Raw genomic sequence first — 106,547 nt, forward strand, 5'->3', positions numbered from 1 at the left:
AATCGATGCTGCTTTCACTGGGGAAAACAAAACCAAAGAAAAGGAAATAGTGGATGGAAAGGGCGGGTTTGCTTTATTGTAAATGTTAGCGTAATACAGGGTTATCTACCCACATCTAATAAACAAAAGTTTCCACGCGCGCCTAGCTTTTCTCTTTTTTTTTTTTCGGGCGAAGATTAGATTTTGGCGCGCACAGAAAGCGGCGTAAGCGCCAGTTGCTCGACATACCTGCGTGGCCCGTGCGACGAAATAGGATTGCAAAAGTTTCAGTTACAGTAAATTATACAAAAAATCTACAGTGGTAGAAAGATTTATGCTTACATCTCGTTTAACGTTTAACGCGACATCAATGCCTGCAATCATTATGTTTTATACGAACCACACGTTCTCATGTGATACGTGCGAAAGTATTCAGTAAAATTACCGGTAAGATTTTCGCGGACAATCTCATCCATTTCTCTTACATTGTGTGCTGAGACTGAAACTTTTTATCACGGGCAAAGCTTTGTCGCACGGCTCAAACAAACATAGCGAGCACCTGAGCTTCTTGCATATGCCCTTATTAAAACACACGAAAGGACTCCAAAGCACACTTCACTCTGATTGGGCAGAAAAAAAACAAAGATTTTCTGGCACCAATCAGATGCCAGAACGACTGCGACCGTTTGGAACTAGTCTTGTAAGACAATGTCCCCAGGGGCTCTTCTGCGCTTAACTTGAAATCGACTCACAGCCGCGGGGTCTCGGAGGATGCGTTATTTTTAGTTTGAAAGAAAAATATTGTAACGAGACGGAGTTCACGTATCACTTGGATTGTCGATGCTCCCATGCATTTTCACCAAATGAATCTTGCATTTTATGCAAATTATGTGATTATTTCGAAAAAAGAACTTTGGGGAAAATCGAGATTGATAGGGCAAATGAGATTTATAGAAACTTTTGGAGAATTTCCGATTAGATATTTAGGCATTTTTTCGGGATTTTTGTACCTTGGCTTAAAAAGCAGGTTTTCTTATATTTAGTATAATTGCTCCGGTGATGGTAGAGGTGCGTATACTCTGATTGAGCAAGGATTGCGTCACATCTCGCGCTAGGAGATTATGGCAGGGGCACTAAATTTCAAAATTGCTACTTCGCGATTTGGTTAATGTCATATAGAAAGTGATTAGATAGTTTATAGGGATAAGATATCATAGAGAATACCATCACACGACTGCCATAATGCTACAAAATTACGTGAACAAGTTCAACCGAGAGAATATAAAAGGACAGGGAGAGACAATCGGGACGTTGGTAAGGATATGTCCAGGCCAAAATCAATGTCAAAAGGTTGTCAATGGGGGTACACGAGTCTTGTTTCGCTCTGCTTTTGGCGTCTGAACTGCTTTTTTTTTCTAGTAGAAACTTTAAGTCACGCAAAGAAAGCTATTAGTGGTCGTTACTTCAAAAGGATTAATTATTGTGTACCTAATTATCTTAATGATAGCTTAAGATTATTAAGTTCAGTACATTCACGCAACACTAGATTTTGTAAATACAACTTTTTATTACCTAAGTTTAAAAGGGCAAGAGAAGGAGGGAAAACTTTTCTAGTTTCTGCCATAAAATTATGGAATCAGTTAAAGCCTGAATTAAAAAAGTCTAATACACTTAAGGCCTTTAAAGACAACGTATTTAAATATTATTATGATGACAAATCATGCTTAGCTCATTTTAATCGGTAAATTTTATTGATAGTAGTTTTATATATTCTTACTTGTTTATATTATCTTGTATTATATATTTTATCAATTAAATATTATTTGTAATTAGCTAAATTTCTATTTATATTTGTAATCTTTTTTTTTTTTTTTTTTTCAATATATTAATGATTCTATTGTATTTGCATTTATATATTTATTGTAATTAAGAGGACCACAAGTTTATTAGTGTTTGTGCACTATCACGTGCTATCCTCAATAAATAAAGTCTTATATATATAAAGTCTTATATATATATATATATATATATATATATATATATATATATATATATGTATAAAGATCAGATACAGAGATCCTAGAAAACACATTCCCTTACGAAATCCTGTCCATGAAAAAAGACATATCCCGAGGCCCGGACCATAAGCTTCCCTCTCTGTCCCATTATTTTCCCTTGGTACAATATTAAGATAATTCCAGAACTGATACAGAAAATTTGACCATTTTTAAACTTGACCCAGAATTACATATTCAGGATTGCAACAATATGTTTTGTACAGGGTGGTCAAACGCGTGTCACTTCTGGTACTGAATCTGCTCGGTACCATACGCGAGGTGAACCCTTCAGACTTAAAGATGATCTGCATCTGATTTCTCCCTACAATAGAACTGCTGAATTGTTCATCAAGACCACGAGACTAACGAAACTGATCTCTCCCCAACCTTTAAAGCTTTGACTATTAAACAAATTCACCGTGTCAGTGCCACAGGGAATGTATAGAGGATAGAAAGGAGAATATGAATGCTGATGTTAGGGTGTAATGCATGAGTTAAACTGAAATGTGTTTGATAATTTTTGATCAAATGTTCTAAAACAAGAGAACATGAACCGCTGATATTTTCTTTTCTATAATGATCTTATTATAGTAGCTTACTCTCAGAAATCTGCAACTAGTAATTCTTTCATTTTAAAAAAGAATATCGACATTATTTTTACAATTAGCAACTCACTTAAACTAGAAACTGGGTTATTTGGTGATGTCAACTAAGTTGAAATTGTAAATTGGCCACCGTAAAGAGTTAAAAAGTTGACGTTTCGAGGGTTAGCCCTTCGTCAGAGCGAAGGGCGCTCTGACAAAGGGCTTTTAACTCTTTACGTTTGTCAATTTACAATTTCAACTTAGTTGATATACCCAATTTTCTTGTTACCTCCACCAACGCGGCACCACAATTTCTTTAGAAAATTAGGCTCTTTATTCATTAAAATAGAAACTACACTCATATCTAATATCTAATGTAGGTTACAGCTGGTAATTGTACTCTTCCTGTTGAGGATTCACTTGTAGTGTAGTTAAAAGATAATTATATACATGAAAAATTACGCGTCTCTGATTGGCTGAAGACGAGTGCATTGTTCATGTAACTTGAGGGCGAAGTTGTAACACAAGTGCAAATTACAAATAGCGCGCGCTGTCAAAATTTCGTCCGTTTTGACTTCGTGTGATGCTTTCTTATTGCATATTTTTATAGCACTGAAAAGAACCAGAAGTTGTACAATGACGCCGCCACGACTTTTGTCGGTACGACTCTTTCCGGCACAACTCTTTCCGGCATGACTTTTTCCGTTCATATTCCCGCCCTCTTGGGCCAAAATTGCGTTAAAATGCTCTACACAATATTGAACGATTCTTAATGTGATCAACGAATGCTGTAGAATTTAGAAGTCACGTATTATTGTTCGGTGCTGCTGTTGGGTTTTTCCTGTAACCATCATTGTGCGACGTGAGAATCTTCTTTCCTTGCCATTCGCTCACGAAAGAAGTCTTCTTACCATCAAAATCCTCTATCAAAACCCGGGACACCTCCGGTTCAAATGCCCCACCCCACCCAGGCAAGGTTCAAATTCCCCATCCCCGGGCACAGATGACAGTCAAATACCCGTGGGTTGTCGGGGGTGGTAATGCTTTCTAATCAGTACTCATATTTCCGAGACAGAATTCATATTTATTCATCATCTTTTTACCCCCTCCCCCCGCGAAATGTTCGTTTGATACTACTAGTTCAGGCAATCGCGGTTCGATTTTGCCCCCACAAAAACTCAACGGGTGCTGAAACGCTGTTCTCATTTCGTTGTAGATGAAAACGAAGACAGTGGAGATTACTTCGATTATTGGGAAGAGTATATGAAGAGATTCCATATCTTAATGGAGGTTAGTGAGTACTTAGAAGTGATCTCTCCTACCAAAAAAGCCCTCACATTGAGTTTCTTGTTTAATTAAAAAAAAAAAAAAAAATTCACATTTAAATTCATCGAGGATGACACTTCTGCCACTCCGGTAGTGTGTTCTCATGAATAGTCAGGTTTAATCGGCTGTTTAGGAATGTAAATCGCTAAGAATAAAGTTACCGTGGAAATCATAAGCTTCCTTTGCTCAACTTCAATATTCTTCAGGATCCTCAAAGATCTCATTCTTTTTAAAAGGAAAATGGCCGGCATCCTTTCAAATACGGAGTTGGGTCACGGCGACGTATTCATAAAGAAAAAAAGATTCCAGAAGCTGTCCGTACGAAACTAATGATGCTGCTAGACATCGCGTCCAAGCCCGGAAACTGGAGGGATCTGGCTGAAAGATTAGGTGCTTCTTGCTTAAATATACAATTCCTTGAAAACCGTCGTCATGAGTCACCAACGCAACACGTCCTTAACGTATTCCAAACAATGAACAAGCCTTTAACTTTTCTGAGGGACATTTTCATTGACCTTGACCGCGACGATGTTGTTACTGTTTTAAATTACGAGATAAATCTTTTCCGAGTTGGCCGCTGAACAGGAAATGAGCCTACATTCCTCCCCCGCTCCTCCTCGACGAAGTCGATGGATCCGCAATGGATGTAAAAGACACACGAAAGTGTTAATTTAAGGCTCTTCGTTGACCTTAACCGCAACGACATTGTTATTGTGTTGAATTACGAGATTAATCGATTCCGAGCAGGCCGCTGATTATGTAATGAGCCCACGACCCACCCTGCTTCTCGAAGAAATAGAGCTTGGATCTGAAGTAGATGTAAAAGACACAAGATAGTAGTAACTTAACGCTCAGTGTAGTCCTCAAATTGTTCTCTTCATAAGAGATGTATAGTCCCAATGTCATACTGACGATGTTAGCTTGTAACTATGATCGCACTGAAATTCAGTGTCACTGGGAAACTCCCTCACTGATGCGGTTTTCAGAGAGGTGCTTGGAGAGAACATTTTCGGTAGAGAACTTTAAATGGTTAAAGTTAAAAAAATATTTTTAATAATACAGCTGTATTGACGGCGGGTAAAAAAGTTATCATCGAAGAGACAAACATGTACATAAAATGATAGATGCGATAGAATTTTACCAAAAAGATTTTATAAATAAACAATTAGGATAGCAGCAGAATAAGCGAAGAAGCGAATACAAATAAATCAAATTTAAACGTTAAGGAAGTGAGTATTTATCTTGCCTACAAACTGTCGCGTTGATTGAAATTATTACAGCTTCCTCGAATGTGATTGGAAGAGGAATCCTTAATATTTCAGTGTAGTCGGAAAGTTGGTTGTAACCGGGCAGTTACAGCAGCCAATCACACTGAGTATATTGTAATGAATCTAAAATTGATCACATTAAGCTTAGCAACCACTTACCACCCAAAGCTGGGGGTTTCCAAACCTGGAGGATTGCAGGTCCACATCAGGACGTAATGTCTTGCCTATCCCTCAACCTGCTTTATTAAATAAACTATGATGATGATGATGATGATGATGAACACATTGAATAATGTCTTTGCTGCAGATATATTCCCGAAGTCCAACATATACAAGCACAGATGCAGATAAAATTCCGAATTAATTTATTTTTTCAAAATCTTAGCTTTCATGAAGCAGCCAGATCGTACCATGCGAAAGGTCTGTCAAAAGAATACGCTAGGGAACTGGTGTATCTAAAAAATAGTAATACTGCGGCACATTCGGTTGATAACGACATAAATTACGCAAAGATTCAACAGCTGCATGTTCCTATACGTACATTGAGAAACATATCTCTGAAGTCATTTTCTACGGGAGAAAAAGTATACTTAAAAACGGAGGAAATAGCGCACGCACAGAATAAAATATTGCCTTTTGTAACACAATCTCATCCGGCTTTGCCAAACCTCAACAACATGCAGATCGGGGAATTGGCATCTTAAAACTTACCCTTCATATTTCATCGCAAAGGAAAGTAATTAAGAGATATCCTAATAAGAGCTTACCTTTGAGGGCAGCATATATAAAACTGCTAGCAAATGGCAGGAGTCACACATGCCCTCTGAACACCATCGGTCAACTGCCTTTTGATTTCCGGCTTACAGGCGGGTCAACCTACACTAAGTAGAGTTATCCATTGATCAAGTGACTCCTTTATTGCTCTCATTCAACTGTCCTTCATTCAGTGATCAAGATAGTAGATTTACCATACAATACTCCCGATTAGTTAAGTTACCTTTACTTAGGAAAGTAGATTTACAAGACGATTGAGTACCTGTAAGAAATGTCCTCACAATAGTAACGCAATACAGAAAACACAACAACCGTGGCGAAGTGCACTGTGGTTAAAAGCTGCAATGCATTCTGGTAAAAAGTGATAAGATCGAGAATTCGCATCCCCAATATACTTTTCAATATACTTTTCGATCTCATGATCTGCATATATGTGCATCCCCAGTGTACTTTTTTGCTGCTCGTTCGCCACACTCGCTGCACAGCAAAAACCAATCAGAACGATCCTACTTATCCAAAGACTGCCTTGCCAAATAACGAAACCACCCAGCTTTAGAAAACAATAGTAGTTTTAAATTATTTCGATACGAGAACCGATCTTCCATGCTGCTCTTCCAAAACTAGTCAAGGTTTGTCACCACCAGAGGCGTCAAAGACACAGTAAATTTACCAAATACAGCTAAGAATGACAGCTAAATGATTGAAAAGTCTAATCATTTCTCTTTACCCGTGGTGGAAAAATTCTACATTACACCTGGACTCACTTTGGACAGAAAATTGGCTGGGTGACCACGCACAAGGCAGGGCTTTTTATTGACTAATATTTCGTCTTTATTTACATAATCCCAAAGCGATTTCGCTCGGACGAATGGCCAACGCTCGAAACGTCAGCTTTACTTGAACTTTTTTTGGTGGCTTTTTCTCTTTATCAACTCAGTGAAATCCAATCTCATGATTTGCATATATGTGCAAGCTGTTGCGCTGTATTTTCAGAACATTCGAGCACTTCGCGGAATTTTGAAAGTTTTGTTTAGGCGGCGAGATAACTAAAATGTTTATTTTTGCTAATTTAAGTCAGATGATTGCATCCTTAAGTGCAACATCGGTCTGGATTTCTCACCCGATCATATGGGACTTCATCTTATATTAGGGTTTTTGTGATGAAATTGGCTCTTTTTTCAATCGAAAATATATATCCTTCGCATTACAATGACCTGGAATATTTCCTTTAGTGCTACCAATTCCGGTCTAGATCATACAGACGCGCTATCTATTAATTCAAGTTACTGTTTACTTTCACATCACGCATCTCTAGGAATCTAGCGGCTTTTTGACAAAAACGAAAACATAAACTGTCGTCCTGACAAAACGGACTGACACCAATATTAAAAATGGTCAAATGCACGCTGCGATAGGTGTTGGTCTGAACAATCTGACCATTGGGAAGAAACATTTTACATAGATCATAAATAATTGTCACTGTGCTTTACACTGACAACGATTTGCTCTGTTTAATAGTTAGAGATATAAGCCAAATATTACATCATGCACTAAACCGAACAGGGCCTGTTGGTGAAGCTGATATGAGTCTGATATCTACGGGTACGCGAATCCTTTGACAACCCCATTAGAACAAAGTCTACATATTCTTTAAGCTATTCAACTTTGTGAACAGATGTCCTGTTTGTATAAAACATCCTAGACACAAGTTTTGAAATGTTGACTTAAATTCTAATCTAAACTAATTTTGAACCGAAACCTTTAATTCAATCTCAAATTTACATTGATTTCTGACAATACCTTCGCTCCTAAATTCTAGATAACAGTCAAGTAAATCTGAGTTGGATAGTTTTTAGTTACTTTTGGATTCTTTACGTCATAGGTTTTCCTCGGATAATGATCCTATCGTCAATCTGTTTTTGGTTCCATTTCCTTTCGTGTGACAAGTCAAACATCGCATGTTTTTTGTTTTCCTTTTCTTCTTTTACAACTATGGAGCGACCACAATTAGATTAAATAGATGCAGCGCTCAAATCTTCATGATCAACGTATGTTTTGAAATCAGAATTGCCAAAGTCAACAGCAAACGTAAACAAATCGATCTGAAACGATATACCACAGCCTTGTTCTACACAAAAATCGCTCTGCTGTTACCTTCGTTCCTATCAAGTATACCAACTGAGACGTGTCCTCTAAGGGTGACGGTGATACCTCGGGTAGAAACCTGTTCGTTTGCGGCGAGTTCAATGCTTCGAACGAATTCATGTTTGTCATCTTTTAAGGCGTAAACGGTAATTTTTACGCAGTGTCCTGTTCCCATAGAATTTTTACAGGGCACAGCCACAACTACATGATTAAGTGCATGGTAACAAGAAATGGAAGGCCTCGATCTATCGTTACAAGGTTCTTTTTGTTCATCTACATTAAACTGGAATGAATGTCTTCCATTTGGAAAGAAGACGTGAATGGTTAGAGAGCAATCATTATCTTTGTCCAAGACAAGAACCCGGCCATCTCCGGCTACGGTCAAATCTTGTGAACATTTCAAATGTTGTTCCCCGAAGCTGTGCATGAACTGCCCCTCTTTGTTGTAAACCTCCACGATGCTCTTGGTAAAGTTTTGGTCAAAAACGTCTGCTGTCACGAGAACTTCGTTTTGTTTGTTCAATGTCATTCTTAAGACTTTTCTGGGATCTTCTTTGAGAGAAAAACAATGTAACATAGACTGTTTCTTAAACACATATACTTGGTAGCATGCCATCGCTGACTTCTCCATCTCAATCAAGATATAGGCGTTGTCACTGTCATCGGTAGCTACATCTGCAATGCTTGAGACTTTGTTAGGTTCGCCACTCGGAGGACACGGAAATGAGTACTGGAACTTGCCAAGGCGATCGTAAACTTTAACATCGCAGTCCCATTCGTCGCCAACAATGATGCGCCCCTGCGTGTCTGCAGCAATGCCCTGTGGTATTTTAAGTTTGTTATCTTTTCCATCTTCTTGGCCAAGCGTCAAGGGCTGGACAGAAAACTGCTCCATGTCTAGTCTACCCAGAATTTCGGCGACTCTGGAGTCATGCAGAGGATTTATTGCATCCTTTCCCTCGCCGATCAAAGGTAGCGAGAGCAGCTCTCCGCCTTTACAGATCATCGACATGACGTCGTAAATGGCTCGATTTACTTGGCAAACAGAAGCGATTATCTGCCTGCGCTCTTCCTTACCAAAGAGAGGTCTGCGGAAGCCCTTCGTTAGCTCCTTGCCAAAACTTTCCTGCACTCTCTTCAAGGAGTGCAGATCTTCAAGACACAGTTTGCATACCGCTAGGGCCTCTTGTGGATGATCCACGTTTTCGAGAATTTTTGCTGCAACGCGAATGGCAATCGCTTGAACGCGATTCAAGGTGCTCAGAGCTTCATTATTAAACGCTTCTGTTGTTTTCAGGCGGGCCTGGTGAAAATCTTCTTTTGCAGTCAGTAGCGCTCTTTGGCCTTCCTCATCTAAATTTGTCAGTTTGAAGTCTTGTAAACTCCGGTAAAGTGCACTCGAAAGATCTGTTGGTGATTCTCGAGACCTGTCTATCTGATTTTCTACAGACAAATCTGCGGTTACCTGTGCTGTTTCTGTGCGAGAGTCGCCTCTTTGCCTTCTTTGAATTTTGAAAAGGGAAAGTACGCCCTCTTTGAACAAAGTAATGCTTGTAAGAAGATGTGATTTTGCGAGTGCATCCAACTGGAACTTTATATGTTCGATTTCACGAACGACCTCTTCTTCCTTCATCATTTCGGTGGTCCTCCGAGCCTTTTTCATAAGCAAGCTGACAGCAGTGTCAAACAGATTTTTCACGTCTGAATCCATAACGTCTCTTGGAAAATAACTTTAATAGCCTCTGAGCTCAGATTTCGCAAGTGTAGTGTGTTTTAGTGGAAAATGTCCTTAATGCATTCGATGCAACAATTCAAATAGAAAATCGTTGCTGACCAATCGCTATATGTCGCAACAAAGCTTCCATTCTATTGACTTAACCTTCATTTAGAAGGTTTAATTAGCAATAACAAAAGACGTGTCATATTCGTCAACATTATTTTGCACAAATTGCAGCCTAAGTCGTTGGTATTCAGCTTGTATCAAGTGAAAAAAGCCAGAAATATGATAATACACAAATTTTGGAGTAAACTACAGCTGAATTTTTAGAGTTCAAACAGCTCCAGACAACCATGGGTCAGATTTATATTTGTTGGCAGATAATGCGGATGGTGTCTAACCGAAACAACAACATTCCTGAAATAAGCGTCGCTCCAGAATGGGTGTGCCAACAGATCAAAATATGATCTTTACGTCACTGCTAGAGGACCGAATAGTGGAACAGCTATATTCTTTTGGATCAAAAACGAATAAATGTGATACAAGAAAGAAAGAATGCTAAGGTATCTGTAAGATTCTTGACGCGCCTTCGAAACAACGGTGTCCGAAAATGAACACCCCTTCATTTACTCAAACGCACTGGCTCGTTTTCTAACAAATGTTGCAAGTAAATTGATGTATAATCTCCACTTTGGATGCTGTTTTAGCAAAAACTGTTTACAAGACACGTTTGGCAGAGATAATAAAAACCTTCAATGGTCCCTCTCATCGCCCTCAAACATTTTCTAACTCCTCCTCAATAAGAGAGAATGTCTAACTAAAGATAATTAATCAATAAAGCTAAAGCAAACTAAAAGGGCGATTTTAACAAGTTAGGAAGGCTTTCGATCGAGACAAATTCTTGATAGAGCGGCTTCAATGAATTTTTGATAGAATTTCTTCAGTCAAAAGCCACCTTGTGTCTACATGTATCGTTGGAAAGAAAGCTGCCCTGCATTTGACTATTCGGCTAATTGTTGCAACAAATGACAACAATTTCAGTTCATGTATGACTCAATTACCTGTTAACAACAAACAGAAGCGTTTGATGTCAAATTTGACTCTACTCGGAGAGAGTGACTATTCCTTTACAAATCTCAGATCGAAAAGGGAAAAAAGCGATGTCACAACCTTACAGCTCCCTCAGTAACAAGATCACTGGAAATATGGGGAGGGTAAAGTTGGAGTCATACTTATCAACAAAACTATGCAAGATATATGCCTGGGGCTATATTCAGGGTCATATCCTGTTCACTTTAAAAGAGTAACGTTGAATTTTTATTCAAACTTGTAATGGCCCGATTTTTCAAAGCTATAGGCACCTGCACCGTTCAAAAACGACTTTTGTTCTGCGACTTTGGAGTTCACTTCAAATTAATTATTTGTAAGAGTCTTGAGGAAGCCAGGAAAAATTTCGAGAAGGCTTGTGACAACGCAAAGGCTTTTCTTAATAGTGGAAACCTTCCAATGGCTGAGCAGATTCTTGCTGCAAATATTGTCGTCTCGGCTGCCATACTGACAAAGATTAAAGATCCTTCGATGGCATTACAGGAATGTAAAGTTTCGATTGAAAATCTTAATAAAAAAGAAAACGTTAAGGAACTTTTTAGACGAATCCTTAAAAGCGGAAAAAAACTTTCCATCAGTGGCAGCGACCAAACGAACTGTTTCTTGGGTGTGTGCCACACTAATCGCGGCGTTTACGAAATTAGCCGAATTGCTGAAATTGCTAGCAAACTCGATCCAAATGATTGGATTTGGCCCTTTATTGAGGTGGAAAAGAAGAAATTTGACCCATTGCGCGACATGAGTTCTTGAAACGCTTTCTAACAACCCTAATATGAAGCATTGTTGCTTCCCATGGTCATTTGGTAGAGACCTTGAGAAAGAAAAACAGTTGAAGATTGCAGAGGACATTGCCATAAGCAAAGAGGGACATTTCATAGTAGTAGACAAAGGTGATCAGATGGTTAAAATTTTCGACGAAAAGGGCAGCTTTTTGCGCTCTTTCCAACCACTCAGTCGTCGGTTGGCTGACGAAGATGTCTGTGGGGTAAGCACTGATCATGAAGATAGTCTGTTCGTGCTTATCAAGATAGATAAATATCACCACGAAGTCCGTGTGTTTGATCAATACGGTAACTTGAAAAGCAGGTTTCACTTGAGGGAAGGATCATTACGCTGCTCACTGGTCACCAATGACAAAAAGGAAATCCTTGTTATCAACGAGAACCCTGCATCGGATCGATGTGTGGTGGAACTATACTCGTGCAAGGATGGCCAGCACGTCCGCAGCATTGAGCTGGACGACTCAGCGGAGCCCAGTGAGCCTAAAGAGTCAAATGGATTAAAGAGTCCAAGAGGAGAAGACCCAAAAGAGCCCAAAGCTCAGGAAGAGGCAGGATATGCTAAAGGCACACCTAAAGGTGTCAGGAAATCTAAAGAGTCTGAAGACAAAGACCCAAAAGAGCAAACGAGGTCCCAAGAGTCAAAGGCCCTCTCGAAACCAAAAGATATCGCTATTACTGATAGTGGAAGCGTGATGGTATTGTATGGCGATGGTAGGGTGGACGAATACAAGTTCGATGGAAAAAAACAGCAGCATCAAATGTACGAAAAGATTCAAGCAAAAGGAATTGAAACCATAGCATTCCATTCCCCTAGCGAACACGTCCTAATTGCGAATAGATCAGATGGAATTGGAAAAGTTTCAGTGTTCACCGCATGCGGCGGTGACTCGGAACTCGCGACCAGTTTTCATGTATATGAGGATAAGGATACCCAAGAGAAGAAGGACTACATTACACCAAGGATTGTAGTGACAACGGAAGGTCGCATCGCTGTGCTCACTGGATTCGTGGGCGAAAGTAAAGTAACCGTTTTTTAAAAAAATCCGTCATTTCGTTTTGACATCAGTGTAATCTCAGAACTTTTCTTAAAATGTAGAACTCCTAATAGGTTTGGACTGATAAGAAATACCAGTGTTTCATTGATGGAAATCCTTAAAAACTACGATCATTTTAGCGATATTCCTTTGTTTTAAGAACTAATCTATTTTGTGGACGGTCCCTGTAGATTCTTAAAAAAACCGGAGAGTAAACACACGTATTGAGGGCACAGCTTCGAGCTTCGAGTTACTTCATTTGCATGTGTTTCAGCCTTCTTTATATATTTCCTTATACCCTATGGATAAAAGCACCATTGTTAATTGGCAGATAAATATCTGATTGCCTAGATTGAGTATCGACGAAATTAGGTAGAAAGCTATCTTTTTTAAACAGCCACGCTTACGATTCAGACTCAAGAGGAAATGCACAAAAATAACGATCAAATTGAGAAAATCGCGGCCACGGTCAAAAATTAAATCTACCTTCATTTTCAATTTTTTAGTAACTATTAACGAGTTTTCAAAGGTTTCGGGAATTATTTTTCAAAGTAACTCGGAATCTCGGAAATATTTGAGAAAATCGATTTCGCGCTCTCCATGGCCAAAAACAGCTGTATAAATTAGCCAAATAAGCAATCGCAAGAACGTCCTCGCGTCTTTAGTGGAAGACTTAACATCGAAAATTAATCATCCATGTCAAAAGTAGAAGTATTAAGCACTTTATTGATGCCTGGTTTTTGCTTTTAGGTTTTACTTCTCTCAACGAAAAACACAATCTTTAATGGCGATTTGATAATAGCCTGAGTAGACATAGTTTTACCGTCTAATTACAGACCGAAATTTCGATATGTGGCCATTCCCCAATCAGGTTCATCTAATGACTGTTCAGTGCCCAAGTGCTCTTCTTCCAAGAAATATAATGAATGGTTGGGTTTTCTCGCGAGCGCTTTCTAAAACGCCATCAAAATCTGAATATTTTAGTGAGAATTTACACTAATTTGCATATTGTCGTTGTGTTGATAGACTAAACGTACTTAGGGAAAAGCCGAAAGCTCGCTTTTTGATCAAAATCTTTTCGCTGAACTCTGCTTTACTCCCGAAACGGATAACTTACCTGATAGACATGTAGTCCAGTTACAGTCCAACTACTGATTTCGTCTTCGGAGATGACGCAAAAGCTCAGTTTCAAAAATATTCGGTCAAAGGTCAAGACTTGTAACTATAATGCGTGACGGCGTGACGCTTCTTAAAGAAGATTAAAATTGCAATACGCAATTGTGGAGACTGTGAAATGAAATTTTTGTAAATCATAAAATATTGCGACTAATTATATGTGTCGTTATTAAGACTAAAAGTTTAATCTGTAACTTATAAATTTTAAAAGGAAATTTTCTTCATTTTAAATAGTGCGTTTATTATTCTGTATTGTTTCCGGAAACCTGTGCCGTCTACATACATACATACATTACCTTTAATCCACCTCGGATTTACAAGAGTAGCTGTATAACTAATTTCTCCGAGAAAGAGAAAAGAAAAAAATTAAGTAAATAACTAAATAAGTAAATAAAATATATAAAAACAAATAGAATCGTATATTATATACGGTACATTACACTACTATTTACATAAGTAACAATTGCATTTATGTTCAAAGGAAATTTAATGTTCGAAAGAAATTTGACATATTTTAGTTCTAAACTCATTCAACGACGTCAATGACCTCAGGTCCTCTGTTCGTTTGTTCCACATGTTTGCAGAATTGTATCTGAAGGAGTGAAGACCATAAGTGGTTGTATTGACATATGGGATAGCTAGTTTCCTTGATCCTCGTAGGTTGTATTCAGTACTCCTCATTTCAAAAGACCTCGTATGTACTTCGGCATCGTTTCGAACTGAATTGTCTTAAAACTATTTTCATCATGTCTTGGCACCTAATACTATACAGATCATATATGTGAACGATCCTTCGCAGTAAAGCACTATTTGAGCAATAGTGAATACAGATCACTAGAATTAATTTTGCTCAGTAGCTCCTGGTAGTGCAGAGACTTCTCATCCAAACTGCTGAGCAATATCTAAAATATGGAACAATAAAGGCCATGTAAAGTTTACATTTCTATTCGCCTGAAATCACATATAAGCTCGTAAAGACAATGAGGACTTCGATTGCCAACGAGGCTTCAACGTGTAGTCCTGGATAAACTTTTGTCGAAACCAAATTCTTTCTTTGCCTTTGACGGCCTTAGAAAGGCGCATTATCTTGCTTCTCTTTGTCTTACAGCACAGGAACATTAACTAACGTTTGGTTGATTCACTGTCAAGAAAGGAGACTACTCATTGAATCTAAGAAACAAGTTTTGCCAGCAGTTTACCGAGATAACTTAGGATAGGATGTGAACCTCGCCTTCGACTAAGAATAGCCCATTTCCAAATTACCCATGGCCTCATTTTCAAAACGAGTCCTAGTGCTCATCCTTTCATATGATAATAAGTTTTCATTCACATGCAAATTAAACTCATTTAATTTTCACAAGAATGGTTGAGCACCAGGCCTCGTTTTGAAAAAGAGGCCAAGGGTAATTCGGAAATGGGCTATTCGCAGACTCGTACTCAGATCCTACAGTGCAACTGTAACTGAAAACCGCTTGACCATGAAAGGGTCTGGGTACTAGACTACTCCATTTCTTTCCCCTCCCTCCCAGTGGGTGAAGTAGATACAGCTGAGGCAAATTTTCAAAAACTATAAACTCAATAGGGCCAATATAAAATAGTTTGGTTGTCTTGAGCACAAAAAATAATAACCGCTGTGAATCGATGCTTTTGTATTCTGCTTCTGTATAAAAATGCTCCAATTTCTTTTAGATGGCTTGTACATACTCAGATGGAACTCGCTAATAGCATTTTGAATGTCAAAATATTAAAAGTATCTTGTTTTTAATTTTTTTTTGGCTTTTTTGTTTTTTGTTTTTTTAATTTCACTTTTTTCTGACGTAAAAGAATCTTTGATCAAAAATTCAAATTGCAACGTCAAGCAGAGAGAAATATATATTCCATGAATGCGCCGTGGAGGGATCTCCTGTCTTGACCCCATTAATTATATAACACAGAGTGTGAACAATTGCATATTGCAATTGCATTTGCATATTAGGGGGCACATCAAAACCAAAAATAGGGTAATTTTAGCCACGATCAGATGGTTCATGCCATTTCTTAGATCGGCTCACACTGGCGCGCACTTCATCAAGATGAATTCATCCCCTCGAAAAGTTGCGATAAACAAAGGCTACGACGGTGACGATCCAACTATGCAGAAACCAGTGCATCTAAAAGAAATCAGAAATAATTCAAAAGAGGACGACGGCCAAGTTGGAGCGGAAGTTGATTCACCGAACACAATTTACGAAACGTTGGAAGGTGGATCGAACGGGGTGAAGCGACCAAACTGGCGATATATGGGCCTGGTTATCATCGCGTGTTTGATTTCAGTTGTTGCCCTTTTTCTAAGTTTGCTGATGGTGTCCGAGAAAGGCAGCAGAAAGTGTGACTGCTCCAGAAATGAAGGTTAGTAGTTTGGTGAAATTCTCTTTAGTCAAAATGTGAGTCAACATATGGCGATTTACTTCTTGATAGAAACACATGGGAAATTTGTCAATGAATACAAAAAAAATCGATTCCGGACACACTCGAAGCGGTAATGATTGCAAAAAGGTTTGCTTGTGCCAACGAATAACGTAAAGGGAATTTTGGAAAACTTGAGTGGCGGTATGCCCATAGTTGGGTAAAAGAAAGAGAAAAGAAAAGGTTGCGAAACCAGTTCTAATCAGTTTTGCTGTGTTAACAATAAGTTTTATCTGCAAATGTGGTATTCTATTGTGATACACAAACTGTTGAACTGAACTTTGATCTGTCAGGAGTCCTACAAGATATAATAATTATAAAACCGGCCATATGGAATACACATATCTAGGATTGACTTTTATATTTCACCTGACCATGTGGTCTTTTAAATAGGTCGCCTTCAGCAGTCACAATTAGGTCAGTTCGTTGAATTTCCGCGATCATGTAAGAATACTTTGCGGGCAATCGAATCACTGAGTTTGATCTGGGACCTCAATCGTTCCGACCAAGCTTTCAAAACATTGTCATCCTCTATGTGGCAATGCAAATATTACTCTATTCAGACTAAAATCACAACCGTCTTCCTTCCTTTCGTCTTACTTTTCTTTTCCTCGCATGATTTCCACGATAGGAAGGTTTCTCTTAATCATTTTCGAAACAAAGAAAACCACATCGGTTGGTATCAGTGAGTCACTGGTACATTGCTGCTAATTTTGTCAGGGCAGCTGATAATCTTTTCTTTGTTTTTGAAGCTCTCTCTGATGCTGGTAACATGAGGGCTTTTGTGGAGAACATAAAGAGCCTTACTAATGATTCTGACAACAAGATTAAGGCTTTGGAGGAGAATATAAAAAATTTGATAACTAACGATGACGAAAAGATTAGGGCTTTGGAGGACAACACAAAAAACCTGACAACTGAAGCTGACAAGATCAGGATTTTGGAGGAAAACATAACAATTCTTCAGCGGAAACTTGTAAGGAAAATACAGATTTAAAGGTGGGGTGTGCTTTGAAGTGGAAAAAGTGGACGCCCTGTTGTTAAGTGCCAATGCAATTGAACTGGGTAGAGTGCAACTGGGTCCCAAGTGATACGTATGAATTCAAATGAAACGAGTGCGCAGTGCGAGTCCGATTTGATTCAGACCAAAGTTGTGCGTCCGTCGCCACTCGATCACATGCATCCTTTTTGAAATTGCGAAATTGACTCATCTTAGAAAAGGTTTTTTGTTCAGTCCCTGTTTTTACCTATCCAGCACCTGGCATGTACAAAAAGGAAACGGTAGCCCTTTTTTTGTTAAATCTAATTTAAAAGCAAAACGGAATATCTCAGAGGCATTTTTCCATCTTTCATTTTCCTGTAATTTAATTGGTTACTTTAAACACGCCTTGAAACCTTTTATTCATTTATTTATTTATTACAATTTAATGGCAATGATGAAAAAGAAATAAATCTAAATGTACAAATACACAAAGCCATAAGGATAATCTATAAAAGAGCGGAGCACTCCATGCAAGAGCAAAAACTAGTACCCTTCATGAAAAAAAAAAAAAAAAATTGCATCGCTGAGGGCCAATCAGATTGTAGGGTCGCTAGGGATGTTAAAATGGATGCAAAAGTTAAAGGTGTTTTAGATATTGTTCTCGGAAATTTCAAGTCCTGTTAATTACCTTTTTTCCCTTATAAAGTACTTGTTAATTATGCTTGTGGTTCCTTTGCTAATTATAAATGACTTTAGGAGACTATCTAAGTCCGTGCATGGTCTAAGAACGGTAAATTATTCGATACTCTGGTCATCGGCCTCAAGCTCATATAGTTTTTGTTTGGTTTTTTTTTTTTTTTTTCGCTTCTTGATAGTGAATTAGTTAACTTTGATGATAACACCGTTATCACCCAGCAATGATTTAAAGCTCATTGTTAAACATACTATGAAAACTCTGCTTGGTCGAGAGCCGTATGCAAGAGCGCGTGAAGTTGAAATGATAACCCAACATGTGCAGCGGATATTTCATTATTTTACAGTGTCCAGTTTTAAGTCTGCTTAGTTTTCAAGCGCCTCGTGGGTGTAGTGCTTTCAAACATTTCCAAACTCAGAAAGAAGTGTTTTCTTTTGCAGATTGTTTCAAAAGATGTACAATAAAATAATTGTTGACGTCGGTTTGTGCATGATATCATGACTTACCAAACCTCGTGTCTTTGTTATTTGCCCAGTCCTCGGTCTCGGCAGATAACTTAGACCTCAGTTTTGATAATTCATGTTATTAAAAACTGGATCATTGGATAATGCAACTCAAGACATTTTATTGGCATAGCCATTATGGTATATGAGCCAATATACCATAATCTAATATCTGTACATTGTAACATCCGGTTTCTTCTTACAAAATAAAGTCGAGAAGATTTGTCTAATATCTTGGGGGCATTTTTTTTAATAAAACAATTATTCCACTCGCGCGTGTTGGATATGGGATGATTATAGCCAACTCGGCGCTATGCGCCTCGTTGGCTACCTATCATCTCATATCCGACGCGTTCTCGTGGAATAATTGTTAAATATCATGTTCAACCTCATCCAATTTTGCTAACATGTAATTTTCTGTGTAGCGCAGTGTCAAGTCAAAATATTGACCGATTTTTTTTAGGCGGAGAAAAGCATGGAGATAAATAGTAACCGTTTGTCCCTAGAAGACGTCATTGGTGTTTGTGCAAAGGTAAGGGGGCACTTCCAACGATTTATGTGTTATTTTTATTCAGGTATTATAATTTTTCTCTTTGGTCGGCGCGATGCAGACTGAAAACCCGGTAAACCATGCTCTATAACTATTTTCGGCTCGTGGACGCGGATTTTACTTCGTATTATCTTTACAAGTTGTAATGGATTTGTTTTGGAGTGTCCCCGGAGAACGACAGGAGGCATGTGGCTGTAGGATTACTGATTTAGCCATAAGGGCCGGGTTGCTGGAAAGGGGGTTAAAGTCAATCTAGGATTAAAAGTTAACCTTGGCTTCAATTTCTCATGTAGAAGAGCGCGTATAAGAGCTAAGGCGTTGTTGGGTCTTCTCTCAATATGACTAGAAACTAAAGGGAAAAATTACAAACGAAAAATCCCTTAGCAGAACTATAAAACTAAGTTAAAAATTTGCACTAACCCCGTACTAGATTAATCTTGTTGAACAACCCGGTCCAGAGTGAAAAAAGAAAAAGTGTGGTCTAGATTTCCTATCTAAAAATGTGGAAGGGGAGCAGAAAACTTTTAAATTCAAAGCTTGCAGTGATAGTGAACTGCATTGTTTTTGAAGGTTCTCAACTCTTTCAACCTCTGTAAGAACGGTGGGACTTGCTATCCAGAAAACGAGAGGTGCAGATGCAAATGTGTGTGCCCCCCAGGTTTTGTTGGAAAAGAATGCGAGAAAGGTATGTTCTGTTTCACGGGTTTGTTGAGATGTCAGCTCAAGTAAATAAACCCTTCCACTCCCATGAGTGACTCAACCTCGTTCCCAGGGCCTTTTCCCTTAGTTGAGGGAAAGGCCCTGGGAACGAGACAGTATGGCAGACAGTAAGGGGAATTACTAATGAGATCTTGGAAGGGGAAGTGTTAACTTAAGAAATACGATCCCAGAAATTTTATGTTCATAATTCTGTGATTAGGAAAAACAATTTGTTCGAGAACCCTGGACAGTCTTAGAAGTTAGTTGATTGCAATCGCTCTAATTTTTTTTCCATACTTTGAACGCATGCCTCGCTAGATCATTCTTTGCACACTTGGTTGGTTGGTAAGGATTGGTCTATGTATCTAGCATACTATTGGCCCATATTTCTTGCTCAATGGACAATTGGCTAAATCCTTTAAGGTAACTATGGCGACAACTCGCGGAGAACAATGTTCATCTCGTCGTGTCGTCTTGTCGCCTCGTCGTGCTATACATTTATCTCGTCGTGTCGCCTCGTCATCTCGTCGTGTCGCCTCGTCATCTCGTCTTGTCGTCTCGTTACCTCGTCGTGCGATACACTCATCTCGTCTTGCTTTCGTGTCATCTCGTCGTTTCAGGTTTTCCTTTCAGTGTCTTGTTGTCCTTCAGCTCAGCTCTGTCTACGGCATAGTCAGTCACTTCTCATTGTGTGCATGGCAGCCATCGCCATAGACCGCCTCTGCTGCCTCTCCTCGCCTTCTTTCTCAGCTCTCCTCAGCTGGCTCCACTCTCCCGCGTGCGTTGAACTGTTCGTTGCCAGGTCCCCTGGTCTTTCTCTCGTTCGTTTCTTAAGTAGAATCTAGTCCACTGGACTGAATCTCTCCAGCAATGCGCACCAGTGAAAAATGTGGAAAGTGGCAGTTTCACTCTATGAAACTCATAAATAGTTCCCATCCACATTCTGCCGAATAATTTGAAAATGCACCAACAGGCAGCATTATCAGAAAGTACATGTACGCGACAGCTAAGTTGTTAGATTTCTTTAATTTCTTATGATTGTCCAGCTCATGACTGAGAATTCTGAAGTTACTGACCAGGGCCCAGTTGTTCGAAGGCCGATCAGCACTAACCCAGGGTTAAATCTTAATCCAGGTTTCTTTATTTCTCTGATAAAAAGCCGTTTTGGGATAATTCTCCCAATTTATTTTGGGGCATTTAATCATCAAATCGTAGACAAATGGAATCAAGCTGAATTTTCTTTTAAAGCTTTCAGATCTGAAATCAAATTTCACACTAACCCGGGGTTATCTTAACCTACTTTTGAACAACCCGGCCCTGATTCCGATCCAGTTTACCATATTTATTGTGATTAGATTTCAGAGAATCTCTTTTAAGAAAAGAGAACTGAATTAAATTTCCTCAGGTTCTTCAATTTACGATGGCAAAATCATAATTAAGTGATTCAAGTAGGTGAAATAACATTTCTATGAATGTGTTATCAATGTTCTCTTTTCATAAGCTGCTGAACGCTGCATGGAGATAATAAACGACAGAAGAGACAAAAACATGTAAGTCCTGATCATTTAAGCCACCAAATTTGATCATTTCAACACATCAGACTTTATAATTAAAAACTTGCATTTCGAGGAAACATTTTGAGATTTCTTTTGTTGAGATACTGTTAGAAGTCAAAAGATTCTCCATTTGTAATCTCATGTAAGCATCTTCCTTCATTTTCTCCTCCGTTCAGATATTGATTGACTTATGAAAGCGCCGCTCCACAATACTCTGTTCATTTTCTGTAATTTTTTTAATTGCTGTCAACCCGCGATGATCTTTTCTTTAGTTGAACATCATTCACCCGTCAAAAAGTGATTTATTTCGTGTAAATTTTACAAGAGACCATGAGTTTCCTCATCTTTCCTCAGTTTGTTGTGATCAGATTCCTTTGTGGAATTCAAAACCCTATAATAATATTTAGGCCTTATATTTCGTGGCGCAGTTGGTGGGACTTGGGGGCATGGGTTCGAATCTCTTTGAAACCCGAATTATTTCAAACTTCTCTTTCTGTACTTTTTCCTTTTAATCTCCCTTGTGTGGTTCATTTCTTCTACTTGTATAACATCAGCAAGTCCAGATATGATTTTATTCATGTAATCATGTTTTTATCTTCCTAGCGGCCCAATTAGTAGCCGAGCTTACCCCCTACACCTTGGATCAGATACACTCCCTGTTTACTGTCACATGACGAGTCTTGGTGCGTGTAGAGACGGTGGTTGGACACTGGTAATGAAGATGGATGGCTCCAAGGTAAACAGAATTGTCAAGTAAATAAACAGAGCATTTTTCAGCTGAATCTGGGACTGAGCCACTGTCTCACTAAACCAATCAGATTCAACATGAAGCGAAAGCCATTCATGGTGACCCGCGTTTTCCCGCGCCTCTTTCAGTTTGCTAGCTTTTACTTTGAGTTCTGATTGTCCCCTTGTGGTACCCACCTATATTTCTTTAAAATCATATTTTTATCTCCAGAGACTCTTAACAGTTGTCAATGTTAATTGATAATATCATTATTTCCCAGAACACTTTCCACTATGATTCAGCGATCTGGAGTAACATGACGGAGTTGAATACTTTTGCGGGAATGACAGGGTTTGACGAACAAGAGTCCAAGTTGCCCACTTACTGGAGCACAAACTTCAACAAGATCTGCCTGGGTATGAAGAAGAACAATGACATCAACTTCATTCTTATCAATAAGACCGCTGAATCGCTCTTCTCATTGATCGCTGATGGAGAATATCGTATCACTTCGTTGGGTCGCAATACATGGAAGTCGCTGCTCGGTTCGGAAGCCTCGTTGCAACCGAATTGCAATAGAGAAGGGTTTAATGCACACACACCATCTTCTGATCATCCCAAGGTTAGAATTGGCATCCTTGGCAACGAAAACAATGACTGCGACACTTGTGATTCCAGACTGGGTTTCGGTGGGGGAGGAAGACATGATGACTCCAATACCTGTGGAAACGCAGCTGGGTGGGGAGGAGACAATGGGGATAAAAACATCAAAGCCATGGGATACATTTTTGTTCAGTAACAAGGAACATGCATGATCTTCGCTACTAACAGGAAACTCATTCCCTAAGACCAATCATTATTTTTCACCAAGGGGGGGGGGGGGAAGTGTGGAGGATGTTTGGGGATACAGTGGAGGATCAGTTGTCACCAACAGAGTATAAAGGGGGGACTATTTAGGAAACTGACTGCCAATTACTGCCAATGAGGCAGGGGAGGGAGGAGGGAGAGGATCATTACAATATCACAGAACCTCATGGAGGGATCAGGAAACTTTTATCGTGACAGGCAAAATCCTCTAACCCCCTCCCCCCCCGGTGAAAAATAATGACCAGTCCCTGAGAGCAATTTAATTTAATATCTGATGCTATAGATCGTTTTCACTCACGTGACCAAATGCTTAGCAACGGTCGCTACGCCGCCATATTGGTGGACTAAAAATGTAAACAAATCGAATCGCATGCGAGCACGACTCTCCTAGACCGGCCTTACACCCACAACAGTGGACAGACAAAATCGTTCCCGACTTTTTGGTAATGATCCAGACCGAAATTAAGGCTTCATTCATTCTTTGCGAATGCCTTACGTTCGCTAAAACGTTAAATTTATTCAGTGTTGATGATGTGGCCCTGTACACTTGAAATGAACCCCGATACCATTTGGTTGTATGCTTGAAGGCTTCGAAAGGCTTTAAATTGCCGTTTAGTGTAAAAGCTAGTCTCCAGCACGAGGTAAAACAGCAGGTCCGTCGATTCTACCGGAGGTAAACAATCTGGCGCGAAGTTCTGGCCCTCCTTCAAGACTGGGTCAATGCCGATCGCTGATATTTTCTCAAGATAACGTTGTTTGAAGTTATTCTCTAACCTGTTTGCATAATCGGATAAAGGTGTTACAGGTGAGGTTATCCTGGAATATTTATTCTCGCTTAACTGCACATCATTCTCTCTAGGGCAGGCCGCCATTTTGAAATTTCGCGCGAAAAGCGGTCCACCATTATGGCGACCGGAGGTTTCGTGACGTTACGTGAAAACCATCTATATATATCATAACTTTACCAGTTATTCAACAAAATGTAAAAGAGCACACACCTATTATATCCCACTGCAGGAAAATAGTTTTCTGAGATTATAAATTGGCTTACTGTTGGTCACCTTTGCCGCCGTTGTTTGGTCTCGTGACGCGCGTTCTCCCCCTTACCAGCGTGACCAAACCAATCAACGGCTGGGGAGAAGACTAGCTTACTGTCAACTGTTATCTGTTTTGATCAACTCGTACCTTCTCTTATCGTGAATTCATATATCTTATTAACCAGGCGCGAGGGCCGTACTGGGAGAATATCGGCCCGAGGTCTTGACAGTACGGACCGAGCACAGCGAGGTCCGTACAAAAGAGACCGAGGGCCGATATTCTTCCAGTACGGTCCCGAGCAGGCTTGGTTAATAAGAGATTTATTATACGACTGAAGTTTAAAGGGACACAAGTGCGGTATCATTCGGGACCATTCGGGACAGTGCCCGGTCCAACACTGAGAGAATATCGACCGGCAATGGAGCATTTTGATTGGTTGATTTTAGTTATTGGCCCTCTGACTGCCCGAGTCGTGTAATAAGTTGTTGTTACACATTGTCTACAAATGTGGGTTTAAGTCTGGGTTTAAGTTTGTAGAACATTCTACTAGCCGCCATACAAGATATAGGGAACAATAGCTAACTTTGCATACACTGGAAAGCTATTCTTCTTCAAGCTATAATAATGTTTATTTCAAAAACTATATTACAAGATTGCAGTGAAGGCGAGCTGAGTGTAATATTTACAATAGTATTAACAATAAAAAAACTAATAAAAAGGGATAACAATTATGAGATGTTCTAAGTTCTAAGTTATTTAAAATTATATTAGATAGACTAGCCATGAGTTTTTTGGCACGATATGTATTCTTGGCAAGCTATGATCGTAGTGGGGCAGCAAACACAGAATATTAGAAATACACGAACTGGTCTCGGTATCTAGAAAACAATGTGCCAGTACTACGTTCAGACCGAGTTCGACGGTATGATGTACTTCTGACTACTTTCCTTAGTCTCTGAAGAATCACTACTGCAATACGAAATTAGAATGTTATTCTCACTATCACTTACATTGCTGTCGCTTTCTTCATTGACTGACATTGACTCGTCGTCAGGTTCTTTCCTAGGAATATATGCTGTGATTGATTCTCCTTGGTCATTAAAAACGTGTGCTAAAATGCGGCAGATCTTATCATCTTTTTTTCCTTTAAAGAAAGATCAAAGTGTCTTAAATACTTCTCCAGCTCTTGGACGTTTAATTGGACGTTTAATTCCGGTTCGACAGAGAATATCCCAATCATATTCATTGAAGGGTTTTTCCTTTCTTTGCTGACGTTTTTCCTTTCTGTCCTTTTCGCGTAGACTGCGTTTCCTCTCCAATGTAGGTAGATGGAGCAAATAATCTTCTTCCAACTCCTTTTCCACAATAAATCTGGTAGAAGAAGATGATATCCCTTCTTCGTCACTAATTTTTAGTTTCACTCTCTCAAATTCGACTTTAATGTTGTGCCTTGGCTGCCAGTCATCAGGTAGGCGAGAGTTTTCATCGTCTTCAGTATACGAATCAAACACATCTTTGTATTTAAAATATGGCAATTTGGTCGGGTCTGGAACTGGCCTAGGAATGCGACTCATTGCTGGACCAATCCATACCTTTTCCACACATTCTGGACACGGTTGTCCTTTGGTTGAAGCCTCAGAGGTGTTTCATTTCTAAGTAAATTTCTCCTTGTTGATAATGTGTGTTACGGAAATCAGTTATTTTCTTGATGTATGAGGCCCCTGGGACTTCTTTCTTCTGATCAGTGCTCTTGGAGTTACACTCTTTTAGAATATCTTGGTTGAAAAACAACATTTCATCAGGTTTATCCGACTCAAGGCACTTGATGTATTCCGATAGAACTGGTGCGTCATCAATTTTCGCAGCAACTTCATGTGCCACTTTCCATGCATTCCTTCTTCCAATTTGTCATGTTCTTGTATATATAGTTAAAATCTTCCTCGGATTATCTTTCTCGGTCATTCCTTTATGTTACCCATTTTTGTGTCAACTTTAGATTTTAAACTCTAGAACTGTATTGTTAAGATGTTTTTGCAATAAAATGAAATATTTGAAAGATATTTTTCACTTCTTTTAACCTAGCTGCTTTGATAGTCCAAGGGGTGTTTAGAGATCATGTGACCGGCCGATCCCAGGGCCTTTTCCCGCTCTACCCCCGCCCCACCCCCAACTAAGGGAAAAAGCCCTGGGAACGAGGTTGGGGGCTAGCTATTTTTGCAATTACGGCTACTGAGAGGGGTTATGACATTTTTAATTCTTGTAGAGCAGGGTCAGGATATTTTGTTTAGTCTCACTGAAAATCTTGCCAGCCCACACCCTCCCATAAATAATGAATGCTCCCTTATAATGTTTGATTGACAGCTCGACTAGTGGCACCCTCAGACTTGTTTATAAACAGTAAAACAGGAATTTCCATATGGTCTGAACTAATCCCGCCGAGTGAAATATTGTGGTATGATAAAGAAGAATGACTTGGCATTTTAATCTCCGTTATAATCCATTTTGAATGTTTCTGCTCAAGAGCGATTGGTTTAACCGCCTCACGTGAAGGCATATGCCCCAAATATTTACCTCGGTTTCGTAGATACCGATATATTAATATTAGAGATAACGCCGTCGTCCATCTTGCCGGAAAGAATAGGGTATCCAGTCAACCAGATGGACTCTTACTGTTAGTTTACTTTGCCCTCCTACGAAGCGATGTTCTTCTCAGCGAGCTCGTCTTGCATAGTACTCCTGCAGGATTACTTTGGACGGCCTCTTTTTCTGGGTCCCTTGGGACTCCATAATATGGAATATTTTTATAAAACAGCAAAACAAAAACAAGAATGAAAAAAAAAAAACGAAAAAGAAAAAGAAAACAAAAGTACACAGCAACATAGCAGCGCCAAAAAGGAAGAAGGAATTTTTCCCGTGAGATGGAGAGACTTACTGTCCACGTCTACTTAAACAAAACTGCAGAGAGAAACTTACGCAAACCGAGACGTGAAACCAATGAGTTCTTCATTTTATCTTATTTTAATTTTGTTTTTTACTTTTTATTTTTATTTTTTTTAATTTTAGTCAAACGAGTCAGTGAAATGTTTTTGAATATTCTTCAAAATCAACTTGAGGATAAAAGGATTAGCAGATTTTCTGAGAATGCTCAACTCAGATGGTCACTATTTCCGAGAGAAAATGAATGGGACGTTATTTTCTCCTGTTAGTTAATCATAGTTTTTCGGGATCGAGAGCCCTCATTTAACAACTGCTTGACAAAGCAAATATTAAGGTCAAGTAGAGAGAAATATCATTTGTTGCCCACAAGGAATCAATACTCGATTTCAGGTCAGAGTGGAGTGTATTTCCGTTCGATAAAAGTTGATATCGGTGGAAATATTCATTGAGTGTTTTTGGTCGATAGAAAAGTGTTATATCTGATATGGGTCACGGATTCAGTTTTGAAATGAAAAAAAAAAATGGAATGAAGTGAATCGGAAGAAAAAGAAAATGTGAATCAGGAAGACACACTGATTAGAATTTTCCAGAATTGACCAGCTAAGACACTGCGTTCATAGAATCACTGGTAATTCAGAAATAATTCAATGTTTTGAGTCATCTTTTGTGAACCTCAAACTAACATACATTATAACATAACCAAAGTAAAGCGCGCGCTCTGATTGGTCAACATTTTATCTAGACCTATTCATCTTCATGAAAAATCGTAATAATCAAAGGCTGGGACGATCCAGAGAAACGGGTGCATCTGAAGGAAACAACAAATAACTGAAAGGAAGATATCGCCTCTATTTGACCGTACATGATCTATCGAAAACAGTTAACAAAATGCTGGGAAGAGGAAGAAGTAAATTAAAATCGCACTGCGCAAATCGATCAAACCGCCTACTGTTTGGCTTCGTTTGCTAATGGCGTTCGAGACGCTGTTTAAGCAGGACGACTTTTGTTAGGGCGTTTTCGACAAATTTTTACGCCCCTGACGCATGTAAATCCCGAATAAATGAGGCCTCTTGAGCGATCCTAAGCAGGAAGTCATTTTAAAAGATTTAGATCTGATTCATTCCCCAGTTTTTCTTTGTGCTTACGTTTGGTTTTCCGTACGCTAAATCACGAAGTTCACTCACTGTAAATTTATAACAGCTCGGACAAAAAAAAAAAAGGAAAAAAAAAAAAAAAAAAACACCGATGTTGGAAAATGATTAAAAGTATAAAGTAACTAATTGGCTAATTTTACCAAATATATCGCAGGCTATTTAGATAGCAATTGAGGTTTACCAACCCTGAAATTAATAGCTTATCTTATCTGAACTTGCTTCCGGTGAATTTGGTTGTGAAATGAATGACATACCGGCGTCGTATTCCGTTTAATGCCTTTGTCATGATGCACGTAAGACTGTGCGTCAAAAAGTCACGAACAGTTACCACTAAGCTACGCCCTTTGCACTCAGTCCAGAATATGTATACGTAAGGCATGGTCCGATTTAGCCGGAACGCGTTTTAAGTGGATTAAAAGTATGAAAGGAATAATCGAAATTTGATGAAATTTGACATCCGCGCCATCTTTTATTACTATAGCCTCATTTCCAAGTCAATCTGTGGGAAGGATAGGAATTTGTAGTCACGTGATAATTTTTGCTCTGCGCTGGCCAAGCGAGAGGCCGCGAGAGATAAGTCGATGAAATTAGAGGTTTTACTCCGTAAACTGGTGCTTGTTCTACTGATTTCTAATCACTAAGGGCTTCACAGGGCTGTATTTCAGCTATTCTCTTTGCTTTTGGTTTGCATGCGAGGAAGTTTATGTCGCACTATGGAGCATCCGTTTCGTGGAATGTTGTTTTGAAGTAGCTTACTTCTTGCTTCGCTCACGGGAAGCCCGAAGGTTTTCACCTTTACTTCGATAGTTGCGTCGGATGTGTTTGCTGGATGGTTCTGTGTCGACGCCCATTGATCAGTAGAATATCAATTCACGAGTCTTCTATTTTCCAGATAATAATAATTGGAATTTACGTGCATAAAGTGCGGTGTTCGCCTTTGTTGAATTGGACATAACGCTCGGCGGCCCATATGTGAGTCTAATATTAGAGTTCTTCTGGGCAGGTCAATGCAGTTTTTACTCCTTCGTTGATCTGTGATTTGGTGAGGAGTTCAGCATCAGTTATGTTGTGATTTTCTTACCTCAGAAGCGCTACAAGTTATTTGTTATTTGGAATATAAACGATTAATTACGAATTATCAACTGGAGTAATTTATTTCGACGTGCTCAAGAATTGCGGCTTTCTTTTGCGTCCGGTACAAGTTCACTAGTTGCATTGCTGACTGTACCTTGTCTGTACTGGCTCTTCATCATGGGTTAAATTTAACCTTTGTTCACTGACATATGGCTTCTATTAGAGGCAACGTTGAGGTAAGTTATCTCTACGTTTCTGTTCTAAACAGCGGTTTATGGGTTTTGTTGATCCAATGCGACAATCGCTAGTCCTAAACATTGCAAATTTTTCCAGCAGGGTGTAGAATTCCTCAGTTAATTCTTTTCTTCTGGTGTCGGACGTTTAGTCTACACCCTTTTGGTTGGTTCCTTTATCTGTTTTTGTCTGTAACAGATTTTCATTTTCAATAGATGGCTATTAGCGTTCAGTTCGTTACTTGCAAACCGTGCGTAAACTTGTTTATGTTTGAGTTAATGTCATGTCATAGAATACCTCACTTTGTAAACTTTACAATAATGGAAAGTTTTCTCACGCGAAGCGAGTTTCGGCTCAGGTATTCGGAAATACATAGAATGTAGCTCAATGGTGGCTATTTTTGTTGATAAGTCGTTTCGATGTAATCCTATTTCGGCAAGGTGAAGTACCATTTTAAAAAACCAGTTGTATTCTTCGGAAGTGTGAAGCTTTGAATCTTTGTGAACCATATGTGTGGATTCAAATGTTTGCACAATAGTGTCTTGCTCTCCGGCGCGTTCATTTTTAGAAAGCAGATTGTTGTCATTTCAGGACACAATACCCACTAACCAAGTTATTTACGGCTATGTGGCGATTTATTGGAATTATCATTCACCATGCGTTGTGATTTCACGTCTGCGTTCGTGCGAAATATCTTCGTATATAATCATTCTTTGCTTAGAAAAATTTTTATCCGATCGCTGGTTCTGAAAAAATTCCATTGCGTCAATTTTGTAACTAAAACTTAAAGGATGACATTTATCACTTTTTAAAACATGGCGACCTTCGGTCCCTGTGACCGCGATCAGCGTCTGTCGTTTTTGTGATGTCAAAGCGTAATTTGAAATTAGTGTGATTAGCCTGCTAGAGTACTCATGCGGTAAAATATTAATTTCCTTTTCATTTAAGGGTCAATTGTTTTCAATTTTCCAGTGCAGAATGTTTCATTCAGAGAGCATGTTGTGGTAAATATTGCATTGTTAGCAGATGCAGTCGATCAGGGCTTTTTACACTGCGGCTACAGTGTGTGAATTGATTATAGTTCTTTGTGGATTATATGTTAGCTTACGATCGCTTTATTAGATGCAATTACCTCTTTGTATTGTGCTAGCGTTATTCATTTGGGGTAAACAATTTTTTTCCAAACTGGAATGATCATGTTGAAGCAGATGTTCTGCTAAATTTTGCTGACTGAACAAGATCTCAATTGAAGGAACCTCTGAATGGAACCCTTTACTTTCCACGATTTCGTTTTATAATGTACCAACGCGGCAATGTACAAACCTAGTGTTTAGCTGGTTCTTTTATTCTTTTGAGCACACAATACTTAAAATCTCTTAATGAAATTAAAACATTACCTTACAGCAAAGCTTGCAACATTAAATCAGTCATTTGTTAACATAATCTGGAGAAAACCAGTTCGAATTTGCCGCAATCAACACAATCGGTAGCTGTGTTTCAAGTTAAGATTGACGAACATAGTTTTTTGTTGTCAATGAGCAAATTTACATTTGAAGAATTTCTTTGTTTGTGTTGAATACAAATTTCATGAATAAACTGAAAAAAACTTTCTGCTATTTCAGCTGTTATAGAACAAGATTAGTTTCAATAAATAACTAGACGTGCTTGTATCTCCAAATGAATGATGAGAATTTTACATATTAAAATTTCCTCTTAACTTTACCTAAAATATTTTCTATTTTTTATTAAATGGTTTGTACTGAGGTTCATTGCATGAATTTCTTTTGTACATTTGTTCGCACTGATTTCTAATATTCTTCTTATCAGTTGTGGAATTGCTATTTGATTAGACACCAAGGTCATGTAAAAAAAGCTTTTGCTGCATATCTGTTGGTGTAACCAGTGAAATTATTTTGCCATAAAATTGATTACAATGCTTCAGTTATTAATAAGGGAATGAAACTTTTGAAGGCAACTTTTGCCAGTAGGAGTGACAAATAATCTTTTAGGGTGCAAGACTAATTTGTAACATTAAAATGGTTTAATGCATTTAATAAGCTGGCTTTTTGAAGATAATTAATACACGATGCCACTCAAGCATAGGCCTGAATATTATGCACTTGAGGCATGGAGATTATTGATGAAAGTTTTAGTATAACTGTATAAATACCAGCTATTTTTTTTTTTACTATTTATGACCCATCTATCAGTTATCATTTTGAAAGAATTAATAGATAACGTTTAGGGCTTGGGTGCGCTTGGTAAATTCATGTTCATTTTGTGAAAAAATCTGTAATCAGCTCAGTGAGACAAGTGCAAGTGGTGATTTTTTATCCTACCAAATTTTGTCAAGATATGCCAATCTTTAAAGGTGCTGAGGTTCTGCCTCAGAGCAGGACAAATTTTTATCAGGATAGAAATTTGACAGATGTTTCAGTTTACAAGCCACAATTAAAAGAATATGTCAATCAAGAAAATTTGATCTGGCTTTTTAAATGCAAGCCTTCTAGGCAGAAGGCCACTAAAAATGATACTTAATCTTGACATGGAAATCAAACAGTAGAGATGGAAGATTTGTACCTTGGGATGCTGAATGACGATTAGTACTTAGCATACTCAGAATACAACTGTTATGGCTTCCAAGTTACAGTTATGCTGAATCTCAAGGTCCAAGCACTGCTCAATTTGTATATATCCGTGTGATTGACATTTGGGAGTTAACAAATATTTTGCTGTTTTTGGTGGGCCCACAGTTGATAAATTGAAAATTTGGCAGAGACAAATTTTGTGAAGATTTTGGAGGAGCAAAACAAATTTTGTTAGGCCAGTGCACCCAGGCCTTTACAGGTTTTCCACAACCTAAAAAAGATAATAAAAATATTTATTATAATGACAACATTAATTATAAAAATATCTACAGTAACTATAACTTTTCAACCACCAACCTCACTCCCTTCCCACTAAGAAAAATACATTGGTCTTTCAGTAATTAACTAAATTTTAAAAGCTAATCAATCTTATACACTAGAGAAATTGCTGGCCTTTTTGACCTTTTTTATATACCTGTTCTAGCTTTCTAAAGCTACTAACAGTTTTTTTTTTTTTACACCGCTGCTCCCTGTTAGTTAGTTAAGCTATTTAGCTAATGCTTTTCATTTACTAATATGTACAGTGCATTTTTAAGTTCTTTTTTGTTTTTTGTTTATCACAAAGTAGGTAATTTTGCTAGTTTTTCAGACTGTCAATTTTTGTTCAAGATTCTAAGCTGTATGTTGAATCGCTTCAAAGTTCCTTCATTAATGTGGGAGATTAGTTTACCCAGTGAAAACATTTTACATGAGTTGGCCATTTAGAAGTCAAAGATGCAATTTTCAGATCATTTACTATGCTTTCATGCGTAATTTTCAAACACACAGATGTCAATTAAGCAAATAATGGGTTTTCATTGCTTATTGATGTGTCTTTTGTTACATAGAACAACAGGCAACAATTTGTCTATGCCGGAATGTGATTTTGTGCCTGTTTCACATCTGTTCCATAATTCAATTTTGAGTTCATTGCCAAAAGTTTTAGTTGGTGACCTGGAGGTCATTTACATTTTGTGTTTATCACTAGAACTAAATTCTGTAAGTTGGTGTATATAAACTGATTTCTCCAGTTGATTATGGGTTATGGAAAAGCAATTACACCTAATTAAACAAGTTCTAGAGCTCTTTTCCATTTTAAACGTGTTACAGTTTTAAGTCCTTTGACTAAATATAGTCTACAGATGATTTTCTTTAGGTGAAACCTATTTTTAACTGGCAAGAGTCACATAAATCTTTCATGATCTTAGATAGTTTGTAAGTCATGCAGTGATGAATAACTTCTGCCTGCGGAATCTTAGAAAAACAAAATTCGCTTTGACATGTAATGTTCAAAAGGTGATTCGTGCGCTCGCATTTAGAAGTCGAGAAAAATTCGACAATTAATTTTTTTTCAAAATTTTTGGTATAGTCTGATAGCCAGTCCTATAAGCTTTAATTTGATATAGGGGTTTAGATATCTACAGTTTAAACCAGACGCGCAACATCGCTTGCAGGTGAGACACCCCTGAAGGTGCACGGTAACCTTAAGTTCTCGTTTTCTTTTGATCAGAGTGTACTTTAGAACATAATATTGTATGGGAAAATTGAAATGAAGAAAATTAGTTAATGAATAAATAGTTGTTTCGTATGGTGTGCATCATACTTCTTAAAACATTGAATGAATGTAACAAATACTGTGCTTACAGCTTCTGAACAGTGTTACAAGTCAAGAGTGTTTTTTTCCTCTAAGTAACATCTGCTGTTAAATTAAATTTTCTTCTTAGGAAAGTGAACTGGCTTGGCAACAAAAGAAAGACATTGGACATAACCCAGGATATCTCCCGCCCTCAAAGCTGATAAGTTTGCATCGTCAAAGCAATGGATTTGGATTCACATTGCGACACTTTGTTGTTTACCCTCCAGAACTGATTAGAAAAACAAGTGAGGTAAGTGTCCACTCATACTCAGGGTAGCATTACCCATTTTTAATAATTTGTGTCCAGGGAAGACGGTGTCACAGAAAAATTGACTTATTGCCTTTATTTTTTTTACTGAGCTTTGCAGTATCATGTGAACTGTGGAGTTGTACAGCCTTAGTTGTATCACTTATGATGCTTTTCACTCTTTCATCAATCGTGGACAGGGGTTTCATTAATGTTTTCAGCAGGATGGTAACTGGTTTTCACAGGCAGGCAAAACTTTTTTAACTGAACTTCTTTTTAAGATAAACTTTTCTCCAGATGGTCAAACCAGGTGGGCAAAACTGGCCCCACAACTGGTCAATTTGCCCGGTGCCTGGCCTTCAGTGAAACCCCTACATGGAGGAAACCTCTAGGAAAATGCACACACTGTTTTAGCAGTTTCAGGAAGTGGTGTGGAGGAGTTGTCAACTTTACTTTATTTTTTATTTAGCACTCAAGTTTCAGTTACAATTATACTAACATTAAAAAAAAAAAAAAAACAGGAAAGGATACATATATAAAAAATTAAAGGTAACAGTGTTCCAGAGTTCGTGCATGGAGGCTAAGAAAATCGCGAGGTTGTGATTGGAGGATGTCAGTTTGTTTCATTTCAGTTTAGATGGTTGCATGATAATGACTGAGGGTAACATGGAACAAAATTGAACTTCTAAGTTTTCAGTCTGTTATTAACCATTTCACTCCTAAGATCTCATTAGTACATCTAATCCTTATGTGCTCTTGATCATTACATGTTAAAAAGCGCACTATAAATTAATAAATTATTATTATTATTATTATTACTGACTCATCAGTTACTTGCTTGCTGTTGTATTGATTTTGTATGGAGAATTCTGTCTTAGTCACTCATGGAAGTTTAAGGGTTACAGTCAAACTGAGTGAAGTGTACCCCTCAAGATTACATTAATGAATTGATCATTTGGATATTGAACCCGCCAGTCGTTTCAAGAATGCAATAATGAATTGATTATTTGATTATTGAACCCGCTAGCTGTTTCACGAATGCAATAATGTATTGATTATTTGAATATTGAACCTGATAGTCGTATCTGTTTTGAAAAGGCGCGGATCATTGTTCAAATTAGAGGTCCATTTCTGAAGTCCAATAAGATTGTTCTATTTGACGAGAAATCCTGAAAATGAACAAACTGCACTGTAAAAATACTGTGAAAACAGTCGATCGCAAATATTAATGAAATAAAAAAAGTCTTGCGATGGCTTTGCCCGTAAACTATTTTTCTCAACCATGAATACACGCAAGAATTTCTACAAGTTCGTCAAGATGTAAATAGGCGAAAAAAGCTCTTGATAACATTCCATTTACAACATTTACAAGAAGTTCTTCACAACACTTGTACTCACCTTTCCCGCCATGTCTGACGCCATGTTGAAATAGTTCCGATCCATCATTACGTGTTCACATAATCCAATCAGAAATGGACTTCTGATTTGAACAATGATCTGCGCCTTTTCAAAATGAATACGGCTATTGGGTTCAATATTCATATAATCAATCCATTATTGCATTCTTGAAACGGTTAGCGGGTTCCATGTTCAAATATTCAATTCACTATTATGCTCCTGAAATGATTAGTGGGTTCAATATTCAAATAATTAAATCATTAAATGTAATCCTGAGGGGTACGCTTCACTTAGTTTGACTGTAAAAGCCACATTGATGAAACAATTGTGGGGCATTATTTACTTCACCCCTTAACTTCCAGAAGTGATTAACATGTAACTTCTCTGTATAATATTTATACAATATCCAGCGAACAGGTCATGAGAATATTCAAACTGATCAGACAAAAGTTGTCATCTTGATCTAACATCAAATTCTAATAACTAATTCGCAACGAAATTTGTAGCAGCTAGAGGGGAGAATAAAAAGTCAGTTCTTTTATTTGAAGGATTTAAATGCTGAAATTTATACAACTTCTCACAGGATCAGCTTTCATGTATTAATGAGCCAGAAAAATCAAGGAATTCTTAATTATGAGGCTTAGATGACACAAACAGGCAAACATACTTGTTTTTTTCCTTTTGTTTGTTTTCTCTCGGCCTCACAAGAGTTAAGAAGAAAGTATGGGTACAGAGTAAATTAATGTGATAGAACTGGTGCAGTTTGATGGGGCATAAAAAAAGTGTTACATGACTGTATAACTGTACCGTTAAGATATGAACAGGTTGGGCTCAAGTTAACAGATATGAGGCATGTTTGAGGCATAGTTACATGTGCATAAGCCTCTCTGTTGGCTACTTAAATCAGTTATCATTGGTTCAAAACAAGGATAACGTAAGAAAAATGTTTTGTTGTTATTGAACTCAAAATGGCTTCTACTTTACTGTAGCCTGACCCAGGTGTGAATGGCATTGATTACCATGTTGATGACGCTGAGAGGCAAAAGTCACAGCCCATGGACACAGTCTTTGTGCGGCAAGTTGCACCCAGTGGCCCTGCTGACAGGGCTGGACTTTCCACAGGTAAAGAACAACAACTACTACAAATAGTGGTAGACATGGCAGGTGAATGATCAACACTATGGACTCAGGATTAAAAGCTCCAGGTTTAGATCCTGGGTGGAGGCATTGAATGAGGCTCTGAACTCTCAAAGTGCTTCTCTCCACCCAAGAATATGATTGTGCTTCACTTTATGTTGAACTGAGGGAAGGACAACCTGGAGTAAACTAGTTTCCCCTCCAGGAAGAGTAGCAATATTTTTTCTCCTCTGGAAACTTGGAGAAGGTCTGGGGCATTGGCTGCTTGGCTCTTGTTTATCACATTAAACCAGTTTAAGGTGGCTTGTGCTTGGATGGAGTAACTGTGTGTACAGAGAATTGTACTTCATGTCCCCTCTATGGAATGCTGGTACAGTTTGTGGGTATCATGAGTAGTTTGATTCTAATGGGAGTGGGAGCTTGTTCTTTTGCTCTTAACAATTAGCCAAACCTCTATCCTAACCTGTAGGTCTAGACATCCATCACAGTTATATTTTAATGAATGTGAGAACTCTATTAACATAACTATATTCATAGGAAAGATAAGTTTTCATATGAGACCGACTTGTTTGCATATAGGTTCCAAAGTTGATCATGGCTTCAGTAGCATGGAGCAAGTTAAAGGATTATTTCTCCTCCTTCATGATATGTTTGTTTGTCTCAAATTACCCCTAAGTTTCATGGCGGGTTGCTGCTACCCATTTGTACTCCTGCATGGTCAAAATCACTTCTGGGAGTTGTGTCTTGAAACAATGACCTACCTGCTTGGGGCTTGAACCTGCACATTTTAGCCAACCATGTTGGGATTGGAGAAAAATATATTCATAACCTGTAGTACAAGCCCAACCTCTGCCTTTATTACAAGCAATCCATTTGCACACTTCTTGCCTTTTTCCAGGTGATCAAATTGTTTCTGTTAATGGCCATCCAGTATTGGGAAAGTCGTATTCACAAGTGATTGAGCTCATACTTTCAAGGTTAGTAATAAGGTCTTTGAAATGTTTGTTGTTTTAAAGGGGCTTCCCTCACCTTGTCATCTTCTCATAAGAAGTTCTGTCAAGGTTTTATGAGTCATTTTCAGCCCTGCATTGATCACTCTTCAGAATGAAAGGGCTGTGAAGGGTACATGCAGTAATGCTGGTATGGGGAGTATTTTGTAAATTAAACCATTTGCCATGTAGTAAAAATGAAGACTAAGTTTTTTTTTTACAAGAGTGCACCGCATAATTATTTTTCTCTCCAGCCAAGAACTCTTGGAACTAGGCATCATACCAAAAGAAGATTGTGTTCTTCAAATGGTAAGCATAAGCTGTGTTTTTTTTGTTTAATTTACAGTAAACATGTTATCTGTTTCTAGACTCCCTTGTGCAAGATGTCTTACATACTTTAGATTACTTTAAAATCACTCTTCCATGCGTTTGGAAATAAACAGCTCAGTATTTGGCTTTGGTTCTCTTATTTTGGGATGTTACACAATCTCTTTGATGATAAACCTGAGTTCTGAATATAATGAAGAATCTGTGATCACAGTCTTTAAAGCAACTTTCAATTGAGTGTAAAAAGTGATCAGGGATTGCTTTGGTTTTACTCTTTTTCAATTTATGATTGGTTTAGAAAACTTATTAAGCTGCTTTCACAACCGAATAGATTCCAAACCAAAATCACTTACATCTTGATTACTCACATTTTCCAGTGCTTCTGGTCATTTTCTTGTTTTCACTTTGAGTTCTCATTGGGCTTCTGGTATTATTTTCCTTTTTTCTGATTGACTGTTGTGATTTCTTTGGTTGTGGTTTTACAACACTCAATCACAAAGTGTTCCAATTTCTTAATGTATGTGTAATTGTTGTGTTATTCCAAAAGTTCTAGACAAACAGTTAAGTGCTGTTTGTCTCAGAGAAAAATGACTCAAATTATTGCTCCTTGAATGTCCAATTTCTCTTTTTTAATACAGGTGACTCCCACACTGTCCTCTATTCCACCAAGCATATCTGTTGGCTCCCATGAATTCACCAGTCAGTCACCACCTCCTGTCAAGCCCAAACCAGCATACAGGAGACTTTCGAGCCATGACAGCCCAACAAGAGTCATGTCCACCATGACCATAAACCCAGCCAACTCATTTTATTTGAAATTGTCAGACAAAGATTCTCAGAGCTCTGCTGTCCACGATAGAGGTAGTCCTTCTCCAAGTGTCACCCTTAGGCGTGGTTCTGTAGACAGGACTGCAATGGAGAACAGGAGTTTTGTTATCACCTCGGAGAGTGCTCCTTACAACAATAATTTGAAGTCTAGAAGTTCAAGTGCATTGGAAAGTAGCTCTGTGAAATCCCCACATATGGATGGCTCTTATTTTATGGCTGCTACTGATTCCACTGGAAGGCCACTTGCTCTTCGTTTTGACAAAGGCTCCAAAATGGGAAACACTTTGACAGTCCTGGAAGATTCCTGGACTAAAAGTCGGTCCCATTCTCTTCCAGAGGGAGAAATGCAAAATCTTGAAGATCAAAACAGGAGTCCTGGTGGGATATCTGAGCTAAAAAAAGTCAATTCTGTAAATGATAAGTATGCATCAAATAGCAAAGAGCGTGGTTCACTTAACATACCTCCATTCATGCTGTCAGCACCTAGAACTGTGGCTTCAGACAGCACTTCAACAACCTACATGAATACAAGCCTTGACATGGGCTCTCGTCAGCCAGTGGCAACAGATCCAGGTTACAGAAAGAGTCACCCTTCCCATGAGGAGACCACGTCATATTTAATCAGAACTATTGCCTCTCACATGAACAAGAATAGTCCAGGGGGGTTAAAATCATCCACAGTGGGGGCCACACTTCTTGAAAGTAAAGAAGGGCTGCCTCATAGACAGAGTGGTGATAGTGGGAGGTGGTCATCACAAACAAACACGGAAATGCAAAGAGACCCCCAATCCCCTCATCCAGCCAAAGTGCCACGGCAGAGTGAGGACCATGTGAAACAAGCTGGGTATTCAAGTCAGCTATCTGTCTATCGAAACAACCCCCCTCTTGATGAAATGACTGTCATGCGAACAGTTGGACATGCTGTATCTGAACCAGATCCATCTGCAGCAAACAAACAAGGCAGTCCAAAGCCCAGGCGAGTGTCCTATCTAATGGCAACATCCAAAGGTGCTTCCTCTTCTTCTCCATCAGACCAGAAAATTTGGTCCACTGCTCCCCAAAGCAAAGGAAAGTCACCCTTGGTTGAAGCATTTTCTAATATGTTACCACCAGTTATGGTGCATGTTTCATCTGGAATGGAGCTCTGTGAGGATGTCAATGGGGATGAAGGGATGGACATTCCAGCCAGTGAACAAGAGGATGAGGTACAGTGCAATTCAGATGTAAGTTGATAGTTCTTTCTTGCCTTATCCTGAACCTTTGATACTCGACCAAACTTTGAGTATCAAGCTAGAGTTAAGTTTAAACTTGTACAAGGCTGTTGGTGAAATATGGTGAGGGCTTTCATTCATTTTTTTGGGCAGAGTTTCACACATCCACACATTCATGCTTTTATTCAGTTTCCAGATTATTAACATTAATATTAAGGGCCCACAATTAGCATAGCTGGTCTAAAGAGGGTTGGTAATAAAGACAGACTGAGATTACTAAATAAACTCTCCAAGCTAGCTTCCTAAACTAAATTGTGTCCAGTGTTGACAAAAATACTAACAAACAAACAGATAAATTTTATTATCAAGGAATAAGTTGAAAAGGAGATAATGAAGTAAAAGCTCAGTTACATCATGCCAACGTCTTTGATGATTAACTGTATTGACGTGCTTCTTCCAGTTATTACTAAAGTCATTAATCTGTCCCTGGAGTCTGGTTCGTTTGCGTTAAACTGGAAATGTGCACTGGTTAATCCGTTATTAAAGAAGACCGGTCTTGATCTGGTATTTAAGAACTATAGGCCAGTCAGTAATCTTCAGTATGTGTCAAAACTTACTGAAAGAGCTGTCTTCAATCAGCTGCATGAACATATGATGGCAAATAGCATTTATCCCTTATTCCAGTCTGCATATAGAAAATACCACAGTACTGAGACTGCATTACTGAGAGTAATGAATGATATTCTTTTAAAGATGAACTCCCAACATGTAATGTTATTGGTTCTATTGGATCTTAGCGCAGCATTTGACACAGTGTCCCACGATGTGTTGCTTGATTGTTTGCATAATGATGTTGGTTTATGTGGGAATGCTCTCAAATGCTTCCACTCCTATCTTTCTCAAGGAAGCCAGCAGGTCTCTATACATGGTACTCTGTCCAATTATTTTAAATTGGACTGTGGTGTTCCACAGGGCTCTTGCCTTGGACCTTTATTATTCATAGTTTATGCATCAAAGCTATTTGCTATCATAAAGAAACATCTTCCTAGTGTGCATTGCTTTGCTGATGATACGCAATTGTATCTTAGCTTCAAGTCTGATGATAAGTCTAGTCTTGATGAAGCTGTCAGTGCTATGAATAGATGTATTTGTGATTTAAGAAATTGGATGATTAGGGATAGGCTAATGATTAATGACGATAAAACTGAGTTGATCTTAATAGGAACTAGACAACAATTAGGTAAGATCAATGATGAATGGAATATTTCCGTCGGTGATTGTGATATTTATCCTAGTTCCTGTGTTAGAAATCTCGGTGCATGGTTTGATAATAAGTTGTCTATGTCAACGCACATTAATAAAATTTGTAATTCCGCATTTTATCACCTACATAATATTAGGAGGATTAATAATTATATATCTCGCGATTCGTTATTAAGGCTTATTCATGCTTTTATCACTAGTCGTTTAGACTATTGTAATGGACTTTTGTATGGCCTTCCTAAGTCGCAAATAGCCAAATTGCAAAGTGTGCAGAATGCTGCGGCTAGACTTGTACTGAGTTTAAGTAAGTATTCGCATATTTCTCCTGCGCTTTGTCAGCTTCACTGGTTACCAGTACAACATCGTGTTCTTTTTAAGATCATAATTTTAACATTTAAAGCTATTCATGGATGGGCGCCTAGGAATATCATTGAACTAATTAACATCAAGCCTAGGTCTGTATATAACCTTAGATTAAATCAAAGTTTATTACTTGACCCTCCTAAGGGGAAAATGCTTGCCACGTTGGGGGACAGATCATTCTCTGCTGCTGCCCCGTACTTATGGAATGCTCTGCAGCCTGAATTACGTGATATTCAATCATTTTCCATTTTTAAATGTAAGCTGAAAACTTATTTATTTCGTGCAGCTTTCTCAAAGTACCCTGTCTGACAATTACTTTTATTAATATTACTAATTAAGTTCCTTATTAAGATCCTTATTCTTAATTAAGATCCTTATTATGGATATTCAGTTTTATTCTTATTTTTAACATGCATTGTTATTATTAATGTACATGTAATTAGTTTTATAAATTTGAATTTACTGTAGTATTTTAAGTTGTTAAGCGCTGTTGATCATTGAATGAAAATAGCGCTCTAGAAGTTATTAAATTAAATTAAATTATTCTATGCAATGATTTATTTTTGTCACTCGTGTAAGTGTATCAGTCTTTAATAAGTAATTCTCTTTGTTTGCTACTATGCCAAGACTTTTGTTATAACAAATAATGAATTTAGAGCGTATCGTACCTGGTCTTTGCAGCACTTTGTCAGTTCTCTTATATAACTAAAGAACAGGTGCAATTCACTTTCCTTTTAGTCGTTGTGTTTACATTTTGCATGTGTCACCTTCCACTGTGTATTGCACAGGTATTTTCAGGCACTGGTGATGAAAAGTCTTCAAATGAAGGTACAGCCCAAAGAACAAATAGACGTATCTCTTACGTCATGGCAACATCATCTCCAACATCAAAACATGAAGCATCACTAGAAGCTACAAAGGAAGAAGAGGTAAAAACCTTTTAATGATTTACAATTTGCTGCAAAAGTTACAAAGTGGAACTTATTCAAAGGAGGCTCTTCTTATAAAGTTAGTCTTCAAAGAAGGGGTTTATTGGATGGAAAGTGCTTAATTGGGGGGGGGGCCTATTAAGAAACTATGGACTGTACTGATTCTGCTGTAGTTAAAGCTACGAATAAAGTGACAATAGAAACAGGTTTTCCTTGTATCCCTACTATTTAAGAAGGCAAAGAATGATGGAGGGGGTTTATTTTGCCTGTTTGATACCTTGGCTCAAGGGAAAGTTGCTTTATAGAGTACAATGCTCAAAATTAAGAAAAAATCCAGGTTGTCCCTATTTCAAAAGCCGGGCAACCAAAGCTGTGAATTTGATTGCCCTGATGAATCCTTGGTTGCCCGGTAGAAAATCACGTGGGGGTCAAGCTTGAATTAAACCCATAGTTCTTAGTGTGCGGCAATGGTTTTCGCAGAAGTCTGGGTTTAAGTTGTGGTTTTTTTAAAAATGGCGTCTTTGATCTTGATTGCCTCCAGACAAGAAACTCTGTGTTTGTCTCTTACATTTTCGTACCTGGCAATGTTTTATAAAATTTACAGATATCCAAAACAGAGGAAAACGCTTAGCTAAGGCAAATTATTATTAACTTCACACTACTGGACATTGACAAAACAAAACCGTCACGTAGGTCAGGTGTTCTTTATGGTTAATTTATGTTCTATTTTTGGCTGGGTTGTCCATTGTTTTTTTTCCTGGACAACCAGCCTCTTAATTTTACTAAAAATTGGTTGCCTGGTAAACTTTTTGGTCGTCTCGGACAACCGGAGGACCGCTAATTTTGAGCTCTGAGAGTATGGGGATTATTGGAGGAGATTCAGAATGTTGAGGTTCAATTTGATCCCTGGTTGAAGAATATTTAAAGCCATGGTGTTTGGGAGTGGTAAGCTATCAGAGTGGGTGAGAAGAAGTTCACCAAGTGTAAAACTAAACCAAAAAACATGCATCAGTGATAAAAAGTTGTAGGCCCTGTATGTTTCGGAAAAGTTGTGCAATAATTGCAACCAACTTCTTCTGAAGACTTTTTCATTTGAAGTGATATGCATTCAGGGTATGTGTTTCCATTCATTAACAGATTTAAGTGTTATTAGTTCATCCCTAACATGGTAACTGAGTGCAAAAAGTTTAAATTAAATGTATACTATTAACAAGTCATTAAATGATCCCTTTGGAGAAGAAACTGGAGTGCCCCTGAGCTAGTTTTTGGACCAGCTGTTACCTTAAGCTCTTGAGCCCTTCAAAGCCATTCTTCTTATCTTGATGAGTGCACGGCTGATAAGATCATTACAGTAACTACTTATATCTTATTAACCAAGCGCGAGGGCCGTACTGGGAGAATATCGGTCCGAGTTCTTGACAGTACGGACCGAGCACAGCAAGGTCCGTACAAAAAAAGAATGAGGGCTGATATTCTTCCAGTACGGTTCCGAGCGAGCTTGGTTAATAAGAGATTTATTATACGACTGAAGTTCAAAGGGACACAAGTGTGGTATCATTCGGGACCATTCGGGACAGTGCACAGTCCAATACTGAGAGAATATTGACCAGCAATAGAACATTTTGATTGGTTGATTTTAGTTATTGGCCCTCTGACTTCCTGAGTCGTATAATACAATTGTTAATTAATTGACCCATTTACTTCAACCAGGAAACCAAAGAGAGAAATGATCAAGTTCCAGGAATATTGGAGGTAAGCCACTGCAGTAAAGTTAAGAACAGGTACTCAGAGAAAAGACCTCTGGTCCATTTGAAATGTCAATTTATCTTTTCTGTGGTTTAATACTCTGATTTGATATAATCAGTGCATATATTTTGATGCTAGAAGACTTCCTCAGTCTTAAATTAAATTAATTGAAAGGTTCCTGATATGTACATCCAGGGAATGATTTAGTAGCACTGTTATAATTTCTTTAAATCTAGATGTTTCACGTATGTTTTTTGTACGTGTAGGTGTACAAGGAAGGCCTTCTCTCTAGAAAACTAGCAGTGGTGGATGGAGGCAAGGTAGAAGGGCAAGAAACATTTCAAAAGAGCTTTTTTTTATATATCTTTTTTTTTTTGTGAGGAGTATGATTTAAATTGTTAAGATTTTTGTAGATGCAGTGATGCTCACAATCAAGTTGTGAAAACAAAAGTGTCTCTGTTTGGCGGCTGATATAGCAAAGAACAAATCCTACTGCCCTCCCCAAGAAAAGCTATCATATTTCTGTAAATTATTATGAAGATATCAAATATGCCATTTCAAGATGCAATATTAAGAACCAATTTAAGTTGAGATAAATTGGTTCACAAATGTTTACTTTCCAGTTCTCTCTGAAAACCCTAATTTAAACCAACAAGTTCATCACGTCAACATGACGCCTAGTCGCTTTAGGCTTTATATTCTTTCCAACACTTTACTCACTGAAATATGTAATTTTTGTCACTTAATCATAATTAATTATGCATGTCTTGCCTAGTTGTTAAATAGCCCTAACGGTTTTTCAAATAGTCTGTAACTGATGATGATGTTCGTAACATCGAAACATGGCTTCTAAATTAAAAAATGTACTCTTCTTGAAGAAAACGATTTGCTTTCTGCTCTCTCGACCTTTTAGTTCTCTCTCTCTTTTTAAATCATTTTTTTGTTTTAAATATAGGGTCACATCTGTAATTAGGGGTTAAGATTGTCTTGAGGAATATTTGGTTTGCTTAAGTGGTTCTTAAATTATCAGTTTTGGATTTTGCATTTTTACTATGACAGCAATGCTGCAATTAGGTGCATACGAATGAAGAAGTAAGGATGTTGGTTAGATTTTGAACTATCATAAGTAAATGTGGTACATTTTTTTTGTTTGGTTTAAGCGTTCAAGTGCACGGTCTTGGAAACCTGTGTATGCTGTTCTTAGAGGCCATGTTCTCTATTTGCATAAAGACAAAAACTCTGCTCATCAGGTGGGTGATGTACTGTAATAACAAATCGCTGGAAACCAATAGATAAGGTCTCCCTGCTTCCTCTAAGACTTGTTTGTGGTGATGTAGTTGAATCTGGTGTATTCAAATCACTGGAAACCAATAGATAAGGTCTGCCTGCTTCCTCTAAGACTTGTTTGTGGTGATCTAGTTGAATCTGGTGTATTCAAATCACTGGAAACCAATAGATAAGGTCTCCCTGCTTCCTCTAAGACTTGTTTGTGGTGATCTAGTTGAATCTGGTGTATTCAAATCCTCTCTACTGTGCAGCAGGTTTCAGAAGATCACATTTTTGGAACAGTTTTGTTAATTAACTCAAAACCTGGGCTTTTGTTAACCTCTCCCCAATTTGGTGAACTAAAATCTAATGTGGTGAGAAGGTTGTGGGAAACAAAATCAAAACAAACAAAAATAAAAACAATCACCAGGGTTCAATTTAGACAATTTATTAGGAATTATTGGTCCCTGTCTTTGTTTTTCCTTGTCATGGCTTGCGCAATATAAAGTACATGTCTAAGGTCTCCCAGGATCTGAAAGCAATATATGACTTCAAATATTATTTTCAGCTGTAAGTGGAATACTTGGTTTGATATTCAAATAGCATCATCTACGTAATGCTCATCACCTGCCAGCCGAGCAGTGTTAAAAATGTGTTGAAAACTATATTTAAATTTCAATATCTCCTCTGGAGTAAAAGGAATGAAATGGCTAACAAGGTATTCCTTTTTTTTTTTTTTTTGTCAAGACCATTCTTTTAAATTGTAATTATGATGTGTATTTCAAAGGGTCTGATGTAATATTTGTCAAATTTTAGGAGGAGAGTTCTGATGAACAGCCCATCAGTATCAAGTCAAGCATTGTAGATATTGCCCATGACTACACTAAAAGAAAGAATGTTTTTAGATTGACTACATTCAATGGATCAGAGTTCTTATTTCAGGTAACCCACTTAAACAATCTTGTAGACAATTGGGAGCCCTTTCTTAGCCTGAGGTACACTACACATAAGTTAATTTTTTTGTGTGTGGAAAGAAAGGTTAACGGTTTGACTCCCAAGATCTGATTGTTAATTCTCCACTCACTTGCTGTACATTTCCACTTAAAATGGTTTTGAGGATTTTGTGTTTGATCAAAAGAACACCTTCTACCTGATAAGTTTGAGTATTCTCATTAAATGTACCAGTAGAGGTCAGTGGTTCGAATCCCGTACAGGCCCGAGTTTTTTCAGGTCTGATTTTCGCTATTGCATGAATAGCGCTCTCTACTGCGAGGATCGTCTATCTTACGTATCATTCTGTTATAGAGCGAAGATCCTGAGTCGATGATGTCTTGGATTGAAGCCATTCAGGCCAATAACAACCCGGATGAAGATGTTAGTTTGTCTTTCATTCTTTTAAGCTACTTAAAGCGATTACCGGTACACTGAGTGAAGAATATCAAAATGGAGAAATCACGGAAATTAGGGAACGAAATTGTCAAATAATACGAACAAAAATACTATCTTGAGTGTTTGGGGGGTTCTAGATGTTTACAGCTTCAATGTACCCTACTCAATGATTTTTAAGCTGCAAACTGAGGTAACTGATATTTTTTCATGTAGGTTTGCCAGAATGCTTGTATTCCCTCTCTTTCTTCTCTCTCCTGTTCCCTCTTGATGTTGCACCAAGTTGTATTACTAACAAATATATCTTATTAACCAAGCGCGAGGGCCGTACTGGGAGAATATCGGCTCGAGGTCTTGACAGTACGGACCGAGCGCCGATATTCTTCCAGTACGGTCCCGAGAAAGCTTGTTTAATAAGAGATTTATTATACGACTGAAGTTCAAAGGGACACAAGTGCGGTATCATTCGGGACCATTCGGGACAGTGCCCGGTCCAATACTTAGAGAATATTGACCGGCAATAGAGCATTTTGATTGGTTGATTTTAGTTATTGGCCGAGTCGTGTAATAAGAACCCTTATTGTTTGGTGTTGCACACCTTGCAATAAGATCATTGAAGATGTAAGATAACTTTTTCCTGTAGGAAAATGGTGTGAGTAGTCAAAGTCTGATCATCAGGAGAATGAAAACGGTGGAACAAGAGACTTCTGGGTAAGAAATAAACATCGAATCTTAAAACATGTAATAATAATAACACCTTTATTTAGACACGATAATGTTTAGAGCTGAACAGCTTGTGGGGTCGTGTGTAAATCTAAATAAACTCTAAAATTAAATAAATTCAAATGATGATGGTTTTTGAGGAGAGGGGAAAACCGGAGTACCCGGAGAAAAACCTCTCGGAGCAGAGTAGAGAACTAACAAACTCAATCCACTTTTGACACGGGGTCCGGGAATCGAATCCAGGACACGTTGGTGGAAGGCGAGCGTTCTCACCACTACGCCAACCCTGCTCCCCTGTATTTGTTATAACAACTGTCAGTCTTGTTGCGTGGAAGAAAATTTATGTTTGAAATTAATTTTACAACTGTAAGGTGGACCACTCTTGTTGTATGAATCTAGGCCTGTTTCGAACTGTTTGAGTATTATCAATGAGATGGATCTCCTTCAGTCCACCTCATATTATTTCTTTTAAACGGGGGAATATCGTTACTCTGAAGGGAGCCATGTCAGGCTACGGTTAGTCGGTTTTTTTCAGCGTTGAGTTTTTCCTTTGAATAGAACGAGACAAAATTGTCAACTTAACTCTTCACACCTTAACATCAGCATGCGTATTCTCCCAACTCTTCTCTGTACATGTCCTTTTTTGCTGACAAGGAGAATTCGTTCAACGATCAAAGTTTCTTAGGTTGGCGATCAATTCCATTATTCTCGTGATTGCAATGAATGATTCAGCAGTATTTTTGTGAGGAGAATTTAGATGCTGGTCATTCAAGGAAGATAAACGCGAATGGCAAGTGACGATACGTGTTCTCTCATTATAATTAACAAATCGACAGTGATTTAGCCTGGTCTGTACTCTTATCGACAACGATATTCGTGATCACAGTGGTCAAATTGTTGTGGAGAGTCAGCCGCAACAATGTCAAAGTCAATTAAAACGATTCTTACAGTGCGTGACATGTTGCGTGACATGTTGACGCGAGCAGCGTTGTCTGTACTCTTATCGACAAGGGCAAATTGGCCAATCAGATTGCGACATTACTGCTAATTGTGGTAAAATTATTATTGTTTGGCGAATCATTGTAAGTAACTGAGCAACCGCGTACCTACCCCTCCCCTCCCCTCCCCTTCCCTTCCCTTTCCTTCCCTTTCCTTCCCGTTCCTTCCCTTCCCTTCCCTCCCCTCCCCTCCCCTCCCCTTCCCTTCCCTCCCCTCCCCTTCCCTTCCCTCCCCTCCCCTCACCCAAAATTAACCCCAAATTTTTATCAGTTGACTGGTAATTTGTGGAAGGGGTGGGTGTGTAATGGCTTAGACACTGATTTTGATCTATTGTTATCTGTTTAGTACAACAGCTGCTTCGTCTGGTCACAAGATGTCACCTCCAGTAAACACCAAAATACACAGCCTTGGAATATCAAACATCAAGAAGAGCCTGTCATTCAGGAATATCACCGCTGGACCGAAAGGTACAAGACGTATCTATGGTGGTAGTCTAATGCTGGGATAGTCTGAGCTTGTTTAATATGACTCGTTCCTCTCCTCACTGTTACATGAAGTGGAGAGAGAAGGCGTTACAGCAAGCGATAGTTTGAGAATTAGAAAACGCAAAATGGTGTTCAAAACATTTATATTCTTCCTTTGTTGACTTAGTTTAAGAGAAATCCTTGGTATAATTCTTTGGAAAATTATTTCAATGCGAACTGGGAAAGACAGCGAGGCTTTGAAATTCACACTAGCGGCCTCTTCTTGACGGTTTACGCACATTTTTATTGTTTCTGCTACTTTAAATTCCATCCCTATTTTTCGCCGCAACTTTTGCAAGCTCTCTCTTTTCCTGCCATTTGAAACTTTGCACTGTCCACTTGTATTTCCTTGTTATTTATTGGCTTTTGGAAAATTGTCATTTTTGGTGATGGTTTTCTTTCTGAAGGTGAAGGTGGAAAAAACCATGGAAACAAATTCACCAAGAAGCGGAAGAAACCTCAACACCCAAATAGTTACCCGTCAGGTAGAGTAACTCAGCAGCGAAGAGTGGTCGCAAATATTACTGTAGTTGACTACATTTAAAACAAAAGGTGTTATTGCAGTTGTAGTTTTATTACATTGTAAGCTTACTTGTGTGTTAATGGTAGAATTGTCTCTGTGTTGATCATAACACGTGGAGCATACAGAGTATTTTAACTTTTGAAAACGTTTAAATTTTTGAGGAGATCACATCCATAGCGCCGTTGTTGTGACAATGTAAGCTACTTATTGTGATCTATTGAATTTGCAGGGCACTCAGTTGGCGTACCATTAGAGCTGTGTCCATCATCCAAGTCTAACAAGGTGGGTGTAAAAAGTATTTACACTGCTTTAATATCAGGGAAACTCGTGAACTCTAGGGAAAAAATGAAAAAAAAAAAAAAAATTAAGAATTGTCTCATCCGTCACCCACTAGCCATTTCGAGCGCGCGATAAATGAGAGAGCAACAAAGCCACCTCACTCATCACATGATGAGCACGAACCAATCAGGTGTGTCCTAGAACCGGAGGATTTAGAGCTCATTTGATTTGGCCGAGTGGCTCCAACAAAGCCGTGCCCACTTTGATTCGACTTTTCTGGCGATGTTGGGCTGCGAAATAATGGCGACTACCAATCTGACAGAAGGTGAAACACAGAAGAACACCTCTTTCTGAGATGAGTTGCATCAACGATCGATTTGTTTCTCAGCAGTCAACATTCTCCTTTCCATCTCAGCATCATTGGAAATTTTCCGATCCTTGTTGCCCTCCGCGATGAATCTTCCCTTCATCCGCCGTCCAAATTCTTGTATCGTTGTCTGGCAACAGCTGATCTGATATTTCTTCTTTTCAAGACTCGGTCACCGGAGTCGACGTAGAAGTCATTGCACCCATTTCGCAAATAACAACATTATATAATTGCCCACTTCAAATTGTCGGAGGTTTCGGAAGTAAGGCTGATCTCTTTGACTTCATTGCTTTTGATACTTGGATGGACCTTTCTTTCCCCTCAGTACTCTATCACCCAAGTCGCGGTCTATTTTTAGTAAAAGAAAAAACAACGTTGTTTTTTTATGTTTTTTGGATCACCAAATTTAAAATATTTTGCATAGCTGTCCCTTCAAGACTGACCTATGACAGTTCTTCGTTCAAGAAGGTTTTAAAGTCCTTTTGGCTGAAGAAAAGACATGAATATACTTATAGAAAGACTTTCGTCATCAACTGCTAAATCTTTATTTTCTTCCTTTTTCTTTTTTTGTCAACGTAACTTTTATATAAAAAGTATAGAAACAATATTGACAATGGTAATTTAGTTTTCTTGTTTCAGAATATGCATCCCTCTGATCCTTATGCGATATGTTTTTGTATAAATGAGTAGAGAGGTTTATCTGGAATGAACTTTATGGTTTTTATGCTCCTTCTTGCCTTTTTACTGTACTCTTAATCTTAAATAACATTGTTGTAGATTTACAGCGAAATAATGAACTGAAACTGTAAACCATGGGCAACACAATCAGAAACTTGCATGTATCCTGGTTTTTCTTTGCTTTCAAAAGCAATTTCCACTTAATTGTTTGGAGAACTTTTGAACATTTCAGTAGGTGTATTATCATCGTTAAAGAATTTATCGTAGTCGTCGTCTTCACGCGCAGTTTTCAAAAAAAACATTCCTTTTATTTTCTCTTGTTCGTTTCTGCTTATCACAAGCACAGCTATCGCCGGGAAGCGGTCCTTAGTCCGTTTGTCCCATCTCCCGCTGTGCCACATTAGAACCCAGTCTACTGAGTCGACGGAGCAGTTACAGTTTCTTCGTCGACAACTACACCGCCTGGAACATAGAACAAATCTTTACCCAAATTTCAAAAGAAAAAGACACACTCCAGTAAATAGGGAAATTAAATCAATATCGTCTGTTATTGCATACTAGTGCTGTAACTGTCATAAATCAAATGAGGAATACCAGAATGACTAACAAGTTTTAATCCTGAACTGTCACGTGAATCCTTACTGTACTAACAAAAGCACTTCTTCTCTTATTTGGAAAACTTAACAGGGATAGAAATTCCTCTTCATCTTGTTTTCATACCTGCGTATATACAGTGGGTGTACATGTATCGGGTTATTGTTATCATGGTCTTTTGCGGTCTGAAAACCAAGAAAAATCTACTGCAAAAAAAAAAAAAAGAAAAAAAAAAAAAAAGGAGGCAGAGATGTACACTTTCGTTTATCCATGTTAAAAGTAACTAGCTAAGTGTGCTCTTGTTACCCAGCTCATCTGTGCTACCTTTTGGATTTCCAAGACCCTTTCTAGCTTTTTAAGCTGTGCATTATGTGGAGTTTCTTTGTTGAATTCGACTGCCATAAAAGTGGACAGACTTCTTGTGCTGTTGTTGAGGCTAAGGTACAAACGAATTGTAACTTTGAAGCGCTCATGTGCCATTTTAACTGTCATTTGGGTTTTTTGTCTTTTTGTTGCTTTATGCTCCATTTCAGATTACCGTATATCTTTATGGTAGGGATTTACGGTCATACCATTTTGCTTAGTTATCTCAGTCGCCTTGTACACAAAGATTTTTCGCACACTCAGGCTAAGATTAACTTCAACAACAGCCGAGCCAAGCAAATACTCTGAACATAGCGCGATACAGAAAGGCAGTGTACAGTGCATTTTGGGTGCAGTTGGCATTAGTTGTTTGTTATTCGCCATATTGGGATCAGCCACAATGTAGGAAAACATATTATAACATAACCAAAGCAAAGCGCGCGCTCTGATTGGTCAATTTAGCGTTCCCCATTTTCCCATGGGTGTACGCTGCTGACGTGAGCAAATGCAAAGACTATTTTTCCGCGCGCGCTTGTTTTTTCTGGTCGCGTAAGATTTGTTAAATAAAAGGGAACTCTTTAGCGACAATGTATCAATGTTATGTTATAAAACAAATGGTAAACACCACAGCGTACACTATTGAGTTATGGATGCACTTGGGAGGTTTGCTAAGCACTCAAGAAGCTAGAGTCGCTCTCGGCTATCGCCTCGAGCGACTCTTACGCTTCTTTCGTGCTTAGCAGCCTCCCGCGTGCATCCATAACTCAATAGTGTACGCTGTGGTGCTTACCATTTGTTAATTCACAGCAGTAAGAGGTCATGGAGGAAATTGCACTTCTTTTAGTTTCTTTAAACTCGACATTAAATCCCTTTCTTTACTGCTGGAAGATTGGTGAAGTGAGGCAAGCAGTTAAAAAATGCACTTTTGCTGTCCTTGGAGTTAAATACCAGCTGAGTTACACTCAAATCAACTCCTCCAGACCTGACTTCTAATGCTATGGTTATTATGAATAAAAGTTCGAAGGATATTATATTGGAAGGAAGAAATAAGAGCCTCATTACATCGTCGCGCAATTGATTGGTGAATTCAGTTTCTAAGCGGATACTTTATTAGGTTATAGAGCCTACTTGTAAATAGCTATGTCCTAAAAGCAGTAGAACGCATTTTTCCGGGCTCTATGGCGTGATAAGGTCGCTTCAGATGTTTGTAGAACGCTAGGAAAGCTTATAAATCACGAGCCCAGGGCGAGTGAGTGATTTAGAAGTTTTCTGTGTGCTCTCTCAACATCCCAGGTGGCTTAATCACGTTATAGAGCCCGAAAATGTGTTATATTGCTTAAAGAAAATGATGAATAAGAAGTATATATCTTAGAGTCAAAGGAAAAGTAAAAATGCAACCATAACTTGAATTTGTTTTCTCGCAGTTTGTGCCTTTGATCGTGGAACACTGTTGTGAGGTAGTAGAGAAGAAGGGACTGGAGACCGTTGGTGTCTACAGGTGAATACTATGAAAATTTTCCGATGACTGTTGATAATATCTCGACTCTCTAATCCTGAAGTGTGACCGGCTTCTAATTTCTCCGTACAGTATCACACTTGAATCAAATGTAAAGAGCATGAGAAAATGATCACCAATGTAATAAGCTTCTGATGATTGTTAATCAAATTCTCCTCGTCAGCACCTTTGAAAATGTATAGAGGACAGTGTGGAAAGGGTCAGACGGTCTCGGACGTCTCAAAACTCAGATCAAGCTTTGATCCTCGAAGTTTTGCGAGAAACTATCAGCATTCGTTTTAGCAATGCTGTGTACCTCATGCACAGACATTGCGATTCCACTTCACTTTACCCACAAGTTGTGTTCTTTTTTCTTTTCGTTTTGTGCATTTATTCGACAATTTTCGTAAAGAATCTTTCTTTGTTATTTTCATGAACATGTGTATGATCATTTTGTTTTTCTTGTTTATTTATAGAGTTCCTGGAAATTCCGCTGCTGTCACTGCTTTACAAGAAGAGCTCAACAACAGAGGGATTGAAAATATTTGTTTGGAAGAAGAGGTACTTTTTATTCGTCATGTCTTAAGAAACTCATGTGCAGCCTTTAAACGTATTTGCATTTCAGGTTAAGGAAAGCTGCATGGCTGAGATATTTAAGTGTGACTGAGATGCATGTGGAACATTTTAGCATTAGTTTGGATAACTACATTTTTTGTGAGGTTTTTGCGAATGGCATCGAACAAGAAACTTTGCAGTAGTTCTTTTTGGTAATTGTTCGAGAGTTAACTAAATTCAAACAGCTTGGCTCGAGCCTTTTACTCAAAGCAAAGAATATTTGTAGTAATGCAGAATGGCGAGTAGTAAAAACCTTAGTTAAAAGTTGGAGAAGGACGACGTAGGGATGTTGAAATCTTGGTTTACCTCAATCATATCTTAAACAGGGAAGTAGAGACATGCGACTTGTAATTTTTTCTTGATTACCTTGATTTTTAATGCAAAGAGGTTCACTTGGCACAAGTTATTTAAACGTTAGGATCTTGATGAGGTTGTTTTTTGGAGTCTCACTTATTTTTAAATTTCTCTTTGTAGAAGTGGAATGATGTTAATAATATCACAAGCCTTATGAAACTATTCTTGCGGAAGTTGCCGGAGGGTCTTGTTACTGCAGGTAATTGAATCAGAAGCAAAGAACAATTATTAGACGAGGTCGAGCAAAGCATCACAAATTGTCAATAGCGAGCAGATAAAATTATGATTATGGGCTTGTTTTTTTTTTTTTTCACACAGATTTGTACGATGGATTTATTGAAGCCAATAAGAAGGAAGACGCCACAGAAAGGATGTGGGCGATAAGATCCATGGTTAGTATTTATTGTGTAGATGTAGAGCGTTTTTGTTCTTTGGGATGAAGTCACGGTGTTTGTTGCGACTCGTACTTATATTCTGCAAACAGCAGTCAAACGTCGGGTATTCACGAGGAAATCAATTTTGGCCGCCACCCGCGCCGATTTCCCGCGCAAAATTTCCCGCGCAAAATTTTAAAGGAAAACAGGAGAAACAACAGGTGGATGAATTGTAAATCCCCAGTTGCATTCATAAAATCCTTAAACCAGAGTAGCATCAGATCATGTCTGATTGTCCACCTGGTTGCTTCGTGAACTTTAATATGTAACTCTCGTGAGACAACTTGGTTCTGACAGTCTGAAAGCATGACGCCAAGTCGTTTCAACGTTCAAAAGTGCGTAGATGTTTGACCATTGTGTTCATTACGCCGTTTGTGATGTGAAGAGCACCCAAAGGAGATAAGCGTTGGCGGCAGTTAACTCTCATGATTGAATATAAAATCAACCAGACTTTGACTATGGCGGATACTGTTGTTAACACGCAGATCCCACTTTGCAGTAAGAACTTTCCAGGTACATGCAATTGTTGATCAACCCTTCCTCTGCCAAAATCTCTTTAGTGATTCTTCCAACTGTCTGTCATATAATTCCTATGATGTTAGCTTGGAGAGTCAACTAATAAACCCCTAGTTATTATTATTCTTTGTTCTCATTACTTGTCTGCTTGATGTTGTATCGATATTGCAAGGAGCAATTCTGTCTTAAAATGTTAAAGTGTTAACCCTAGCACTGTAGGAAGTTTTCAGCAGGATAACCTTTTCGCTAATATACTTTTCTATTCTCGTTACTATTTTGCTGTACACTGCTTTGATATTACGAGGTGAAGTCACATGTCCATACCCTCTGAGAGTCAAAGGATAAACGGCAATCTCCTCAGGTTAAAGATAGGGGTTAATTTGTTGTTACGGACGAAGAACTCATGCCGACTCGAATCCCGGAGTACAGAGCAGTTGCTTGATACAGATTGTTTTGTTTGCATTAGGTGCAAGAGTTGCCTGATTATAACTTTGAAACACTCAAATCACTTGTGAATCATTTGAAGCTGGTGTCAGATAACTGTGACAAGAACAAGGTAAAGTGGATACTACTGTACAATCAATAGCATTGCACTTGTTTTAGCCACTAAGCTGTTAGCGGTGCTTCTATTTTTTGAGCTAAAATTGCTGAGACACTGTGATCGTTTGGTGAGAGAAATGGGGGGGGGGGGGGGGAGGAGGGCAGGGCGGTTTTATTCCTGTCTTAAGTGCCCACTATCCGCTCCCCATAGGGAGTAATTATGTCCTCTCGGTCTTGCCAACGTGGTGGTACGGCGATTGAATCTGACAATGTCAGGATTTTAATGCCCGAAAATGAAAATATAAAGAAAAGAAAAGAAAATAAGGCTGTTTGTAGTTTAGTGGACGGAGTTCTTCATCGTCCCTTTATTATCCAACTGCGCTAAACTAGGATACTTAAAGGAGCGTTTTCAGTACAAATCTCCTTGCAGGCCGGTGAAAATTCTCAGAATGCTACACACCAAAACGTCTTTAAATATATATATATATATATTTTTTTTTTTTTTTTATTGTACCAACTGTTTCAAACATTGCTCGTTTGGTATTTGGAGTTATGGAAGTTTGGCCTTAAAAATTCAAGTACCAAAACTCCATACAACCCCAGGCAAGTTTATAATCTCTTGCCCCAAAGCATGACCAAGTCTCTTGTTTATCTACTGTACAGATGGAAGTACGTAACCTGGCCATTGTGTTTGGCCCAACCATCATAAGGACTGGGGACGACTCCATGATGGCCATGGTGAAAGACATGTCGGACCAGTGTCGCATAGTTGAAACACTTATATCCGAGGTAGGTTTAGTAGCGAGTCGTTAAATCTTTTATGTGGTTCTAACTTTATCGCGGTTCAAGTTTAATTTGTACTAAAACTTGCAAACTTTGTTTCAGTGCGATTGGTTTTTTGAGGAGTCTGAAGGTGACGAATGTCCAGTGAAGGTATTATTCAATTATTTTTTCCCATCTTTTGAGTTTCTTCTTTTAATTGTGGTTTTTGTCAGTTCCTCTGTTGAAAGGGGACTCAAGCGAATCTGAATTGCTTTGTGAATCTTATAAGTTAAGCATTGTACTTCTGCGCATGTGTTGGACGGGTTAAATGGGCACTAGCAAAGGTAGGTTGATCCACACACCATACCCAGATCCAAAAAAATGTCAACAAGCACAACTTGATCCTTATTTCAGGTCCAGTTGATCTTTCTTCTAATATTTGTTTATCTGACTTGGCAATCGCCATCAAATTATTCGAGTTGAGGCCGTTCCCTAATGTTTTGTTCGTCTTTTTTCAGAGCATTTTTTAGTTGACGTAAATAATCCCAGATTGTATTGGTTTTGCCCTTCTTCTTTCAGTGATTGGTCCTGAATACTCGTGCCACGGTGTCAACCAATCACGATGTAAAACTAAAACCAATCACGACTTGGTCACCCGTGTTTTCCCGCGCTTTATGCAGTTTGCTTGTTTTTATTTTGAGTTCTGATTGGCTCATTAAAGGTATTTTCCTTTCTTATGATTGGTCGCTATGATAACTTCGGTTTTCGTTTTACAACACTAAATCGAAAAGCGCTCTAAACTTGGCGTTTTCCCGCCTTTTACTAACGGCGCTGTGTGTTAAACCACGGTTATGTAAAACTTAGACTGATTGTAATTGAGTTTTTTATATTGAATTTTTCCTGATAGGCCCTCCCACCAGGCCAAGAAACCCTTCAAGAACATATCCTGTCTCAAAATGTATTGAGTTCTTTAGGACAAGTTGCTGTAAATTTCGGTGAGTTCACAGTTATTTACCTTTTTGTCGAACAAGGGAAACCATACAAACCTGAGGTTAACCAAAATAGCGAATATCTTGTCGAATCGAATAGCAGTTGGCGAGAACAACAGATTTTTCCTTTGTGACAACCAGATCTAAAACTGTAATACCGTTGTTTAACCTTCATGTGGCACAAAGTGTAATAACACTCCAGATCCACACCCATGGCAAGGGTTACAACTGCTTGCAATACGGTCAATTAGGAGATAGAATATCCTTGCAAACCACGTAACTGAAATGGATTCTGTGTCTGTGTACTCATGTTTGTTTCGCGAGGTTTCCAATAACGTTCGCATATTTCATGTATTGTTTCCACAAGATTAGGAAATATAGCAAGGAGGAGTTAAACTAGAGAGCATATTTACCAGGCTGTTACCTTAATTATTAATTGATTATTAATTTTTTATTATCTTTCCACATTAGGAGATGATGGGTCATATAAACCGAAGGTGAGCGTTTTTTGTTTTGTTTTGTTTCGTACTGTTTTGTTCCTCCTTTTCATTCGATATGTCAGTTCTGACTTAGAGAGTTTCAGATGTCTTCTCAGCTAATATGGTTTTTTTCCAGCCACTTTCGTGTAAATCGTGAACAGTTACGATTGTTGATCGGACGTATGAAATAAAATGTTGATATAAGGGTTCCTAAAGACTAAATCAGGGATAGTGGGTCACAATCAATCAATCAATCAATCAATTTATTTAACGTGGTCAGAACGCTTAGCTAAAAGCTAGTTTACAAGTACGCCACGAAATAAATAGAGAAAAGGAAATTATAAAGCCTTGTGAAGGTATATAAATTTAAATAAATTAAGAATTAAGAACTAGCTAATATTAAAATATAAGAATTTAATAATGTAGTCACCGAGTTGAATATATAAAATATAAAATGTAATCATTAAAAACAGGAAATATAATTAAAGATAGATCCTCACCGCGCTAGAGTCCTGTGAGATCTGTTTTAAAGTAATTTTTAAAACTAGTAAATGTTTGTATCTTTCGAGACTCGTCCGGTAAAGCGTTCCATAGTTTCGATGCAGCATATCTCCATGATCAAGGCACTTGATTTGTGCCTTAACCATTTCTTATACTCACTGTTGGTTTTACAGTCCAGCGGAATATCTCTTCATATCCCAAAGTTCCGAAGTGGTAAAAGTTCAAAGTCCGACTCGGGTCAGGGCAGCTCCTCTGATGGACCGCTGTCCGATTCTCAGGGATCCGAGGGTTCGCCTCCTCTTGAGAGATCTCCAGTGGTGAGAGTTCTGTCAGGTGACGGGTCGAGATCTAACTCTCCTACCATGGAACGATCAACAAGATTCAGCGGCAAGAGGAGCACAGAGAGCGCCCCAGGCTCTCTCCAGTTGGTGTTAGAACCCCCAGACGCAGAGTTTAGAGCTAAAGGACCAGGTTCCCTCAAGGCTTATTCATACGCAATGCCACCCCCTCCGTCATATCGACGTGTTAGCTCCCAGAAAAGATCGAGCAGTCCTGGGTCACCTGAGCAGCCGCTTGCACCTTTTGATGTCACTTTTGCCATGGTGCAGGATACAGAGACGAAGAAGTCACCTGACGAACCACCCAGTGACCAGGACAACACTCCCAAGCCGAGCTTCTCTTCCTTCAGTGAAGAGACGCGCCGGAGGCTGCTGAGGCTTAACCTTCAAAAGAAAGCCGCGGAGAAGAGGCGACAGAGTGAAGACAGGGGAGTGACATCCCCGACGTCACCGCATAGTGAAAGGAGCGTGGATGTACCGCGTGAGCGGAAGATGTCGGATCAGGGCGTGTTTGAGAGTACTGATCAGCCGAGTAGTAGCAGCACTAGCCGCAGTAGCAGTACGCACAGCAGCAAGAACCCATCGCTAGATTCGCTTCATGTTACGGTTCAACCTTACCAGGATAAAATGGCTGGTGTAACTGTTCACAGCGAAGCAGCGCGTATAAACAATAGCGTGAAGGCAATGCCTTTTCCAAACGAGGTGGTCCATCACGAGCCATCGCCAAGATCCGACGAAACCGTGGTGGCTGTTGTGAAAGGGAGAGGAGTAGTGTCTGGGACACTGAGGCAGTTGGAAACGTCTAGGAGGCCAGCTAGTCTGGATCTCAAGACAAAACGAGACAGCTCGGAAGAGCACCGCCTGGCCAGAAGATCCTTGGGTTCTGAAGAGAGCAGTGATACCTCCAGCGACGAAGGAAACGAATGCGCCATCAGTATGTCCAGGACATTTGACGAAAAGCTACGGATTTTACTGGATTTGGAGAACACATATGGAAATAAGGAAAGCAGAGTTGAGTCACAAAACGATGGGGATAGATCTTCTGTGAGAGGCGAACCTCTAAAGAGACCAATCCCGAGTGGCGTAGATATGGCACAACGGCGATCATCCGTTGAACCAGGCAGAATCTACAAAATTGTTGGAGTGAGCCCCTCAACTGATTCTCAAGGAGAAATGTCCAGCGCATCAAATTCTGAAACAACAACAACTCCAAGGAAGGCAGAAAATCCAGTAAGAGAGCGGAAATCAAACAGTGTAATAGAAATAAACACTAGTAAATATTTTACGGTCCCTTCATCTGACGATCGGCCGAAGTCGCAGCCTTCCTCCCCACCGAGGAGGGTCAGCGTTGAAAGCACACCCGAGGTTTCTTCCAGAAAGGTGGGTACGTTACGGCAGAGATTTGAGAGCACCTCAAGTAGACTGTCTGACAACACGACACCTCGGAGTAGTAGCCAAAATAGGGGGAGAGATTTCCCATCTTCCTTTGCTGCTCGGAGAAAAATCGGATCCGTTCATACAACGACTCCGGTTTCGTTGAAAGAGTTTAACGTCAAACCAAGTGTTACGAAGACTCCAGGGGGTCAGCCTGTTCAAGTGGCAGGGAGCTCGCGGGGCATGAAACGAGAAACAGCACAGAGACCACCAGAGAGCCGAACGGTGAGCTCAAGGAATATTCGGCTTGAGTCCAGCCCAGCAAAACACTTATCCACATCACCAGCTAGATTCAGCTCTGGAAGAACTGATAGAGGCCTCGACTGGAATGTGCCACGGTCAAGAATGAATGTTTCTTTAGTCAACGACAGGTCAAAAGGGCAGCCAGTCGTAACTAAAACACAGGCAGCGCCCAGAGTAGTGAGTAGAGAGTATGGAACCAAATCTAAACTCTTATCTCACAAAGACTCTGCTAAAGAGCTACTGCCTTCTAAAGCTAGGATACCGTCAAGGGACGCAAGAGGCTCTCAGACCCAGCGTAAGCTGGAGAAGGACGCACAACACATCGCTGAGTTACTGGAGGAGATGCACAGCGAGCGACATTTGCACTTGTCTCGTCAGCAGTCAGACATTTCAGGACAGGCGCAGAAAGCCGCTGCCCAGCGTGCTGCTTTCCGCAGGCGCAGGCGTTCATTGGGAGATGATAACAACCCCAGTCTTGTACAACAGAGGCCGACCTCACCTGGGCAAGAAAAGGAAAGTTTGCCTGTTTATAAAGGAAGGGAAGTAAGCCAAGGAAACTACCGCGCATGGCCTCGCGAAGTTGACTCAAGACCAGATAGCCCGCAGCGTGGAAGCCGTGGTGTTTATACCGTCACGAGCTGACGTCTGCATCGTTACATAACATATTAGTGATGGAAATAGTTCAGCTGACCCAAATTGCTGGCTTGTACGACCTCGAGCCACTTTGATTCCAACCTTTTACCCCTTTGGCTTTTTGATCCTTTCTTTAACTGTTTTTAACTAAAATATTTCATTGTTCTTTTTTTTCTTTTTTTCATAAGCACGTAGAAAAAAATATTTATATATAAATATATATCTTTGTATTTTTAAGAAATCTTAATCATTGTCACGCAATATCTCTGTATTATTGTAATCAAATTATTTTAGCAAATAGGAAGAATGCTGCTTTTTAAACCCCTTTTTGATCTTTTAAAGCTGTTGTAAGTAAGCTTCAGTGAGCAGCGGAAAATGCTTGGAGACCTGTAAAAATTGATTTCTACTTTCCATTTGTCATGTTATAACAAAAACAAAAAGAATGCATTGCGAGATTGAAGGCATATTTTAACTTCTAGGGCCATGTTCCCTTCTAGGAATAGTGAAAGTAAGTTATTGGTAATATATATTTCCTTCAGTATCAAGGGAAAAGTACTCTGATTGTAAACAGAGGGTCAAATTTTAATGGTTTTGTTGTACAGAAAAAAATTTGCAGCTAGGTCAGTGGTGACGCTTTGGTTGCGCATTTTGTTATCTTGTTGATGGTACGACGCCACTCGCTGTGCTTATAAGTCTGCTCACAGACCTTTATGTTATAAAACTTTTGTTTTTTTCGTGGAAAAATTTTTAATTATTACTTCATCTTCCATTTCTTCATATGTAAGATAAAGTTATTTTTTCGACGAAGTGCTATTCTGAAAAATTGAGTCGCCCAACGTTTTTTATAAAAAATTAATTCATTTAATAAAAGTTTACAAGACTGCAAATTATTAAAAGTAAGAGCCTCATTCTTTGTTAACCCTTTAACTCCCATGAGTGACCAAGACAGAATTTCACCTCACAATATCAATTCAATATCAAACAGACAAGTAATGAGAATCAAGAAAATTATCAACTGAATGTAGTTGATCTAGTACTAAATTCTCCAAACCTACATCATAAAAATTGTGTGATAGACAGTAAGGAGAATTTCTAATCAGATCATGGGAGTGAATGGGTTACGACTTAAAAGATTTCTATTTTTAAATCATTTTTATATCTTACCTGTGCGAAAAAAGGCTTCTATAAATTTCAATGTTCCACTTGCAAGCGCGTAGCCTTGTAAGGTTTGTATAGTTTGTTATCAAGGGTGTATTCTTATATCAATATATAGAAGTATTTCTGCCTTAGTGTGAAAAGTTATGTGGACAATTGAGGCTGCGCGATAATTGTGGTAATTAATGTTAATTTTCGTTTCGGATAACTGAATGGAGTAAGTATCGACATGGTATCGAGGAAGTCGTGATGACAAGTCAATTTTTTCGTTCAAATGTGTCTTACAGCTTAAAAACAAACCGTGAGTTGTACTGCTAAAATTTGTTGTAGAAAATTTTTTGCACCTCTGTTCCTGAACTTTTTAACTTTTTTAAACTGTTTTGTTCACATTTGTTTGAGGAATTTATGGTTAGGAGGCATCTAAATCCTCGAAGCCTCCAAATGGAGTATTTTTCAAATCCGCACACCATCACTCGTGGAATGTAACAGAATCGTCTTTCAATAATCACTACTAGGCTTCAAATTGTCGTGGAAATGGACTTGTCTTCACGATTTACTTTAGTATTTTCCCTATCCTAAATGCAATTGTAGATTGCGGGCGAATTGAATGACTGTGTAATACTGTAAGTTATTTACAGCGAATTGATTAAAAATCAAATGTATTGTGAGTATATTAACAAGTGTAATTGTGCATTTCTCGAAAGCTTTTCCAGCAGCTTAGATTTTATTTTCCTCAAAGCTTTTCTTCTCTCCAACCTCCCCGCAAGTCGGTATTAGCCTTTATTATGCAACTGGCTATGCCCGTGGGCAACGTGAAGCGAATCCTGTCTTCTGATCGGCAACTCGAGAATCTTGCCTGCTCGGGATTACCCGCTTTGATCCCACGAAAGGAAAACATTGCGTGGAGCGGACTTACAAAGTTCGCAATTTTTGGACCGTGTCGGCGATGTAGTCGGAAAAGACGAGAGAAGACAATCAAACAAAGAAAACGTAAACGACTCTTGAGGGTTTATTGTGCAAAAGGCACAGTTAATATTCTTTCCCGGCTCTCCAAATATAAACAAGTCATTCTTTATTCCTAATAAAACGAAATATTCCTGCTATATATATAATCAATCCTTTATTAACCAAGCTTGTTCAGTCAAGACGACTGGATATTAGCGTTGTTCTTTCTTTGCGTCAGTTAGGGACCTCGACTTCGTTTCGGTCTGTAATTATAAAATCGCAAAAAAGAACTCCCAACAATATCCAGCCACCTTGACTGAACAAGCTCGGCCATAACGTATATGAAATGCAAGCGTCTTATGGGGGCCAGTTAACGTTAACAAGCTCGCAATCGTTTATTCAACCGGCCGTGTTTGACTTAGAATTAAATTGGACGGTGTGGAGTGGGGGCGGGAAAGGCGAGGAAATTTCTATTGCACCACCTTCTCCCCTCTCATTCTTTTTGGCCATCACTCGCCCCATTGTTAAAACTTTCTTTCTCTCCTGAGCTTTCCGCTGCTGGGAAAATTTAAGATGGCGGCTATATTTTCACTAGGCATGGAATTAATAAGCGTTTGTTCGCCAAAATACGCCCGTCCTGCAAGCCATGTCAGTCCTTCCATGTTTTCTCTCCTTATGTCCCTTGTCTCCCTTATCCCTTGACTTCTTATTTTTCCCTCTTCCCTTCATTTTTCGCTCGTTCGTGCAAACTTGCTGCCTAGAAAAGGTTACGACTTCGTCTATTTGTATAAACCGTGTGACGATAGGTTTTCGCGCACAAACTGACTTCTCGCGGAGATCGCAACAACAACGGGGGAAAACAGCTCGGTGGCCGCGAGACAATTCGGCAGCGGGAACCGGAAACTCGTCACGATTTCCTAGTACACGGAGATCTACTTCAAGCGAACTTGTACGGATGTCAAGGAGAAGACCGACAGCTTTTGGTTCCACAATAGTTTATTTCTAATTCATGCCAATAAGCGACATGAACAGTAACGTTCTACTGTGACACGAAGGCGCACCATATAAGGAAGTCTTCCCTGGGAAGACCTATGCTCATTTGTCACTCATCGTTGACGTGCACGGGTCAAATTTAAAATGGCGGGCGATTTGAATACTCGAAAGCTAAGGTATACGAGAATTAATGTGCCTTTCCTGTCTTTACTTACCCTAGAATTGAAATATCTTTATCTGACACCAAGTAGTACTTCACGGATTAGAATTTTATTAGACGAAGGTTTAATCGAGGAGCTGACCGGTTGGCTTACCGTGAACAACGAGGAGATCGTTCGAGTAGAGAAGCCACGAAAGAAAAATTGAACGCCAGGTAATTTGCTTCCGGCCGAACGTAAGGCGCTGGGAGCCTTGAAACGTGACTCTGAGTTAAACCTCAGAAAGGCCGACAAAGGAACAGCAACCGTAGTCATGAACAAACGCGACAAAATTTTAGAAGGCCAAACTCTACTAGATAACAAAGATAACTACAGGCCTCTTGCATCACCCATGGTCAAAGAGACGGACTATAAGGTCAGATGACTTATTGCAGACCTCTACAATGGCAGTCATATAGACGACATGACTAAAAAAATGGCTTTTTCAAACCCCAAATCCGCCTCGAATTCCAGAATTCTACACCCTAACAAAAATACACAAACCTTCCCCGGTCGGCAGACCGATAGTAGGGAACTTAAGCAGTCACGACGGCAACGCCACGGAAGACGTCGATTAAAAAATGAGTTTCTACTTTTAGTTAGAATTTCGAAAATGGCTGCATGTGTTTACCGTCTCATAGGGCGCCAGACCTTAAACTCAACATAACGCATAAAAGTGGCATTGAGTTCCAAATGTAAATTAAAATAATTTGCCGCCGCCGTTTCGGTTCGCAGACGAACCAAATTTTGGGGATTTCACATTGTTGTTTTGCAAAGGACGGCTGAGAAATGTACAAAGTTTTAAAACGCACATGCTGGGCTATTGTTCTGCCAATTAGATCTATTGTTTTTCCACGTTCTCGTTGCCGTCGCCGTCGTGGTTTGCTTAAATTCCCTAGTGTCAGGGTGTGATGGCCTTACAGAGAAACCTATCATCATTTGTCGACAAACTCCTTCAGCCGATAGCACAAAAACAAAAGTCGCATCTTAAGGATACTACAGACTTCGTCAATTTCATACGAAAGTCCCGGAGAACGTAAAAGTTGTTTCGATGGACGTTATGAGCTTATATACAAATGTACCACAAGAGGAAGGAATAGACACTGTATGCAAAGCATACGAAATATACTACAGAAACGGAACTCCTATCCCTACACAACTACTAAAACAAGCGCTTAGTCTAATTCTCCAAGAAAATTCTTTCCATTTTGATGGAAAACACTACCTTCAAACACATGGTACGACCATGGGCACGAAAATGGCAGTCGCCTTTTCTAATATTTTCACCAACAAGGCAGAGAGAGAAATCCTTGACAAAAGCCTTTTCAAACCGCTTGTTTGGAAACGTTACATAGACGACATCTTCTCGCTATGGAGCCCAAACAAAGCAACAATAGAACGTTTCATTGAAAAAGCAAACAACCATCGTCCAACAATAAAATTTATGGCTGAAATTTCTGATAAGGAATCAAACAACATTCCTGGACACGGCTACAAAGGCGAACGATTCGAAAAGGACGCAATTCATTTTAGTATACACACTATAGTTCCTGTCACCCACAAGGAGTTAAGAAAGGCTTCATAAAAGGGGAGGCCCTTAGACTTCTCAGAACAAACTCCTCTCAAACGATATTCCAGGAGAAAATTGCAAATTTTAAAGCGCATTTGTTGAAGAGAGGCTATCCAGAGGACCTCATTAACACAACCCTCTCAGAGGTGAATTTCAAAAACAGGAAATTAGCTCTTCAACAGAAACCGAAGACGAGCCAACGAATCTTGCCTTTTGTTACACAATACCAACCATCAGTGCCACACAGAAAGCAAATTCTCATGAAAAACTGGCATTTAATAGAAACACAACCACTACTGAGCGAACTATACAAAATCCGCCGCTCGTATTTTACAAAAGAGGGCGGTCGCTCAAAGACACTCGTGAGGGCTAAACTTTGAATAGGCTACTCTAAACACGCGCTAGGGAGTCGTGTAGGCCTGTCAACCCCATCTAACACTGTAATCGCAGGATGTAGTCGCGGGATCATACTTACTATCGAACTTACTATCGAACGCGTGCTTCTATTGTTCTCTAAATTTACAATATTTGAATAAGGACACAAAGGGGCGGAACAAGTCTCCGAAGTAAAACGATTCATGCTTAAATATTCCATATGTTTCTATGGCGGAAAGAATGTCAAAATTAAGAAAGCAGATACAATAAACTATAGGCCTTTAACAAGAACAAACTTGAATGAGAATTCGCAGCGCTAACGTTATAAATATGCCTTCTTAATTACGGTCGAGCAGCTTAGGAAATAAGAGTGAGAGGTAATTTCAAATTTCTGCTTATCAGCGAGATGTTTGTGTTAAGTTTAGTATAAACACAAAGTACGAGCAAAAATTCAGCTGCCAACCATCATGAGAACCAATTTTGCAGAAATTAAAGGTCATTAACATTTCTATTAACCTAAAATTTAACTAGTAATGAACAACAAAAGTACCGACATGTAGGTGTACAAAAAAGGGCAAGAAACAATTTAAAATCTTTAAGTTGATTCCTTTTAAAAACTACTGTGGCCTTTGCTATATTTTTTTAAATCACTAAAACGAAAGAACTCGAATGAACTTGAATAAAACCGGAAATGATTTAATCTGAAAAGTTACGAATAGATATGTCCCAAAACAAACACACGGAAAGAGGACTAAATTTTCCCTAACGCATGTCAGTCCTTCGTTCTCTCTTCTTAGTGTCCTCTTCGTTTCTTCCGTTTGCCCTCTTCCCTTCCTTTTTACGCTCGTTCTTGCAAACTTGCTGCTTTGAACAGATTACGGCCTCGCCTGCTTGCAGAAGCCATGACTTGACATTTACACTTTGTTTGTGCGAGTTTCCCAGCAAAATGCACCATCTCATGAACGTTGGGAAAGGATCGAGATGGGACTTCCCCTCTACATGAGGGCGTTGTCTCCTTCACTTAAAAAAACGCCATGAATTGTCAAAAGGTAAGCGACTCATGCATTTGAGAACCTTAATACCATCTTTTCGCCTATTTTTGACTTAATCTCGATTCCACGCCCATTTCCTAGATAGGAAATAGGCAAATACCGGCTCCAATGTTACCTCTTGGTTTCCTGAGTTGAAGTATGTTCGAGTTGAACTCCAACACCACCACCACCCCACCCATGGTTGCGAAGAATTTTCACACTTCCCAGCACAATCGATATGTTCTTCGGAGTTGATGCCAACCAAGAGAAATGCAGTGGTTTACCTTAAAACGTGTTTACTCGGCACTAAAAAAATCAAATACATCCTCTTTAGTAGGGGAAATAAATTTATGAAACAGCAGGGGAAAGCCGCTTATAGGGTAATCCTGCCAAAGTTCGCAATAGGATCTAATAAATGTGTTTACAGAGCAGTGTGCTCTGAGGAACTCAGAAATAAATATAATAGCTATTTCATGATTTATCTTTTAGTTTCAAAAAGATTGATTAGTAAGAAGGAAAGCAGTTTGTCTAGGATGAACCCTGATACTTTCTGGAAATATAGCTCGTGTTACGTTTGCCTGTCTGTCACTTTTACTCTTTCAGTCGTATGATCACGTTTGTCTCGCCACGTTTGACTTTCCGCCTTGAGTATACTAACATCGCAGTTGACGATTATCAAATAACATGTTCCTAAAATTTGCGGATATTTTTCGAATCACAGAAAAATTCCTTTGGTCGACAAGTGCATTGATTACCATCACCAGTGCATGAAAGAAGAAAATAATCTTCACTTCGTGCAGATGTTGATTGGTATCTATGTAACTTGTTTGTTTTGTGCTTGCGGCTTGTGGCGTGAATATTTGATCAAATTGATCTCTTAGGGTAACGCTACACACAAAGGAAAACACTTTGGCGATCTTGTCTAATTGAAGGGGACGACTGAAGAATATTCTGAAGGTATTTTAGAAAATAGACCAAAAAGTAATTTGCTGGTTTTCCTTATTTCCTTATTACGGTTCGTGAAGAGAATTATGAGCCCGTGAAATAGGGCTTACTCTTCATTCGAGGAAAGTGAGAGCTATTATAGCTTCATTGAAACTGAAATTTTATTCTTTCGATAACAGAATCGCACCTTTCGTCGAATTTTATTTGTTTTACTTAATCAGCATGGCATAATATTAATCGCATGACGTTCTCCGAACCGGCCGATGACTCGAAGACATCCTATTTATATTGGGGAACAGTAGAACAGAAAGACGTGAGAAAGGGAGCAGCATTGTGAATTTCCCTCAGTTTTTCTTAAAAAATCGTTAATAATTAACCGGTTTTCTTGAAAAAAAATTAAAACCCTCTGGTAAGCGTGCTGTAAAGAAGGAAAAATACGCTCGTAATTTCGTATTTTGGCCCAACTTTGGCTGAATGGCACTGAGTCGCCAACATATAACTGTTGTTGATTATTTCCTTGTTTGGTCATTTTTCAATGGTGAAAGATTTAATAACCAGTCGCGGTATACTGAAAACTGCGTGTGAATTGTGTTATAGCGAGCAAAGTTGGTATTCATTTGGAAATTTGTGTGAAAAAATATAGCTATTTAGTCAGTGTATACCTTTCTCAGAAAATCACTTCTCGTGCACTGTCTTCAAATGTGTCGTTAATAATTCTTATTCCGTTGTGTTTTAAATTTTGATGTGCCAAAGGTGTAAGCAGCTTAACTGACCAAAGAAAAACATTGCCAGCTGTTTAAAAGCACTGGTTAAAAACAATAATGGCCAGCGGTGAACTGGGATGAATGATTTATAATCTTTGTGTGGTGAGTTTTTTCGCCCTCAAATTGACATCTTTATGCTGAAAAAAAAAAAAAGAGATACTCGGTATTCAGTTTTAAATCTTAACGTTGTTGAAAAGAAGGAAGGAGGGGGGGGGAGGGAGAGTTATTTTGGCGGGTTCACGGAACGACAAGGGGACGTTTATTCTCTTCAAAATAATTTCGCATGTGATTTCGTCGAAGGTCTACGATATTATTGGTCAAGTGTTGCTTCACATTCTTGATTTCGTATAGCCGATCACGTGAAACTAAAAATGCGCTCGCTACGATTGGTCGAGCTTTGTATCATACCTTTATTCAAAATGCGCCGTCGCTCCTTTTCTTAATAACGTGTTGGTAAAGAGAAAAATTAGACGGAAAAATTACGCAAGCAAGCATTGGTAATCACCTCAGTGTGTAATTTTACCGAAACAATTATCCACCTTTTGCTCAATGAAGGTAAACAGTCCCATTATCCCCGAGTGTTCTGCGCGAGTGTTCCGCGCGAGTGTTCCGCGCGAGTGTTCCGCGCGAGAGTTTTGTGCTTGTCATTGGCAATCGGCGGAAAAATATCTCGCTGTCTCAACTCTCCTCTTGGAGTTCAGTATACACGAAACTTTGCCTACCGATTTCAAGAAAACTTATTACCGTGACTCCTGCAACCGAAATTATGCGCAGTAAGGACTAAGCCACGAGGGCCAGAATAGGGATTTCAGTTGTTGTAATATTTGTGGTAAAGACTGTCAAAGTTCTTTCCCTTCAGCTTACTTCAACGCAAGTGATTATTGGAACCACCTTCATCAGTGGCAAATATTTTTTTTTTAATCGTTTTAACGTCCATGACAAGGAGCCTCTTATGAGCATTATCTGCCACAAGAAAAGACGGCTCGTCACGCAACACGGAAATCGGCTGCTAAGAGTCTATCGAGGTCCTTGACAACCCGAGAATGAACCACGTAAATAGACTGCGACATGGGATCGCTTGTTTTCTAAAACTGCAGGAAATACTGTAAGGACAACTTATGAGACATTCTCTAGCGTAGGCGTGCCAGCCTCATTATTTTCCTGTTTTTTTTTAGGGTGTTTCTTCCTGTCATGCTTTTGTGTGATCGACAGTTGTCTCACGTCACGTATCGCGTGCCATATCTGGCTCTGTTTCCTGTGCGTAAGACGCTATTTGAAAAAAGTATCAATACCTATACTTTAAAAAATGTGTTACCTGTTTTACACAGCTTTGGCAACTGCATTAGTTATAGATTCTTAAAGAAGACTTTTTATTCATTTTATAATCGGGAGGATCCGATTAATATGTTAATGTTGGTTTCGTACAATTAAAATTGCAGTGCAACTAAGTGGAACATCGTTTTGAGGTAGAAACAATTAAATTTTCATGAAAACAAAGATGAAAGAGAAAGGTCGTATGAAGATACAGGAAGGGCCGTCAGATCTGAGTAGGGCTCACGACCTTCTCATTCAGGAACTTGTAAATATAAGAAAGGAAAAATAGAGTCATGTTACGTGGAGATGAAACTGACTAAATTTACATTTCACTCTCTTTTTGGAATGCCATATAAAGAGATCTATTTAAACAAACGCCTTTATTTGCGTAGGAAAGTGCGATCGAAAAGAACTCCGGAATTTCTGCCGTAAACCAACGAAGAAAACTTATCGATCGCGGTGAGTACCTTGTAATATAACAGATCTCTGAATCTCTCTTTTTTTTTTCAAACCTGTTCGTTTCCCAGGTTATACAAGAAACTAACTTAAGAACTGAACACGGTGTCCTTTGCAACAACGTTTTAAAACACTTTTTCGTTCTTATCGTGTTTTCATTTACGAGTAACCGTTAAGAGTTATGATAACACAGTGACTTTTAAGAGTAAATAATAGATTACGAGCATAAAAAGTGCACACAACTTTTGTCAATGTAAATATCAGAGGATATTAACTGTAACTACTAACGTATGTACCGCGACATAGCATTCGTTTCGTACCACTTTTCATGTGATCCACGCACGAGTCGATTGGAAAATTATAATTCAAATGAAACGATAAAAGAACTTATTAGGGAGAAATTTTTTGTGAGGCCAGCTGTTCCTTGAATACATCATACTCACATTTGATGACATTACCACCATATTGGCACTTAAGAAATTCGTGGGTTGTACTTAAGGGTGTATATCGAGTGCATATAAACAGTTAAAGTGCAAGACGAGGGATCGAAGAAGACAGTGAAACAGAAATTTTTCGAATTGATTCAGCCTTCCAAGAAAGGTAACTAGTATTTTTTTAGCATAGAGGTTTGCCATATCTCTTGTAACTGTTTTGAAAGCGTCATGGCCATTGTCGATCGCATCCCTCAAAGAAGTACAGCACAGTCCGACAACGTCGAATTCTCAAAACACGATTAACATAAGCTTAAGGAGGTTTTAGAGTTAAATGCCTGGTCGTCAAGTTTTCCAGCATCGAAAAGATTTTCCAGTTTATGTTTTATGGAGTTGAGCTTTCGTCTTACTAGAATAATACCCTGAAAGAACCTACAAGACGTCAGTTAGCTCATTAGAACAACATACACACACCTAGGAGAAAATGTGTACTCTTTTTTAAAGAACTTTGAACCCCGGATTAGAGTTAATCAACGTGAATCAACCGGCTCAGCACCTTTGCAGGAAGTCGGCTGATACAATTTCTGAGAACTTTATCCCCAGCGGCACTTTTATCTCTTTCCATCACAACTGTTGAATGATTCCTTCTGTTTGTTCAGCAAGTAATGAGCAATTTAATGCTAAAAGGGTTTCGATCCGTCAAAATGAAACAAAAGGGCGACTTATTTCCTAAAATAACTCCTTAAACAATCCGGCTTTTCTCGATATAGTATATTCCCACCCTTCCAAATGATTTTTCGCTGACAGGAAATAGGATACATATGTTTTATTTGCAAATAATCATTAATCGACTGGAGATTTGCCTTGCAAACTAGCGTACATGTCACCGGCCTGTCGATGCTAATATTTCGCTTACTCGAGTTTCACCCGTTTGCGTGGCGTAAACGAACGCTTCTATTCAGAGTCAAGGCGAAGTCTATCAATTCTGTTTTCCCAGAATTCTGCGGCCATTACTCTGTATTATTTTTTTTCCTTCATGACGGATTGCATCATTCAGCGGTAAGTTTGTGCATAAGCATCTGTCAAGATGAGACAAAAGGCTGTCTTTAACCCGTTTCCAAAAATAACCTGTTAGACCATCCGTCCTTTCTTGGAACTGTTTACTTCCTTTTTTCCCAACAATTTTACAAAACCGCGAACTTGGGCTACAAAGTAGACTAGATGTCTTCTCCCGCAGTCAACTTTTTTTGCATCTTTTCTTCAGTTTTCTTAACGCTTATAAAGTCTGTTGACTAGCTTGATCAAACCAGACATTTCGAATCTGATTACAGAAGTTAATAACGACGACGTGGTAGTCTCGAAATTCCACACGTTGATAAATAAGTCGGACTCCGACAAAGGAAAGGGCTCAGTCTGATGAGATTTTTTACTAAGCTGATTTTTAAATCTACATCCCATTTATAACAACATACCGCCAACTCATTATTAACTTGCTTTTCTCTAAGATTTTGGATATTTGACTGACAGCTGGAATGGTAATGCATGAAGATTTATTGTTGTTACAAGTGTGTTTGCAAGCATGTAAGACTCAATGAAATATCCCATGTTGAACAATCCTGTTTCATTTCGTAAATTGCGCGTGTCCTTCCTATCTCACCTATATTTATTCAGTTCAGATCTTTTCAGAAACCATCAAATAATCAATTTGAAGCGATCACTTCAGTCAAATAGAAAGAGAATGCATGGAATACTACTCAGGCAGCATTCAACTGTGGTCTAATCGTGTCTCTTACCCAGACCTTCCACGGCCAATAGTTACACGTTGGGATCTGGTTACCAGATTAGTCTTATCGACGCTTAATTTTTTGACCCCCCTTCAGAGTTGCGCCTTGGCTGCCAATCAAGAAAATATATGAAATTTCTGTTTTTCTTGGCACCAGTTAGAGAGTGGGTCGGAGGAAACTGGGGTCACATCCTTTCTTGAAACACCGTATTTCAAGAGATAACGTCTAACCACAGATAATAGAGAGCTTGAGCACCAGATGTTCTTGACAACACGCGCGAACGGCAGAGAAGCCGCGTAAGACTGGATCGAGGCCTTCGTTCTTGGCGCGAAATAGGAAGGTTGAGCAGTCGACGTTTTTCAGACACGGACTTCTACCCGTGTTAACATGTCTTTGCTAAAAGATGCTAGAGATATGACCTTAATGAGCAAGGGAATAAGTTTCTTTACCCCACTTTCTTGACAGAATGAATAATTCGTCTTTCATATTTATTAGGCGCCTTGAAATTTACCACTTCATAGTTGTGTAAACAATGCGAACAAACGAGCGAGCATGAAGTTTTCAGTGCATGATCTGGATGCCTAGAGGACCATTTCTCATTTTCTAAATTCGTTAACCACAGCGAGATTTGCTATTCTTATGTTTGTAGTCGGTTGCTCAAAACCTAGCAAGCATGCATACGATATACAATGTGCAGATACAAAATACAACCGATGCACAAAGACAATCATCTATCTCATTTTGCACTTTGTTGTCGTATCTAAATGTCGCTAAGTGTCTTAATTCTAAATTATCGCTCAAAGTATTTTGTGATAAGCTTAAACCCGGTTTAAAAAAATCTTAGTTGTGCATCTGATGATTCAAATGGACATGAAATCAAATGACTTAACTCACCCAGACTTGGCGAGAAGATTCTGCCATTGTCGAATCCCGTTTATTCTATCGATTAAGCAAAAACCACTTTACGCGCTACGAAAACGTTTTTTAATCACTTAATGAAAAGCAGAAGAGCTTTTTATGGTTTTGAGTCAATAATTTATCTCCTATGAACAAAATAACAGCATATTTTTGTGGCGTCCTACCCTCAACCTGAAAAGTGGCGTTCTAGCGTCTGCGACGTGACCACGTAAACGTTATGACATGCGCAGTATGTACATAGTTCCTCTAATGACTTCCGGTAGGCGTTCGTGACCTCAAGAACGTCTGGTGCTTTAAAGCTCTCCAATTGTAGGTTATTTCACGATTGGTGAGCGCGTACGATTTTTGTTCACAACTAGTGAATAAAAATCGTACAAGTGAACTAACCGTGAAATAACTTATTTATTATATACTACCGAGATTCATAAGCGAACAGAACTCAGAGATAAACATATCTTTATTTTCTTTCAAAGGAAAGCAACGCGCGGTCAAGCAGCCGTTCGGGAGTTGCACTGAAATGGCTTCCTTGTAAAATATTTCTTTACCTCTAAATTATCAAGCGAAATGCCGTTAAAAGGCAGAACTAGGTAGAATAAATTAAGACATCCTGAAAATATGTCGAAATAGTTCTATGGAAGTTCAAAATTTGAAATAAAGAAGTGAAAACCCGAGTCTTAATTTTTTTTGTTTTTGTTTCGCCTTTCAAAACAAGAAATTCGTGGAACAGAGCGACATCGTGTTTGGTCTTTTTCTTGGTGTTTTCATTTTCCTGTCCGTCTGTGAACTCTTCTATTGATGAATCTAGGCTCTGAAAACGGTTAGTCTGATTTGAAGCCATCTTTCTAAAGAAAAATGCGCCTAAAAATGTGCTATTTGTCAGTCAAGAGGAGCGGCGAGCGAGCGACACGGTTTTGCAGACCTCTCAAGTCTCACGATTTTCAGTTCAATCTCACGGTCTCACGACGAGACAGACAAATCTCACGATAAATAGAGGCGTAAGCTAAAAGGATAAATTTTTTGTATAATTTCATTTATACCTTGCTAGAGGTGAGTTTTTTTGTGCCAATTCTATGCAAATCCGTTACAAATCAAGCTGTTACGTTCTTCGTCCGTCTGTTCGCTGGAAACACCGTGGGTTGTCCATGACCATATATGGAACACCTGTTCCAAATTAGGTCATCATAACCAGTCTCTTGTGAAATCTCCAGATTTTTTTACATCAGTCTCCAGATTTTTGGTGTTTTGAGGTTGAGAGGTCTGGTTTTGTTCACTAGTGAAAATAATGATTTAGCCAATCAGAGCGTCGATACGTCGTTTCTCACTAGTGAAAAAAAATCGTATGACCAGTCAGCTGGCTCCTAGCGCGAAGAGACTGTTTTTACCTCGATGCTTTTTGGCGCCTAAATTTCGGTATGTATATAATAAATTCGGTTCCAACAAACTTTTCACTCCTTCACGTGCGCGTGTGCACTCAGTCTGAAGATAGCGGATCTGGTAACAGCATTCCTATCCAACGCCCTGTTGTTATTTATTCTTATTGGAAACTTATTGTGTTGGTCGGGATCCCTATCACTTCAAGGAAGGTCGTTGGATTTTTAGCTCATTCTTCAGTTGAAAAAATTTAATGCAATTTTGTCGTAAGTACTTATAATCCCATACCAGAGGGAATTACAGACTAGGAGTTCATTATCGACCGTAAAAAATGTTTTGTGATTGATTATCGGGGTTACGATGAGAAATGAATGATTCATCGTATGCCTCACGATCTAGAATTTGTACCTTCATGCTATCAACCGAACATCATGGCGCTTGGCTTTCGACTGCTGGAGCGCTAGTCTTCGTCAAGCGCCAGATTACATGCCGACGGGCGTATTGCAATCGAAATTCCGCCATCCTCGATATTAATAGCTTGACTTTTCAATTGGCAGTAACCTTGATAACTCGTGAGACAACGATTAACATTCATTTATCAAAAATAGAAATGCTTGTTTCGAGTAATTTTGTTTACGCATCATGATTATCGAACAAATCTTGGCATCAATTATCGCAAGGTCCGATCATGCGCAAGCGGTTGTTTGTTTGTTTGTTTGTGTTTTGAGATGTTTCCTTTGAACCCTTTCGAATGGGTCTCTGTAAAACGAGGACCGGATAGATGCGGATGGCGGATGCGGATAGAAAAATTGGGATGAAAAATCGCGGATGGAAAAATGCGGATAGAAAAAAAAATCGGTCGGAAAAAAAAAAAATTAAACTTGTCCTTACAGTCGAACCCCGCTATGTCGAACCCCCGCACAAAAACAAAAGTCATATCTCAAGGATACTATAGACTTCGTCAATTTCATAGAAACCACGAAACTCCCGGAGAACGAAATACTTGTTTCAATGGACGTTACGAGCTTCTATACAAATATACCACAAGAGGAAAGAATAGACGCTGTATGCAAAGCCATACGAAATATTCTACAGAAACGGAACTCCTATCCCTACACAACTACTAAAACAAGCGCTTAGGCTAATCAGTCTCCAGGAAAATTCCTTCCATTTTAATGGAAAGCACTACCTTCAAACACATGCTACGGCCATGGGCACGAAAATGGCAGTCGCCTTTTCTAATATTTTCATGAACAAGGTAGAGATAGAAATTCTTGACAAAAGCCTTTCAAAACCGCTTGTTTGGAAACGTTACATAGACGACATCTTCTCGTCGGTGGAGTACAAACAAAGCAACAATAGAACGTTTCATTGAAAAAGCAAACAATCATCACCCAACAATAAAATTTACGGCTGAAATTTCCGATAAGGAAACAACATTCCTAGTCACCTACATCTACGCAAAGGCGAACGATTCGAAAAGGACGGAATCCTTGATGTGCGTACTCATTTTAACTGACAAACTGAGACATTTTAGTATACACCATAGTTCCTGTCACCCACAAGGAGTTAAGAAAGGCTTCATAAAAGGAGAGGCTCTTAGACTTCTCAGAACAAACTCCTCTCAAACAATATTCGAGGAGAAAATTGCAAATTTCAAAGCCATTTGCTAAAGAGATGCTACCCAGACGACCTCATTAACACAACCTTCTCAGAGGTGAATTTGAAAAACAGGAAACTAGCTCTTCAACAGAAACCGAAGACGAACCAACGAATCTTGCCTTTTGTTACACAATACCAACCATTAGTGCCAAACCTAAAGAAAATTCTCATGAGACACTGGCATTTAATAGAAACACAGCCATTACTGAGCGAATTATACAAAAATCCGCCGCTCATATCTTACAAAAGAGGGCGATCGCTCAAAGACACTTGTGAGGGCCAAACTTTGCATAAGCTATTCTAAACACGCGCTGGGGAGTCGTGTAGGCCTGTCAACCCCCTTTTTTACTGTAATGACATGTTTAATGTTTTTTTTTTTTCCAACCGATTTTCTTTTCTACCCGCATTTTTCCATCCGCAATTTTTCATCCGCATTTTTCTATCCGCATCCGCCATCGATCCGCATCTATCCGCTCCGCGTTGTACAGAGACCCCTTTCGAATGTCAGCAGAAGCGATCAGGTTGCAAGTTCTCCTCAAAATTTTAAACATTATCCTGCTAAATGCGGACGGTCATGAGAATGCGCAAAATTATTAGCGAATGCCGGAAGATGTTTAAATCAAATACCAAATTCTCCTGACTGATTTACAAGGAAATGAGGAGATAGTAGAATGGAGAATCATGCAACGGATCATCCTCGGAGACCCAGGGGCTCTTCATGCCCTAACTTGAAATCGACTCAGCCCCTGGGTCTCCGAGGATGGCAACGGATCAGATCTCGCAAGATAAAGGATTAAAACTGTTTAAAATGTGATAGTCATCTGATCGACTAGAAATATTGGTAACCGGGCAGAAAAATCAAAACTGTCATCGGTCAGACAAAACATTTATGAAATTAGATAACGCTTCCAGCTCTCACTTTTTATGAAGAGCTTCATTCAAAAATAATTTTCTGATTTCATCCTCCAGGGCTACTCGACGGAAAGCTGAAGAACGTTTTTAAAACAATTTTAACTGAGAGGTATGTTTACCATAGAGCTTTTTGTATATATCCGTAATTATATGGGCCTCAACCAGTACATCCTATACGTGATTGCCTGTCTATTAGCACTAGTCATACTGTACAGTTTTTCTTTTATTTTCGAGATTTTTCTTAATTCACCAAAGAACATGCTTTCATTTCTCGCTGTACACTCTTTTCTGTAACAATGAACTTGTTTAGCATCATTTGGAATAGATTTGATCGGGCGAAACTGAAGATTCTTGGCTACATTGTACATAATAAAAAGAAATAGTTAATCATTACTGACGCCATTAAACTTCTTACGCAATCATGATTATTAATCGTTTGAAATGATCAACTATCGTGAAAACTTTCTTTATTTCTTTTTTTATCAGAATTTGGTTTGATAGAAATAATGCCCCCTCTGCCAGGAAATGAATTGAATTTACCAAACCTCTTGAGAGTAAAATAGAGTACGTACATAAATTTATGTTATTCAAAAATTAAAACTGAAACTTTGCATGCATGTATATCGTGAACGTATTCGCCCAATTTCAGCCTCAATATTAATGGAAAATATTCCTATATCAAAAAAGAGCGCATTGACACCAGTTTGAAGTTATTCGTGCTTGCACGAATTTCGCCAAACCAGCCTGATGCACGAATTACATCACAAGAGTGGACACTGACCCTATCTCGCCTCGACATGATCATTATTTTCATGGGACGTGAATGGCAAGCGTTTAATTTTGTGGCGTGGCAGAACCCCGACTTTCACCTAAGTTATTGTAATATCAGCTATCAGGTAGGAAGTTTTTTCCCTGAGATATTGAAAAATTGAATCAAGATTCATAGAGAATAAGCTGAAATTTTAAGATGTCGAGTTTGGCACCGTTTTTCCTTCTCGCAACTAGAGGAGGATCGAGGGAACTGCTCGTGATCAAGGAACTCAGTGTTTGTAAGAAGATCCCGTATTCTCGATCAGCGGCTTGCCATCAAGTCGAAATTTATGCAGTTGTAACATGCGAAATAATCTTGTGCAGGTTTACGCCGATTGCTTTAAAATTTTCGAATGGCTTTGGGAGTCTGGGAACGTACATGTGCTTCCAAGAAGCATTAGCACGTGCTTGCTTGCCTCAAGTGCTCATACTTGTTTTGAGCGTCAAATGAGTCATTGTTAGACTTTAGCATCTTTTTCTGAAAATTCCATTTTTTTTCGTTTTCTAATTTTGTTTGTTTGTTTTGGTGTCATTTCTTTTCAACTTCCGTTTCCAAATTCCTAAGAGTATTTTGGTCTTCTTTTCCTTAGAACTGTTACCAAGGTTAACTTTCTTTTGCAAATCAGGGCTGAAAGGAAATGAATCCTTTGAATCAGTGGTTTAGGTGTGAAATATAAAAAGGAGCAATCCATGACGTATTTCCTCCAATTTTACGTCAGTTTCGCAAATGCATCAGATCATTGTCCTTCATATTGAAGCAACAGTCTCATAATATGGTCTTTTATTTTGCCCAAATAAAGTAGTTTCTTTTGTCTAATTTGAGAATATCAGGAATTTCATGTAACATCTGTGTGTTACAGAAGTTAATGGGCAGGAAATTAGGTTAATTAACGAGAAGCAAAGTCAAACAAACAGCTTCGGAACAAACAAGAGGCTTCGGGTGCGGCAAAGAACAAATTTTCACCTAATTGCCTGGTAATCCCTTTTAAGGTTGCGATGAAAATTGTACGTCAATTTTGTCAACATCTCCGAAAAATTGAGTACCACTTAGAGCAAAAGAATTATGTTTTTAAAGAGCGAAATCCAATTTAAATCAGTTTTTTGACAAGTTTACCCCCTCGATTAGTCTAGTCTAATCGAAGAGAGCGAGGAATGACCTGGAACAGATCATCAGTGGTCGGCGTCCGTGAAAATATTCCAAATAATTGTGGGTGTTATTTGCGAATGATTTATTAAAGCTTAAGAATTAAAAGTAAATAACCTGACTTATCAAGCGGTGAGTCACTTCAGTTCTTCATTTTGTCGCCTGTGTATATGTGACCTGAGTGGGATTATAATTGCTGTTACGGCCTTTTGGCGCAGATAATGAATTGGAGGGCCTCCAACAGCCGTCGCACAGAGAGACTTGTGGGTTGAAGTGACACTAAATTCATTGATATCTTTACCTGATGAAACAAGATCGTTATCAATATCCCTTAAAACACTGTTATTTGTTGACGTGCTATATGACATAAAAAACGCGCGGAGACCGGGAACAGGCCTGATTGATTGTTCCACGCGACGAATTCAAAAGGTGAATTGTTCGAGTAGAATTTTTGAGGCTTTTTAGTGTTTACAGTATGATTAAATCTCATTGGACTCACAAAAGCAACCCGTTCGGTTATGGTTAGTGATCACGTAGAGTTATGTTATGAGGGCGGAAGAGGGTCTTTTGTTCTCCGTCCGTAAATCGTGTGGTGAACGGCGTGTCTTGATAGCACACCGACAGATGGCAAGAAGATATATTTTCACTACATTTTATGCATGTATCTTCGCAGGAGAATTGAGAAGAGTTGAGCCGTAGAGTTTGGATTTTGTAGAAGTATTGACCCGTACCAGACATCAAGTGAGTAGCCTTGAACTGCCACCCCCGCTAGCATGACTGTAGCCTGATCCAACGGGTTTGAATGAAAACTGGATTACCGAAGTAAGAAGTGTACTCGATTTAAAACGTTGAAGGGTTATCAGCCACGAGGAATGTGGTCAGCTGGATTTTAGTGTAATGCGCTGTGTTTGGAAAAGAAACAGCTGCCATATTGCTGTTAGTCAAACTTTTTTGGATCAGACATGAATTATCTGTCATGTCATTCAAGTGCGTACGTGACGCAATAGGCTTATGAATATAGCGAAGCTCTTTGCTGTGTAACTGCCGATACAATTTTCGAAAGCGAATTTTACACGAAGGTAAAACAAAGAGAAGGCCAAATTGAATTATGAGCCTTTAGCTTTGTTCTTGTTCTTGAAAAGTTTACCCACGACGTCGAACTAAGAACTCCTCGGCAACTAATCTTAGGGAAAGTGGTAACTCACACGGGAAGAGGTAAGCCTACTGAAAGTTTTTTACAATAAAATCACCACTTGCGGTTTATTATGGTATCCACTTTATTTCGGAAAACCTGTAATTATTACTTCGGTGTGGGAAATAATGGATTCTATTGATAAATATTCAGGCGCATAGGCCCCAGAAAAAAACTGAAGGTACGAAGCTCCAGAAGCGATTTTTATTTTTATTTCATGATTGTGTGGGTTCATTTTCGAAGTGTCATGGAAGATGTCAAGTTGAAATTGAATTTTTATGATCTATTGCGTAGTTTCATCGCTTAATCGTGAACAATGCATGATGTCACCGTTCATTTCACCCACTGAATGGGCGGCAAAAAGGTCTAAATGCAAATGATATAGCACTCGTGTGTTAACTTTTCCCACCAATGGAACATGGCGTTTACTGAAGTGTCTCACTTGTTAACATACCAAAATGCATACGAAGAACTAATGAGCTTCTAGTCGAAAAACGAGACGAATCGTCTACCATCTCGAGTATTGAATATTCTATCCAACCTTAGCAAGTTTTAATCGCCTGGAGGACTGTATTCATCGATGTTATCTCGGTATATCCAAGAAGTCTTCATTTCGCTTCATTTTGGCCAAACACTTTGCAAGTGTGTCGTTGAGAATTTCATTGACGTAACACAGCGCGTGAAAAGTCGAAGTGCTCGATTGCTTTGATTAAGGATTGCATTTACAGTGTCGTGGTGAGTTTTAAATTTTACTCTGAACCATAGCGATTTATTTTGTCCGTATATGGATTCCGTTTGTGTCGATCGATTGAAGTAATCATTCCTTATTGCTTAGATACATTCCTTTATATGATTAACGGCCGATGCGTCCTAACAATCTTGACAGTTTCGGGGCTTATTTCAACAAGAAGGCGAAACTTTTAACACAATACATGATAATCCGGGAGTCAAGAAAGCTTTGTAGTTAAAATGACTTCGAGGTATTAGATTTCAATGAGATAGTATCTTTTGTTCAAAGTTTTAGCGACGGTTACTGTGTCGTACGTAAGGTTTCCTTTAGGTCAACAGTGTTTTGCGTGGAAACGGCCCAGTTGTATCAGTAACGTCAAACTTAACGCGGAATTATTTTATCTACAAACAATGTGGTTTGTCTTCTGAAACCTGAGTTCGATATCGCACCGTGCATCAAACCTTGTAAGGTTCACTACAATGACCTACTCATGTATCCAATGTAGCCGTTGTGTTGGTTCTCATACCTATATTGTCTGATCAATTTACAGCCCAACTAAAAGAAATGAAGCAACGGAACGAGCTGTATGTGCTATTTCTGTGTTGTTCTGCAATATTATCTGGTCGGACTGTGGTGGCGTCCAACGGAGAACCGCATTCAAGAACACAGTTCGAAGGTAGGTTCCCCAACTCGTGCACACACGACCTGTTCACGTACGAACTGACATTACACTTGTGAATTATCGAATTGAAATCAAGCTAGCGCAAGATTCTGTCTTCGTGTATGGAGACATCTCCGACCGTTTTCATCTATTTTGGTGTTATATTGTTAGTGTTTTCACTGATGATTGAAGAAGGCCGCTTAAGAGGGTTGTTTTGGAAACTTCATAGGCTCTTGAACAGTGTATTTCAGTAATAAACCATTCCAACTGGAGGGGATCTAAAAATTAACTCAAAGTTATTCTAAATCAGTTTGATGATATTGAAATTCCGCGACGTAAAACAAGTCTTTGCTCGGTCTTTGCATTACTACAAAATTAATTCGCACAAAAATCAATATGGCGTTTCAAAACTGTGCAACGTTAATTATGTTTTGGTTAATAAATATATTATGCGTCGGGAAGTAGGTGAATATAAAACTTAGCTGATAAAGTTTACTTATAGCTATCAGATATTGCAACCCATTACTGTTCGAAACAGCTGCACGAAAGGGAAAAAGACGGCATGCCCGTACATCTTTTGAAAGGATCAGTGCTATTTTCTTTAAAAATCATTTGAGAATTTAAAACATCATGTAGTATACCATTGATTAAAAGCAGTAGAGGCAAATGCAAATGTATTGTATGCCTTGTGAGTGGCGGTAAGACATCTTTTGTTTCGAGTTGAATGAAAAGTTTGAGAACTTCAACTTATGCTATGCAATTTAAGATGGAATCAGGCCGTGAATGCTTTCGTTGAGTGCGCGATTTTCCCCCCGTGAAGGTGCAACGCTGTTGTTGTTGCACTGGAGTGAAATTTTAGACGAAGAAGCCTCGGAGCTTGTAGTCTGTTTTCAATTAGCTTTTCATCGGCATTTCATTAGCAAAGGTTGTAAAGTAAACAAAGGAGGCTAAACAAAAATTACGTTGCAACCAACGCGGACGGCTTTCCATATTTTATGAGTTCGTTTACTTGATCAGAATTTTTCTCCGCTTTGATAGGAGTGAAATTTAGCAACAATCAATGTGTAATGAGCAATTGCATGTTTCAATGCACTTGTATTATTGGATAGGTTAAAATAACACAGTTTAACGCCATGCGTTGTGTTTCGATGTTGATAAAACAGACTGTGTACATGTGTATTTTTAGATGAGAAGGGTCAGTTTTCTGATGAAACTGCGTGCATTCCCAGGGAACGGGGAACATGAATAACTAGAGGTTGGGGTTATTCATAGGCGAGCCATTTCATAACATATTGTGTCTCCTTCCATATCCTAAAGAATGATAGAAGAGGTACTCACAGCAAGAAAATCTGGGAACTTATTAGCAAACTTTTTTTTTTGACAAATTCCAACAAACATGTTTTGAAATAACAACCATCGTACCAATAGTTCTGTACTTTGAACTGTGCTTTAAAATTGGAAACAACTGAAGTGTTGTTTACTACTTCAGCCTTGCACCAATCTGGTGCCTTTATTTTGTGTAATTGCATGGTTTGTACTTAATGGTTGGTTTTGGTTATTGACTTGTGCACAATGAAGGCTTTGTTTGATATTGGGTAAGGAGTGTTTGTTGCATATAAAAGTTTGCCATGACCCTCTCAACGGTCGAATTGTAACAGTAAAACCTCGACAAACACCTATTATGAACAAGCTCTTTTCTAGAACATAGAATTTGCTTGTCATTGAAATCATGTTGAATAAAAACAGGAGATATGGTCAAATTTGTCTGTTAAGCTGCAGGCAAAATAAAGAACCACAAAGGCCAAGGTATATTGGGAGTTCAAACTACCTCTCTGGCTGTTGATTAAGGAGCCTCTTGAGACGAGACACAAGAATATAATAACTTAAGGTTGATTCAGTGTGTTGAATATCATTGAATGAAGTTTTTTTCCAATCTTTATGTAGAATGACTAGGACAACTAAAACATGATTAAGGAATCAGTAAAGGACATGTTTTTTTTTTTTTTTTTTTACAAAATTTAATTTCTTTGTTGTATTGGTCTTGGATTTTGGCAGACAATAAGCTTGCCACTTACCAATTTGGTGCATGGCTGTCAAATATTGATAAATGTTCTGCTAAATAAATAGGCTTCTTCCAGATATAATGGGAATAATTTCCACTCATTCTGATTTCATGGTCTAGTAATTGAAAAAATTGCTTTTTACCTCCAGGCAAAACTAATCAATGTTTATCTGATTATATTCTTTTACTCTGACTCGCCTTTAGATATACTTGCATAGGTTCTAGCTATTTGATTAAATGAAAATTTCCTGGGAAATGTCTTGATTTAAGAGACCACAGTGTTTGACTTTTTGAAATAAAGAATTTGGACTCACCAATAGCTGTGTCCTTGTGGAAGGGGTGCAGGCACTCATCAACATATATAAATGTCAGGGAAGATTGGAGAAATTTGAAATGTCAAGTATTTTTAATGCACCAGACTGTCATTTTATTGACATTTGAAAATGAAATGTGTATTTTTCCTATAAGAGGTACTGTTCCTGTGTTACAACAGTCAATCCTTTTTTGAGTCATTAAGCATGAGACCCATGCATCTGTTTCCCTGGCACAGGGTCTGGTAAATTATGCAATAATATGAACCTTAATGATTTTAGTCTGTAGGGGTGTCCATGATACACATCACTGCATGGCTACTTAATTATTTAAATCAAATGTTTTGAGTCTTTTCTCATGCTAGTTCTGTCTATGTTATTATGAAAGATTGCCAAAAGGAACTTTCTTCTGAAATGTGGGAAATAATAAGACAAAATTTGAGTTTGTTGAATTCTTTCTCCCTCAGAAGTGATGGAAAAGAAATTTTTCCCAATAATATTAACAGATTTTCATGCAAAGGGGTAACAAAGAAGTAAGAAAAATATAAATTTGGGAGCAGTGTTTGATTGAACATGAATTTCTTAGAGTTAGTATAAGTAGAAATGGGTAACAGACAGCAAAGAGAATTAATCTTCAAATCAATTGGTCAGGGATATTTAGGTTTCGAAACTGCGATTAAATTTACTGAATATATGAGTATAGCAACCCCATATCTCCCGAACATTTTCAAATTTCAAGTAGAAACATCCAGGCTGTAAATGTGGAAACAGGGTTGAATACAGTAAAGATATCCATTCACTAACATTTTGTACTTTGTTATGAAATCTCATTCCAGTATGGATTAGGAGTACACACTCCTTTGCGAAACATATACAGATGTATACCTGTGTCTAAGTGGTTTGCTAGATGGCCAAGAGGCCATGCAAATGTATCACTAACTGTAAAAGCTGATTATCACCAGGTGGCTCTTATTAAATATCATTTTAATGCATCCTGATTCCTTGATACTGAACTGGTATTTTACTCATTCATAAGAGGAAAAGACCTGAAGTATGTTTCAATGAACTCACTCTTAATTTAAGAAGAAACTTTGATACTTTGTTCAACATAAGGGAAACACATTTCAAAAGTCTTGAAGCTATAATGTTTGATAATTTGTTATCTTGTATTGCAAAGATAATTAGGGCTAAATTTAGGAATTCAGTTACATCGAATTGACAGATTGGCGTTATTATATATCAGGAAAATTAGTACAAAGATATGTTCACGCTAACAAGCACTAAAATGTGTTCCTCATTTGGTTTTGATTCTTTCTATATACGAGACAAATTTTGTGATTTGTAAACTAACAATGATCACTGTTGTCTTAACATTAACACATTCTACAAATTAGGACTCTTTTATTGTTTGGGTGAAGTTATTTTAAGGGAAATACAATTAAAGTAATCTCTTAACTATATTTCTTAATTAGAATTGTTTGTGCCACCAGTGAAATATGAATCATTTAATTTTTCTTTTCTTCTTTCATGTTAAATGAAATAGGACAGGAGCTAATTGTATTTGTATTAGTACCATTCTTCATCTTAAAGCCTTGGCAGATTATCATAGTGATAAGACAAGACTCCTTAGTCCTCCTCTTTTAGCCAACAGCATTGAACTGGAACAGTCGCACTTTTCAGTCTGCCGCAAAAGTACTTAGTGACAAGAAATCCATTAATGCATGCCTAACAGGAGTCAAATCTATGAGATTGATACAAGTTACTTTTCATGTAATTTCTCAATGCCATCACCATAAAAATAGCTATGGAATGTTGAAATTGGCAGAAATTTATCTCCAGTATGTGAAGTCCCCCTCCTTACCAGTTTTGGTGATGAATGAATTATTGATGAAAGAAGGAATGTTGTCCTGGCCTCTTAATCAACAAGCTTTTCTTAAATCTTGACTCTTAATATATGAAGTAGGATTAAACATAAATTATCAGATCTCATTTTTCGTAGAATTTAAAACCATTAAAAGCTGATAACCAATTTCCTAGTTACGGCTTAAAAGTTTGATTATAGCAGATACCCTCCCTTAGGTAATAGTTTATCTAAAGTACATAAATTATTTCTGGTGTGAATTTTGATTTAAAACGGATATTCTGAGTTTGTGTACATAGTTCTAAAAATAATGAGGCCGTTGTTGACAGCTTATAGTACAGTATATATTAAACAGAATTTTTCACCTACTTTACTTGGCATTTTCCACACATGACTCAGCCATTAAAAAAATAAATTTATCTCACCATTTCAAGGTATAATCAGGATTTTCGTCAACCAATGCAGTAGAAGAGTGTAGATTTACAGGATAATACTCTTTACATCTGAATACCAGACAGTGTCAGCATGCATGCAATTGCATTTTTTCCCAGAGCATACTGCAACCTCTCAAGTCCAATGAAATACCTGTATGTTCTAGTAAAAAGGTCATGAGAATAGACAAGATCAACAGCTGGCAGTTTTTGTACTGAAATGGCACTATTTCACCCTTTCGCTCCCAAGATCTTAATATCAATAATAATAATAATAATAATAATAATAACTTTCATTTATATAGTGCTCATATCCTGAGCTCAGGGCACTTTACAACACTGTGCAGGGGACTTTACCAGACTGCTAAGCAGTTTACAATCAAATAAAGGCGAATCTAACAGATGCCCCCTTCCCCCAATTCTCAGTAAACAGGCCAGACCACATCACAGTAATCTCATGAGTGGGTTCTTTAACGTCTCCTGCCCAACCAAATTAACTAATTAATAGATGCAGGAAACAGGACCTCCAGTTAATTTATCCTTATCCGAGAAAACTGGAATTTCTATCCATTTCTTGATGTTATAGAAAGGTAGCACATTTTCCTCAGTTATTTTAAGACCCTGAGTGTTGGTCCGGCCCTGGCTGGATACTGGTCTAGATACTGGTCTCGATCACAATTCTCATGACCGTCTGCTGTACAATTTTTATGATCCTAATACTGAGAAGTTAGTGTTGAATCAAGCACTATACCAGAAATTAAAAGTTTTTCCTTCCCATTTCCTTTTGGGAGTAGGAGGGTGGAAGCTTTTTTGACTAACTTGAGAGGAAATGTATGTTTGACCCATAGCAACCAAAACATCTACTGACCAGTCACATCTTGGAAGTTAAAGGGTGAAGATGCAAAACACTGAACTCATTATGATTGCTTGCAATCTTCTGTAGAGCAAGGAACTAAAGTTATGTCAATTTATTCCGTTATTTTCCTAGAAGTCAAGTTTCACCTGGAGACACTAAAAACAGGAGGAATAAAAAGTGGCAACTACTCAGTGCTGTCAGTTGACAGCGAGAATGATCACCTCCTTGTAGGAGCAAAGTGAGTTATTAAGCTGTGAATTCTTTTCAATGCAACAATTTGCTTACCATGTGGGATTTATTTTCTTCTGAATAGTCCATTTTACTGTTGGGTGCTTGGTTGCCAAGCATTCGAACAGGAGTGAGGGGAGGAGTTGACCTTGTAGAGATAGAAATCATACTAACTCGATACTGGTCTCCATCGCAATGAAGTCACCTTCAGCCACACTCCAAACCAAAGGCTTTTGCAGCTTAGTACATAACTGTAGAATGGCCTATCAATTTTTAGTAGTTTATTTTTAAACATGCAACATCATGCAAAGAAGGGTATATTTATTTAATATCATGTTTTGCAGAGACAATGCATTCCTTGTGGAATTGGAAAACATGGATCGTTTTAGAGTAAGTTCAAATTAATTTGTTGGTATATTTGAATAGGGATTGTTCCTACTTTATTTATTTATTTATTTATTTTTTTAAATTTGCTTTGTTTTCAAGGAGTTATTCTGACATGATCTGTTTGTCTCTTATAGTCTTGGAATTTGACCAGCTCAAGCCATGCTATGGCATGTGATAGAAGACAGGTGAAATTGACAACTGTTAATTATATTCTCAGCTTCAACCGATCAATTTTTCTACAATGCATGCACATTTTGTGAGCTTCACAATGAGTTTGCCTTTAAGTTAACTCTACCTCTTTTCCATTAAGATTTGATGCAAATTACAATTGCAAAGAGGGTGAATCTTAGAATTCTGAAAGACTGAGTAGAAGAAGGAATAGAAAGGAGGATGTCTTGCAGTGAAAGCACAAAATGTAGGCAGTGCCTGCCTCCTCCTCCATACTCCTCAAAACACTTACAAGTACAACATTCCAAAACTCAAAATGTGCTTTGGTCTGAAATTTCTTTGTGAAACCTCCCTAAAGAGACCATTATGTGAGATCTTCATTGTATGAGAGATAGACGACAAGCATTCATTTGTGTTTCATCGGAGTCTTTTTCTTTCCCCGCCCATCCACTGCCCCACCCCTCCCCACCCCCAAGCTAATTAGTTAGTGTTGTACAATCATCTCAGATTGTTTTGTCTGGTGAATGATTACTTTCAAGTCTTGTCTATTACATCTTGATTGCAGAACCCCTCCTGCTCTGAGTATGTAAAGTTAATGCTGTTATTTGAGGAGAGGATCTTTATCTGTCTGACAAGAGGTTGCAGCTGGAGAAATGTAATTAATTTTTTTGCCATCTGATTGAATGCAGATATAAAAACAAACTTCAGAGAGTTTTTGTGTGCAAAAGGTTCTCAGTTTCCTGGAAAGCATGAAATCAATGCCAATCAAGACTGCTGTAGTGATGCTTCGAATTGACCTAAAAAAGTTGAATTGGAGGTCTTAACCCATTAATGGCCGCAGCTTTTGGGGAAAACTGTGTTTTGAAGCTAGTCGGGCAGATTTCGGGTCACTGTTGTGGTTTTAAAAGCTCAAACTTACCAAAAACCACTTGACAGCTCGTGCACTCGACGGCCTTTCGATCCAAATGCAAAATGGTGGCCTGAAAATCTCGGGCACGCGCAGAGAGCAAAATTACGGCATAGTTTTTGGGTTGAAAAGTCATGCCCCACTTACGACTTCTACTTTTCTCTCTTTCTCCTCTCCTTTTTTTCCCCTCTCCTTGCCTAAAGTTTCTCCTCACTTGCTGGAAATTGAGTAGGCTTCATTTTGGTGTAGAGATTTTTCAGAAGCTACTCATTATTTTCAAAGCACATGCTCGGAAAGGTAGGTGGGTAGTGAAACACGATCTTCGTGCAGATTTTCAGGTCAAAGTGACACGGTTTTTTGGCTATTTCTCCAATCTCCTCCACTCAATTGTGCTCATTCTGGTATCGTCTGAAAGATATTTTCAACCTGTTCAAGTAGGTGCTCGAATTCGTGCTCCAGGGTTAAAAGTGATGACGTCACAGGGCGTAGAAAGGGTGTGGGTCCCCATGGGCGCATACGGGCGCACTGGACGTTAATGGGTTAAGTAGGATAAAAACATGTAAATAATAGCAAGTCAACAATTAAAGACAAAGCTTTAAAAAAATTAAGGAGTTTTCATAAAGTATGAATATAACATGGATGAGAGGTGTCTCCCATGAAGTAAGAACAAAACGGATGTCTCACTATTGGGAGGTGAAGACTAATGTTGTACTAACTGAGCCTGATGGCCGTACTGGGGAATATTGACCTGAGGTTGTGGTAGCACAGACTGAGAGCAATAAACCCCAGTATGGCTCAAGCAAGGAAAGTAAGCAAGTAGTTTATTATCTGGTGCTTGGACCAAACTTGTGTATTTTGAATTTGCTGGCTTCTGCTACTCAAAATACACAGTATATGACTGCTGTCTTAGTTTATATGGCCAAATATTGACCAATATGGTGCAATAAGAACCAATCAGAAAGCTTGAATTTACCTCTGGATGTTCTGCCCTTATGGTAGAAACATGCTCATTTAAATGGCATTTTTAATTTTTTTTTTTAACAATTTTTCTGCAATAAATCACTCATTGGTCTCTCTGTTGCTTTCAGAGGACAAATTTGAATGCAGCTCCAGGCAGAGATAAGGAGTTTGCATCTGATGAAGATTATTTTTGCAGAGCGGATCAAAATGACTCTGCTGTTATAACAGGTTTGTGTGAAGATCACTATGAGTATTTAGGAAGGACACTATTACTGACACCAGCTTTATCATGCTGAATGCCATGCTGAATGCCCATTACTCATTACAGATAATGAGAAATCCTCTGGAAGTTTAATGCTTTCTGGACATGCTAATCAAGGGTGCATACAAGAAAGGATATGATTAATTATGAAAAAAAATTTTAGTTTTGTTTCATTATGTCTGATGTATCAACAACAGGTACGGTGACCATTGCAGGAAATGGACCTTAGTAAAGGTTCTATCTAGCCTGGAATTTGTGACTTGCTGTACAAAACTAATCTCTGGTTCTTTCATTTTCCCTTCTCCTCAATAACACTTCCTGTGTGACTGATACTGGTGACTATGTCTCAAAAGAGTTACTGTTAATGCTTTACACCCTAACATCTGTGGGCATCTTCAAACTGTTCTCCATACGTTTTACTAGGTGTTGATAAGGAGAATCTGTTTAATAATCAAGAACTTTAGTAGGTGATCATTTCCTTTATTCTCCTGACCTTCATGTGTGATTTGAGGTGATATTGCAAGGAGAAATTTGATGCTAATCACTCTTATGGGCCAATGGGTTAAGTAATGTTATACAATGATTCTGTATTGGGAACAACTCTAAGGGATACATGGGAGTTGTGGATCATTTGAGGTTGGGTAGTTAAAAATGGGTGATACCAAACTTTAAAGGGTTCTGCTCTGTTTCATTTTCACAGAACATGGGAGAGTCTTCAAAGGAACGATAAATCCTTCATCAAGATCAGCTTTTATCCATAGTCAAAGTTTTAAGCAGCCTGGAATTAGTGAAGTGTTCACTGATTTTTCAGCTGAAAGTGACTTTTTCTCTGGTAAGTTTGAAAAAATACTCCAGGCTTGATTTCTGCCACTCTCTTGGTCCAGTCTTTTTTGCTCCTCCCCTCACAGTGAGGAGGAGCGCAGGCTCCAGTTCCTGAACAGTGGCTGGTAACTGAGTCCATAAATATTCAGGTGTGAGTGATTGGTGTTATTTCATAATGCCAAGAGTTGGTGCAAACGAAGGGGTTGTAGCAAATGCAGATACCTTTGTTTACATTTGCATGCCCACCATGATTTGTTGAAGTCCACTCTAATGCATATATTCAAAAGATACTCAGTGTTGTGGCAGTGTAATCTGGTTAACTCTTAAAGATCCAAAGATCCCACAGTTAATTCTCCTCTCTAGCTGCTACACATTTCCTTATAAATTTATCACAAGAATTTGGTGTTAGATCAAGATAGCAACTTCTTTCTGGTAAGTTTGAGTATTCTCGTTATCTGTATGGTGAATGGTGTATGGATATTATTGGGAGAAGTTACATTTTAATCACATTTGGGAGGTAAAGGGTCAAGTGTTCATTGCACAATGTGTGCTTTCAATAGCTTAATTGGCCCATAATGTGATACACAACAACTTGCATAGCCAGAGGTAATTGTTCTTTAAAACTTTCTATGACCTTTCTATTTTTTGATTTTTTTTCTTTTAGATGTGCATTTTGTGAAAAGTTTCAGCATTGGGAATTATGTGTACTTCTTTTTTCGTGAGCGGACATTGGAATGCACAAGCTGTGGAAAGTATAAAGTCTCCAGGGTAGCAAGGATCTGTAAGGTACAAAAAAGCACTTTTTTTTTTTTCGGTAATCGTAATCACTGATGTACCTGTAACTACCTGTTTCCAAGTAACTGTGAAACCAAATCTACCTGATAAATTGCTGTAATAGGACATCTAATCAATTGAATAATGGCAGATAAATAACAGATAACACTGATTAGATATTACGATGTCACCAGTACTGCCCTGTCTGAGCTTTTATCAAAAATATTTTTGGAAAAATAACTGTCTCTTGTCCATTTGTGCAAGCTTAAACAGAGCTGGTGTAAGGCCCTGCAAGATGTAAGACAATACAAATGCAAGAGTAAAGGAACAAATAGAACTAGCAGTGGTCATATCATAACATGCTTCTTTAGGAGTTGGGGCAGGCCTGACTACAGGTCATGATCAAGAGCCGAGTGTTCTCCCTTCTTTCCAAACCTTACTCAGTCGTTAAGTATGTTTTATTGATGTTTGTTGTTTTGTCGAAATTCTCTCTCTCTCTCTTTCTCTCTTTATCAGGGTGACTATGCTGGTCTGGCAAAGCTCAGAAGCAATTTTTTGACTTACCAGAAGGCCAAACTTATTTGTACTGATGGAGGAGAATATCCAGTTTATTTCCATGAAATTCGTAAGTAACCTTGTGTATCTTAATTATTGCAAACTATTATATGATTACAAGAAGGAAAGTTGATGTTAAAGTAGCCATGGGGTGATATCTATGTGCCGTTTAGATTCACTTAACACTTTGCATCAGTATGCATATTCTCCATATTGCTCTCTATACATTTCCTAAGGTACTGACAAGGAGAATTTGTTTAACAATCAAGAGCTTCTTTAGTTGGTGATCATTTCCTTTATTCTCCTGACCTTAATGTATGATTCAGGGGTGATATTGTAAGGAGAAATTAGATGTTGGTCACTCTTATGGGTCAAAAGGAGAGAATACAATATATTTATATGACTTGTGAGAAAGTAATCATGTATGGCCTTACCTATGGTGTAACTGACTTTGCCATATTATTTCTTTGGCAGAGGACGTTTGGTGGGATCCAGAAACAAACCTGTTTCATGCAATTTTCACCTCTCATCCGTGAGTATTGAATAGGCTCCATTCTGCTCTTGCAAATCTAGAGCTTGTAATCATCCAAATAATGAGACTACCCTTTCATTACGAAGAAGGCAAAACAAAATAACAAAAACATTTGAAGGAAATAAATACCTTAATTACTGCAAGCTAGCTTATTTGCTTTCTAGTAATACCCATTGAAATGTTGTTTGACTTCCTTCTCCAGCAATGGCCCGCCGTCATCAGCAGTATGTGTGTACAATTTGACAGATGTCAATAATGTTTTCGACACGAGTCCTTTCAAGAGTAGAGAGGCAGGAAATGGAAAGTGGGTGACTGTGGAGAATAAATTCAAAGAGTATTTTGAAGGGGTAAGTAATAACACAGAAAACCCATTCTTGAAAAAAAAAAAAAAAAGAAGAAAAAAAAAAGAAAAGAAAAAAAAAAAAAAAAGAGAAAGTATGGTAACCTTTTCACCCATGGAGAACTTGAACTGAAGTCATGTTCCTATTGGAGGACCATGCGTTTATTTGTACAGAAGTAAGTGTAAAAAAAAGTCAATTTCACACCCCCCCAACCCATTCCAACCTTTTATTTGGTTATTTCTACTTCTCACAGCTTATCTGTATTGTATTGTTATTTATTTATTTATTTAATCGCTTTCACCATACTTACAATACTAAAAGGACTAAAATATACATATGAACAAGACACAGAAGAGAACGGAGGACAAGGGTGCAGGACACACAACAGAGCGAGGCTCCAAATTAAGTGTGCCCTTACGAGAAATACACAAATACTAACTATGTAAACAATAGACAGTGTAAAAAGTATATAAAAAAGTATATAAAATAATAAAAGCAAAAACGAAAACGATAGGAATAAATCCCTTATGCGGCCGATAGAAAGTCCTAATAGTATTGTGTTATATCTGAAAGGAGGAATTAGACAAAAATCACTTCTGGGAGGCGAACGGTTGATTATAAGTTGAAAATTAAAAAATTCCTTTGATAAAGACTTTTTCACTTGTATTTCTAAAATTCTCTGCGTGGAGTGTTGAGTCATTTACATCTACATGTATGTAAATTTGAAATTTGTTGTGGGAAAATCTACTATAATAGATATGTTTTGTGTCAACTCTTTTCTTCGCTGACATAAATATTTTCCTTATCGGGAGTGAAGTCAGCCTCTTCGAATTGAGGTTTCCTAAGTCAGCCCTTTATCATTCGCTCTGACGAAGGGCTAACGCCGGAAACTTCAGCTTTGAAAACTCTTTACGGTGGCCAATTTTCATTATCAACTCAGTTTATAACCTCATCGACGCAGCACCACGGTTTCTTCAGAAACTTATTCCCTTTATTCACTACGAATTGAGATAACAATAATTCTAATGCCTTGAAACAAACTGCATGAGTAGCTCTGTACACGCGCGCACATGAGTGCTCCCGAATTAAAACTTATCGCTAAATGAGGCGTATCGTCGTAGTCGCCAACTCCCCGATATTCATTTTTATATCCATAGACATGAAACTCATAAAAAAGGAATATTCGTTCAGGTTCCCAGCAGTACGATGGAAATAGAATGCATTCATTTATTGTTACTCTGCTATGCATTTCTTCCCATTTGAACATAATGAACATTGTCGTTTATGTTTATTATTTTCTTCAGTGCAAAGTAAACAAGAAGTACTTGGCTCCTAACCGTCCTCCAGCCCCAGACGGTATGATGGCAACAAAGAACATGAATTATCCTGTATATCAAGACCTCTTACACGATCCTCTTATGCGTGATCCAGTGCTACCCACCGGCTTTGACTCGGATCAAAAACAAGAGGGCAAAGCCTGGTTGACCAAGGATGGGATCAGGTTTGTTCACGTCGGAATGTGTAGTGATCTCTATTACCTTTCCTTGTGAAACATTTTATTTTTTTATTGATTCAATTTCACAAGATTTTATTATAGTAGTGTTTTAGAGCACTTTTGATGTGATGTTTTTAAAAGCGCTTTATTAATATGAAATTACTATTATTGTTATTACTATTATCATTATCCTTGTTGTTATATAGTCACTCTTGTCTACTGTCACGTTCACACGTATGTTGTCGTTTACTGTTTGAAAAGAAAAGCAGAACTCCTAAAATTTACGTTGTTCTGGTCTGGCAATGAATGTAACTCGTCAGTACGATCTAGTGAAAGAATCAGTTTTGCGAAGTACATTGAGTGCTAGGTATTTATGCGTAGAATATCATAGTGAGCAGTCCAATTGCTCTTGAATAAAACTCAGTTAAAGCTACCGAGGAAAAACAAAATATTCTTTAAAGCTAAAAGATATAAATTGGTTACCAGTGTGTCTTACCTTATCGTTACAACTACCTACGTAAGGATGACTGCCTGATATGTGAGCGAGTGACTGAATGTCACCTTAACAGGCGCCGATTAGTACTCATGGTTTTTTTGTTTGTTTACTTTGTTTTCTTTCTTTTTTTTTTGCGGTAGGATGACAGCCATTGTTCTGGACAAAGTTGCTGAACACACTGTTGTCTACACATCAACAGGTAAATTCAGCATACCTGGCACCTGGTAATTACGTGATAGAGTTGCACTACTACCTAGATCCTGGGTTTTAAGGTTCAATAAATCCTTTTGGAATTTGGGTGTGTTCAAAACAAAAACAAAAGTAATAATGTCAGCCAATCACGTAACTTATAAGAAACTCATGGTAAATATGCGCTAACGGTTCCAAGCGCGGGAACACGCGGGTAACAAATAACTTTTTATCCAAGGTCTTGCATTTGATTGGTCAGGGCGATAGCGTGAGTTCTCTTACCCATCAAAAATGTACCGTGAAGCATATCTTATTAACTTCTGGATAAGTTTCGAAACTCTTTGAAATTGCCCCAGATGTCTTTTAGGAGCGTTTATTAAGTTTTGTTGGAGAACTCCAACCCAACCTCATTTCTCCTACTTTGCCTTATCGGCATAAAGTATCAGAATGCCAGAATGCTAAAATAGTGATTTTTTTTGTAGATAGAGGATCTGTGCTTAAAATTTCGCAAGTTGGTGGCTCTCGTCGACCCTGCCTTCTCGCTGAAATCAACCTTTTTCCGGTAAGTATTGTGACTATCATTTGTAAGAAGAATATCCGTTGATCATGATTACTCGATATGGTCAATCGTTTTGTCTGTAGAGAACAGTTGTTAGTAGTAGTGGCTGGCATTTTCGATCAACAACCTGAGCGGAAGTCATGATCAGCGTCAGCGTCGAGGTGACTTCCGCCTCAACTGAAATTGTCAAATCGTCAATGATTGTTATTGGGGGACTGGACTCAATTTTGTAGAAAATACGGAAGTGACTTCAGTGTGACAACCTGCAAGTCGAAGTTTTGTTTTTCTTCGAAGTCGAAGTTAGCAGGGTGAACCATCTAGGTTTGCTGGATCTAAAATGGTCGAATTATTTATTTGTTTTAGGTTAACAGACAAGAAGTCATAAAAGCTATGACGATCGATCCAAAGCGGGTAAGATATTCCGTATTTCCCAGTAAAGGTGAATTTCAACTGAGAGCAGTTAAGGTGTATCCTTATAGGTTTATGAATGGTTGTTGATCGTTGAATTTTGGGTTTTATTTCCAGCATGTCCTTTACTTCGGCTCAAACACAGCACTGACGAAGTTGAGATTGGAGCAGTGTGGCAGTCACACACACCGCAGGTGAGTGGTGTGGGTCACACGGAAAATCATGGAGGATTTTTCGGCAGTTTCGGGAAATTTTTAAAAAGGGCTAGAGAAAATTTTGTACAATTACTGGGCAATGGTCTCTAAGCTCTTGCTGAGTGAACATTTCCTCATCCCCCACCGTCCCCTTCATCTCCAAATCGAGCGAGCTTCTTAACGTGAACTCAACTTAATGAGACCCCTGTTCTGCGGGTTATCTTGGATTTTGCTGGCTTTCCTAATGAGTTACCTCTTTTGACTATGGCTTAACAATGCGTGCGCAGTAGTTACAGCTTTATTTCTGACACCATCGTCGTATTTCAGGTCCTGTACATCCGCTTCTGATCCTTATTGTGCGTGGAACAAGGAAACCAAGCGTTGTGTTTCAGTATTAACTTCCAGGTCAGTAATATCAACAGAAAAGAATTTTAAATCAATTTTAAAGTGGGCTGTGCCATGTTTAGACTTCCCGGTTGATCACTTACGCTAAATTTTTTTAGTTAATAGGAGTTTAATTTTGAACTGTGTGAGGCGATTTTAAAACTCCTCATCCGGGGCTAAATTTCGTGATGTAACCCCTTTCTACCTTGAAATTGCAGACACCGAATAGTTTTGCCTTCGACCAAGGTCATGGGTTTCTCAATAAACGAGACGTTGAAAAAAAGAAAGGAACAGACTGCATTTTATGACCGGTTCCAGCCTTCGGCTGGCCCCGGTAATTATCTGACAGCGTCTCGTGCAATTTGAACGCAGTTAGTGTTGGTTGACACTGAACTTGAAATCGGGAAAGGGAGAAAAACTGTTGAAATGAATTTTCTCAATTAAAAGTTTCATTGTTAGTAGTACGTGGTCATTCACTGTCGTCTCCAGGCAGTCAGCTGAGTGCCAGGCCCTCATTTTTAGCGCCTCAGCACCAGCGCTTCTTTGCCGAACCGGAGGGGGGTCTATGGGATTTTACTGTTATTAGTGCCAGACTCCCGTCAAACATCTCTCGACTCGTCTCCAATCTTCCCTCGGACGGTGAAGGCGCGTCTTGCAGCGATGGTAATCGAGGGCTTGGTTGCAGGCTAGCTGAGTGCACCATGACGATTAGTGAATCCATCATGGGGTTTTAAATCCTTGCATTTTCGCACTCTTCACAGAGATACAAGCAAATTGAGACAAGACTTGAAGACTTGTCCAAAGGTTACAGGTTCGTGTCAAATGAATGTTTTGTGGTAAAAACTATCAACGTGTCACTTCTCCTTACAGTATCAAGATGCGACCCAGCAACCAGTTGATGAGAATAGAGAAAATGATCAGTAAGAGGGTCTTTTTAGGATGAAGCACCAAAGTCTTGAACATAATTTGTGTTATTTTCTTACTTACACCGTCAATCGAAAGGAAGGTCATACCTCTGATTACAAAATTCAATATTTTGTTACTTTTTTCTTTAAGGAGAAATCGCTTGGTCTTCTTGGAAAACTTGCGAGATCAGTGATGGAAATCTTTGTCGATGTCAAGTGCGTCCCTGCCAGGACAGGCAAAACTCCTCCTGTCAGGGTGGATATGAGTTCCGACTTGTAAACTGTACAGGTTTGTTAAGTGCTCTCCTTCTCCACCCTTGTATATTTCTGTTTTCCTTTTAGTTTTTGGATTTGGCAGTCCCTATTGTTTTAAAATTACCGCTGAACACAGACACTGAAGACTCATCATAAACTACACTATTATAAATAGTAATGAGGAGGTGCTGGGAAAGAGTAGTAAACGGGTGAATTCATTCAGTTCCGATCGAGGCTAGAACTGTTTCCCGCCTAATTTATGTTTTTGGGTTTTTTTTTTTTTTTTTTTAAGTTGTTGATGATTTGTTTACTTCCCATGGCCGATTTCAGTAGATTGTTTTCTATTGGTTTCAGTGGACATAAAGGTCGGATGGGAGGGGAGAGAGGCATGGGAGATGTATGGCGCGCAACACGGTAAATGGAGTGCATGGGACGCTTGGACAGAATGTGCAACGAAGGCCTGGGCTGGGGTGAGAAATCGGACAAGAACATGTACCAATCCAGTCCCTAGGAGAGGAGGTAGACCGTGTGTGGGAGAGGCTGTGCAGTATGAGCCCTGTAGCTTGGGAAAGCACGGTAAGAAGCAGTGGTAAATTGTCTGATGTTACTGTTATGATATCAGCACCTACAGATGAACAATACGAGTCCTTTGAGGTGTATGTAGTTAAGAGTTATCCTAGATAGCAATTTCTTGTTTCATCGGTCTTAACGGTTTCTCGTAATGACTCAGCTAGATGTCTGAACTTTTTTGAAAAACTTTGTGTTAGAGGAAACTTTTGTGTCCGGAGAAATTTTGTATTATGAATCTTTCCAGGCGTAAAAGAGAGTTGATGTTAACCATTAGCGTTCTGTTGTCTAGTAAATTTTGAGGCCAAAATTTATGGAAACATCAGTAAAAACAGCAAAATAACAACAACAACAAAAACAAACAACATCAACAAAAGCGTTCAGACAAGGCTTTGTACCTGTGAAACGCTTACGGTATTTGCAAAGAACCCTCCGAACTCTTTTTGTGCGTGTTTGTATTTTTGTGTTTTTTTTTTTTTTACAATTTTTCCTTTATCTTTATTTTTACGTCGATCAGAGATGGAAAAACGGATGTTGACAAACCCCACAAGATCTTTAAACCTATCGGAAAACAAGGGTGTTCAGTTTGAAGTGATCTGTAAAACCACAGGTTATAAGATATCGAACATCAGTGTTGACATAGTCAACAAGACGTTTGATTGTGAGAAGCAAACAGATCTCTGTGGAGGTAAGAAGTGTTGTGGAAAGTTAACACAAACCTCATCACGTCATTACATCATCACCTTATTGCGTCATCACGTCATTGCGTCACACGTCATCACTTCATCTCCAACAGTCAGACTGAGACGCAAGTTCAAAATCATTCACGACTTTGTCAACTGCACTCGCCTTTGCTTCAAAATTTTTATTGCTCACGATTATAGTTGCAGATCGCTCCATTTTCATTTCAAGCTATGTTCTGCTTTAACCACTGTGAAATGTGAATCACATCTTAAAGAGATGGAAGGCGGAAAATTGTGATTATCTTCTTCAGTTTCGTCGCTGGTGTGGTGTAGTTTGCATTAACTAAAGAAAAAACTCACTTGCACAAATGTGCTTGACAATTTAATGATAACCTTCATAAATAACCTTTGTGGAATGCTAATGGAGAGTGAAATTAACTACTAATTTCTGTTTAACCGCAAGCTATGTGCATGACCCCGTTGATATTTGAAGAACTTTGGGTAAAGTTGTGATATTTTTCCTGTGTTAGAGGGAGAATGGAAAGCCTGGTGCGATTGGGGTCAGTGCTCTGAGGAAGGATTTCAAATAAGAAGGAGGGAGTGTAATGTGGAGCCTTGTGTCGGGGAAAAGTTACAAGAAAGACCCTGCGAACCAACTCCATCCAGCAACTGTAAAGGTCAGCTGTAGAGATTGACTTTGTCATAGACTATTGCGCCAGTTTGATCTGCACTATACCCTCGTGACTTGTTCCGCTGGCCTTATTCCCGCTATGTGCTGCATGAAGCAACAAGGAGTGTGGAACTCCTTCCTATATGGGATGCTTGTTCCCCATTCAGGCAATCCACCAGCACCTAGTCAAATTCCTAGGTGAAGAGAGGCACTGTGAGTGTTGAATGTCGTGCTCGAAAACTTGACACAGTGAATCGACCAGGCCTCGAACCTGGACCTCTCCAAGCGAAATTCGACGCGCTCGCCACTGCGTCAGGGGTAAGGAGAGCATTTTATGAAACTGACTTCCCGAGCGATGTCTGAAATGATGGTTTTTTGGTCCCTCGCAAAAGGCATCTTTTTTTTTTACAAAGCGTGACTTTCGGAGCTCCTCCCTACCTGCGCGACGCTTATTGAATTTTTCACCTATCGCTAAATGGACGATAGCGGTGTTGACGGTTCCCTAAAGGGCTTTGTTTTCTCGCGGTTAGGTGAATTGGACACGGAGAGCTGGGACGAGTGGTCTGTGTGTGAATGTAATCACGGTCTGAAACTGCCTGGCGGGAGTGGTTTGAGGTTCCGGCAACTAAAGTGCCGAAGAGAGTGTCGCAACTCATCAGTTTGTCCCGATATCGTCCAGTACGGAACTTGCGATTGTCTTACTGGTAAGTTGGATCTCTGAGACGGTCTGCACAAACTTTACATTAAAATTGTGAGACATAGGAAAAACTTTTCAGAGAATTTGTTTTCGAAAAGAGCAGGAAATATGGCTTACACCAGAACACTTTACATATCTACCGACAACCATTTTGTTGTTGTGGTTGTTGTTGTTGTTTTTGCTCTGGGTCAACTCAGTTTGAATAAATTTCGTTATCTTTCGAGTCTTCGTCTAGACGGCAGTAGAGATGTCACGCAACGCTAACCCCATGAGGGCAAGGGGTGAGTGTTGTGTGACATCGAAAAATGGCTGTGAAGCAGATTTAAGGCGATTCTTTAGACAAAAAGTTATCGAACAATTTTTTTAAACTTTCCTTAAATCTTCCCTACCAATTTTTGTTTCGAAAAATACATTAAAATGATGGGTCACCGTGCTTGTTTAAGAGATGTGATGGGCCAAACTTACCCCATTTCTGCTTGTAATTGCACTAATCGCACGCTTTCTTTTATCAGTTCACGATACATTTTGCAGTAATTAGAAGCGAGGGTTTTTAAAGTAACACTTGAAAAAGTCTTTGATGGGTAGTAATTCTCGAACGTATGGAACCATTTGATACCTAATTTGTAGAAAAATCCTCCCGTAATTTTAAATGACATCGTCTCAAATTGTTCCTCGAGTCGTTGCTTTCAAGGACATAATTTGCATTCTCGAGCAACTAGCTTTGTGCACGCTTTAAGCCATACCTTTTCTATAGCTGTATGTTTTCTCTAATTTAAAGAGGATAAGTTGTACACCAAATTATGTAGTAAAAAAATGTAGGTCACCGTTGCTCGTTCAAGCGCTAAAGACAATTCTGCTCACTGTCTTAAAGGGCTGTAAATATTGCGAGTCCAATTTGAGATATCGTTTTAAGGGTGATCACGCTTACTGAAGACATTATCCAGCAAACAGGGAACGAGAATACAGAAACTGATCAGGCAGAAGTTATCTTGATCTATCAAACAAATTCTCTTAACTGTTTAACAAGGAAATGTGTAGTAGCCATAGGGGAGAATTAAAAGTCAGATTTTAATAGTTAAAGGGATACATGTATCAGTTTCCAACCGTTGGCGTGCATTGTTGGTGGTGGTAGCATGAAGAAAAACTGTGTTAGTTTTGCTGATCTAAATGTGATTTTTATTGCGAATCGGTTCAAATATGAGACAGATTTAAACTATATATCTGTTTTTTAATTGTAGCAGTTTCCGGAAGGCGACTTGACGCGGAAGAGACTGAAGGATCAAAGTTTGGAAGTGGTCACGGCATCGCCATCGGGTTGTTTTGTGGCGTTTTGCTGACTGTCTTTACACTTCTGCTTGTTAGATACCTCAAACGAAAACGAGAGAAACAACCGAAATCATATAATGTTCCAAAAAGTCCTGAAGGTAGTCCTCAAAACCGGGATTGTCAATACTCGCCAATTGTAAGAGAGAATGGTGTATCCTCGAGAGGTCATCCATCCTCAGAAAGTCAAAGTGAAGAAAAGAACAGAAAGCCTAAAACAAAAACGCGTTTACCATTTAAAGGACTCAGTGTGTTCAGAAAAGGGCGTGATCCTCCAAGCAATGTATAGCTCAGGAAATTAGACGGAGATAAAGTGTTAATAGAAAAGATGCGCCCTACTGCACCGCGGTCAAGGCAACCTACGACTGTTAATAGTCTTGCAATTGTCTGAATTCGGTGGGCTATCGCTCCCAGACAGACCTGCTTGTTGTTGCGTAAGGCGAGGATGGAAGGCTGTCAAATGTCTCGGTCCAGCGAACTAGATCAAGGAGTAGAGGTATTCAGTATTCTCAGTTCAAAGCAATCGTTGCCGAACTTGCATGCTAGGTTCAAGTGAATGGGAAATACAGCGTTTCCCCGCAGCTTTGGGGGAAAAAAACGATTCTTCCGTTGTGCAAAAGATTTAACTTGGATAAAACTGTATATTCTATATCGTTCGTGACCTATCGTCCAATGCGCAGTGTTTCATAAATACGTTAGTAAAGGGATTTAATCAGATATTTATTATGTAAATAGACGTTTAACACGTTTTAATTAGGGAAAGTGCAAATTTCTCGCTTACTTTCGTCATGTTTAGTTAGTTGTATGACGATAAATTGTTTTTATACTACATAGAACATCGTATAACGAAAGAGCTAAAACGCTGGAGTATGATTAGTCATTTTGCATCTTCTGGTCTCAAAACCTGCTCTACGCAAAACATAGGTGTAATTGGCAAGAAAAGAAGTTTTGTTTTGTTTAAGCTAGGAGTCAGACAAAGGGGATTTCGGGAATTCCCGTTCGCTACGTGCTAGCTGAGTTAATCTGTGAGTTAATGAAGAAACAATTCTTATTCTTATTCGTATACAATGAGAAAATGAACCCTATGGATTCGTTTGTCTCAGCCTATAGATTCTATCTACAGCAAAAGTATCCGCAAATATGATCAATTACAATTGAACTGTATGGAATCTCGCGTAAATTAAAGTGGAGGAAGTCGTGTGGCTCCAAGGTGCAAAATTTAAACTCAGTGTTTTGTGTTCATCTCTCGTAAGGGACAATTCTTGTTTGTATTAATTATATTGATTAGAGTGGAGTTTATTTTTGTAGGAAAAATGAATTAAGGGAGCGAACTTTGCCCCGATGATTTTCAGGTAGAGAGATTTCGGGCGAAAACCAAGATGATTAAACCATGGTTATCGACTGCAACTTGTCAGGTCTTCTCAGTAAGTCATTTTCGAATTACCGTTTGCCTCTTTTTCAAACGAGGCTTATTACTCAACCATTCGCACGAAAATGAGCTTAATTTGCTTGTGCGGAATGGAAAATTTGAATCATAGGCTATGAAAGGATGAGCACCAAAACTCGCTGTGATAGAGGCCAAAGGTAAAGCGGAAGTTGACTATTGGAATGGTAGTTATCATTGACAAGGTATTAATGCCTGGTTCTACGCCATCAGCTTCCGTTCAAACGAGGGGAAGACCAGGTACTGTGAAGGGCCATGAAACTGCTCCTCTGCAATAGCCTCATTATTTATTGCAGAATTTTTTCCGTTTAAAGGAAAGTCATTAACAATGCTCTCCCGAGTGAGATTTAGTTTGAATAAATGCAGTGTTTGATTATAGAATTCGCTACGTATGGATTTTTAAATACTCATCAATTGGGAAATGTTTACGTTCCCCAAAAATCTCTTTATATTACTGTTTTTATCAACTGATATGTATTATTGAACAAAAATTAAAGTTTACCGCAACCTGTCTCATGTTAACGTTGCTTGTACATCTTACAAGTAGTCGGATAGTCGAGGAAAAAAATTTACCCGTGACAATTTTCCTAGCCCCGCGATACTTTACCAGCTACCAGCCACAATAACTTACGACCATTTATCCGTGACCATCGACCCGCGATAATTTACCTGCAACCCGCGACAATTTACTCTCGAAACGCGACAAGTAGATCCTCACTTCGGCATTGTGTGGTTTGTGAACCACACAATTTTTTGCTTGTTTTTTTGCTTTAATTTTTCCGCGACCCCCGACAATTACCCGCAACCATTACCCCATGATCCGCGACAATGAAGTCCTCTCCCGGTGATATCATTCTCAGACCATGCATTGTTCAGAGGAGTTGGCAGATTGCTCTCAAGTGTGGAGGACGGTGAAGAGGAAGCTGAGAGGAGCGCTATGTCTTTTGGGGTTTCACCCAATTGGCACAGAACCACACTCTCGATTAAAAAACACGTTAACCTCACGGGTTGCGTTATTGCCATCGATGTTCACTCAAGAAGAGGTGCTGAAATTATGAGGCGCATTTTCATTAAGAGTGAAATTGGATTGTTTGGTTATCAGAATTTCTTTGGTTTAGCTAAACAGTACTGGCACAAATGACGTCGACTTGAGCTAATAATTACCCAGGAAGGTCTCAATGGGGTTAACCCATGGCCATGTAAAGGCCAAAAAATTTAGGCGTTGAACGTGAAAATTTACAAATTTTAACCATTAGTCGCCAAAAAGTTCATTGTAATGGAGGTTTCTGGACATTTTTTTAACAACGGAAAGAAAATTTTAACCTTTAGCTGTAAAATCCATCACCCCATTTAGACGCCATTGGGCTGTGGGCCGATCCTGTCGTTTTCTACAGTGTCTTTGTCAGGAGGTTCTCAAGGTACACGAAGGACTGCGACGCGTGCTTTTTTAGTTTTTTTTTTTCCTCTTTTCATTTCTTTCTTTCTTTTCCTTTTTTTACCAGTTACATACATACTTTATCGAGACTCACTTTGTTGAGTCTTTTCGTATGAAACATATTGAAAAGTGTCTGCTTAAAACTACTACTTTATTAATTGATAAAGCGTATGAACGCATCACATCAATCTAAATACAATAAAATGATAACTAAATAATCGCTAATGTGTGTGTGTGTGTGTGTGTGTGTGTGTGTGTGTATGTATGTATATGATAAAAGAAATTGTATTAAAACCACTTCCCAGTTTCAATTAGACGGTCGCGCAGAGCAGCCCTGAATTTTAAATTATCTAATTAACTATTAATTTCTTTTGTGTTCTTAACAAGTTGTCGGATAGCCCATTCCATTCCCTTGAACCCCGAAAGTAAAATGCCCTTTGTTCCACTGCCAATCTACATCGGGGGTCCACAAAGTTGTAACATCCCCTAGCCGTGTGTTCTTGTTATGAACTGCTGAGCGTTGTTTCTGCCCATTAATTTTTATATCATCATGATCAATCTCTTCAGACTGTTGTTTGGATTGTTTCATCAGTATCGTGATCTTTTTGCGCCACTAGAAGATACTTTAAAGCAACAATGTTTATCGTGCTGTGATAATGTGAAGCGGTTGTGAGCTCCACTTGTTGATCGATCGTGTCGGGATCAAGTCCGCACCGGATCGTGGAGAAGTCACACTAATGACTGTTTTGTTTTCTTCATTTTTCTTGTTTCCTTTCTTTTTTACCAAACTTTCCTTGGCCCATAACGGTATACTTTAACTTTTCATTTCAAATGCACTCTTTGTCTCTCGTTTATTTTCACACCCAGCTCATTAAGACTAG

General features: G+C 38.7%; 4 protein-coding genes and 2 pseudogenes across 15 annotated transcripts; 5 read left to right on the plus strand and 1 right to left on the minus strand.

The window, feature by feature from the left end:
• Positions 1-7,730: 7,730 nt before the first annotated feature.
• On the minus strand, positions 7,731-10,518 carry LOC111331507 (uncharacterized). Its single transcript, XM_022936629.2, has one exon. It carries the CDS (start codon positions 9,842-9,844, stop codon positions 8,117-8,119), a length of 1,728 nt encoding a protein of 575 aa, XP_022792364.2. The 5' UTR covers positions 9,845-10,518; the 3' UTR covers positions 7,731-8,116.
• A 5,457-nt stretch (positions 10,519-15,975) lies between these two features.
• Positions 15,976-24,744, plus strand: LOC111331492 (putative skeletal organic matrix protein 5). 2 transcript variants are annotated; one of them, XM_022936618.2, is made up of 7 exons: positions 15,976-16,337; positions 17,275-17,370; positions 19,037-19,105; positions 19,694-19,808; positions 21,324-21,372; positions 21,982-22,114; positions 22,386-24,744. In XM_022936618.2, the coding sequence occupies exons 1-7, from the start codon at positions 16,332-16,334 to the stop codon at positions 22,902-22,904; spliced, it is 987 nt and encodes a 328-aa protein (XP_022792353.2). In that variant the 5' UTR covers positions 15,976-16,331; the 3' UTR covers positions 22,905-24,744. The 2 variants fall into 2 exon arrangements, with proteins under 2 accessions (XP_022792353.2, XP_088597423.1); XM_088741297.1 differs by lacking the exon at positions 17,275-17,370 and having other exon boundaries at positions 15,980-16,337.
• A 3,887-nt stretch (positions 24,745-28,631) lies between these two features.
• Positions 28,632-62,971, plus strand: LOC111331469 (rho GTPase-activating protein 21-B). 2 transcript variants are annotated; one of them, XM_022936589.2, is made up of 26 exons: positions 28,632-29,411; positions 33,761-33,922; positions 36,307-36,439; positions 37,353-37,431; positions 37,698-37,752; positions 38,409-39,821; positions 42,224-42,364; positions 44,075-44,116; positions 44,377-44,430; positions 45,271-45,360; positions 46,193-46,318; positions 46,682-46,750; positions 47,406-47,473; positions 48,830-48,951; positions 49,416-49,493; positions 49,761-49,813; positions 53,237-53,310; positions 53,784-53,868; positions 54,397-54,475; positions 54,595-54,668; positions 55,693-55,782; positions 56,430-56,555; positions 56,652-56,699; positions 57,436-57,523; positions 57,989-58,014; positions 58,671-62,971. In XM_022936589.2, exons 1-26 carry the CDS (start codon positions 29,385-29,387, stop codon positions 61,152-61,154), a joined length of 5,886 nt encoding a protein of 1,961 aa, XP_022792324.2. In that variant the 5' UTR covers positions 28,632-29,384; the 3' UTR covers positions 61,155-62,971. The 2 variants fall into 2 exon arrangements, with proteins under 2 accessions (XP_022792324.2, XP_022792325.2); XM_022936590.2 differs by having other exon boundaries at positions 38,409-39,803.
• Positions 62,972-64,961: 1,990 nt separating this feature from the next.
• LOC148719049 (uncharacterized) lies at positions 64,962-66,303 on the plus strand (annotated as a pseudogene).
• Positions 66,304-70,847: 4,544 nt separating this feature from the next.
• On the plus strand, positions 70,848-104,742 carry LOC111331493 (semaphorin-5B). 10 transcript variants are annotated; one of them, XM_088740355.1, is made up of 27 exons: positions 70,848-70,893; positions 78,026-78,077; positions 80,596-80,663; positions 82,395-82,520; positions 88,159-88,264; positions 88,599-88,644; positions 88,776-88,826; positions 89,375-89,464; positions 90,805-90,904; positions 91,639-91,770; positions 92,425-92,546; positions 93,051-93,159; positions 93,564-93,621; positions 93,824-93,968; positions 95,267-95,463; positions 96,094-96,152; positions 96,625-96,704; positions 97,065-97,112; positions 97,227-97,303; positions 97,631-97,708; positions 98,449-98,498; positions 98,744-98,881; positions 99,202-99,423; positions 99,932-100,102; positions 100,628-100,774; positions 101,298-101,471; positions 102,703-104,742. In XM_088740355.1, exons 4-27 carry the CDS (start codon positions 82,409-82,411, stop codon positions 103,074-103,076), a joined length of 2,886 nt encoding a protein of 961 aa, XP_088596481.1. In that variant the 5' UTR covers positions 70,848-70,893; positions 78,026-78,077; positions 80,596-80,663; positions 82,395-82,408; the 3' UTR covers positions 103,077-104,742. The 10 variants fall into 10 exon arrangements, with proteins under 10 accessions (XP_088596481.1, XP_088596482.1, XP_088596480.1 ...); XM_088740356.1 differs by lacking the exons at positions 70,848-70,893; positions 78,026-78,077 and adding an exon at positions 78,516-78,532; XM_088740354.1 differs by lacking the exons at positions 70,848-70,893; positions 78,026-78,077 and adding an exon at positions 80,220-80,351.
• On the plus strand, positions 76,617-77,764 carry LOC148719050 (uncharacterized; annotated as a pseudogene).
• Positions 104,743-106,547: the final 1,805 nt, after the last annotated feature.

The sequence above is a fragment of the Stylophora pistillata genome, chromosome 12 (assembly GCF_964205215.1).
Source record: "Stylophora pistillata chromosome 12, jaStyPist1.2, whole genome shotgun sequence".
Lineage (NCBI taxonomy): Eukaryota > Metazoa > Cnidaria > Anthozoa > Scleractinia > Pocilloporidae > Stylophora > Stylophora pistillata.

Bases quoted from the DNA above. Each gene is read 5' to 3' on its own strand.
- LOC111331492 (XM_022936618.2), top strand. The intron at 17,371-19,036 runs GTAAGGAAAATA...GATTTTTTTTAG, and splicing joins CAATTCTTCAGCGGAAACTT to GCGGAGAAAAGCATGGAGAT. The intron at 22,115-22,385 runs GTAAACAGAATT...ATTATTTCCCAG, and splicing joins TGAAGATGGATGGCTCCAAG to AACACTTTCCACTATGATTC.
- LOC111331493 (XM_088740355.1), top strand. From the start codon at position 82,409: ATGAAGCAACGGAACGAGCTGTATGTGCTATTTCTGTGTTGTTCTGCA. The intron at 88,827-89,374 runs GTGAAATTGACA...TCTTGATTGCAG, and splicing joins TGGCATGTGATAGAAGACAG to AACCCCTCCTGCTCTGAGTA. The intron at 101,472-102,702 runs GTAAGTTGGATC...TTTTAATTGTAG, and splicing joins AACTTGCGATTGTCTTACTG to CAGTTTCCGGAAGGCGACTT.
- LOC111331507 (XM_022936629.2), bottom strand. From the start codon at position 9,844: ATGGATTCAGACGTGAAAAATCTGTTTGACACTGCTGTCAGCTTGCTT.
- LOC111331469 (XM_022936589.2), top strand. From the start codon at position 29,385: ATGGCTTCTATTAGAGGCAACGTTGAG. The intron at 33,923-36,306 runs GTAAGTGTCCAC...ACTTTACTGTAG, and splicing joins TGATTAGAAAAACAAGTGAG to CCTGACCCAGGTGTGAATGG. The intron at 57,524-57,988 runs GTGAGTTCACAG...TTTCCACATTAG, and splicing joins ACAAGTTGCTGTAAATTTCG to GAGATGATGGGTCATATAAA.